We start from the raw sequence: 144,179 nt of genomic DNA on the forward strand, positions 1-144,179 counted from the left end.
CCTCAAAATATATCTTGAGCAAAGGTGCTTTTGTTTAAGCTATGTGGAAACAATTGAATAGCAACCTAGGAACTGCCAGACTGGATCAGACCTGAGGCCCATCCAGTCCAGGATCCTGTCTTTGACAGTGGCCAGCACCAGATGCTTCAGAGGCAGGTGCTAGAACTACATAGGAGGGAGCTGTGGGATGCTCTGTCTCATTATGATGGGATTATTCAATTTGTTAATAAAAAAACAACAAAAGTAGTAATTGAATTATCACGAGCCAGATTTTGTTTCACTCGTGTTATCTGAAAAGTACAAAGTACATTTTTAAAGAAAGACGCTTATCAACATATTATGGGCACTCACCTAACTGCCAGCTGCAACCTGTATTTGGCTGCTGAGAACAAACTCTCCAAACTCAGACCTTCCCATGCATCAATACATTTATTTTATTTATAGTTAGCAAATGTTTGCAGCAGAAATAAAGGAACAGAGTTTGCAGAGATAAAGAAAGTGACTCATACTACAACAATTTTTCCTGCATATCTTCAAGGTGAACTGCAAAGGAAAAATCTACCATTTACTTCTCCTTTAGGAAATATAAAGGCATCCTCAGAATGGTTTTTTTTAATCTTCTGCTATTTTTTCTATTATTATAAATATCAGGTCTTTCTGGACTTACTTATTTTTGCTGGAGAACTCTTTGGAGGACTGAGGGAATATTGAGATCACAAGCAAACACTTATTACTTTACCAGTCCTCAGTAAAGGAGTGAGGGAAAAGTTTGATGATTCTTAGACCATGTCTGCATTAAGGAATTGATTTTTTTACAGTGGACTGTGTGATAAAACTGGTTTAAGTATTAAGGGGTACCTTGTGGCTCCTTTGCCATGCTGATTTGTGATCTGAATCGTTGCTGTTTTGCTCTTCATGCTACAACATTTTTATTGCACTGGTACCTGTCCTACCACGGCTCCCAAGAGCAGTAGATTCTGAATGGCCGCAGGTTCACCATGGGACTGCAATAGGGGAATTATTTGAATTACCTATGCTATCACCCTACTCACCTTCATCTGTACCCAAACTGAAACAGTTGAGATTGAAACAGCTTTTAAGCCAAACTATACCAATATCTGGCATGCACATTAAGTGTTGGGAGCACTTTTGGCTGTTGATACAAAGTGCTTTACAAGCATTCTACAAGGAACAAAACCAGTAAATTTCTCTAATTCAGACAATGCTTCACACCGCTAACAGATTTTTTCCTTTGCAGTTCACTTCTAATGCAGTTTTTTTGTAGGAGAACAGCATTGTGCCTCATCTGTTGTTACCAGATACAGGAGCAGTCTGAATCCATCTGGAAATGTAGGTCTAATATTTGCAAAGTAGTCAAAGCTGCAATTTAAGGGCCCACCGAGGATTCCCCTTGGGTGCTGTAGGACTTCTATAGCAATTTCACACCACTTCCTTACATGGTCCCTGGGGAAAAGGGACCCTGGCAGGACATCCATAAGCCTGATAATCCCTGGCTGCTGAAATGACCTCACAGCTCCTCTAATTTAAACATTCAGGATATACTGAATTAAACCAGGGGCTGGACCAGCCTCCAGCTGGTTTTGGGGTAATGGGAATGCAAAGGTGACATTAATGTTCCCGGGTCCTACACTGAGCACAGTGTAGCCAGAGCAGCACGTCTGGGATGTGAATTCCTCTTAACGACAAGAATTTTAAAAAAAGAGGCGGAGAGGGGCTGCCATCACAATAAAGTAATCTTATTAAGCCAAAGACCACCATGCAATTGATGATGATGTAGATCCTGATGAGGCTAAACCTGTTTGGATAATTCTTTGAACAGTTTGTTTGTTTAGAACAGATGACATATTTGATAGTCAATGGAATGCTTGTGTATCTGGTATTTTATATGCCGAGATGCAACGTGAGCACTCTTTGACCTTGGCTTTGAATCCCAAGGAATCCCCCCCACCCGCCCCATTTGCCCCTATAGTGTTTTAGAAAATAAGAATGGACATACTGGGTCAGATCAATGGTCCATCTAGCCCAGTATCCTGTCTTCTGAGAGTGGCTGGTGCCAGATTCTTCACTGGAAATGAACAGAACAGGGCAATTATTGAGTGATCCATCCCCAGCTTCTGGCAGTCAGAGATTTAGGGACACCCAGAGCATGGGGTAGCATTCCTGATCATCCTGGCTAAGAGTCATTGATGTATCTATCCTCCATGAACTTAACTAATTCTTTTTTGATCCCTATTATAGTACTGACCTTCACAACATCCCCTGGCAAAGAGTTCCACAGGTTGACTGTGCACTGGGTGAAGTAGTACGGTACTTCCTTATGTTTGTTTTAAACCTGCTGTCTATTAATTTCATTGGGTGGCCCTTGGTTTTTGTATTGTGTGATGTGTAAATAATGCTTCTCTATTGACCCCTGCTTCTTGTGTTACATGTAGGGGTAAATAATGCTTCCTTATTCACTTTCTCCACACCATTCATGGTTTTATAGACCTCTATGATATTCCATCTTAGTTGGCTCTCCTCAAATGGAAGCTGTTCCATACCTGTATTCATTTTTGTTCCTTTCTCTGTACCTTTTCCAATTCTAAGATATCTGTTTTAAGATGGGGTGACCAGAAGTCTATACAGTATTCAAGGTGTGGGCATACCATGGATTTATATAGTGGCATCATATTATTTTCTGTCTTATTATCTATCCGTTTCCTAAGGTTCCTAACATGCTGTTAGCTTTTTTGACTGCCGCTGCACACTGTGGATAGCTCTCTGAGAACATCTGTTCAATGAATCCAAGGTCTCTGTCTTGAGTGTTAGCAGCTAATTTAAACCCCATCATTTTAGTGGACTTCTTGTTGAGTTCTTTTTTTCTTGGAAGTTTCTAATGTTTCTCACTCCTGTAACACTTTCCTGCTTTACTTTACTATAGGTATATGATTGGAAATTTATAAAAATTTAACAGAAAAGTGGTGAAAGGTGCTTGCTATTTCTAAAAATATAGCATGATGTGATTTTGTTATTCCCATTATGTAATCTAGCAGGATAGACTATGTTGAAGAACAGTTCCATTTTACCGACAGCTGCTGACTTTCCCAAAGTTCCTCCATTTTCTCATGAAAGCTGAGATATAAGGTGAAAGGGCCATGAAATATTTAGGTGTCATTTACCATTGATAGGAATAGTAATCATGTGATCAAACTCCCCCCATGCAATGCTTTCAAAATGTCTCTGAAAATCTAAGACATCTTGTAATCAATTATGACTGGTATTGTCAGTATTCTGTATTTAACTGAAATTGTCCTTGTACTAAAGGAAGACTAAACGTTTGCAGCTAACAGTCCATGAGACGAGTGCAGGAAGTTTGGGTTCTGTGAATCACACTCAAGGGAACATAACCACTTGCTGAGAAACAGGCCAAATCTTCTGATCCAATATTTTCCAGTTCTTCAACACATTTTTATTTGTTATCTTAATAGAAAAGGTAGTCAAGACAGCAGCACTTCAGCCTGACTATTACTCCAATGTACACCACATCCTGTAGAGTACTCAGACGGCGTTCCTGTGCTGCCGCCTGCACAATGAAATGGGAAGACAGTCAACATGTGCATAGGTCCCTATGTGCACTGCTCCTTTGGGTGTGTTCCAACTGTAGCGAAGTGGGTAAGATGCTACTTGAGGGTGTTCCCAGGGCAATGACAGTATGTTCTTCCTGCTGACTGGCTATTGCACAAGACAGTGCTTCAGGCCTGATTCACCCCACACCAGTTCTTCATATAAAGTCTTAGCAGACAGTTTACACTTTCAGCCAATGCAATGATTCCTTCTCCTCCCCGCGTCCCCCCCCCTCTGCCCCCATCCAACAGAGCAATGACATTTTGTTTCCCCGGAACTCTCCTTAGGTGAATCTCATCTGCCAAGAGTTTGTAATTTGGACTTTGAATTTTCTAGCGTACAACAGCCCTTACTTGGGCAAAGCTGATGGACTTCAACTGGAGTTGTGCCTTAGGAAGAACTGAATGAAGAACTGAGGTTACATGTACAGGTTTAAAAGAGTTAGTGGTATGGGAGCAGATTCTCAGCTGGTGTAAATTGGCTAGCTCTATTGAAGTCAATGCAAGTCACCAGAGTTCTGCAGAGCACTGAAGTCAATCGATCCATGCTGATTTACACTAACTAAATATCTCACCAATTGTGTTTTGAAAAGGTGGATAATTTTGGTCTAGGGAAAAGGAACAAAGAACTCCAGCTCACAGCATCTGTGAGCTGGCTGCCTGAAAGGTGATGCTCAAAGGTCAAGAGGGATAAATAGACGCAGGGGTGGGGAAACCCTCAACTCCATCTTTTCCTGCCTGTTACTTATCCTGTTATTACAACAAACAGCACAATATAGCAGGGACTGCAAATCACCTTCTTCATATTCCTCTTTGTGTACTGACTGGGAAGGGATTTTTTGTGTCATAGTGGAGTTACTGCAGCAACCAAAATGGCAGTGATACCCTGTCCTCCCACGATACAACAGTGTACACAGCAGAACACCCACTCATACCACGCAGATGTGAGATTCAGATCCATTATGTCTTACTTTCTCCCTGAGCAGTGCCACTGGCTGTCCAAACAAACGGCAAGCGGAAGGGCAAGTGCTGCTGTTGCTCTGTAGAAGACTGGCGACATAAATTTACAAGAGTTTGCCCTGGCAGCAAGGGAAGGACTGGTCGATCACATTCTCAATTAACTGCACAGCGTTCAAATAAGAGGAAGGGTGGAGTGTTCTGTTCATTTGTTTACTTGCTGTTCAACTCAGCTTGCTTCAGATGCTATTGAAAATTAAAAAAAAAAAAAAGAGAGAGAGAGAGAGAGAAATGAACTGATTTGTGAGGGTTACATAGCAAGTACCCGATTCCCCTGCCTGAGATCCCATATGTTCACGTGCTTTATTTCATAGTTACAGCACAGATAAGTCAGCAAGGGGAGCTTAACTGTGTCATTCCTATTAGAGTATTGGATAACTTTGTTTTGCCATTTTAAAACTCTTTGAAGAAATACTTTGCAGGCAAATTAAGGGCACATTTCTGCAAGATGCTGAGTGTTCCTGGGGAATGAGGCAGCTCAGCACCTTTTAAGACTAGGCCTTACGTTCTCCCCTTCTCTAAGAGACTGAATGACATAAAAATGTAACACAATGTAATGGACTTACACGTTGCAAGGCTGCCTGTAACTGCAGCCCACTTAAATCTCTCAGTAAAATAAGGTTTGAACCTTTCCTTTTTCAAATCAGGACATTTGCAAACAATTGGCATTTTCACTGCATAAATCTAATTCAACAATCAGATGGCTTGCTTGGCTCTGCACTGAGAACACATTGTACTATATGTGACCTAGGGAACTTTAGCTCACCTTTAATTATCTTCAGCAATTGCGTAGCCTAACAGTTGTTCCTGTCTTGTATTCTTGGCTTTTAATCAGTAACCTCCCAGTTGGTTGTTTTTTTTACGTTGCAGCTTTTTTCTCATACCCTGAGCACAGACAGAAAGGAGAATGATGCGATGAGAACACACGTCTGGTCCTGGTTTTGAAAGTGTCCTCAACCCGGCTTACACGTTCAGACCTCCAGTTTTGGGTGTTCGTGTTTTCTGACATATCTAACCTCAGTGCTGTATGTGAAAAAGCAAGTGTGTATACACACTGATCTTGTTATTCTGAATATTTTGGCACCCAAAATGTTCATGTCCAATGTCATCAACATGAAAAATTATAAGTACAGATTTAAAGGCCTTTTTGATAATCTGCCTTGATAAGGTTCTGCTTTCTAAAGTCGCTTATTCTGTACAAAGTTAATGACCAGCCAGACTGAATGCTTTTCTAATGCCTAAACCCAAACAGCAGATGTGGGTGGCCTCAAGGTAATATTTACCAACATTCAGACTGCAGGAAAATAGCTTTATTTAAGCATGAGGGAGGGAGGGAGTCTTAGGCTAGGTCTACACTGGGAGGGGGGGGAATCGATTTAAGTTCGACGTATCCGAGCCGACTTACTCCGCTGTGAGGATGACGGCAAATCGACCGCCGTGGCTCCCCCGTCGACGGCGCTTACTCCTACCTGCACTGGTGGAGTACGCGCGTCGATTCGGGGATTGATTGTCGCTGTGATGTTGTGCCGTCTATATGGTTTTATAAAAACATGATAATAAGTGAATATAATGTAACTGGGATAGTTTTATAAAGATTTGATGATAAGTGAATATAATGCAACTGGGATATGCTTCGTGCAAAAGGTCTCTTGTAAGATATCATTGCAAAGCTCATAATCTACTGAGTGTGATCATCCTATTTGTAGAAATGTACCACTCTTGTATCTAAAACTAGAAATATAAAACATAACTCTGAGAGCCTATTGTAATTATGTAAAGTGTGGGCCATTAATGATGGTTTGGAATCTTGATGACTCCCATTAACAAGGACCATTGTCTGCAGATGGCTGTGTTTACCTGTTAGTCTTCCTGTATATGTGTGTGCTGGCAAGTGGGCAATGAAGTCTTGCAGTGACATGTGATCATGTCACCTGAACTGGAATCCATCTTTAACCTGGGTGCTTTTCCAGTGGGGGGGCGGGGGGTGGAAACCCAGAGGGACAAAGGGTTCCCACCTTATGCAAAAGATATATAAAGCGGTGGAAGAGAACAGAGGGGGAGAGGAGCCATCATGAAGAATCCCCTAGCTATCACCTGAGCTGCAACAAGAGCTGTACCAGGGGAAAGAATTGTGCCCAGTCCTGGAAGGTGTCCAGTCTGAGAAAAAACTTACTGAAGCATCTCTGAGGGTGAGATTATCTGTAATCAGTTTGATTAGGCATAGATTTGCGCATTTTATTTTATTTTGCTTGGTGACTTACTTTGTTCTGTCTGTTACTACTTGGAACCACTTAAATCCTACTGTCTGTATTTAATAAAATCACTTTTTATTTAGTACTTTACTCAGAGTATGTATTAATAACCTGGGGGAGCAAACAACTGTGCATATCTCTCTATCAGTGTTATAGAGTGCAAACAATTTATGGGTTTGCCCTGCATAAGCTTTATGCAGGGTAAAACGGATTTATCTGGGTTTAGACCCCATTTGGAGTTGGGCATCTGAGTGCTAAAGACAAGCACACTTCTGTGAGCTGTTTTCAGGTAAACTTGCAGCTTTGGGACAAGTGATTCAGACCCTGGGTCTGTGTTGGAGCAGACAGGAGTGTCTGGCTCAGCAAGACAGGGTGCTTGAGTCCTGAGCTGGCAGGGAAAACAGAAGCGGGGGTAGTCTTTGCACATTAGGTGGCAGCTCCCAAGGGGGTTTCTGTGATCCAACCCATCACAGTCGCGTCCCGACGAGACGCTATAATTCGATCCCCGAGAGATCGATTTCTACCCGCCGATCCAGGTGGGTAGTGAAGACAAGCCCTTAGGGCTTGTTTACACTACAGACACTACAGTTGCGACTCTAGGTTAACCTAAATTTTAGATGCAGACCAGCCCTATCTCTAGCTTTTCATGAGGCTTCTCACCATCCAGGAATATTCAAGAACAAAAATCAGTGTTCCCTGACTCCTGAGAATTGTACAACTGGATCAGCCTAATGCTAATTAACATCATTGCATTTTCTTAAGCAACTGCCTTTCAAAACCAGTTTCACTTACCCACACTATCCCCTCGGAACCAGGTGGGATGGATTCTATCTATCTACCTATGATATTTTTAAGGTGCTAATCACAGTATGATCTAAGCACAGACATGTCAAAACCAGGTAGCCACCATGGTTGCCGAAGCAGTAGTGTACCCTGTCAGTCAGAATCAAGTTCAAGGCTGGACACCAAGGCTATGTTTCCTGAGGCCTTTTTTCCCTTAACAATTTCCACTATTGCAGCAGGGCTAAATGACATAGTTGGTGGTGAAAACACCTGCTTCAGGTCTATACGAGTGCTTCCATGGGTACAGGGCAACTCACTGGTATTAACGGGTAAAAAAATTGCTAGTATGGGTGACTCCCATCTCAACTGTCAGCCAGTACAGAGCTTCAACAGTAAGGTAAAACACTAAGGACAAAAATTGTCCCAGTGCAGCTTATGATTGGTCCTGAGGGTACAACTTAAATGGTCTAGTCAGATACCTCAAGGAAGTCTTGTGCCTGCTTAGAGGTTTTGATTCCATGCATAAAAACCCAGAGTTATTTGTTGAGGTTTTGAGAGTATACAAGGCAGGTTGGGTTACCCCAAACTGCCTGTGGTGTTTCTGTGACACCTCAGCCTGCCTGTATACTCACAGAAAAGCATGTGAATAAGTTTATTTGTGACTAGCCTCATTGTCATATACATAAGTGTTAGCAGGATTGTGCCTCTAGGTAGGGATGGGTGTAAATACCATAAGCCTCTGGAATTCAGATTAGTTACATACCTTATCTAAGTTGCCTCCAAACCTTTTGCATCTGCTGGAGTCACGTAAGAAAAGGCTTCCTCCTTCTCAGATGTACAGTGGTTCCAGGCAGGATGCAAACACCATGAGAACAGTTTTTCTTCTAATAATGTGCTATTTCTGATTGAAGCTAGATAGTCAGAGAGACATGTGAGAATGAAAAACAAAGGGATAAAACCAGTATTCTAGCTTCTTTAGACCTCAAAACAATGTTTGGATTTCAATTTGGGGGGCAGCTCCTGTTTGAACCCTTTAAAAAAAATCAAAAAGCCACTCAAGGGTTAAAAGAAAATACAACAAAGCCACAATACATAGTGTGCGAGTGTTTGTTATGGTGACATTTCAACAAGGAAATCCTTTTCACTCTGTAGTGCAGGAAACAGGCCTCCTGCAGAATAAGCAAATGCAATGAATACAGACAGAATATTTCACAACAGGAATATGTTTTTCTTTCTCCTTAAGGGCTCATCAGCCTGGCGCAGTGGGAGATGCCCAGGGCTGAAATGAGACACTTACCAGCACGATTTATCCTGCATGGAGTAGAATTATAAGGAGTTGTGCCTTAATGCATTAGCTGTGTAATGAGTTTTACTGAAGCATTATTAACTTGCAGGATAATCACAATTCTGACCGCATCATTGTCTGCTTCACACATTTGGGCCTGAAGGAAAAGCTCAGTCCTCAGAGGTTCGGCTACAGATGTTGCCAATAAGAATATGGATTGTTCTCTCTGGCATTTTTTTTTTCTGTTACTGTGTGATGTGTTTGCATAACTGGAGATATGGCACCTGTCTTTGTTACTGAAATTATTAGCTATTTTCCTCAGGAGGATTCATAGGAGCCCTCTATGAATTCTGAGGTATGGCTAATCAGCTTGGCAGCAATAATGTTGCTGCTCTGCACAATTGCCTTTATCATTCTGCTATATGCAGTGTAGCTGTAGCCATGTCAGTCCCAGTATGTTAGAGAGACAATGTGGGCGAGGTAATATATTTTACTGGACCAGCTGCTGACTTTCCCATCTTCACCCCCACCTTGTAAACACATACTCGATATTATGTTTCCCCTGTGCTATAAAATGTTGCCCCACACAGCTGATTCCAAAGGCAAAGGCCTTTTTTTCCAGGCAGTTTTTGCATTCACTTAGTAAATACTAACACAAACAAGCCAATGATTTACAAAAGAAGCTGCAAGGCTCCTTCACAGTGTAAGAATTTAGGGGTTCACATATGGAACAGAAAACTGGTTCATCTAGGCCCAGATTTAGATCTGACTTACAGTTGTGTAAACCAGGCGCTATTCCATTGATAGACTTGATGGACTTACGTCAGTGTTAAACCAGTGTAAGCAAGATTGGAATTTGGCCCCTTGTTTGATGCCCTGTCTTTGTCAATGGCCAGTGCCAGATGTCCTAAAAGAAGGTGTGAGAAGAAATTTCTTTCTGACCACTCTGGGGAATCAGCATGTGCCCTGAAGCATGAGGGTTGGTAGCAATGATCATTATTATTTTAGCTAATATAACTGAAGATGCCATTCTTTTCCTATAAATGTTTAATCCTTTTTTGTGAAGTACTAAGTCAAGTGTAAGCCATTCAAACAACCACAAACCTCCATTTGTATTGCTATAATACTAGTCTGTTAGTATGCTTTAGAGAGGACAGTGGAAGGAGCTAATATTAAATTCCCAGGAAACAATCATCTACTCACAGTTACTTTAGAAATTCTGCATTATGAATAGAGCTGAGCAGACTCGACATTGCAAATAAACCACAATACAAATGTATTCCTTTTTCTGTTTGTGAATCATTGCCAGATCAATTCTGTAGTTACTATCATAAATATGTGCCAAATAAGGTGATGAACAATTTTCACACAACAGGTTGTTCATGAACTGTTCATTTACATGACTTGCTGTTCATTGTCAATGGTGCATGAGCAGTCACCTAAGTGCTGAAAATATGGCAATGTTTCTGGACTAGTGGATAAGACAATGGGAGTTAGGAGATTGAGTTCTATTCCTCACTCCTCCACTGATCTACTTGGACAAACCACTTCACTTTTTGTGCCTCAGTTTCCCAATACTTACTATCTGTTGTAAAGCACTTTGAGATCTACAGGTGAAAAATGCTCAGTAAGAGCTAAGTATTCTTCTTTTCTGTGCTGTGCAAATGTAACTTTGAACCTCCAGCTAACTCATGACGAATAATGAATGGAGATAGCAGGAAAATGGAATTTTCATCCTGGGGGAAATTCCATCATTTTGACATTTGTTTTTCTCTCAGATCATGATGAAAAGAAGAAATACTGAAAAGTTCCCAAACATTTCAATTAAGAAATATCAAAACAAACAAATCTGACATTTTGAAACAGAATAAAATACAAAATGTTGATTTGGAACAAAACATTACATTTCAAAATGTTGCTTCCTGGAATATAAAAATTTAGTAAGCGCTATATTTTCCAGTGAAAACACTTTACAATGGAAAATTTGCAACCAGTTTTAATAATGAATAAAGTACAGCAAAAAAGATAATCTTGCTTATTCACAAATATCCTGTCTGCATATGAAGAAAGGCCATTTCTTACACAATTTTGTAAACAAAAACCCATTCAGAAGAAATTAATTATAAAGACTTATGAAGGTTATCAAACCAAAAACTATTTGGAATGCAAATGGATGTTCAGAAACACTGTTTGTGCCATATCTGATCAGATCTTATTGTGAACTTAATCTGAATGGATCATGAAGACCTGAAACTTGTGGTTCATAATAACCCTAGGATCCTAAACATGGATGCGCTTGTTTACAAAAGACTGCATTTCAGTTACCAGACTTGCAGACTTTCAAGTTCTGTCTCATCTTCCCAGAAAAAAGGAGGTGCTAAAAGGTTTTAATGAGCTCCAGTTATTAAAGACTCTTCTGTCTTGCAGCTCTCGCTGAGGGAAGGGGGAAAATAATGGAGTGGAGGGTGGGACTGAGAGAAATCAGAGTGTGCAATGTGCATTGTGTAAAAGGTAGTTGGAGGAGAGGATTATATATTCAAAATAAGAGACATATGCAGCAACAGGTCCAGATTAATGCACTTTACCCCCCAGTGATTAAGAAAGTCCCCACAATGGAGGACCTCCTGAACCAAAACCCTTCAGTCAAACATCCCAAATTTAGGAGATATCCCATATGTAGTGGGTTTAGACTTATGATGTAGGTGCCTTTACATTTTGGAAACTTTTACTCAACTTCATGTGTTTTGCTTGTGAATGTATCTGGGCTCCAGCAGCTGTTACTTCACACTGGAAGCGTATGGTGCTGTTTGCCCAACATATTTAAAGTATTTGGTGCTTTGTAAGTAGTAAAAAGGTTTTAACAAAACATTTAATAGGTTGGTTATAGATAAGAGTGTCTGCTTTTGGATTTAACTGATAAACAAACATCCCTGGTTAATCAATAAATAAAAATGAAATTGGTGTTTATCCAATAGACACTGGAAAAATAGTGAGAATAGTTACTCAATTTGTGCTGCCTTCACCCCTTTCCCAATCCAGTTGGTTTATATGAGCAATGTCTCTGCTCCCCAACTTGACTCTAGGGGCTTGTTGACATGGAGCAGTAATGAGCACTACAGGGGAGTAATTTTTAAAGCACACTAACATGCGGGCTGCCTCTTTAGCATGACCACAATCCATGGTACTTGGGGGTTACCCTTGAACCAACACTGAGCTATTGCCAACACTATGACAACACCAAAAAGAAGATAAAGACAAGGGTTATCACCCAGAAGATTGCTGACACATCCTGGGGACATGATGCATGCATGCTTTGAACGTCTGTCCAAGCCCCGGTCTTGTCAACAGTGAAGCATTGCACACCAGTTTGGTGCAGCAGCTCCCACACCAATCTCGTTGACACTGTAATCAATGCCACCCTTGGGATTGTTAGCGGTTCTCTCGGGTCTATGCCAATACCGTAGCTTCCAGTTTTGGTGGGCATCACACCAGCCAACATCAGGCAAGATACTGCTGTGGTCCAGGAGTACAACAAAATCCTGGCTCCCTGCTGATACACCAAGATCTCAACTCAGGGCCACCCTCCTGACTCAAATCCAGGAAGCCTTTCTGGATCCACATGTCAATGCTACAGGCCAACAGAAAGGACACCAGAACTCACTGGCTGCTCATGACATCCCAAACAAACACCTGATTAAAGAGCCAATGAAAGAAGTCCTGGGAGTCTGCCTTCCCCCCCCCCCATAGATAGTGGACTACACTCAACCACGTTCGGGCAATGTACAGAAGGTGTGGGAATCTCCTCCACAAATGGAAATTCAAAGACTCACCAAATTGTGACTGTGGTGAGGTACAAGCCGTGCAACATATCATGGACAACTGTCCTGTTCATGCTTACAGTGGTGGCACAAGGAGGAATTCATCTAGCTACCCCAGAAGCATTAGAATGGCTTTTGACTCTCAAGATTCAACAATAATCCCAGCATCTTGCTTTTAGACAAAGGAAATGCAGTGGATCTAATTTACCTTGATTTCAGTAAGGCATCTGACACGGTTCCACATGGAGAATTATTAGCTAAATTGGAAAAGATGGGGATCAATATGAAAATTGAAAGGTGGATAAGGAACTGGTTAAAGGGGAGACTACAACGGGTCATACTGAAATGTGAATTGTCAGGCTGGAGGGAGATTACTAGTGGAGTTCCTCAGGGATCGGTTTTGGGACTGTGATCCTTGTCGGCTGGCCCACCGGGCCGCTAGAGGTGGTGGGGAGCTACGGCATCACGCCTCTGTCACTGGGAATTAGCGGTGGGGAGAGCGCCGGCCAGAGTCTGTGGCACGCCCCTCAGGCAGGGGAGCACCAGCAAAAAGTCTGTGGCGCGCCCCTCAGGCAGGGGAGCACCGGCAAAAGGCTAAGCCCAAGAATTGTCGTACCTGCCTCTTCGTGGTCAGCGCCTCACATTCCTGGAGTGCTTGGACCTTCCCGATGAGGTAGCGTACCTGTCCCCGACCCAAGGTGTACCCCAGATAAGTGGTTTCCTCCCGCCCAATTCAGCATTTTTTTGGATTGGCTGTGATCCCGGCGGTGTGGAGGTCCCGGAGGACAGCTGCTACTTGGTTGAGATGTTCCTCCCAGTTGCTGCCATAGATGACCACATCATCCAGGTAGGCCGCGGCGTACTTGGTGTGTGGTTGCAAAATCCGATCCATCAAACGCTGAAAGGTTGCCGGGGCCCCATGGAGGCCGAAAGGCATCCGGGTAAAATGGTACAGCCTTGAAGGGGTGGCAAACGCGGTCTTCTCCTTGGACCGGGGTTCCAAGGGGATCTGCCAGTACCCCTTGGTGAGATCTAACGTGGTGATATAACAGGCTTCCCCAAGCCGGTCAAGAAGCTCGTCGACGTGGGGCATTGGGTAGGCATCAAACTTTGAAATGGCGTTGGCTGGCTCCCATGTGGCTTTGTAACGAGGACGAAGGGGCTCCGCCATTCGCTCTGGGACCTCTCAATAACACCCAGCTCCAACATTTCCTGGACTTCCTCCTCCACGGCCTCCCGCAATAGCCGGGTTGTCTCTCGGACCACCATCCCGGGGTCGGTCTGGATCACATGGTGGGCGAGTGTACTTCCGTCCAGGCTTCGTGGTGAAGGTCTTGGGGAATGCCCTCACTAAGCAGAGGGCCTGTCCTTGCTGCTCAGCGGTGAGCGTCTCTGCTAGCTGGGGCTCCCCATTATCGGACTCCTCGGGGGGTTGTGGCCTGAGGTCTGGTTCGGGGGGGTATGGGGCAATTAGTAATCCTTCCCGTTCCCTCCAGGGTTTTAACAGATTTACATGATAAATCTGCTTTTCCTTCCGGCGACCGGGTTGCCAGATTTCATAAGTGACAGGCCCCACTTGGCAAAGGACCTCATACGGGCCCTGCCAGTGGGCAAAAAGTTTTGATTCTTCTGAGGGAAGCAGGAGGAGGACTCGGTCCCCTGGTGCAAATGATCAGGCCTGGGCGCCCCGATTATATTGCTGCTCCTGGGCTCTCTGGGCTGTGTTTAAGTTCTCCCTCGTGATCTCACCCGCCCAGGCCAGCCGCCCCTGCAGTTGTAAGACGTATTGCAAGAGGCCCTGCGTTGCGGACAATGTGCGTTCCCAAGTTTCTCTCAGGAGGTCCATCACCCCACGGGGTCGTTGCCCATAGAGGAGCTCAAATGGAGAGAACTTTGTGGAAGCCTGCGGAACTTCCCGAACTGCCAGTAGTAAAGGGGGGAGTAGTTGATCCCATTGGCGGAGGTCCTGTGTGGGGAAGCATCGCAACATTCCCTTCAGGGTCCGGTTAAAACGTTCGACCAACCCATCAGTCTGGGGATGGTAGACCGAGGCCTGCAGTTTCTTAATCCCTAACAGGGCACACACCTGACAGAATAGCTTGGAGGTGAAGTTGGTCCCTTGGTCAGTGAGTATCTCCTGAGGGAGACCTACCCTGGCGAAGATCATCACGAGCTCCGCCGCAATAGTGCAGGCGGTGATACTTCTTAAGGGGACAGCCTTGGGGAAGTGAAGCGGGTGGCATAGTCCATCATGACAAGGATATATTGATGGCCCGCCTGACTTTTTGGGAAGGGTCCGACCAGGTCCATTGCTACTCGCTCAAATGGAACTCTCACAATTGGTAACGGGACCATGGGGGCCTTCTGGACCCTGGCCGGTGTGGCGTCTTGGCAGTCCGGATATGACACACAGTAATCTTTCACCTCGCAATGGACTCAATGCCAGAAGAACATGGCCAGGACCTTAGCTGCGGTTTTCTCTGGTCCTAAATGGCCTGCAGCTGGGATGTCATGGGCCAGTTTCAGGACAGCCCACCGATGAATCCGGGCGACCATGAGTTGGACATCTTGGGTTTGAGGGTCTTGCTCCACGCGGTAGAGCCAATCGTGATTGAGCCATTGGATAGTCCGCTGGGCCTCCACGACCTCTCTGTCCACCCGTGCCAAATATTCATAGGCAAAACAGAGTGTAGGGTCCTCCCTTTGATCTTGGCTCAAGTCCCCAATGTCCACCGGGGAACCCCCTGTCTCCCGGCCGTCCGGCCCAAGTGTGAGAAATGGGGTAACCTGCGCACCGGGGCCTGTGTCCATCTCAGTGGAAGCTCCCTCGAAGGCCTCTTCCAGGGATAGGGATCAGAGCACGTCAACGAAATCCAGCAAGTCCCAGCCCAGAATGACCAGGTAGGCAAGGGATGGGGCCACTGCTACGTTCATTAACTGAGTTGCATCATGATAGGGACCTGAACCGTGGGATACGGTTTCACGTCTCCATGTATACATTAAATCCGTACCTCCCCAACGATCCGCTCGGCGTCCGGGAGGAGCGCCTGGCGGACAAGAGTCTGTCCATATCCCGAATCAATTAGACCAACCACGTGTGTCCTGGCGACGTCCATGGGTGCTGTCAACTTGGCCGCGGAGGACGGACGGGCCCGGCGCTCTCTGGTGTACACCCGGCCAAAGTCGCATTCCATCACCATACAGTCTCGTTGCAGATGACCGTACTCGCCCCACCGAAAGCAAGGTCCTATCTCTGTGCACCCCGGCCGTGCGGGGGCACCACTGGGGCCGCGGGGGGTTGAACGGAGCCCGGGGGTCGGGTCGAGCGTCCGGACGGCGGGTGCGGTGGAGCCTCTGAGCGTCGGGAAAAAGTGGTCCCACCGCCCTCTGGTCATCAGGCACAAGGTGGTGCGTCGGTTTTGGGGACGGACCCCCTTTCAGGCTTCTGAGTGCCGAGTCCAGAAGTTCGGGGGCGGGCTGCCGGTCCTACTGGGGACTCGGCCTCTAGAAAATCCTCCATAAGTGTGACTGCTGCGCTCAGAGTTTGAGGTCGATGCCGCAACACCCACACCCTCCCCGGAGTCGGGAGGATGTGCACGAATTGCTCAAGGATGATCTGGTCCATCACCTCAGCCACAGTTTGATGCTCAGGTTGTAGCCATCAGCAAGCGGCATCCTTTAATTCCTGGGCCCCGGCCCGGGGCCGAGCGCCCGGTGGGTAAAGCTTTCCCCGAAACCTTCGCCGAAAGGTCTCCTGGGTGATATCGAAGGCGTCCAAGATAGCCACTTTCACTCGAGCATAAACACGGGCCTCATCGTCTGGGAGCCCCCGGTAAGACTTCTGAGCGGGTCCCGTCAGATAGGGGGTGAGGAGGGTCACCCATTGGTCCGGTGCCCAACCGGCTACTGCAGCAACCCGCTCAAAGGTCACCAAATAAGCCTCTGGGTCATCCTCAGGCCCCATCTTGGCCACACAGATTGGTGGTGCAGCGGGGGGTGGGTGCAGCCTGGGTCATGCTTCTGTCACCGGGGAATTAGTGGCAGGGAGAGTGACGGCCAGAGTCTGGAGTGCGCCCCTCAGGCAGGGGAGCGCCGGCAAAAAGTCTGTGGCACGCCCCTCAGGCAGGGGAGCGCCGGCAAAAAGTCTGTGGCACGCCCCTCAGGCAGGGGAGCGCCAGCAAAAGTCTGTGGTGCGCCTCTCAGGCAGGGGAGTGCCGGCAAAAGGCTGTGGCGCGCCCCTCAGGCAGGGGAGCACTGGCAAAAGGCTGTGGCGCTGTCTGGGTTTTGGTCCCGAGGAGGGTCAGCTGGGTCATCAGCTGCTGGCAGCTCCAGCTCTCCCTCTGGCTTAGGCTCCTCCGGTGTCTCAGGGTACTCGGCTTCTGGCAGTCCTGATAGCTCTAGTCCTTCCTGCAGGTCCAGATTCCCCTGGTCCAGGGCCTCCCCTGGCGTGAAGTCTGAAGGGAGCAGCCCGCAGTCTGCGTCTGCCTCCCTCCCTGGTGCTGCCCTGACTAAACTAAGGACCCCGCCCTTTGTACCTCCTGTCCCACCCCTCCCCTTCCGGGGGTTGGAGTAATCTTGGCCTGGCCCCGCCCACTCAGGCTGAGAGAGCGGCCCTTTACCCTCAGGTTCCGAGGGAAGCCACCCTGGCTTCCTACAGGGACCAATCTTATTTAATCTTTTTATTACTGACTTTGGCACAAAAAATGGAAACGTGCTAATAAAGTTTGCGGATGACACAAAGCTGGGAGGTATTGCTAATACAGAGAAGGACCGGGATATCATACAGGAAGATCTGGATAACCTTGTAAACTGGAGTAATAGTGATAGGATGAAATTTAATAGTGAAAAGTGCAAGGTCATGCATTTAGGGATTAATAACAAGAGGCTGGGGAGGCATCAGTTGGAAGTAACAGAGGAGGAGAAGGACCTCAGAGTATTGGTTGATCACAGGAGGACTATGAGCCACCAATGTGATATGGCCGTTAAAAATGCTAATGTGGTCTTGGGATGCATCAGGTGAGGTATTTCCAGTAAAGATAAGGAGGTGTTAGTTCCGTTATACAAGGCACTGGTGAGACCTCATCTGGAATACTGTGTACAGTTCTGATCTCCCATGTTTAAGAAGGATGAATTCAAACTGGAACAGGTTCAGAGAAGGGCTACTAGGATGATCCGAGGAATGGAAAACCTGTCATATGAAAGGAAACTCAAAGAGCTTGGCTTGTTTAGCCTAACCAAAAGAAAGCTGAGGGGGGATATGATTGCTGTCTATAAATATATCAGAGGAATAAATACCAGGGAGGGAGAGGAATTATTTAAGCTCAGTACCAATGTGGACACAAGAACAAATGGATATAAACTGGCCATCAGGAAGTTTAGACTTGAAGTTAGATGAAGGTTTCTAACCATCAGAGGAGTGAAGTTCTGGAACAGCCTTCCAAGGGGAGTAGTGGGGGCAAAAGACATATCTGGCTTCAAGACTAAGCTTGATAAGTTTATGGATGGTATAATGGGATAGCCTAATTTTGGCAATTAATTTGTCTTTGACTACTAGCGGTAAATATGCCCAATGGCTTGTGATGGGATGTTAGATGGGGTGGGATCTGAGTTACTACAGAGAAGTCTTTCCTGGGTGTCTGGCTGGCAGGAGCGCTGCCAGCTTTTTTTGCCGCCCTAGGCAGCGGAAGGTCCGGCCCCCAAAATGCTGACAACGACCGGGGTGGCCGAAGATCCGGCTGCCGCAGTTGCCGCCCCCCAAATGTTAGTGCCCTAGGCGACCACCTAGCTCGCCTAATGGGTTGTGCCGGCCCTGCTGGCTGGTGAGTCTTGCCCACATGCTCAGGGTTTAGCTGATCACCATATCTGGGGTCATGAAGGAATTTTCCTCGAGGGCAGATTGGCAGAAGCCCTAGGGTTTTTCGCCTTCCTCTGCAGCGTGGGGCACGGGTCACTTGCTGGAAGATTTTCTGCACCTTGAAGTCTTTAAACCATGATTTGAGGACGTCGATGGCTCAGATACAGGTTTGATACAGGAGTGGGTGGGTGAGATTCTGTGGCCTGCATTGTGCAGGAGGTCAGACTAGATTATCATAATGGTCCCTTCTGAGCTTAAAGTCTATGATTCTAAAATGCCATACAAAAGACAACAACTAACATGTTGTACATTGGTTGGTCCATGTAGACCCTGCTGGTGTGCACTAAAGGTTGCCTAGTGTACTTTAACGTAGTGCAGTTTGAAACAGTATTATGTGTACATACAAAGAGAAAGCCCTGAAACACCCTGGTGTTTACATAGAACTCAAAAATTCCTAAAAATATCCCCCACCCCAATTAAATTATTGTCCCCCCAAAACACAAGCCCTAGCTGTAGAGTTTTTATAGCAGTAATATAGAAGCATTGACTGCCAGGTGCAAACATCCCCAACGACTGGTAATAGAATACGACACGAGGATGGCTCTGAGTTACTACAGAGAATTATTTCCCTGGTGTATAGCTGTTTGGTCTTGCCAATGTGCTCAGGGTCTAACTGACTGCCATATGTGGGATTGGGAAGGAATTTTCCTCAGGTCAGATTGGCGGAGACCTGGGGGGTTTCGCCTTCCTCCACAGCATGGGGCATGAGTCACTTCCAGATTTCAACTAGAGTAAATGGTGGATTCTCTGTAACTTGAAGTTTTTCAATAACTCAGCCAAAAGTTATGTCTTTTACAGGAGTGGGTGGGTGAGGTTCTGTGGCCTGAAATGTGCAGGTCGTCAGATTAGATGATCATGATGGTCCCTTCTGGCCTTAAAGTCTATGAATTTATGAGGTGAATGTATAGATAAACTAGCAGTGATGCCCATCCTGGAATGCTCAATCTCACAGTGGATAGGCAGATGGGTTCCCTGTCTTTAAGGGCCCTGGTTCCAAGTACAGTAGTTGCACACTCACTTTCTTTTTGTAGTTTCACTGTTTATTTTATTTTTCTGTGTGTTTTTTCCTTTTTAATGTTTTTATTCTTTTTTGCTCCCCCTATCCTAGTATTCCCTATACTTTACCCATCCCCATCTACTGCTGGATCTCTACCCCTCCAGGCACCCAAGTATGGCAGCTTCTAATACTAACATGTAAAGCAGGACAAAGAAAAGAGAAACAGTGCAACCAGATTCAAAGAGATTGTATAAGTGACTTGGGGCCCACCCTACTGCTCTTATGCATGTGAGAGCTCCATTGAATAACGGACTACTCATGTGAATCAGTGATGCAGAATCAGGTCCTGAATTAGCAGATGGAACAGGAAGATCAGTATCAACAAGTGTAAATAAGTTAGTCTGGGAGTTAGGTTATTGTGGAAAACTCATCTAGCCAGACCGTGGCAGCATAAAGAGATAAGACACTTAGGGCATGGCTACACTTGCAGATGTAGAGCGCTGTGAGTTAAACCCACCTTCGTAGAGCGCAGTAGGGAAAGCGCTGCAGTCTGTCCACACTGACAGCTTCAAGCGCACTGGCGTGGCCACATTTGCGTAGGGTTACCATATTTTAGTTTTAAAAAAGGAGGACACTCCACAGGGCCCCGGCCCCCCCCCCAACTCCGCCCCTTCCCCGCCCCAACTCTGCCCCCTTCCCTGAACGCTCCGCCCCCTGCTCCTCCCCCTCCCGTGCTTCCCGCGAATCAAATGTTCGCGGGAAGCCTGAAACAGGGAGGCAGCAGGTAAGCTGGGGATTGGGGCTGGAGTTGAGGCGGGGTGCAGCGCGGCCCAGTCCGGTCCCGCTGGCTGAGCGGTTCCCTCCGGCGGCCGGCCGGCCCAGGCCAAGAGGCTCTGGTCCTGCCGGCCCCCCTGGCTGAGCGGCTCCCTCTGGCGGCCGGCCGGCCCATACCAAGAGGCTCTGGCCCCGGCATCTCCCGCCCAGCTCGGCGCGGGCCCTGGGGCGCCGTCCCCCGACCAAGCACCCCCGGCCGAGCACCGCTGGCCCCGGCCCCGGCCGAGGGCCCCAGCCCCAGCCCGGCCCCGGCCCCCGGCCGAGCACCGCCAGCCCCGACCCCGCACCGCTGGCCCCGGCCCCCGGCCCCGCACCGCCGGGCCCTCCCTCCCTATTTTCCCGGACATGTCCGGCTTTTTGGGATTTCCTCCCAGACAGGGATTTGAGGCCCAAAAAGCCGGACATGTCCAGGAAAATCCAGACGTATGGTAACCCTACATTTGCGGCACTTGCAGCAGCATTGGGAGTGATGCATTATGGGCAGCTATCCCAGCATGCAAGTGACTGCAACGTGCTTTTCAAATGGGGGTGGGGGGTGGGTGGAGTGTGACAGGGAGTGTGTTGTGTGTCTGTGGAGGGAGATAGAGTGGGTTTTTGGGTTGCTGAGAGTGTGTCAGCGTGCTGTCTTGTAAGTTCAGACCCCCCTCTTTTCCCCCCCGCCTCTCTCTCACTCACTCAAAGCAAACAGTAAATGTTTGCTTTTTCCTTGGAGCTGATAAACAGCCGGCTTCTCCAAATCGGAGCTTTGAAAGTGCATTTCCACATTCCTGCAGCCAATTTCACAACAATGACAAGAGTGGCCACTTGACTTAAGGGGATTATAGGACATTTCGGGAAGCTGATCACAGCGCAGTAACGCAACACCTCGTTCACACTGGCGCCGCGGCACTCCAGTGGGGGCGCAGCAAATGTTATTCCACTCGCCGAGGTGGAGTACCAGCAGCTCTGTAGCTGCGGAGTCAGAGCGCTCTACGTGCCTTGCCAGTGTGGACGGAGAGTGAGCTAGGGCGCCCGGGGCTGCTTTACTGCGCTGTAACTCGCAAGTGTAGCCAAGGCCTAAATTGCATTAACAGTGGGGCGGGACATCAGTGCATAAACAGGCTATTGCATGGAAGTCAGTCCTGAATAGGAAAGCAAAAGAGAAGCCAGGTTTGAAAAAGAAGTCATAAGGGAAACTGGGCATATTCTTATTGATAGAAAGGAGGCTTTGTGGTTGAAGTTTTCAAAATTTGAATCTGTTATATTCATTTAGCTGTTTTGGTTAAGGAACAAAAGTGCTTTAAAACAAATAACGAAACTGTACTCTTTCCTAGAGATGTGAAGCATATAATCACTGTACCAGTGTTATAGATGGACAGATACACAAAAGTTAAGAAACTTGCTCAAGGTCACCCAGAGCCAGAGTCTGGTGAACCCTGATCTTAATATGTTGTATCACCATCATCAATGCCAACTCTGCCCACACTTCTGGCTTGGCAGACAAGTTGCAGGAGGGATCTGGCTGTATAGAGGAGTGATTGGTTTACTACTTTGCCCCTCTTAGGCCAGCCATTCAGCTCAGGGAGCTCATGCCAGGCATGCAGGTTGAGGGAGAAAACCAGGAAAAATAGATTGTCATAGATTCTGACTCCCCATCCTAGATGAGAGAGGGGAAGTGGCCATTCAGGTTTCAGCCTTGTGTCGCCCTCCATCAATTGTGCTGATACCCTTCAACAAAGCAAGGGAAGTGAAGATATAACATCCCTGCTATTTCAAATATCAAAGCAAGCAGAACAACGCTGCAGTCTTAATGCACCCTAACGCCCTGGCGAGGTGCAAAGGTAAACATGTTGAGTGTTCATCACAGTTGATCTTTAACAACAGGCAAAAGGTTTTCAAACAAAACAAAAAGGCTCATCTGGGCTGTAACAAAAATCAACCCCTCACATAGCTTAGCCTGGCTGCCATCCCTGCGGCCATCTAGCTCCCTACCATGCCTTTCCCATCTGCCTACGAGTGGCCTGCTTTTAAAGAGCTTTTTCCTTATGTGATTTTCTTGATGCTGAGCACCTAGGGCTCACACTGGAGTCAATGGGAGTTACAGATGTCCAGAGCCCTTGTATATCAAGTCATTAAGTTCTTTGGTGCCCTGCTCCACTCCCCCAGGGGTGTTTTCTGGTTCCAGGGTAAGCCCTCTGCACCTTGTCACAGCTTGATATTTCCCAGCACTTATCAGCTTGGCTCTGAGCTACTCAAACAGCAATGCTGAAGTTATCAGCTGAAAACTGTACACTGTCATTATGCTTATGGATCCTTAGCAGGCAATCTAGCTTTGGGCAAGCAGAGGCCTGATTTATCCCCACCCAGCTAGTTTTTAACCAGCATGGCAAGTTGTTTAAAGTTTTCTTCTAAATGAGCTCATCTGGTCTCCTGAGTAAATAATATGGTATGTCTGATTTTGCTTTTCTTCTTAAATTGCCTCATCCCCCACTACCAGGGAAACATGAAAGTTAGAGCAAAAAATCCCTAAACAAACCACCAACAAAAACTCTGGTTACACTTGCATTGAGGGTCAGAACAAATCTCAACTTACTGACTTCATCTGAACGGGGGTTTTCAGTTATACATTTGACAGAGCTGGTTTTGTAATCACATTGTTGGCTTTAAATCAGCAGTTTTGTTCTTTCTGAAGCAGAACAACAGTCTTTCCAATCACCAAGTCCCCGTTCAGCCTTTGTACAGCTCTGGAGGAAGGTGGTGCGAAGCCACCCTGGCTTCATTCCAATCTTTGGACTGCCAGATGCCAGGCCAGTCTGCAATGGGATGTAGACCAGCCTGAAGACTGCTCCATCTTGCGTTAGCAGCTCACAGCCCTAGTTGGTCATTCCAGCAGCTGGGGATCACTGGGATATAGGAATAGCCCAAGCAGTGTCCCTTTCGTGCTAGTCATGCCACTGGACAGAGCAGAAAGGGGGATGGTGTAAGAGCAACTATCCCAGGTCTACACCGCCTGCGCAAGAAGAATTCTCAAGTGGCCATTTCAAGTGGGTTATTAGATGCTTTCCACCATCAGAGTGGAATCTGTTGCTCAATTTTTAAACGTGGTAATGTCAGCATGGTAGAGGGGTGTCTGTTGTTCCTTGGTCATTCCAAGGAAAGAACAAAAGGCGCCATGAGCATGGGCTTCCATCCACAGATCATTAGGCTGCAAGTAGTCAGGTAAGACCTTAAAGACTGAAATGCTACGCAGGAAGGAGATAACCCAAGTGCACCAAATTTCAGGTTATTCCTAGGCACATGAGGAGCAAAGGGGGCAGACACCATTCATTTTCAGTTTGCAAAACTGAAAGTTCTCCACAAAACTTTACTCTAAAACTTGTGAATCCGCAAAAGAGCACCATTTCTACCAGTAAGCACAATTTTTTTGCATTAAATAATGAACTCCCACCCCCAAAGCATTCTATTATATTTACCACCTGTACCAGAGGTGAGAAGTCACCATTTTCACAGAAAAGATCATTTGTAGAAGTGAAAAGCATTTTTGTTGTTTTGGGTGGGGCGGGGGAATGAAAAAAAATCAAGAAATGTAAGGTGGATCTGAACAACACTGAGAGCCATTTGCTTGGAAACTTTCTAAACAATAAATACTTGTTTGTACTAAAAACACTGTTTAAAAAGAAAAGCCATACACATTCTTCAACACTGGAAACATTTGCTCTGTATGTTTAGTTCAACTGATATGCATATAGAGCTTGCTGCAGCATTTTGAGCCTATGTGCTTATCAGAAAGTCCTAGAATCGGAGCACTCCAGTAATGTACTATGGTGGTCTCATATTCTCAAAAATGGAATATATCAATCTGTTATCCATAAATCAATGTGTGAGCATTATGATGGTGTCCGGATAATAATCCTAAACTGCAAAAGGAAGATTCAACTCTAAACTACTATGTTTTTCTTGAACTTGAGCACAGGGCTGACATTTTCACCTTCTGCGGTTTCAGAATCACCTCTGAAGTGACTAGATTATTTCAGATACTGTCATTATGGGCACCCTAAAAATACCAGTGGTAGAGAGATAGCTCAGAGAATTGTCAAAAGTTTGGCTCAAGGAGCACCCCACCTTTGTGTTCTTCTTCAAATCATAGCTGAACCTTTCGGGTCTTCAGAGCTGGGCTGAAAGTTTCCCAGGAACAGCTTTCCTTGTCACATTTTGGCCCACTCCCTTCCAATCTTGGCTGTCACCAGGTCATTGAGGCATGTTTGGAAATGAAAATAACTGCAGGAAAAGTTAACTGAACTATCTTAAACCTCAATAAAGTTTCTGTTTTGTGCCAAGCTTTGAGTCAGCGAGTGTTTTAGCTGAACAGGCTTGTTCTTCCCTTATTGTTTCACCCAAAGGAGATTATTTCAGTCACCGGATTTGTACACAGAAGGAGTTCAGATTACGATGTACACATAGACTTTACAAGATAAAGAGTAGCCAAGCAGTGCAGGAAAATTGAGGAGATTCTTTCAGAGGATAACTGATCCATCTTTCATTGAATAGAATACCCAGATTCCTCAGAGATGGGGTCTCTACAAATTAATACAAAAGAATAAAAACAACAGTAAAATAATAGCAATGCTAAAAATATCAGGATTTGAAACTGAATTCAATGGGAATCTTAAATATAAGTAAATTAAAAAAAAAAAACCAAATAGGAAATGCTGGCACAACCTTTAAAACAAAAAAATTAGATCAGCTGCTTTTTCTTGCATATGAAATCTTTATTATATCTTGCTTTCTTGGGTGCATCAAACAGCTCTGAGCAATCTAATCCCCATCAGACAAGTTGACATTATTGAGTTTCCTGAAGAAAGGTGTGGAGGATGAGATATAAATCTAGGCATCAACTTCATCTAATAATCCACAAACATGGAAGCAAAGGATAGAAGTCTGAAAAACCACATCAATAATGAAAAGTTTGAGGCCAACACGGAGCTTGCTAGGCAACTTGGTAACTCAGGAACAAAACTGAAAAAGTAATTAGCATACATGATGCATTTGTATGTAAGGACATTTAAATGGAGGATACACAGCAAAGCATTTTCTGTCTCAGATCACTTAGATATTTTCCTTGTAGATCTCCAGCTTGACAAGTCTTGCCACAACCCTGAATTGTAAAATTTCCTTGAATTCAAGGTAGAATCTAGCAAAGCACTCCATTATACTGCAGAATGCAGAATCTAGCGAAGTGTCCCAATATACTGCATTCAGCATCAGCTTATATTCTTGTCAAAAAGGGGACGCTCAAAAAGTCAATGAGTATATGGGACTTGTATAGTGCCCTATCTAAATGTTCACTTTTGGGTACCTATTACTATGTAACTGAAAGGAGATGATGTCTCCTTAGACTGTAAATTCTTTAGACTAGAAAACATTTTAACACTCTCTGTGTGTACATTGGCCAGCACAATGGAGCGAAAACTTTGAAAGTGCGAGACTGTAATATTGATGCAGGCCTCTATGACCTATCTAGAGATACAGTAGTACAAAGTTATAACAAGAACCAATGGCTAGAAGTTGATGCGAAATAATTCAGACTGAATATAAGGCATACATTTTTAACAGTGAGGTAACTAATCATTGTAACAATTTATCAAAGGTTTTAGTGGATTCTCCATCACTGCTAATTTTTAAATCAAGATTGGGTCTTCTCCGTGAGCGCTCTAATTCAAACAGGAATTATTTTGGGGAAGTTCTGTGGCCTGTGTTATACAGGAGGTCAGACTAGATGTTAACAGTACTCCTTTCTGGCCTTAGAATGTATGACTATGACAAGAATATAGAGACTTTTTATGTGCAACTCAACTTACATATAAATATGTCTGAAACCTGATTTTATTATCTGTCACAAGGTAAACCTAATGTAGTCAGAAAACAATCAAATGTTTGTTCTACAGAAAACATTGTTCTATGGCGGGTGTCCTGGATGTATCATAATTAGCTGTTTTCTGGGTTGGGAAACACTATCTTTGGAGCCAAATGCAATGTCTCTGTGTGACTCATCAGCAGGAAATGCTACTCATTTACTTAATGGTGTCATTGACCTTTGTTTTGCTGCAATGCTTCTGTGATAGGTTTCAGTGCCACCACCCAACATGGCCAAAGTATGTTCCTCAAAGGAGCCTATATTTTAGGAATACTATACATCAATCTAGTGTCTGCTGCAAGGACTAGAATCTGAAACTGAATGGTAGAATGGGTCTAGATTACTGTGCCCTGGTACTTCATTGTAGAGGTCTGGCATTTTTTATCTTCTGTTAGCAACAGGTACAGCATTTTATGTGCTTCATTGTGCAACTAAGAAGCCTACAATAATTGTCTATAATCACGTCAATATCACTGGGTGCTGATCTGGGATTTGGCATATAAAGGGTTAGGAAGGAGGGTCTGGAGGATAAGAACAAGAATGTGTCTGAAAAGAAAAAGGAAAAATGTTTTACTGATTATTTACCAGTCTCACATCCTGTGTGCTAAGGACACTTTGTGAAACATTGGCAGAGATAGCACATACTATACAATAGTAGCTACTACATATATAAAGCTGGCTGTAGCTTTACAAAGACACATAATCAGAGAGTTTCTGGTTCAATGCCAAGGGTCATGGTCATTTTGTAGTTTTAAAAATAAATTACAAAAAGACCTGATGCAAGAATTTGTGCCTAATACATCTGCAGCAGGCAGGGTCCCAAAGAAAGAAAGCAACTGGCTGTAGCAGTTCCAAGAGACTGACAAGCACTGCTCAGAAGGGCTTTTTTATTTCCGCCTTTCAATTTTCCCTGCTCAGACCAACCACAACAAGTCAGACCCACTAAACACGTTTCTAAAGAGAAGAACTGACTTAGACCCTCACATGGAAATGGTTCCCAGGGATTAGGTAACCCTAAAAGTAAAGGAATCCTCTAGCTACTCAGTTATCATATAATAGTTTTAACAAAATGTATGCTTTCCATCAGGGAGAACCCACGCCTGCTCCGGGATCCCCATTTTAAGTTGCCATTATTATACCATACAAATGACAAAAAGCAAATATTAATTATTGAATTATGCTTTAGGAGAGACATTATGGGATGCTATTACTGCTTTTCCTTTCAGGAAGAGAAATGATTGCTTCATGTAATAGCTAGTCCCTTGTGGTTCCTTTGTGCATTTCCATTTACTGCCGTTGCTGGAAAATCATTGGCTTCACAGGAGAACCATTTGCTTTGACATTGTTGTATGGCTGCCTGCAACGGTAAATCAATACACTGGGAATTCTTATTTCAGTAGGTTGTAATGTAGTCCTGAGCTGTTGAGCATAATGCATTAATTTGGTTTCAGTGGGCCTGAAAATACCATTCTCACCCTGCTTGCCTTTGGAAACCCTGGCTAAACCAATTCTCCTAGTTAGTTAAAATCCATAAGGCCAGTATCCTCTCCTCAAGGCTGACTTAAGGGGCAGATGAGCATAGTTCATGCAACAGCACTTTATCTGTTTGTAAGGGTGTAATAAAAAATAATGGTTGCTATATAGCTACATAGATGCAAAGACTTGACTGTAGCCCTCTCTGCCTCATCCTTCAGATGTCATTTGTCTTCTTAGGTTGTAAGATCCTCAGGGAAGAGACACTATGTATTTTCATAGCACAATTGGTTCCCAATCCTGACTGGGGCTTCTGGACGCTACTGGAATATAAATATGAAAGAATTCTAATTATACAGCACTGCAGGGCATGGTAGCTTTCTGGAAAAAACACCGCCCTGAGTGCAGCAAGTTTCAGCGCTGTAAAGCGCCAGTGTAAACAGTGCACCAGCGCTGGTAGCTACGCCCCTTGTGGAGGTGGTTTTTTTAGAGCATTAGGAAAGCTCTCTCCCAGCGCTGCGCACAACCACACAAGGCATGTTAAAGCACTGCCGCGGCAGCGCTTTAGCGTTGCCAGTGTAGACTAGCCCTTAATTAGAGGAAACATGGAGGCAGTGGCCAAGAGATCCAGATCTGAAATGAATCGGAGCTTGCAAAAAGAGTTTGTGCCACTGCCACTTGAAGAGATGGCTGCCTGCAGGAAATGGGCTTGAGAGAGGGATCTGTGAGCAGAGTTAGAGACTCCAGATATTTAAAAAAGCCAAAAGATAAAAACCTTCCTTAATGGTGGAGGTTTAAGCTTACAGGGATCGATATCAGGTCTAGACATGTTCATCTGAGGAGACTGATTATCTTTTTGTTAGTGCCCAAAGACACCAACCAGGATCACAGCCATGTTGTGCAACACACCATACAAATAGTGTGCGAGACAGTATCTGCCCAAAAAGCTAACAGTCTAAGAGATGTATTGTTTCTGGATGCATTGAGTTACACAGGATGACTGACAAAACTTGTGTTAAACATAGTATTGCCAACCCAAGTGTTCAAAAATCATGAGACAGGGCCCCAAAATCACGAGACTGGCCCAAATAAAAAAATAATGAGATTAAAAAATACACTGAGGTTTTTTAATGCCTTCTGGTTTTTAAGCCTTTGGGATGCACAGATCACTTACTTTTTTTTTAAATGAAAGCTTGAGATCCCTAAATAGTCACATGACTTCAGAAGCTAAGGCTTTAAGTGAACCACAAAATATTGTGAGACTTGCAATAAAACTGCAAGAGTTGGGAACATTGTAAACACTGCATGAGCAATTGCTGCTTTTGAAATGTGGGGGAGAAGAGAATGCATAAAATAAGCAAAGGCACAGGAGTTCAGAGGGTTCCTAGGGAAAATTCAGGTTGGTGTAATTGAAGGCTTAGGCTAAGGTAAAGTGAGTAAAGCCCTATGGTGGTGTAATAAACAGAGGAACAAACAAAACAGCAGTTGATTCAAAACTCCTGCACAGAGCAAACTGCAACACTACTGTTTTCAGAGATCTGCCATCTGGAATCACAAGATACTACATCATTTTTAATAAGACATAGTTAGAACTAACCCTGTATTAACCCACACAAGGAAGCTCTGAATTAGAAGAGACCATGTTATTCCTGATTCTCTAAAATAGAATCCCTTCATGCATGTTTTTGTTTCTAGTGAGAATTAAAATAAGTAGACGTTGCCACATGTGGAGCAAGACATCCTTTGCCCTTCTGGTCACACTGTTCTGTTCTTTGCCTGGATCAGAAATAAATTGGGGTACATTCCTCCCTATCAAGGAAACAAATCCAGAGTACTTGCCTCTTCTTTTTCAGGCAGGTTTCTTCAAGGAGACCCCGCTGATGGAAAAATTCACAGAGGAGAATGCAGAGGACAAACACCCCTCATTCCTCTTTGCTTTAGTATCTAGTGGTAGCAACTTGAGTTGCTTATGAGAAGCAGTTATAATTAGCATGTTAATGTGTGGCTTCACTCATTTTTCCACTGAGCATCCTTTTTCTAAGAGTGAGGGGCATAGTGCCTAGAGTTGTGTACACACACACACACACACACACACACACACACACACACACACACACACACCCCTAAAAATTCTCAGTTCCAATTTGCAGCTGGAAGACCAGGGAAGAGAGAGATAATTCATGTACTCCCCATGCCCTCCTACTTCCTCACTTGGGGTGATTTTTTGAGGAAAACACCTTCCTTCCCCAAAGAGGCAACATGGCAGAGGTGTTTGGGATGGGAATCTGGGCTGAGCCACTTTCCCCATAGATACTGGGAGTAGTCGAGGGGTGTGCATGGATAGGGGCAAATCCTCATCTCCCCCTTCAAACATAGACGAGAGATGGGAAGGAGCCCTTAAGACTAGAGCTGGTGACAATTTGGGGGGGGGGGCAGAGAAAATTTTTTACTTTTCAGATAAAAATCAAAAATTTGGATTTGGAAATGCTGCTGCAGTGCCTCACAGGAGTTGTAGCTCAGGTGCTTCCTTATTCTCCTTTATGAGCCAAGCTAGACTACATCTCCCATGATGCAGTACAGTCTCCTCTGGCTGAATTGCTGCCGTTCATCATGAAAGTCCCATTTCCGTTGTGCATCTTGGGAGATGTAGTCCAGCTGTGGCACCTAGCCTAGAGAGAGAAATGGGGGCATGAGGCACTTGAGTTATAAATCGTGTGATATACTGCAGTGGCATGGCTGAACTGAAATTTTTGGATTTCAACCAAAAGTTTTTCAGATGATGATTTTTTTTGACAAAATATCAAACATTTCCATAAAAACCAAACACTTTTTGAGAAAAATTTAATTTTGTTGAAAACCATATTTTCCACCAAAAAAACATTTTCATAGAAAATTTTTGACCAGCCCTACTTGTGACCTTTCCTAGTCTCAGGGTGGGGCGGGGAGGGAGGGAGGAAGGAGGAGCTGCTAAGAGAGCAGAAGGATGAAACAGCCACTTCCCTCATCCCACCAATACAAAATGAATAATAGCAGAGTGGAAGACATCACTGCTGGGAACTCAGTGGCAGAGTTCCCAGTCTTGAATGCTGAGCTTCTGCTCCCTGCTGCAGAGCTGGGGGGCGGGAAGGAGCCCTCCCCAAGTTTCCTTGCCAGCAACCCTTTGATCTGCTGCTCAGGAGGGAAGAGGAGGTGAGGCGTGAGACTCTCCTCCCATAGAAGGTCCTGGGATTAGGGGGTTGTCTCCACAACCTACTTTACTTTCTCCACCAACAGCACACAGCCATATTGAACATCCTTATTTGTAGAAACTTGTAGAAATTTGTGGAAACATCAGCCCTTAAACTACTCCCAGCCGTGACATTCACATAACAATTTGCTCAATACCAAAACATTGCTCCTCAAAGTTCTTCCTGGTAGAGGCAGTATTTCAAAGGTGGTGACAAGAAATGACAGGCCTCCCAGAGTTTTAGGCAAATATAGGCAGGCCAAATCCTAAGACATTTTACCTACCCTAGAAAGTCCAAAAGAAGCTTAAAAACTGAGAACTGCTGCGTGGCGATGAAGTGTGAGAGAAAGCAGTGAAAAACCTGTGCATGAGAATTCCACAACCTTGTCTTATGCTACAGAGGTCTCTGACAGATCTCTACAGTTTATCATGGGGGGAGGGGGGCAACTTTAACCATGATTCCAATGGCTACTTAAGCACCTGAAAACTCTAGGTTTTTTTGGCAGATAATTTAGAAATTAGCTGATAGAGCACTGTATCTAATTCCTACATAAAAAAAGAGGATTTAATAAATATTAGACCCACTCAGCTCTAATACTAACATGTTGTCACTTAAGTGTCACGTCACTTAAGTAACACTAGTTAGGTTTACAATTTTAATGTATATTCTTTGTTACTAACTCTTGAATACAACAATTGAAATAATTGTAGAAAAATCTAGATTACTTCCTATCACTTTTTTGCAGTTCACCAAGCTTAGAATAGATTACTTAACTTTGGGAACATCCTGCTACGGCAAGACCCCATGAGTTTATACTGCACCTGCCTGGGGCTCTAGAGGTGTTACCACCCTACAAATAATAGATTAGAAACTAACCTTAAACAGGGGTGAAACTAACACTTTCAAGTCACTTTCACAGTATTGCCAATCCCAAATGTTCAAAAATCATGAATCAGGTTCACCAAAAATCACGAGATTGGCTTTAAAATCATGAGATTATGTAAAAATAACAGATTTGGGGTTCTTTTTATTTGCCTTCTACTTTTTGAGGCTTTGGGGTGCACCGGGGTCACATTTTGATGCTTTCTCCACTGCCATGAGGACTAGAAACTTCATTTTTCTTTTAAGAATGAAGGCTGAAATCATCACATATCCACGTGACTCCAGGAGCTGGGGCTTTGGAAAAACAATAATTATCATGAGACTCATGACAAAATCATGAGAGTTGGCAACACTACTTTCATTTCTGTTTAAAGGCTAGTTACTTTCCAGAAGACTCTTAAACACAACACTACAGGAATTGTCTAGTCCTTAATCAACTAAAACTTCTATTGCCATCAGTGCCTCCACTCATAGATATAAACATCACAGTGAACATGTGATAACATGTGTGGTCAATAACTATACACTTCACACTTAAATATCTGAGCCATCTTATCCAGAGTTACACACCTTATATGCATTGGCTCAGGGACTGGATTTTCTGACATATTCTGAACAGTGCTGAGCACTCAGATGGTGTCCAGTGAATAATGAAAATCATGACAATAATCATCGACTTTATGGACTCTGTGGATGTAGTTTCTGTTTTTTATTATGGAATTGGCCTGAATACAGCTGAAACTCTGAGAATTTGAGGCATAAATACATCTGATACTTTATCATTCCTTCCTTTTCTCAAACTCAGAACAAAAAATGACTGAACAAAATGGTATTCAGTTAAAATGTAAAATTGCACAGCAGCCATTGCTGTACAACCCAGCCTGGGGCAGAACCTGCCACCCCTTGGGAGTTAAGTGATCTCCTCACATCTGACTCTCATTCTCCATCCTTCGTAACCTCTGTGCTGCTTTTCAGGCTGTCAACCATGACATCCATCCTGGGACCGTCTGCTGGAGTCTCAGAGAATTGGCAGCCTTGGTTTTGCTCCCATCTATCAGAGTCCTCTTTTTTTGAAGCATGCAGCAGAGACAGAGACAGAGAGAGAGAGGCTGGTCTGCTGCATAGGGAACTAGCCCTGAAAGACCTGGGTTCTTCTCCCTCCCATGGACTTCCTCTCTGACCCCAGGCCAATGCTTTAAGTAGGGTTACCATACGTCCGGTTTTTCCCGGACATGTCCGGCTTTTCGGCAATCAAACCCCCGTCTGGGAGGAATTGCCAAAAAGCCGAACATGTCCGGGAAAATGCCAGCCAGGCACTTCCCCTCCCGCGGCTGCTCTGCTCCTCCCCTGACTCTTTGGCTCTGTTTAAGAGCCGAGCTGCCCGAGCGCTACGGTCTTTGGGCAGCCCCCATGCCTCCGGACCCTGCGCCGCCGGAGCCCGGGAGGGGAAGTGCCCGGCCGGGGGTGCAGGGTCCGGAGGCATGGGGGCTGCCCGAAGCCGGTAGCGCTCGGGCAGCCTGGCTCTTAAACAGAGCCGAAGAATCAGGGGAGGAGCAGAGCCTCCAGCCGCGGCTGCTCTGCTCCTCCCCGACTCTTCGGCTCTGTTTAAGAGCCGGGCATGGGGGCTGCCCGAAGCCGAAGAGTCAGCAGTCTTAAACAGAGCCGGGCTGCCCGAGCGCTACCGGCTTCGGGCAGCCCCCATGCCTCCGGACCCTGCGCCGCCGGAGCCCGGGAGGGGAGGGGAAGTGCCCGGCTGGGGGCGCAGGGTCTGGAGGCAAGGGGGCTGCCCGAAGCCCAAGCGCTACTGGCTTCACGGTTTGCCGGGCAGCCTCCAGACCCTGCGCCCCTGGCTGGGCGCTTCCCCTCCCGGGCTCCAGCTGTGCTGGGGAAGCGCCGGCCGGGGGCGCAGGGTCTGGGGGCTGCCCGGCAAACTGTGAAGCCGGTAGCACTCGGGCAGCCCTTTTTGCGTGGCTGGGAGTGGGAGGGAGGAGGGGGCGGGGTTAGGACGGGGAAGGGGCAGGGTTGGGGCGGGGCTGGGGTGGGAAATGGGCGGGGCCAGGGCCCGTGGAGGGTCCTCTTTTTTTATTTGTTAAATATGGTAACCCTACTTTAAGGACAGAATTTCAAAGGTTTTGAGGCACCCAAAGATGCAGCTAGATATGTATTGGGGTTTACAAAGCACCAAACCTTCTAAGTTCATTTGAAAATCTCACTAGGTGGCTAAATATCTTTGAAAATCTGGCCTTTAGTCTGTGTGTGCCTCAGTGCCCCATCTGTACAATGGAGATAACAGCATTGCTCTACCTCACCGAGGGGCTGGGAGGAGAAATAGGTTAGACATTGTGAGGCCCAGCCTTAGATACCGGGTGATGGGACCACATAAGTACCACAGGTAGAATGGGAACTTCTCTATACACTGCTATCCCTTCCCTGGGTTTGACCCCTTCTTTTCACCTATGCCTCCTATCTCCCCCTTTTCTGAATGTAACCTAGGCTCAGTGCTTTGCTGTATTTTTTCTGAGTCCCATGTCTAAAACAACCCCTCCTCCCTCTCCACAGAGGGACTCCTCTTTTACAGGCTAAACTTCCATATCCTTAATTTAATTACCAGCCCTTTCTTATTTTAATCACCCGACCTCTGTTTGTAAACAAAATACTGACTCCCTGCCCCAGGGGCACCTCTCCTCTGCAGAACTTACATTTCACACTTATGCTGTGCTGTAGTTAAGAGCTCCACCTGGGAGCTTGCATACCTCCTGTATGAAACTCAGGGGGGGCTTCTGCCCTCCTCTTGGGAGGGGAGACTATATGGGCATGGTGTGTGAATCTCATGGGCCTGGCTAATTAGTCCACAACTGGTATCGGTCCTGGTACTGCCAACACCAAATGTTCAAAAATCATTGTTGTTTTATTTTATGCTTCTAGACAGTTCTGCAGCGTTCATTCTGTCATAATAGGTTTAAGAGCTTGCAATCTAGACACGTGGTATGGGGAAAGAGCTATAGCTACAACATACAAGTAGAGTAAACAATGTGATTATTTTCACTGATAGATTGTAATTAGTCTAATGTTTCTTTCTAGTGTGAAGACATTTTAAGTATACAGTATATTCATGTCAAGATTTCAGAATGAATTTTAAAAAGTTAATTTTTTTAAAAAAGGAATAGTTTAACCCTCTCCCCCAAAAAGCCTCATTAATATCCACCTGATTGCTTATTTCTCTGCCCTGACTGTACATTCAGCTTCTGCATCATAGCTATCAGATGGTATTATTTGGTTGATTGCTGCGTGGTTGGTTGGTTAATATGTCTAGCCATTTGTGTTGTGTTTTTTTTACAGTATATTTTATTTTAATTAAAAATAACATTTCACAAAATTTCTGTACTGAAAAATATAAATTGGATTTCTTATTTAAGACTGTTAATGAATGCCTCTACATGGTTACCCTTGTCAATAGTCCTTTAATTTTTTAATGAATATTTGAGTGGTTGCCAGGCAGCAGTGAAGCTTAAACTATAAGGACTGATATTTCATTATGATTTTGTTCTAAATGAAAAAGTGGGGTTTTTTTTCCAATGTGCTGTGTGGCAACGTAACTAAACTAAAATGAGACTAGCTGATGATTCACAATGTGCTGCTTCTACATTTTATAGTGGATAATGCATCATGCAAAATTCTTCTGCATCAACATTCATTCAGCAGGGTACCTTGAAGGTCCAAAAACAGTGGCTATGACAGGATGTAATTTCCTCGGTGTTCACAATTAGACAGTCTTCTTCCTTATCTCAGTAATCCTTCATTTGCTGTCTTCTGCATCAAACAAAACTGTATGCAGCCAGAAGGACAGGGCTGGATTTCCAGTTAGGCACAGTAGGCATGTGCCTTGGGGTGCCATACTGCTCTAAAACTTTTTGCAACACAAAGGTTAGCTGTAGGCAGGGGTAGGGGTGGGGGAGAGGCTGACGATGCTCTGCCAAAGGGTGCATAAGGTGTAAATCCGGCCCTGCAGGAGGGTGGATAAAATATGCAGAAAAGTGTAATGGTCTCTGTTTACAACCACTGGCCACTAGTGGATGGACTATATCAGGTCTGCACAGGTATTCTTTCTATAGCTAGTGGAGATCTTCTTTTAGTAGAAATCACGGTCTTTTAGACACTGATTCTTCTGGAGCCATTGTGAGTTCTATTCCAGATGCGGGCAGTATGTGGCTAGTGGAAACTATGGTTTTTGTATGAAATGATACCGATACTTAGCATGTATGTAGTGCTTTTAATCTCAAAGTACTTTGTAATTATTAACCAATTATTAATCATCAAAATCCACTGGAGAAGTAAATAAGTATTATTTCCATGGATCAACCAGAAGAAATGGCCAAGAAGAGGGGCAGTTCACACTCTTTCCCAGCCCAAAGGAGCTCCTGAGCCCTAGGGTGATCCTGCTGCCATACCAATGGGCCAGATAGATAGTTGCTGAGAAATGTCTGAGTCCCTTAGCAGCACCTGGTGCTATTTGCACTTCTTCATCAGATATTGCTTCAGTCTTAAGAACCACAGTAGGCCTAGAAGGCTTTCAGTATATCTATGAAACCACAAAACTAACAGATAATTAAACTTGGCATTAAACCTCAAAAACAAGACATCAAAGAACATTCAGAGTTCAGACTGAAACTCAATCTTAAACCAAGCAAAAATCTTTGGTAACTTAAGGTTAAGGTTTCTGATATGCATGAACCACACATTAGACTAACAGTCACCCGCACACTAACTTCAGCTCCCATTCCTTTCCATCCAAACATCATGATACCAAAATAGACTCTGAGAATTTGATACCACCACACAAAGCACACATACATTTCCTCACACCCACATTCAAATGAAAAATCTTAACTCTAGCGTCAGTCAGATGATGATATTTTACTGATAGATACACCTGGTGTAAGTCTACAATTTGTTATTTCTCCATGAGGAAGTCTAACATCAGAATAAGGATTGGCATACTAAAATGGAAAGGGTATGCAGTTTGGAGTGGTTTGTTTGGTTGCTTGGCAATAGTGTGTGGGGGGGAGGGGGATAAGGCAGACACATGGGGCTCAGTTTAAAAACAGAATGATTTTAAAGTTCTCTAGCAAAGGTTAGCAAGTATTTTATCTAGAAAACATCCTAGAAAATTCAGTTGCCTCTGAAAAGAAATTGTAGTAAATATGAAAAATAAATTCAGTGTGAGAGAGAGGGATTTTGGTTCTGTTTCAAGTAAAAAGCTCCCCACAATCTTAATTATAGCATCATTACTGAGACTTGCAAAGTTCAGCCCCTTGTGCCTAGATAATGTAGCACATTTGGAGGATATATTCAGTGGACCAATAGATACTGAAAATCAGCAATTAACACTGGAACCATTCATCAAAATAAGAGAAATAAGTTTTAAGAGTATGGTTTGTCAAATAAAATATACTAAGGAGGAGGACTAAATTGTGGCTTTTGTATAAGACCCATGGATAGGGCCATATGTAGTTGCTTTATGCCCCCTAATTCCTCTGCACATAATTAGATGGGTCAAGACCTGGCCATAAAGCAGCAATAGTGCGTGCAAAGGCTTGTGGAAGGCCACTGTATTGTTTTAGGAAAAAGGACGAGAGTTAATGGTTGTTTTAATGTTAACTGTTTAAACAATGTATTTTGAAAGAACTCTGGGAGTCCTTTATGTTTCATTCAGTAGTTACAATGTAAGCTAGGGTTAGAAAGACTTTGGTAGATGTTCACTTATATAACACGACATGGAGAATCTTGGAGTTTTGAGCTAAACCTCCCAATAGTTTTTACCAACTATTGGTCTGTTTACCAACTATTGACTTTTACTATTCCCTCATCCAAACAAATCAAACACAGTGCAAAGGATTCTGGCTAGACGGGGCCCCTTCAGTCCCCCTTTCCAGGATCCAGATTTTTGAGGGCTGTGGGAACTCCACAAGCATACAAGGTGTTAAGAGGCAGAGCAGTGGTGAGAAGCTGCAGGTAGCTGGGGGCTGCTTCTCAAGAGCTACTCAGGAACTGAGGGAAGTGCTTGCCTCAGATGATGCCTTCTCACCACTATTCACAGAAGGCTCCCTAGCTACTCCCACTCTCCTCTCCTTGAAGGGGTTGGCTGGTGCTCTCACCAGCCCCCTCCCTCTCTTTTACACCAGAGCCATGTCAGAAAGAGGCCTGTGAGAGCAGTATTTTGCCATCAGTTGTGTTGCCAAGGAAAGCAGCACGTATGGGGAGCTTGTTCCACGGCTGCCATGCTGCTGGATGAGGAAGCTGTCACCGCATGCCAGGGCACTTCCTGGTTCCCAGTGAATGAGGAGTTACTCAGGTCAGCTTTCCTCTGCCTTAGCTCATGGCCATAATAATGGCTGTATGGGAAAGAGAGGGGAGTTTGCCTTAGGCTCTCCACCCTGGCAGGGATTTCCCTACACCCCCCTATGGGGGTGTTTACTGCCCCCCCGAATTTCCCCAACCCTCCCCCCCAGTTTTGTGAACTAGTTACATGCAGTGTTTAGGGTTACCATATTTCCTCACTCCACGGGTCCCTGGCCCCACCCCTTGCCCGCCCCAACTCTGTCCCTTTACAAAAGTCCGGACATTTACAAATTCCCCCCAGACGCTATTTTTAACTCAGAAAAGCCGGACATGTCCGGCGGAATCTGGGCGAATGGTAACCCTAGCAGTGTTGCCAATTTAGTGATTGTTTGGAAATTTGAATTGAAATTGAAACATTAATACACACTTTAAACGCACATAAAGTGTATAATAAAATACGTGCATCTGAAAAAGCATAATAGATTTGAAAAGTATGAACATAGACTAGCTTCCTTATACAGCTGTTGTTTTTATGACAATGTCAGTGCATTCATTTGGGTGATGTTGGCCAATCTAATAATTTCATATTATGATTTATAAGCAAAGTCTATATGAGCTCTCCTTGACAGCTAGTGATGAGCTGGGGGGAAAGGCTTCAGGACCAGACTGTATTTAGATTCACACCTAATCTACCTAGATATCCAGCAAACAGAGCTATGTTGCCCAAGTGATAGATTTTGGCTGGGGTTGGGTTACAAATCACTTGAATGCAGCGGGGAGGGGGTAAAGAAATGTTGTTATTCTTATTGTATGAGTAAAGGGCAGTAGAACTGTACTTAGCCTCTGCTGATTTAGGGCATCAAGAGAGAGGGTGGCGACAGGTGTTTTGCTTGATGGTCTGCCTGAGTCACAAGTACTATTTTGACCTGCCCCTCTCCATTGTTTAAAGACAGAACTGTTTAGGCTTCATAGTCTTTTTTTTTATTAAGTGATCACTACAGCTGAAATTACTGATAATCAGGTCTAAGTGCTTAGACCTGCTGTGGGACAGTGTTTCTGTGGAACAGAGGGCCCAGTCTGCACTAGCAGCGAGGTTCCCCCACTGAGAGCTCAGCTGAAATCACTGAGAGCTGGGTGGAACCTCAAGAGACACACTCACAGAGGTCACAGTGGCAGGTGGCAGCAGAAGGTGATAGCGCAGGGCCATTGGCAACAGAGCGATGGAGTGAATAGTGGCACAATGAACAACAGTGGCCAGAGTGAACAGTGAGCAGATGGAGGAAGGAACAAGGTACCTTCTTGCCCTTCACCTGGGAGATGAACTCATGTGAAAGCACCTCTGAACTCTGAGTCTCCACTGATGAGGACAACAGTGGTGAGTGTTAATGAGGCTGTTAAGAATGCTGGAGACACAACACAGTTCATGCGAACAAACATGGCCGTGGCATCATACTTTCTATTTAAGCAAGAGATACCACACACTACAAACTGGAGGCCAATGTTAAGTGCATTGTCACTTGTTCATTCTGAAGCTGAACACTGGTTCCAAACAAGACCAGCAAATGATCACTATCTTTCTGCAAGAAACGAAACTGATTGGCTAGATGCATATGGTGCAACAGTGAAAGACTCAACAGTTGAAAAAGTGAAGAACTCTCTCACCACATTCAAAAAATTTGCATACATGGCTGATGAATGCACCAATGCAAATGGGCATCAAGTATTAAGTCATTGTGTATGTTATCTTGATGTCAGTGGTAGGCCAGTAGATTCATTTCTAGATCTTCAAGTTATAGAAGAAAGATTGGCTGCATCTCTGACAACCCACATCTTAGAAGAGTTAAATGCTTGCCAATTGGACCCCAAACAGATGGCTGCTTGTGCATTTGATTGAGCTGCAAATTTCGCTGGAAGACATGGTGGAGCACAAGCTTTGCTCAGAGAAAAGTGTAACCCTAATCTCTCCTATACACATTGCAGAGGTCATCTACTCCAACTAGCGCTAGTACAAGTTGCAGACTCTTCAAAAGACATTTAAAAAAAGCTATAAATGTAATGTCTTCATTATATTCTTTTTTCAGCAAGAGTCCAAAAAAACCTGAATATCTTGGAAAATGTAGAAGATACACTGGGACTGAAGTTCAAATTAGTCCAACCTGGGAAAACCCTCTGTCTTTCTCAAGGCTGTTGTCTTAAAATTATTCCAGCCATTATTACTGGCTTTGGAAAGTATCTACCAAGATGGGATGGATCTAAGTAGTGAGGCTGGTGGATTACTTTTGCTACTACGTTCAGAGAAGACTATTGCCATTCTCTCTCTTGTAAGTTTACTGTTGAAACCACTTGGGTCATTAAACAATGCCATCCAGGCATCTGCTACAACAGTAGTAGATCTTTGTCCAGCAATAGAAGCTACATTTGGATCAACCAGAGAGCTATCCATTGAAAAAGTACTGGAAGAAGCAAAGACTTCAGTCCAGAAGTTGGTTAATGAAGGCATTTATATTGAATCCTTAAGTGAAGAGGACAAGAAGTGTTTGTTAAGACAACTGAAAAAGTACATAGACTTGATTCTTAAAAATCTACAACAGCAACTTCTAGATTCTACTCAACCTCTACATAGCTTTTACAGATCCCTGTCTTATAAAACAAAAACAGTTGAGTGGAATGAGGAACTACCAGCAATTGGGCTGCCAAGTGCTCATAGGGTGACAAAATCACCCAGGTCAAATATCGGGACGCGGGGGAGGAGGAGGGCATGGCGGGGGGCGAGGGGGGGGACAAAAAAAATGGCAGAGGAAAAAAAAAAACCTCTTCTACAAGTGCTGGATGGAGGCCGCAGGGGCAGGAAGCAGCCGATGGCCAAGCTCAGCGGCTGCGGCTCTGGCGCCCGGGCCCGAACCCCCCGAGCCCAGGCCTGCTGTGGCGACCTAGCGCGCACGCTGCACCCAGCCCCTGGCCAGTCGCATCTGGGCTGCTGCCCAGCTGGTGCAATCCCGAGGTGGCCCCGGAGTGGGGGCAGCAGGCCCCAGCCCCCCGGTCCTGCTCGGGTCCCGCAGGGGAACGAACGGGGCTGGGCTTCCGATGCCTCCGCCAGGGCCGCCGCGGGATTGCACCAGCTGGGCAGCAGCCCAGACGCGACTGGCCAGGAGCTGGGCGCAGTGTGCGCGCTGCTGGGTCCCCGCAACAGGCCCGGGCTTGGGGGGTTCGGGCCCGGGTGCCAGAACCACAGCAGCCGAGCTTGGCCATTGGCCGCTTCCTCCCCTCGGGGCAATGGGAGCTGCAGCAGCGGCTGCTCCCGAGTCCCGCTGCCCGGGGGGGAGAACAGCCGCCCCCCCACTCTCCCTACCGCCCGACTGAGTCCTGCCTGCACTGGGGCCAGGCCGGACTCTCACTCACCCTGGCACCGCGCTTCCCCTGCATCTCCGGGGCCTCCCTCCAGCGCTTGTGGAGGGAGGAGGAATGGTGAGCCTGGGGAAGAGGCGGGGATTCGGGGAGGGAGCCAATGGGGGAAGGAGGGGGCGGAATTGGGGTGGGGGGGGGGGCGCAAGCACTTCCAGACTCCGCAGCATTTGCTTGTTTGTCCAGTGTCCCGACCTAACATCGGTCGGGACGCGGGACAAACAAGCAAATATTGGGACAGTCCCGATAAAATCGGGACATCTGGTTACCCTAAGTGCTCAGGACAGAATAGCAAATTTGAACACAGAGTGGAATATCATACGGCGAATGAATGAAGATTTGACTTCAACTTCTTTTTTATCATCACTAGTGGCTCAACCCGATCTTTATGCTGTGTTTCTTGGGCTGAAGGAAGTAGGAATTTGTGACAGTACCTCCCATAAGACTACCTATTTTTAATTCTCTCCTTCCCTATAACATGATACTATATAGCCCAAGATTTCAGTTAACACATCTTAAACCAGATGTTCATGAAAAACATATGCTTTTAAAGGACATAAAAACTGTTTACAAATCTGTTAACTTAAGGGCATGTCAGTTATGTCACAAATAAACTTTTCTGGTTAGAAAAAGAGTTAAGCTCGAAAGTGTACGCCAGTGCAGTGCAGCCCAGCCCAAATTACTTTTTGTTGTTGTTGCTGTTTAAAAAACAACAACAAAACAGACAAAACCCTCCCCGTCTCCAAAATCCGCAAACATTAGGAAGTCTGGTCTCTGGCCTGGTATTTTCCCTAAACTAGAGCCTCACAGGCATTACACAAGGTCAGCAGAAGGGAGCCTGTAGAGAATAAACCGAGAGTTCTGGTGGAGCCTTCTGTGCCCTGAAACTCCTTTTCTGCTGTGAGGACTTTGGCCTGCTCCACACTAACCCCCCACTTCGAACTAAGATACGCAACTTCAGCTATGTGAATAACGTAGCTGAAGTCGAAGTATCTTAGTTCGAACTTACCGCGGGTCCAGATGCAGCAGGCAGGCTCCCCCGTCGACTCCGTGTACTCCTTTCGCGGAGCAGGAGTACCGGCATCGACAGCGAGCACTTCTGGGATCGATCCCAGAAGATCGATTGCTTACCGCCGGACCCGGAGGTAAGTATAGACCTACCCTTTGAGAAAAATGGTAGGTCAGCAACCGTACACCAAGTGAGGAGAAATACTTACCAGAACAGAGGCACAGCCTCCCTGCCTCAGAAGCATTTCAATTCCTGCCGCCATCCAGTAGGATAGAAACTACTGAGTGGATTTGGATAACTTTCTGCCAAAGGTCATTGCACACTCCACTACTCCCCATTATGCAGAGACTCGATATTTCTTAAGAGATTTCTACCTTATCACTGATTTGGGCACCTTCTCTCCTACTCTATCTCTGGACTCCCTAACCAATGGTAATGGATGCCAGTGACAGCAGCCCTGACAATATTTGCTCAGTTAGGACTGAGAGGTTTTTTGTGTAATTGAATATGGATTGAATAGTCCTAACTGATGCATTTAGTGTGCGTTGGGGGCTAGTCTTTGTATGAGAGGATCCATTCAAAGAGGGGCTTTGAGGGGAAGGGTTATAGAGCTTTATATTAGTCTAGTGGCTACAGAGTGGTTTAACCAGCCATTTTTGCCATGTTCTATTTTCAGTTTATTACCATTTCTTAGCTTATATAAAGCTATTCTGGGTAGACTGCCACTTTTTGCATTTTTACTCTCCACTAGTGTAAATTTTATTGGCTCCTTAGATTCTAAGCCTGCTTCCATTAGTGTTTGTGTTTGGACTACTCTGGGTTTCTCTGTAACATTTCCAGGGGCGGGAGCAGGGGAAGACAGAATGTATTGTATTTCCCAGGTGGATGCATTGTATGTTCTTTAGTCTGGAATTGGATTTATTCTTGTTGAGAACCCCAGCAAGGGTCCAATAAACCCATGTGTCCTGCTTGCAGCCTGAGGCCTCATCTGGACTCAGAAATAGCCCTTGATTCCACAATTGGTGTAGATTCACCAGTACTGCCACTTAAGTATATGCAAGGGAAAGCCAGAATTTCCACCAATTAAACCAATTGTGTTCACCCATTGCTGAAATGCGGCCATTCCCATGTGTGGACAAGGCCTTTGAAGCTGGCCCAAAAGATAAGTGAGTTAGGGTTGCCAGATGTCCGGTTTTTGACCAGAACACCTGATCGAAAAGGGACCCTGGCGGCTCCGGTCAGCACCACCAACCGGGCCATTAAAAGTCCAGTTGGCGGTGCTGTGGGGCTAAGGCAGGCTAGTCCCTACCTGTCCTGGCTTCACGCTGTGCCCCAGAAGAGGCCAGCAGGTCTGGCTCCTGGGGGGGGGGGGGGGAGCAAGGGGCTCAGCACTCTACCCAAGCCCTGAGCACCAGGTTCGCACTCCCATTGGCGGCGAACCTGCTGGCTGCTTCCGAGGCGCAGCGCGGAGCCAGAACAGGCAGGAAGCCTGCCTTAGCCCCACTGCACCACTGACCGGGAGCTGCACGAGGTAAGCCCGCATCCCAGGCCCTGCGCCAGCCCGGAGACCCCTCCTGCACCTCAAACCCCTCATCCCTGCCCCAACCCAGCCAGAGCTCTCACCCCCTGCACCCCAACCCCCTGCCCCAGCCCTGAACCCCCATCCACAGCCCCACCCAAGATCCTACAACTCCAGCCGGAGCCCTCACCACCTCCCACACCCCAACCCCCTGCCTCAACCTGCAGCCCCCTCCCACACTCCAAATCCCTTGGCTCGACCCCCTAGCCTGGCATCCCCTCCTGCACCCCAAACCCCTCATCCCCGGCCCCACCCCAGAGCTCACATCCCCAGCCGGAGTCCTCACCCCCTCCCAGACCCCAACCCCCTGCCCCAGCCTGAAGTCCCCACCTGTACTCTGAACCTCTCATTTCTGGCCCCACCCCAGAGCCCCCACCCCTCCCACACTCCCAGCCCAGTGAAAGTGAGTGGGGGTGGGAAAGAGCAAGCCATTGAGGGAGGGGGAAAATGTAGTGAGTGGGGGGCAGGGCCTCGGGGAAGGGACAGGGCCAGGGTGTTCAGTTTTGTGCGATTAGAAAGCTGGCAACCCTAAAGCGAGTCAGTATATCAGTATCATCCCTGCTCACACAAATGGATAAAGCAGAGGGACAGCATGTGAGATCATGAACCAAAAAAAGAGCTAATAATTCTAATTTTAGACTCAGTATTCTAAATACAGGCGAGTCTCATCTTACGCGCATTTAACATGCACAAATTCAGCTTTGCGCGGTCGGCAAAAACAAAAATAAAACAAAAAACGAGAAAAATAATTTAAATACTGTATCTTTAGTGCGGGCGATTGCGCCCGCCATTACACTCAATGTAATTTTGACTATACGCGATTTTCGCTTTACACGCTGACAGCGGAACGTAACCCCAGCGTAAGATGAGACTCGCCTGTAGTTCCCTTTAACACTAATACCTTTAATTTAGCCAACTTCCTATTAAAAGGCTCATAGAAGTCTTGACTCTGACTTTGGCAGTGCACTTTATTTCTCCAGTGAAAGTCTCACCATTTACTCTCAATGCCATTTTGAAAAACTCCTAATAGCCCCAGCCTGGTCAAGGTCCATCCAGAAACTTTTCAGCTATTTAATCTTGCAATTTAATAATATTTGCTAGTGACAGCCCTGATAACAGCACCCAGAGGGAAGTTAGACAAAGCTAGACTACATTCAGCATTTCCTTCAGAGCAGATAAGGCTAGAAACAGAAAACTTTTAAGAATGTACGACTCTCTGTTTACTTTCTTACAGGTCTGCTCAATTGTGTGTGATAATACAAAATGTCTACAACTGCCAGGGCTAAATTACCAGTGACATTGAGTTACCCTTTCATTCAAATAAATGCAATAGTAAACAGTAACAACATAACCAAAGCTGTAAAACAGCTGAGTTTTAGCAATAATAAAAAACAATATATATATTCAATCCCATGAACCAACAGCCTCCAGACTGCCATCAGATTGGTACCCAACTGCTACAGATCCTGATCCTGTCTGGCCTTCTGCAGCTTATCAGATTCACTTCAAATTTGGCATCTAATAGGGTCTATGCCATATAGTTTTTTATTTTAGGAGGAATTGGTGCTTAGACTTACGCTAAAAAAAAAAAAAAAGTAACAGATTATTTGATACACACTCCTTTTCTGATAATGCAGTTGTGGGTAAAGCCACGCCATCCCAACCAAAATGGAACAGTAGATCATTCAGACATTATGCAGAACTTTACTTTAAAAAAAAAAAAAAAAAAGATGTAGTTATGGACAATATTTCACAGTTTGACATCTACAACTCAGCTGGACCTTGGATTTTACATGTGAAACAAATTACAGGTGACAGAAAGTTACAATTCTGCCTTGTGTGTCATTCAGACCAACTGGCGGCTCGTTGCTACAGATACTAGACCACCAGTGCCAGCTTGAATGGGTTATTTTCTACCACAATTTATAACTTGCATGGAAAAAATGTAGCAGCGTGGAATTATTCAGTTAACACATGTCAACTTGGATTTAACAATCTGTTAAATTAGGCCAAGCAACATTTCTTAATTGTTTTATTACATTTTTTAAAAGGATTTCATTTTCTAAAATGTCATAGACTCATAGACTTTCAGGACAGAAGGGAACATCATGATCATCTAGTCTGACCGCATATTAAATCCATAAATAATTTTCCAAAATATCAATAACTATTAAAGTCCCTTATTTGCATAGAGTTTGTATAAAATACACAGCCTCACCAACCATTAGATTTTTGCTATCAGTGGGAGTTGAGAACTCATCACTTTACACATTTTAAGTGACATACACAGATCTCTGTGTTTTATTCTGCACTCACCTTTCTCCTATTACTGGGATTTTTAAAAATATATTACCAAATCATTCTGGAGACAGTGAAGTATCTGGGCGTTTTGATCTCTTTCAGCAATGAGTTCCAGAATCATGAGCCAGCTACAAGAGATCTGTCTCCCATACTCACTAGCCTCACTCTTGTGTTTGGTAATTTAATTATTGCAGAGGAATATGGCTATCACAGCAGGTCATGACTGCCCAAGCCTGCTCTTTACTAAGACTCAGTCCCAGATTTTTAAAAGGTATTTAGTCATTGTTCTGCTAAGCTTTGCAAGGCCTAAGTGATTTAGGGGCCTAAGTCTCATTTCCAAAAGTGACATAGGCACTTAGGATCCTCAGTCTCATTGAAAGTCTAAATACCTTTAAAAAACTAGGCCTTAATTCCTAAATGTTTCCATCATTGCTACCATGTAAAGGCCAATCTTTTTGGAAATACTGGAGAATGTTTAAAGTAATGTTTTCAGGAAGAGGTATTTTCTTGTTTCTTAAAGAAAGCAGTCAACCCTTCTCAAGTTTGCGCCCTTTGTTTCCAGTGGGGATTGATAAGCACCAAGGGAGGGAAATGGAGTTCCCACTAGAAATACAAGGTCTGTCTGAAAGGATCCAAGGGCAGAGGTCCTTGGTTTCAGCTGGCTTTGAACCCAGGACTGTGGGGTCCCTAGGTCACCAAAACTCCATCACCCCCACAAATGGAGACAAGTGAAGCAGCAACTCACTAATCTTGGAAGGTCAAGCCCCACAGAAAGCCCTATGAGGTCATCCAAGGCCTGGGGCATCTGATTTGCTCACATCCACTACTGAAGCCAGGAAGTGACCCAGATGAGTTGTCTGAGCAACTGTGCAGGCTTCCTGTTGCTGCTGGATCAGACGCCACTCTTTGCCTGTCTCCTATGCTGTGTGTCAAACCCCGTTCCTGAATCCTCCTCCACGCCTGGCCCCGCTTCTAGTTCCTCCTTTTCTCCTGCTGCATGCCTGATTGTTGCCTCGTCTCTGGTTCTTGCCCCTGAGCATTTCTCCTGCCCCTTGGCTTCTACTACAGCTTTGACCCTTGCCTTGACTCCTTACTCTGATTCCATCTCTGATCAATGGTGACTGGTGGTGAGCCTACTTACGAGGGAAGCATTGGACTGGGCTTCATCCCTCTTAGAAGAGGGCAGCACAGTTTTCACCAACTGGAACACTTTCATACAAGCATTCTCTGCTACATTCATGACCCTCACTGAGCTCATACTACTGAAGTAGCACTGCAGAAGTTCTGGCAAGAGCAGAGACCTGCCACCACATAAACCACTCACTTTCAGTGACTTGTGGCAGATGTGGAAAGAGATAAGGCGGCCCAATTACACCAGATCTGGTGTGGCTTCAGTGAAGACATGAAGGATTAACTGACCCATGTCAAGAGCCCCTCCTGAATGAATGCTTTTGTTGACATAGCTCTCTGCATTGATGCTCAAATATGAGAAAGAAAGAGAAGAGTGGCGTCCACCCCCACCACTGTACGTTGAACCAAAGCCATGTGTACCAACCCCTGAGGCAACAGAGACTGACCTAAGCTGGTGGGAGTTGTCTTACCAACTCTGAGAGGCCAATTAATTAAGAGAAAAAAAACTTTTGAAGTGATAATCAAGCTAGCCCAGTACAGACAGTTTGATAAGAAGTGTGAGAATACTTACAAGAGGAGATAGATTCAATGTTTGTAATGGCTCAGCCATTCCCAGTCCTTATTCAAACCGGAGTTGATTGTGTCTAGTTTGCATATCAATTCTAGCTCAGCAGTCTCTCGTTGGAGTCTGTTTTTGAAGTTTTTCTGTTGTAATATAGCCACCCGCAGGTCTGTCACTGAATGACCAGACAGGTTAAAGTGTTCTCCCACTGGTTTTTGAGTATTTTGATTCCTGATGTCAGATTTGTGTCCATTAATTCTTTTGCGTAGAGACTGTCCGGTTTGGCCAATGTACATGGCAGAGGGGCATTGCTGGCACATGATGGCATATATCACATTGGTAGATGTGCAGGTGAACGAGCCCCTGATGGTATGGCTGATGTGATTAGGTCCTATGATGATGTCACTTGAATAGATATGTGGACAGAGTTGGCATCGGGGTTTGTTACAAGGATAGGTTCCTGGGTTAGTGGTTTTGTTCAGTGATGTGTGGTTGCTGGTGAGTATTTGCTTTAGGTTGGGGGGTTGTCTGTAAGCGAGGACAGACAACCCCCCAACCTAAAGCAAATACTCACCAGCAACCACACATCACTGAACAAAACCACTAACCCAGGAACCTATCCTTGTAACAAACCCCGATGCCAACTCTGTCCACATATCTATTCAAGTGACATCATCATAGGACCTAATCACATCAGCCATACCATCAGGGGCTCGTTCACCTGCACATCTACCAATGTGATATATGCCATCATGTGCCAGCAATGCCCCTCTGCCATGTACATTGGCCAAACCGGACAGTCTCTACGCAAAAGAATTAATGGACACAAATCTGACATCAGGAATCAAAATACTCAAAAACCAGTGGGAGAACACTTTAACCTGTCTGGTCATTCAGTGACAGACCTGCGGGTGGCTATATTACAACAGAAAAACTTCAAAAACAGACTCCAACGAGAGACTGCTGAGCTAGAATTGATATGCAAACTAGACACAATCAACTCCGGTTTGAATAAGGACTGGGAATGGCTGAGCCATTACAAACATTGAATCTATCTCCCCTTGTAAGTATTCTCACACTTCTTATCAAACTGTCTGTACTGGGCTAGCTTGATTATCACTTCAAAAGTTTTTTTTCTCTTAATTAATTGGCCTCTCAGAGTTGGTAAGACAACTCCCACCTGTTTATGCTCTCTGTATGTGTGTATATATATCTCCTCAATATATGTTCCATTCTATAGGCATCCGAAGAAGTGGGCTGTAGTCCACGAAAGCTTATGCTCTAATAAATTTGTTAGTCTCTAAGGTGCCACAAGTACTCCTGTTCTTCTTTTTGCGGATACAGACTAACACGGCTGCTACTCTGAAACCTGACCTAAGCTGCCACTTGACCGTGGAAGGAAGGCACTGATGACATTAGGGGAGCTTGTACATCTATTGCATGAACTTCTGTATCTATTGGGGGGGCATATAGGTACATGCTCACCTCCTGCTTGATCAGAAAGCTGCCAAGAAACTTAACAGGCCCTGGCAAGGTAAGGGGAGCTGGCTTGGATCCTGTTAGTTTTCACAATACCATCCTGGTACTGCTTCCTGACTGGCCACTCAGATGTGAACTGAGACCAGAGGGGCTTCTCCTCATCTCTAAGCTCTGATACAGATATCCCTCCTGGATCTAGCCACACCCTTCCCCCTCCAATGCACTTTGATTGGCTCCTGGGTGGCAGCAAATTTCAGCGATGCCGATGTTTGCTGGATATCTAGGTAGATTAGGTGTGAATCTAAATACAGTCTGGTCCTGAAGCCTTTCCCCCCAGCTCATCACTAGCCCCCTCCAGCCCAACGGTGCACTGTATCCTGTCAAAACTATCTATGGGTCCCCTCGTCTTCAGAGTTGGTGACCCACAAAACTGTGCCCTTAGGTATCGATTTTTAGGGACACTGAGGTTATGCAACTAAATGCAATCCATTCACTGCACTGTCCCTGATTCTTGGCATTGCTTGGTGGTGCAGCACGACCCCATTATTTCCTGATGGAAAAGATGACTTTTTCTTTCAATTACTATCAGAGGGTCTGCCTGCAACCCACTGAGTCCCATTCTCTAGCCCCATGTTCAGAGCTAAACCAAGGACTGTGATACTCGGGAAAAAACCCCAGGCCTTGGGGTCTAGCCCATAGGACACCATCCCCCAGCTCCCTAGCAAGTATCAAGACCACTTGGAAGTCTCTGAAGAGAAAAATGCAGACATTCTATCTCCACAATGGAATTATGATTGACCCATAGATCCACAACCATGTTCCCTATGGGTGGATATACCTTATGTCAGAACCATAACTGAAGGCTCTTTGGGCCTACACATCCAAGAAAACCTAGTGAAGGGCCTTATGTGGTTAGCCACTTCCCCGGTAGGGGCCCTGGTCCTTTTTGTAATAAAGAAGGATGGAATGCTATGTCTCTGCATAAATTATCGGGCTTTGAACCAGATAACAATCCAAAACTCACAGCCCCTGCCCTTATTCTCAGAACTACTAGACTGAATGTGATCCACCAAAATCTTTACTAAATTAGACCTCTTCTGGGTTTACAATCTGGTGAGGGTTTAAGTGGAGGACAAAAGGAAGATTCTGGACCCATTAGAGGCACTTTGAGTAGGTGATCATGCCATTTGGATTAACCAGTGCTCCCACCCCCTTCCAACACTTGGTATGACATGTTCGGGGAAATCTTAGTCATCTACCTGGATGATATTGATATTTTCTGAGGATCCCTAACACCACAATAAACACATCTGGGTCATCCTGGAAATATTACAGAAATGTGGACTATGTGTGAAACTCAAAAAATGCATGTGTGACCAGTCATCCACTGAGTTCTTGGGGTATATAATCTCCCTGCAGGATATCATATGGACCCTCAGAAGGCTGAAGCAATCCACAACTGGGAGGCATCCCATCTCATCTGGGAGCTGCAGATCTTTCTAGGATTCACAATTTTTTAATTGGGGATTCATTCTGAATTTCTTGGGGCAAAAGGCCTCCCTGACGTCCTTTCTCTGCAAGTCTGCTGAGTTCATTTAGTCACCTGAGGCACAGTGAGCCTTTGATTAGCTCAAGATTGCCTTCACAACAGCTCCCATTGTGACACATCCAGGTGCCACTCAGCCATGCATGGCGGAAGCAGATGCTTCAAGCATGGCTCTTGGTGCCATCTTGTCCCAAAGGCTTGGGCCCCAGTTGGTACTGAACCTTTACACATACTATTCTCACAAGCTCACATCTGCTGAAATTAACTATGAAATACTATACAGAGAACTGCTTGCCATGAAATCCTCTTTTGACAAGTGACAATTCTATCTGGAGGCAGCTTGATGCCCAGTACAGGTCTTCACCAATAACAAAAACTTTGAATATCTCTGGATGGCTTGGGCACTATTCTTCTCCCAATTTAACTTCACCCAGAAATGGGAAAGCAGATGCCCGATCACATAAAGGGGAATGTTACCAGGGAAATGAAGAGTCCAACTGGAACCACCCCATATCTCCTGAAGACCTGTAAATTCATTAACACCATGACCTCTCTGGCCATGCCTGCAGACAGACACCTCTGCTGAGAAGACTCCCAGAGAAGGGAATGGCCAAAGTACAACAATCCATGTGGAACAGGGTGACATACGTCACAGTTACACATTCAATTACATTTATGCCACGACACCTTGCTCACAGGCCACTTTAGTCACCTCAAGACTTTTTGCACTCTTGCTCATTTCTTCTGGTGTCCTGGTACATGTACTGACGTCTGAGACTGTGTAGACTCCTGTACTACGTGTGTTTGTAGTAAGATGCCTCATGTGAAACCCCTTGATATCCTAAAACCTCTGGCCAGACTCTGGATCTCAATCACTTTGGACTTTGTTTTGGAACTCCCAGGCTCCCAGGGCCACACTGTAGTCCCAATGCTCATAGACCAACTAAAACAGACAAAGGAGTATCTCACTAATCTTGGAAGGTCAGGCTGCATAGGAAGTCCTGTTGGAACACCCAAAGCCCGGAGTACCTCATTGGCTCGCACCCACGTAAGCCATCTGACCAACCACACAGACTCCCAGTTGCTGCCGCATTGGACCCTGTTCTTTGCTTGTCTCCTGTGATCTGTATCCAACGCTGTTCCTGCCTCACTGCTGCCCCCCACTCCCCATTCCTGCTTTACTCCTGCTCCATGCCTGATCCTTGTCTGGTCTTTGGTTCCTGCCCCTATGCCTTGCTCCTGACCATCAGCTCCAATGATCCTTGGCTAAATTCCTGATTATGATTTCTGCTCTGACCGTTAGGAACCAGAATGTAGGCAGTCTGACCTAACACTGTCATGCTATTAAATTAGCATATTTTGGGTGCTATTGCAATATAAATTATGATAAGCACTGTACATATATAGGAAAACTGTGTCTCTACCACAAAGAACTCAGTAATTAAACTAATTGTTTAACAAAGTCTTTGTGTAATACTTGTACTAATATTCAGGCTTGGAAAAACAAAACAGAATGCATATTGGCAGAATGAACGTTTTGTTTTGCTGCTGTCTTATGATTTATTATTTGTTGAGTGCTAACAGTATTCTTAGTGACATATGAATAGATAAACCAGGGATTGTTCCCCCTGCTTTCAATGGAATTTAGCAGAATAGCAGTTGGCATGAAGGACCAGCCATGAAGTAGTTAAAGTACTTGCAATGCTGAAATATGAATATGCTCAGCAAATGCATTTCCATCTTCAAAAATGAAAAGCCAACATAAATACACAAATAATGTTTACATAATGGGGAATGGATGGGAATAACTCTATTATCAACTGGTAATTCTTCCAAACAAAGAAAGCTTTTCTGTGACGCAATAATCCTCTTGTGCACCAACCATAATTGATACTTCTCAATTATACACCTGCAGAAGCAGCATATGATTATCCCTTGTTTGGCCAGTTTTGAATCCAGCATGCCATCTTTCCATATTTTCCATGACTCCACACCTTATATATTGCTAATGCCTTTGATAGGGAACTACATATACTCTAATTATGGCATACAGTGCCTCTCTGCTCTACCCCCCGTGCACTTTGTCTAGCTAAGCAGAATGGTATCAGCTAAAATTCCATTACATTATTCAGGTATGACCTTCCTTTTCTGAAATCAGATTTACCCTCCCTTAATCTGTAATTTTCCATTTCCTCCCCTATGGGTCTTGTTCAGAGACTCTGATCTCTCTTTCTTTGAGCTACCACATTTACACCAGATTGAGCCCTTTCAGTTTTACAAAGGCAAAGGAGATAACTACCTTATAAACAACAAAATTGGCAGCATAATTTAACCCCTTGTTTCACTCTAGACAATCAACATACCAACATCAAAAAGTGACTTGAGCATGGTAGTGTGCTTTGCATCTGCAAGCTGCTTGGAATTTCTGAGTAGCTCTGTGGGTGCCACATGAAAATGTCTGCCTCCCCCTGAAGTGTAGTACACTGCTCAGTGGGAAACATGTATGGATACACAATCTTGAGTAATAAATAATAACTATACAACAATAGCAAGCATTTAGATAGCATCTTGTACAATAAATGGCTTCCAAGGAACCTCCAATGGCATAAAACATCTTCACTTTCTACTGACCTCTAGGTCCCTTGCCTGAATGGGGCGTGTGTGTGTGGTATTTTCTTCGTCTGTGAATACGTGCAGACTGATGATATTCTGTGGTTAATTAAACTAGAATAATGTTTATCTGACCCATGTGCCGGCGACTTTGCTACAGTTGTGCAACAACCCTCCATAGTCAAATCCTCCCATCAAATACACACACACTGAAGTCAATGGGAGTTGTGATCATACATGTGAGGGCATCTGTTTTGCACAAGGGTGTTGCCAGTAATTGTATTGTGGTCAACACTTCTATTATATGTTGGTGCAGAACCAGCCAAATGAGACTTGCATCCCCACTGACAGGTGGTGTTTCCACTGAAGAACAGCTGTGCTGCCTCTCCATACTGACTGCTCAACAGAACAAGTCCTACTGCATTGCCTTCACTTATTTGTGAAGTGCCAGACCACTGGAACATTGCAGATGGTAGGGATCATTTGTAAACTAAGGCTGGTTACTAGCTGACATCAGTGGTGCAGCTTATGTTTCCACCCAGAGCAGTAAAACACATGATATTATGTAATTGATGTTACTGGATGATTGCACTGAAGTCCATGACAAAACTCCTGTTATCTTCAAAAGGCCAAGATTTCACCCACTGTTTATATTTTTCCTTTTGGGGCACTGACACCTGTAAACCACTCACACTGTTACCTCCACACTTAAGTATGTGTTCTCTTCTGAGAGGAATTGGGGGAGGGGGAAGAGAGCTAAAATGCACAATAGATCTTGTACTTTTTCTCCCACACACCTTTCTTTCTGTCACACTTCTATATGTCAAAGGGAAAAACCAGAACCTAAAAGTAATGTCATGTCCTGTAGTGGTGCTAGGCATAAATACCACTGTTCTCTACGAGGCTGTTACAAACACTAACATAAAGTGTGTGGAGGGGGGGAGAGGGCTGCATTCTAAGTGAGCCAACTACTTCCCATCCTCCCCCTACAATGCTTTAGACATTTCATGAGCCTCTCTTCTGTTGTCAAGATCTGCACCTTCCGTGCAAATGAACTCACCAGGGATCAGGTCCCAGAACAGGGTTCCCAAGTCTGTTCTCCAAAAGGATTTGAGGTCCTTATAGGTGGGATTGCAGAGCAAAGATTCTCTCTGCTGCTGATAGAGAAAAGGAAATGAGAAACTGAAAAAAATGGATGAAAGAGTCAGGGCCTATCATTGTTTTATTTCTCCTACTAGTTCAGACAAGGTATTCCATGGAGCTGAGACAGTCATCGGAAAAAAGTGATGATTTGGTGACTCTGATAACTCAAGAAGCCAAGACGCTACTTAACTCTCTTCTGCACAGTCTTGAGTCAGTGAGACAGAATCAATTCCTTGGTGAAGCAGTTTCTTCTGAGTAAATCTTCACTCCATATTTGGCAATAGATTTTAACAAATAAACAAAAAGCACTCAGCTAAGCAAGCTGCTAAAATGTGCTTCACTGTAAGGGGTTTACTCATTTCCTTTGAGCTCTCTGCCATATATTGTTTACAGAACAGATACCTCTCAAGCATTAGGGAAAGGCTAAAAAAAATGTGAGCTTTGATTTTTAAAATTCTTTCTTCTACACACATGGCTGGTTAATAAATAAAGCAGTGGAATCCAGAACCAGACAATCCTGAAAAAATGTTAAATTTACCATGTGCTGAGAGTGACTTGGAAATAAACTTTTTAAAAATTTGGAAAAAAAAGTCTTAGAACATCTTACACTCACTCTCTCACACAAAAATCCTTAACACATGCCAACATTTTCTACGGTACAGTGTTTAAATTATGTTCTGCTTTCATCAGGAGATTTATAAACAGTGCTTCTATCATCAACAGAAATGAAGGGGCTTGTTCCTTTTAAAGAAACTAAGCTGTACTGTGTGCAACAGATTCATGAGACTTAAAGAGAAAAGGATCTATTTTTAGATCAATTTACGGTTCTCTCTTTAATCTCTCCTTGTTTGATCTCTCTATGCATTCATTTTTAACACTAGCAGTAGGAAAAAAATTAATCAGGTTTTTAAAAATAACCCTAGTCTACTGGCCACAATGAGTTGGACAGAATGAGAAGATATGGGGAGAGGGGAAAATACATTTGTAGCAGAGATAAAACAAGCTAAAGAGTTTGCTAAATGGAAGGATATGGAAAAAGTTTACAATAGTACATACAGATGGAGAAATTTTGCCCTTGCCACAGCATTTAAAGGCTTATTAATGAATGTTGGCTTAGTGCCAGAGCTGCAACATCGGTATCAGACAGGAATAAGTCTGAGTCTCTTTCTCCCAGTAGCTAGTGGAGCACAGCTGTGTTACAGGGGCTGGGGGCTGTGATGGTACAAGGTGCCTGAGGGATATCTGTTACTAGGGTTACCATATGTCCTCTTTTTCCCGGACATGTCCGGCTTTTTGGCAGTCAAACCCCCGTCCGGGGGGAATTGCCAAAAAGCCAAACATGTCCGGGAAAATGGCGGCTCTGCTCCTCCCCGACTCTTCGGCTCTGTTTAAGAGCCAGGCTGCCCGAGCGCTACCGGCTTCGGGCAGCCCCCGTGCCTCCAGACCCTGCGCCCCCAGCCAGGCACTTCCCCTCCCGGGCTCCGGCGGCGCAGGGTCCGGAGGCACGGGGGCTGCCCGAAGCCGGTAGCGCTCGGGCAGCCCGGCTCTTAAACAGAGCTGAAGAGTCGGGGAGGAGCAGAGCCGCCGCGGCTGGAGGCTCTGCTCCTCTTTGGCTCTGTTTAAGAGCCGGGCTGCCCGAGCGCTACCGGCTTTGGGCAGCCCCCCGTGCCTCCGGACCCTGCGCCGCCGGAGCCCGGGAGGGGAAGTGCCCGGCTGGGGGCGCAGGGTCCGGAGGCATAGGGGCTGCCCAAAGCCCGAGCGCTACCGGCTTCACGGTTTGCCGGGCAGCCTCTAGATCCTGCACCACCGGCTGGGCGCTTCCCCTCTCGGGCTCCAGCTGCGTTGGGGAAGCGCCGGCCGGGGGCGCAGAGTCTGGGGGCTGCCCGGCAAACCCTGAAGCCGGTAGCTCTGGGGCAGCCCTTTCCCCCTGGCTGGGAGTGGGAGGGAGGAGGGGGCGGAGTTAGGGCAGGGAAGGGCCAGAGTTGGGGCGGGGCTAGGGGTGGGGAAATGGGCGAGGCCAGGGCCCGTGGAGGGTCCTCTTTTTTTATTTATTAGATATGGTAACCCTATCTGTTACAAGTCCTTCCTGCAGGAGGATTCCCGCTGTCTGCCTCAAAGGAGAGCTCTCACCTGCTTTGTGAAAGGCAAGCTACAGAGAGCACGAGAATAAAATAGTTTCCTAGATCACGGCAGGGATACTCAAGGAAAGACACAGGCCAAAGCAAACACAGACACTGGAACTGGAATTTTCAAAAGGGCTCAGCACCCTCAACTGGGGTCAGTTTTTCAAAAAAAACTCTTCTCCCACAGACACCTAAATAAAGCCTCATGTGTAAAACCTGTACCAATAACTAATGTGCTGAGCTCTTTTAAAAATCTGGCCCTGAGAGTGGGTCCTGAGTGCCTGAAAATCTATCCCTGGGACAGTATTTACATGGCCTGTGCTTCCCAGACCTTATTCACTCACTGTCGGACTTAGGATCATTATCCAGAAGAATTATGTTGATACTTAGCACGTTTAGAAAAAGGTCACCACTAGTTAACCTTATACCTCTGCCATATTATTGAATAAAGATTTTCAGAATGTAAAAATACAAAGGCTATGAATGTGCTGCTCATTAACTTTAAACACTTGTATTAGGCTGAACTATTCCATCTGAGTTTCCTTGAGGAGGAAAAACACTTTATATCTGATCAAATTGAGGAATGAACTCCAAATATGTCTAACATGTGGATTTCCTTTGTGTTCAGAGTTTTTTTTTGCTAGGCAGCTTGGTCTGCAATTATTTCATCTGGTTTTGTTCATGCTTGGGGCCAGGTGCTGACTGTGCAAAAGAGCCATAAAGCCAACATTTTCAGGAATCTGAAGATTCCCCCTGCGGGAGGGAATCCCTGCTTTGTATACAGCCAGCATAGTGGATCCACATTAACCTCTCTCAGCCCTCTCCCCCACAGCATAGACGGGGAAGGTGTCATGCCAGAGTACTGTTGTGCGCTAGCAATCCAGCAGCCATCGTAAAAACTCCCTGGGAACTGTTGCAAGCCAACAATAGTTAACACAGCCTCATGGATGCTTGTGCCAGGGACCTAACTGGCTTCAGAAGCCTTAGGGAAATGGGAGATTGTAAAGGTGGGCTGGACTCAAGTATTAGGCCTTGGTGTCCATGTTCAGGTTTAAAACTGAATATTGAAATTGAATACATTTCACAGTCCCCAAACCAAAACTTCCTGGCTATATAGGAGCATAGGATTTTCTATAGCTAGTTACCCCATTGGTTCATAATATCTGCTTTCCTCCCCATAGAGGACAAGAACTGATGTACTTGAAGCCCTCATGTACAATCAACGTAATTCTAGATTCTGGTCTCTATTGCACCAATCTGACTTCAGCAGTGTTACTCTGGTTTACACCAACATAAATTAAAGCAGAACTTGGCCCTTACTGAATTGTGCAAAAATATGTGTTCCTTCCTGACCCCTACAATCAACTTATTCTTCGACGCCTTGAGATTTAATTACTGTTGCTGTTTATAGCTAAGAATATTTATAACTGACTATAAAATTACCTATCCCTTCAAAAAAAAAAATCCATCCATAGTATTTAAATTGAGGATCTCCTGTGGATCCACAGGTTGAGTAGAGGCTGCGAGAAGATTTCCTTTTATTTGTTCTACATTTACTGAGCATTAATTTTATATGCTGATTTTTATATGATAATTTGGGAAGTGAAAGAAGGTGATATGGAATATGTTTCCAGAAAAAAAAAAGTATTACAGTATCCATTCTTTGTCTGCACATTGGCATTTTCCTAACCAGTAGAAATTTGTGTGAATCTATAGAAGCCAAAGGGTTAAACTGTAAACCCTATATAGCTGACAGTGTTTCCTGTTTCTTCTTCACTGTAGATTTTCTAATTAGATTTTTTCCTGAGACCTCAAAGCAGAAGAACCTACTATTCAGCAAAAAGAAAAAGGAAATTGGTATATCTACATCTTTTTCACTAAATAAGTAAAGGAAAATATTTTTGTATGCTTTTTATAGCAATGAAAAACAGCCAAAAAGAGCAATTTTCCTAAAACCTATTTTTTTATTGTAAGCAAATTTTTTGAGATCTTCCACAGTCTGTAGCCATTCTGTTCATTTGGGGCCATATTGATAAAACTGGCAAAAGGACAAAATTGATAGGAGCATCTTTTGACTGTTTAAAATCTTTTATTTTATTGATGGAGAGAGAAGGAGAGAAGTCAGAAGGAAACACCTACAAATAAACAAACATGTACTAGAAAAAATACTAGTGATGGTCCCAAAGCCAAACCCTTGGTCCAGTCGCCCATCCCTAGAGCTAATCTTACATTTCTCAATGGGCCTGTGAAAATATTTTTGCTCACTCTAAGTTGAAAAATAACTAAATCTAGACACCATGATCTCACCACTACATACAAGGCTGGCCTGTGGTGGGAGATGTTTAGCAAGTTTATTCGATAGTTAACACCTCAAATTAACTGATTTTTTTTAAAAAGTCTGTGTATGGAAGGATCTAAATCTATTTTGAAACCTTTTGTTACTGAAACCCTAATTTTCAGAAAGAAAAGATGAGTTTGGGTAAGTTAAAAAAGTTACTATTTAAAAAACAATTGTGATACAAATTTGGTTAAATGTGTTAGAATATTGTGGAAAATGGACACTTTTGATAAAGTCTACTTCTTTTATATAAAGTTTTTGGGGAAAGGGCATTTTTTAATGAAATAACTTTGTTCCAGAAATTTTGACCAGCTCTAATTAGAGACCACATTCTACTTCCTCTCAATCCTGGGCTTAGCCCGTGGTGCATCTCACACTGCAGAGATGCCTTACTCGAGGTCAGGCTACCCTGTAGAGGAACAAGCACAGATGCAGGCAGCAGGCAGGGAGGGAATTTGTAGCAGCAGGCCCCTCTCTAATACATACTATGTTCAGTAACACTGTGAACAAGATAAAACAAACTTTTGATATTCTGAAGGGGAAAAACAACAACATATGCGCTTTACTTTCTCCAAACCCATCAAACCACATGGTTTCAAATTCCTCTTTTTTGTCTTTCAGATAATAAGAAATCCTTTTTCAATTGGCCAGTCTACTCCTCCTTGCATACGAGGCTTCAATATTCAAGCCGTCAGCTGACTTCAATTTTTTCCTGGATATTTATTTTAGCAATTACCAGTACTCTTGAACTGCATTACATGAGGAGCAATTGCTCACAATTTCTGAGCCAGGGCATGGCACAGTCGAAAAGCCTCTGGGATAAATTCTTGCCTTGGATACATGCACATAACACCCATTGATTTGAAATGGGATTGTACATGCCTATCTGTGAAGGCATTCACTTACTGCAGAGCGTTCATTCTGGCCAGGTGGGCACAGTAGCCATTGGTTGGTCACCGCCTGCCAGTGGTCACTATGGTTGCTGTGGTGGTCCCTCTTCCCATAACTTGGCCCTCCATCCAGGGTCACAATTTAGTTCTCTCCTACCGGGGTAACAGAAAGCCCAACATAAAGCAATCCAGTGTCCTCACAAGAGGTCCTTTGGCCCCTACTCCGAGCCTCTGGTCTTCATTCACTTGCCTCAAGGGTTTCTAGTGTCCTTGTTCCCTTCTCCAGATTCAGGCCACATTACCAGTGGCTGGTAAGGGAACCCAATCCTTCTCACTACACCAGGTTCTAGCCCATGGACCCTATAAATAGCAGCCCAGGCCAGAAGCAGCAGAAGCTCCCTAAAAGTGGGGAGCCACTAGGGTTACCATTCGTCTGGATTCTGCTGGACATGTCCGGCTTTTTTGAGTTAAAGATAGCATCCATGGGGAATTTGTAAATGTCTGGATTTCCCCCCCCCCCTCCCCATGCAGAGCGCATGCGGCTGGCAGGGCAGCCGGCTGGATCGTGCCACTCGCACGGGGCTCTGACAGCCAGAGCCCCTCCTCCACTTCCCCCTCCTCTCCCCTGCAACTTGAGACCACTCCCCTCCTCTCTCTCCCTCCCTCCCCCTCCCTGCATTCGCAGATCGCCGGCCGGCCGTTTGCCTCGGGCCTCCGGCAGTCTGGAGCCCCTCCCCCTGCTCCCCCTCCCCTGCAGCACTCTGTTCTGAGCGGCACGGTAAGGGGGCCAGGGGGTCGGAGAAGGGGCAGGGAAGTTCTGGAGGGGGCAGTCAAGAGACAGGAAGCAGGGTTGGATGGGTCGGGAGTTCGGGGGGGGCTGTTGGGGGTTGGGGGTGTAAGGTTTTGGGCAGTCAGGGTACAGGTAGAGTCCTAGGGGAGCAGTTAGGGTGGGGGGTTCTCAGGAGGGGGCAGTTAGGGGACAAGGCACAGGGAGGCTTAGGTAGGGGGTGGGGTTCTGGAGGGCAGTTAGGAGCAGGGGTCCCAGGAGGGGGCAGTCAGGGGACAGGGAGCAGAGGGGTTTAGATGGGTCGGGAGTTTTGGGGGGGGGCTGTCAGGGGGTGGGGAGTGGTTGAATGGGGCGTGGGAGTCCCTGGTGTCTGTCTGGGGATGGGGGTGTGGATAAGAGTTGGGGCAGTCAGCGGACAGGTAGGGGATAGAGTCCTAGGGGGCCAGTTAGGATGGGGGGAAGGTCTCAGGAGGGGGCAGTCAGGGGACAAGGAGCAGGGAGGCTTAGGGAGGGGGTGGAGTCCTGGGGGGCAGTTAGGGGCAGGGGTCCCAGGAGGGGGCAGTCAGGGGACAAGGAGTGGTGGAGAGGGTTGAGGATTCTGAGGGGGGCAGGAAGTGGGAGGGTGTGGAAGGGGCAGAGGCGGGGCTCGGGCAGGACGGGGCTCCTCCCATCCTCTTTTTGATTGTTGAAATATGGTACCCCTAGGGCCCACAGGCACCCAAACAATGGGCCAGGCCCCCCACAGTGCCCCTTCCCTGAGTCCCACTCCTGCACCGCCTCTTCCCATTGAGGCCCCGCTCACTCTTCTCCACTTGCTCCCCTTCTCTCCCATCGCTCACCCTTATAGCCAGTAAAAAGCTATGCCCTCCCACTTTTAAAAGTGATAGCGCCATGGCCCCCAGATCCCCCCTGTTCTGGAGCCCATGGCCCAGGCCTGTGCAAATCCACTCCTTGCTGCTGTTTCCCTGGGCACCTTCCTATCCAGCATTGCCCTTTAAGCCTCTTAAGTTCTCCTTACTCTGTTCCTCTACAGAACACCTCCCAGGGCTTGCCCTCTCCCTGGCAGTCCAAATCCTGCTCTTGTTTCAGGGCACACCACCAGGACCTGCCACCCAGTGGCTGCTTTATGCCTCCCACCAGGCTGCTTGCCATCCTTCTCTAGTCAGGCTAGGATCCCAGCCCTTATTGTCCCCCTGAACTTCCTCCTTACCAGGGCCAGCTCCAGGCACCAGCGCAGGAAGCAGATGCTTGGGGCGGCCAATGGAATGGGGTGGCACGTCCGGGTCTTCGGCGGCGGGTCCCTCAGTCCCTCTCGTGGAAGGTCTGGCTGCCGAATTGCCACCAAAGAATGAAGCAGCGCAGTAGAGCTGCCGAAGTGCCGCCGATCGCGGCTTTATCTTTTTTTTTTCTTCTTCACCGCTTGGGGTGGCAAAAAAGCTGGAGCTGGCCCTGCTCCTTACCACTTCTCTAATCCCAGAATATGACCACAGTCCACAGACTCTCTCTCTGCAGCCCTCTTCTGCTACAAACTTCCTCTCCTTACACTCACCAGCTTAGTCCTGCCAGCTGTGCTTTATGATCAGTTAAACCTGGCTCTCTCTCGGAGTGCAGCCAGATAACATAACTGGCTTCTCAGGCTCACATTAAACCATTCAGGATCTATGTGGGGCACACAACCCCACCAAACAGTCTCAGGGCTAAAACTGGTTCTTTAATCAGTGAAATTCATTGGGCTGAGGTTTCCTTAGTTTATATTCTACCTCCTTGTTATTGATTATTAATATCTTTGCTCCAGCCTTAAGGAATGTCAGGTCCTTTTCTCCTCAGGCAATTTCCACATAACTCCAACAAGCAGATGGTATAAGCAGTTTGGCTTGATTATTATCTGAGTATGATAGCACTTGGCAACTGAGTTTAAAAATGGCCAATTGATTCCCCCCCTTTGCCTTATCACTTGTTTTTGCCCTCCACCCTTTGCTATCTTAGCTTCTAGCCCACTTCCTCACCACCAACCTCTCCCTCCTTCCTCCCTACCTCTTAAATTCTCTCAGACTTTACCCTGCCTCTATTACTACTGTGTGACTAAGTACTATTTCAATACGAATAACAGCGGCAGAAAAACAGGCCCTTAGGCCCAGATTTTATTTTATTTTATTTTTTTACAGATTTTTATGCATTGCCTTACTCATCTATGCAATACCTAACTGATTTAGGAGCCTAAATGGGATTTAGGATCCTAAATGGCTAAATGCCTTTTGTAAATGAAACTTAGGTTCCTAAATCAGTTAGTTATTGCAACACTGAGTGCAGCAACACCTAAATACCTTTACAAATCTGGGCCTTAGGGCCTGATCCACAGGCCATTGAAGTCAATGAAAAGAATCCCATAGGCTTCAATAGGCTCTAAAGTAGAGTGCACACACATTGTGAGACACTTCTGCTCCGGAGTGCATTACAGGGAAAGATATTAAGGAGAATATCTTCGGGTGGTAAGTCTGATACAATAGGGTTACCATATTTCAACAATCAAAAAAGAGGACGGGAGGAGCCCCGCCCTAGCCCCGCCCCTGTCCTAGCCCCGCCCCCATCCTGTCCTAGCCCCGCCCCTGCCCCTTCCACTCCCTCCCACTTCCTGCCCCCTCAGAACCCCCAACCCTCCCCCCCACTCCTTGTCCCCTGACTGCCCCCCAGGACTCCACCCCCTCCCTAAGCCTCCCTGCCTCTTGTCCCCTGACTGCCCCCTCCTGAGACCTTCCCCACATCCTAACTGGCGCCCTAGGACCCTACCCCCTACCTGTCCCCTGACTGCCCCAACCCTTATCCACACCCCCACCCCCTGACAGCCCCCCCCAGAACTCCTGACCCATCTAAACCCCTCTGCTCCCTGTCCCCTGACTGCCCCCTCCTGGGACCCCTGCTCCTAACTGCCCTCCAGAACCCCACCTCCTACCTAAGCCTCCCTGCTCCTTATCCCCTAACTGCCCCTTCCTAAGACCCCCCCAACTGCCCCCCAGGACCCTACCTCCTACCTGTACCCTGACTGCCCAAAACCTTATCCACTCTCCCCCAGAAAGTCTGCCCCGAACTCCCGGACCCCCCCCCCCGCTCCTTGTCCCCTGACTGCCCCCTCCTGGGACCCCTGCTCCTAACTGCCCTCCAGAACCCCACCCCCTACCTAAGCCTCCCTGTTCCTTGTCCCCTAACTGCCCCCTCCTGAGACCCCCCCACCTGTACCCTGACTGCCCAAAACCTTACACCCCCAACCCCCAGACAGCCCCACCCAGAACTCCCAAACACCCCCCCCCGCTCCTTGTCCCCTAACTGTCCCCTGAGACCCCCCCCCCACCTGTACCCTGACTACCCAAAACCTTACACCCCCAACCCCCAGACAGCCCCCCCCGAACTCCCTGACCCATCCAACCCTCCCCCCTGCTCCCTGTCTCTTGATTACCCCCCCCCCCCCGAACCTCCCTGCCGCTTCTCTGGCCCCCGGCCCCCTTACTGTGCTGCAGTAAACACAGCGGGGGGGGGGGGGGGGGAAGCATGCTCTGAGCTCCAGGCGAACGGCCGGCGATCTGTGAGTGCAGGGAGGGCGGGGGAGGGAGGGAGGGAGAAGAGGGGAGTGGTGTCAAGTTTCAGGAGGGAGGAGGGGGAAGTGCAGCTCTGGCTCTGGCTTTTGGAGCACCGGCTGCTCTGTAAGCCGCGCGCACGCTCTGCAGGGGGGAGGGGAAGTCCGGACATTGACAAATTCCCCCCGACGCTATTTTTAACCTGAAAAAGCCGGACATGTCCGGGGGAATCCGGACGAATGGTAACCCTAGATACAAGGTGGTGCTCCATAAATCAAGTATTTCACTTCATCCACTCCATAGCAACTACTGATAGCACCACTATTTCTGATCAGAGGTGGATAACATTTAAATTGGCATCAGAAAATAAAAAGGAGCAAGAAAGGATTAGATCCATTCTGGTGGCTAGGAATGGCAGCTTGATAATCTATTCACCAGCCTTAATATAGGCCTGGAGAAATAATCAAGAACTATGAAACAGAATCTGCCAATAAACTGCAGTAATTAGTCAGCAGTTAACTGAAGCTCCCTTATGAACTGCTTTTTCTCCGTGTTGCAACAGGAAATAAGGGCTATGTTTTTTAAGCCAGCCTTATAAAGGTGAATAAGCCATTTGAAATGCATATAGTAAAGACAAGAATATGAGTATACCAAAGAGGAAATGGACCAATGTCAAGAGCAGATTTAAGTGATTTAATTGGTGGTTTTACTGATATTAGAGCCAGCTAAGCCCAGAGAACAAGCAGTTTCATAAAACACTACTGAGGATCTCAGGAGGTAGAGCCTAAGAGATTGTTAATAATACATGAAATATTACAGTTCATTACACCAGTGGTCTCCAAAGTGGGGTGCGCACACCCCAGAGAGTGCGCAAGACGATCCGTTGGGGGGCACGGCAGGAGGAGCGCTGCCGGAGGGGGGAAATAAAAAAAGGGTGGCTGGAGGAGGGAGGGAACGAGCGAGGGGGGAAGCTGCCCTCCCCGGGCAGGGCCACCCGGAACAGAGGGGCTTTAGGGGCTGCAGAGCCCTGCGATAAGGGGGCCCCGGGGCCCTGGCCTGCAGCTCTACGCCCCTTTCGGAATGCGGCCCTGAGTCCTCCGGCTCGTGGAGGAGCAGGGGCAGCCACACAACCAGCAGCCGGAAAGAAGCGGCGCTTTCCCCTTCAAAGCTGACTGGAGAGAAGTGCCGCTTTGAAGGGGAAAGCGCCGCTTCTCTCCGGCCACTGGCTGTGCGGCTGCTCCTGCTCCTCCTGCGTTCCGAAAGGGGCTTTAGAGCTGCAGGCCAGGGCCCCAGGGTCTCCTTAGCCCAGGGCCCTGCAGCCCCTAAAGCCCCTGCATGCCGGGTGGCCCCGTCCGGGTGGGGACAGCTCCCAGAATCGTGCCCATGGGGGGCAGTGCCGCGCTGTGCAGAGCCACCTGCACACCCTCTGCACCAAACAGGAGCTGCCCCAGGTAAGTGCTCTGCACCTCCTGCCTGCCCCAGCCCTGAGCCTCCTTCCACACCCCCACCCTGAGCGCCCTCCTGCACCCTAACTCCCTCTCAGACCCTCCACCCCCACCCTGAGCGCCCTCCCGCACCCTAACTCCCTCCCAGACCCTCCACCCCCACCCTGAGCGCCCTCCCACACCCTAACTCCCTCCCAGACCCTCCACCCCCACTCTGAGCGCCCTCCCGCACCCTAACTCCCTCCCAGACCCCGCCCTGAGCCCCCTGCCGCAACCCTAACCCTAATCCAGACCTTCGAATCACTGTATCACAAAGTGTTAAACCAAGATTTTCAGAAATAATGAAGCATATTCAATCATGTTGCTCTCACTAAAAAAATATTAATAATTTTTTTTGAGAGAGCAAAAAGTTTTTTTGTACCATTAATGAATAAAATACAATAAAAATTTAAAAAATATTGTTTATTTCATCTTTATCTCATCCTTTTTTAATTTCTATTTTCTGTATGTTTTCTAATGTACATAATATCTTAGTATAGTAGTACATGTATATAATTTATACATAAATAAATATACATATATTGGGGGTGCGTGCTCAAAAATTTTTTACTGATAGGGGTGCGCGATCAAAAAAGTTTGGAGACCACTGCATTACACCATATTTTAAAAGGACAGACGTTCTTGGCAATTAACAAGTTAACATGATCCCCACAAATGAGTCTAGACAGGAGTTATGAGAGTTAAGTCAAAAACAACTTCTGAGTTTGGGAATTAAATGATGTTCAGATTTGACATTAGGGTTGCCAACTTTGTAAATATTTAAAAACTGGATACTCCAGCAGGAGTGCTGGAGCCTCCCATGCCCTGCCCCTTCGCCCCGAGACCCTGCCCCTGTGGCCTCACCTTTTCCCCCCCAAGGCCCAAAGCCCTGTTTGCTCCTCTTTCCCCCACTGCCCAGTTGCTTGCTGCTTTTCACTCTTCCCCCATCCCAGCCTGAGTCAGGATGGACTCACCTGTAGAGCTGGGGCTGGGAGCTCCAGCTCCCCAATGTAGGTAGGAGGTGGCCCCAGCTGAGTAGGGGCTGGTACGGGTGATGACCCAACACCTCCCCGCTACTCCTGCCTGCAATAACTGGACTTTGGGTGTCTGGTCAGTAGTGCTGACTGGATACAGTCAGGTTCCCTTTTTGACCAGCCTGGTAAAAAACCAGACACCTGGCAACTCTATTTGATATGGGGGTAGATGTGAGCAAACAGTGGAAAGTGTAACCCACACACCTCCTGGGTGTGGTGTTCTGTCCCATCTAGTGGCACTGAAACAACTTAGAGAGAGAGTTAAATGAGTCTGTTCTACAACCTTAGCTAAGAGCCAGTTTGCTTTTAGCTCATGTGGTAGAGGCTCATTCACTAAGCCCCAGAGATCCCCAGTTCAATCCCGCCCACCAACAAACAATAACCGGGGTCTGTCAGAGTTACACAAGCACTTGTGTAACAAATCCACCAGTCATTCAGGGTAAGTGCAGTAGTGAGAGTAAACAGTTTCTCCTTTTTACACTGTGAACTAAGCAATACAAGGACTCAGTGCTGGAACAGATATTTAGAGGATTTCAGAACCTTTTCATGAATGCCCCAAGTCCTTTTGAAAAACTCATACTTATTTTAATCGTTATTGCTATGTATCAGCAAGAAATTTTCAACAAATGAATTACTAGCAATTTCTCCACTGTGGCCTATTACTCTAAAAGGTAATAAGAATGCACAACCCTTATGGAAAAGCCATAGAGAATTTAATAGAGAATGACAACCTTTCTAAAGAAGTTTTAAAATCACCTAGAGCAGAGCTATAACTCTCTATTAAATCCCATAGGATGCTTGAAACATTTTATGGAAAAAATATCACTCTCTTAAATTGTATATGTTTTCAGATTGATTTCTATATAATATCACTTAATTTCTACAAACCCCTATTATAGGAGTAGGTGGGCAAGGTTCTGTGGACTGCAATATGCAGGAGGTCAGACTAGATGATCATGATGTTCCCTTCTGGCCTTAAAAAGTCTATAAATTAAATTCCGTGGGACTTTCCCATAAATCTTCACAATAATAAAAAATGATGCTTGTCCAAAACCTTAACTACAGCAGGAAGTAACTGCATCACCATATCATGACTTATGAAAGAAAGCTGTAATATTGAGAAGTCACTAAAGAAATATGACAGTTGGGGAAAAAAACCACAAAGCAGCTTGAATGAGACAAGCACGAGATAGATCTAAAGACCTAAAGGCTTGTGTTAATACTCTGTTCACAAAACAAAGACAAATAGCAATGGCTCCAATTAAAGCCACATTGTAGTGCACGCAGATTAGAAAAACTTCTATATACTGGGTGAAAGAAGTCTTTACTCCCAATCATTGGTTCTAACTTCAGGCCATGGTCCGGCAGCTGATAAGACGACCCATTTTTTCACGTACAGATTTATATCTGAACATATTACCCAGCAGCCATTGTTTTGGAGTTTATTCCTTGGAAGAAGAAAAATCTCTGGTCATTTTAAAGCTTTAAAAAAAAAAGTTATTTTCACTTGCCAAGAACATACCTGTATTAACAGGAGCGTTGTATACAAGACAACATACTTTACTCAGCACTGGTGAAGCCCCAGCTGGAGTACTATGTCCAGTTCTGGGCACAACAATTTAGGTAGGATGTGGACAAATTGAAAGAGTCCACTGGAGAGCAACAAAAATGATAAAAGGTTTAGAAAACCTGACCTATGAGGAAAGGTTGTTAAAACAACAAAACAACAACAAAAACTGGGCATGTTTAGTCTTGAGAAAAGAAGACTGAGGAGTGACCTGATAACAGTCTTCAAATATATTAAGGGCTGTTATAAAGAGGATGGTGATCAATTCTTCTCCTTGTGCACTGAAGGTAGACAAGAAGTAATGCGCTTAATCTGCAGCAATGGAGATGCAGGTTAGATATTAGGAAGAATTTAACTGTAAGGGCAGTTAAGATCCGGAAGAGGCTTCCAATGGAGGTCATAGTCTGCCCATCATCAGAAGCTTTTAAAAACATGTTGGACAAACACCTGTCAGGAATAGTCTAGGTTTACTTGGTCCTGCCACAGTTCATGGGGCTGGACCTTATGACTGCCTGAGGTCCCTTCCAACCCTACATTTCTATGATTCTCTATCTGAAAATAGCCAATGGCAAAGAGAACTGTGAACTTTATTCCAGTAGAATCTCTGTCTTCTAGAACTTAGCGTATTCAAAGATAGAATCAAGTCTGGAATACACTAGCTAACCATGATTTCAGCAAGAAGTTTGTGAAGAACTTTATGAGAAGTTGGGCCTTTTGGGGTAGGGGGAAATGAACTGCACTGCTGATCAATTTAGCGTAAGATTTTTTTGGCAACATACGCAGAGGGATATTGATATTCTGACATACAGCAGCATTCCTCATACCTTCAAAGCAGAGCACCCTGCAGGCAAACTTGACTACTCTGTACAAAAACAGAATTACTGAAAATGCTGTGTGGCATTTTAGCTGCACAAGATTCTGAGAGGGATTTGCACAACTAGAGCAGAAAAAGAAAGCTAGCCCCTAAAGGATCTGGGTCCTGGTTACCTAGAGATCATCTCTCTGCTTAATGTGTGCCGAGATCATTTGAGATTAGAGCAGTGTTATCTTAAATTAGTTTAATCCAAAGGGGTCTGCACTTTGTAGACATGAGATGAAATCCTGGTCCCACTAAAGTCAATCTGTGGACTTTCAGGTCAGTCTCTTCCTAAGGAGCACAGGCAAATCAAACCTCAGCCTGCTGCATAACAGAACAGAGCACTATCAGGCCATTCCCCTAATGTAGGTTTTAATCTTCCATCCACTTTCTACTCTTTGAGACCAGCTGAACACACAAACTGAAACAGTGTAAGGTTCCTGGGTAGAAGGACTAAGAGCATTTCATTGTCTGAAGCCAGCAGTACTTTTAATTTAGAAAATTTCATAATATTCAGCATAATCTACAGCAATTATATTGCTATGTAATGTGCTTTTAAAATGTCATTTAGTTCTAAGAAATCAACTATATGGGTGACAGTATAATTTTAGTTGTGTTTATTTTAGTTCGACAGTTTAGGGCAGGGCTGAGTTGGACTCTAGCCATACTGAAAGTTTACTGAATTTCTCAAGCCTACTTTTTATTTACAAAAATCTCTAAGTGAAATAAGAGTCAGTCCCTCCCTGCTTGCCTGTGATAAAAAGCAGGAAGCATGAATAAAGTGTTATGCAGGCATTTGGAGTTTTTATATATTAAGATGGATAAGTAGATTCTACAGGAAAAAAATAATTGAGGAAGTTATACCTCAATTTTTACAGTCTGTAAAATGAGAGTGCCTTTAAAACAAAGCAAGCAACTATTGGTTGTAACCATTAAAGGGGACCTGCAAATTCTGTTTAAATAAGTGAGTTTGTGCTTTTTGTTTTGTTTTGTTTCTTTTTGAAGTACATGGAAAGCAAGAATGCTTTTTTATTTAAAAAAAAAAGGGGGGGGGGGAATCTTGCCCTACATATTTTTACTTTAGGAATATCAAGAATGTCAAGTCTGATCATCCTTGTTTTTTCTCAAGTAGGATTTCTTGGAAGCTTCAGACCAGTTTATTGTGAGCTTTCACACACTTTAATTGAATAGGTGAAATACTGAAACATTAACAAAGACATCCTTTTAATCTAGTGTTCATTAGACTTGGGAGTTAAATAGGTGTTATCATAAAACACACACAAAACCAACTTTGGGAGGTTTGTGTGTTTGTAACAACAACTAAGAATTTCTGGCTCTGGACAGCTTTCAGTCTCATCTCTCATAGTATCAATCTCAACGGTAATACAGTCACTTGTGGCAGTTTTACACTGGCATTTTTCTTTACATCTCCCACTGTTGCACTGGCATTGGTGCATTCCCACTTGAGGTAGCAATAGTGGGACTGTTAGTGTAGACCAGCTGCTGGTATTTTTCACCATCATCTAGTTTAGCCCAGTTCTGCCCTTTAGCTCCAGAGGGACTGAGTGTAGAATATCTGCCACAAGTGGATTAAAGCAGAAATTTGAAGATAACAAAATTCACAGCCTTTCTGAATGGAAAGTGACACTGGGAGGATGTTTGGAGGGGAGGAGAGAGGGTCAGAGGAAATAGTGTGAGTAATTGGCAAAAATGAGAAACAACTGGATGAATCCAAGAGATGTATGGAAGCCATTAACTCCCATCTTGTCTTTCGCCGGCAATTTTGCTCGTTTTCCCTGAGCTGTTATAACCATTTAGCTGTTAGAAATTAGCTGTGAGAAGACCCGCTATTTACACTTTTTGAAAAGTTTGAATGAGACAAGGCTCTGATCTGTAGTTCCTGCAGACTCTCAAAGCGATATTCTGCAAGGCTATTAACTCACCCACAGTTTGTGGGTGACAAAAACCTCCTCCCAAGTACTTTAAAATGCTTTGAAGGATGAGTGGGAATTTTTAGCTGGCCTGAAGCCACTTGTGTGAACAAGGATAGGAACTGGGGATAGCTAACCTAGATGACCCCCGGATTCCTGCAAAACCCTCAACGAGCATCTCTCCCAATTTTCTGCCAGCTGGTCCCAGTACTATTGTCTCCTTCACATGGCATCAGTCCTGTCCACAAGAGAATAGGAAACAATGTATTGAACCAACACATAGCACTTCCCTTCCCACTGATAACACTGTGTACACATTGTTCTCCACAATTTCCCTTCCTACTGCTGTGACTGGCAAGAGCAGAAATTGATCTGAGGGGTTAGGTCAGCAGAAGAAGGGAGAAATGGAGGGGCAATCTCCCCGCCCAAACCTTCACCGTTGGGAAACCGTATTTCACCCTCCCCTTCCTTCTGAAGATATGCACATGGACTTCAGTTGGGTTCCTTAGAGACTGGGATATACAGGGCCACATTTTGCCTCAGATCAAAGGGGTAATCAAATCAAGTATACCAGGTACATGGCAGTTTTATGACTGATATGGCATGTCATCAATTTCTGTGCCATAGAAACCTTCTCTCAACAATTGTTTGAGGCCACAGTCTCACAGCACTGTATTATGAATTGAATTAGAAGAGTGATTTGAAGGGGCTGTGGGGAAGGAATGGATTTCTGTCTTATAGCTGCATCCAAACTATAGTCATTAATGTCATCCTTAGCTGGAATGTGTGTGTGTCTGAAGTGTAAATGAGCCATACGAGAATGAATTGACTCTGCAGAAAGAGGAATTTCCTATGGAAATATAAAGCAGGCTTCTTTAATAATCTCATGGCAACAGCTGTTTTACACTGTGACATGAAACCTCTATTCTAGTACTAGAAAGGACAGAGCCAAGAACTCCCTTTATCTATTTTAATTACTTCACATCAAAACAGAGGTGGATTAGCACTGACAGTGCTTATTAAAATTTACAGGCTGCACTGCCCGTTGGCGCCTCCACGTCTCAACTTTAATTCCTCCCATCCAACAAACCAAATAAAGTTGTGGTTTTCCAGACTCTTCAGGGTTAACAGTTTTCCTAGCCAGCAATCAGAAAGAGGCAGGGTAGGTGATTTCTCAGTTGACTTCTTCTGCCTGTTTCACACTGATCCATCCTCCTCCTTGACTTATAACTTTTGCTGCCTGCCTTTTTCAAGTACCCTGCCCCCCCACACCCCGTGCTAGCCCCATCTATGTTTCTCAGCTCCTCTGTTATGCCTCAGATCGTCTAATAATTTTGTTCAGCTCCTGTCACTCATCTACCTACACCCTGACCTACCTGCTACATCAGCCATAATATCACAACTCCTCAGGACAGACCCAGGCTTGTGTTCTTTATTCCCCCGTGTCTGTCTCAGAAGCTGAAGCCAGAGTCTCTCAGCTACTGTGCTATTTACCTTAGGCCTTCTGTTTGTCAGACCCAGAAGCCTCCCACCAATGTGTTTCTCAGCATCTTCATGACCCTGGGCCTGTATTTCTCAGTTCTCCTGTTGTGTCTCAGGACTTCCTCAGCATCTTCTTTCTGACTCCTCCAACCACAATTTTCAGAGTCTTTAATCCTCCATTCTGGAGATTTTAATAGTCATCATCATCACCTAGACCCTTAATACACAGTCCCTTGATGATTTTCTTACAAGAAACTAATGCATGTATTACAGCTGAGGTTTTAGACATAGTTGCCAACTTTCATGTGGTAAACAAGCATCCCAACTTTCACAATAAGCCAAAAATCAAGCTAATCCCATTTCAAAACAAGGCCAAAACAAGCCAATCCCTAAGAACCCAACACTCTATGTGACTAGCCCTCTGGTGTGCAGTCTGCGACTGTGGTGGGCCTGCTGTGCACCCCCAACTCTCTCCCCACCTTGCCCCTCCTTGTCCCCCCTTATCCCTGCTTGCCCCCCCTTTGCCCCGATCAAAAAAAGAAGATACAAGCCAAACAAGAAACAAGCTACAAGCCAAAAACTAGCCAACAAGCCACTCACAAGCCAATTAAGCCAAAAACAATCCCAATTTCTGCATTTTTTCGTTTGTGGGTTTGGCATGTCTGGTCTTAGAAGTGTTCACTATGCTAATCAGGATTAGGGTATAAGAAAGAGGGATCTTTATTAGGTAGGCTACCCATTCTCTTTAAACACTGAAAATAAAGTCAGCAAGGATAATGCAGGCATGAGGAGTTCTTCAGGTAAAGGGAAATATTTAACTAAGACTGGTTGTATATGGTCTTATCAGAGTTCACATGTGGGCCTTCATCTTGCATATTCTTGCCTAGTACGTGGCAGGGAGCATAGAGTTGTACCCACTAGGCATGGTAGAGCACAAGGAGTGCAGTACTCCACCCTGGGTGGAAGTATACCAACTTCCTTACTCTCAAGAGGGCAGGGTGAAAAAGGGTGGAGAATGGACACACTATGGGTGTGTTTGAAGCAACATAGGTATGAGCAGGATTTTCCACATGTAAATAAGGGAAACAGGTACACACTGCCTTATTTGGCTCAAGTAGCTTGGTGGCCACACAGCAGGGTCTTTTATTGCTGGATCAGATTCCCGTTTTGACTCATCACTTTTCACACTGTGCCAATTGTCATCAGTCCACCTGCTCGTGCAGGACCAAGCCTGTACTGTAGGGACCTGATTCTCCATTGCCTCACACTTTCTGCCATTATTTGCACCCCTGCACAGTGAATGCAAAGAAGAATGATAGCATTTTACACCCACTGTGTACATACGTGCAAACATCCACTTCAGACAGTGGAGAATCAGGCTCTATAACAATGTGAATAAAAATAATGGCCTAATCTTTCAATCCTGATGTAAGGGTCACAGAGTAGGGTATATTCACTATATGTATGAACATACATACAAAATACCTGGTGGTCAGAGACTGCAGCAATGAGGGACACAAGATTTTATGCACATAATTTTACAGGTGCATTCATTTATCTGTCTCCCTATATAGGTCCTTATCTGTTTAGACATGGTCACAATATAAAATGCTTTTCAGTAAGACTGTTGCAACATACTCCTATATATTATTCCTATAGCCTCCAGACACCTCACAGGAGATTGAAAGTTCTCGGCCACATATCCCATCCTCTCCACTGTTCCCTTGGTTCTTACAGCCTACTTTGCTCTTCCCCAAGTCTGAATTGTATCTGCTGCTTGCTCGGCCTTTGCAGCTCTCTTCACTATTTCTCTGTGTGCCAAACACTATTTATTATCTGAATGGAGTGTTGTGGGCATCATCAGTCCCCAATACTGACTTCCTTCTCCTTGTGCCCCACATAGCCTATTGTAGTGGCGTCAAGCCTATGCACTGGCTTTCCTGGTATTATGAGGTCATGCAGGGTTAGGCATAAAAGGCTTTAATTTGTTATGTACCATTCAAAAGCTTTTACAACTGAACAGGGAACAGATTGGGTTATAGAAAAAAAAAAAGAGAGCAGACAGCAATTTTTTCTTCTTCTGTAACAAATAAGTTACCTCATTGAAAGAGGAATATTCAGAAGTTTCTTTGTGCAGAAAGTATAATTTCCAGTTCAGCTACTTTCAAAGTAAAATATAAGGGAAATACACAGCACAAGAGCAGAACAGAATATGGAGGGAAATTATATTTTTCCCCAGGTGGGCAGGCATAAGACTTGTTGCAGATTGAATTGAGCGTAATGACTCCTCGGCAGTAAATACCTCAGAGGTGAGCACATTAGAAATAAACATTTTCTCATCTGAATACAGCACCTCAAGAAACACAAAATCCTTTGAATTTTGCCATTCAACATGGAAACCAGAGCCTAGGCATCACAGATATTCCACTTATCTACAGATCCCTAGAGGTCAAAGATTTCCTAGAGGAGCTGACTGAGCCACTGGTAGGTAGGAGCCCCTGACTCATTATCCTGGAAGACTTCAAGATCCCCATTAACAAGACCTCAGAGGCAAAAGTCCTGGAATTAACGTCTTCTCTCCATGCTAGGATGCTCTGACGTTATTTCAAGTCCAAACCAAACTGTCAGCTACACCTTAGACCTGGTCCTTTGGTGAGATGGTGACACAGAGAATATTACAGTCCAGCTCATGTCTTGGGCTGACCATTGCAAATGGGCTCTCCCTGCCTCTAGACATCATGAGGACCATGAAAAGCTGGTCAGCACCAAAGGATCATGGACACTATTGAACTCAAGATTGTAGCTACCAGCAAGGACAAGGAACTGATACATCATTTTGACAATGCACAGAAGCCAACACCATTGACACACTGGCTCCAAAATGGTCCCTTTCTCTCCTCCCGCACCTCCCGCCCCACCCCACCACCACTGCTGACAAAAAACATCATAGTTCTCAAAATGCTCTGCATCTGACAAAAAGAGATGGATGGAAACTTGAGCACTAGTTTCAGAAAACTCAGGATGAAGCAGATTGAAACACAAAGAATTTCTACAGGTATCACCTGAGGCTGTATTACAGACCAAGAGATCCTTCTTCATCATCTCAATAGCAGCCACCAAAACACACCCAAATAATAAACTGCTTCCTTAGCCTTGAGTGTTGAAAGCCTACAGCAGATTCCACCATTTGCTGCTTTCATCATTCTGAAATGTGAATATCACCTACATACAGGAAGGCTTCTTGTAGTACAGAGAACTTGATATTAAGCCCAAGCCCATCTTACACTTCCTTCCCCATTCAGCCCATTCATTCTACAGGAAGGTACTGGACAGACTGTACTGCAAGAACTTAAAACAACAAACCTCACCAATTCTGGTCCACGTGTAAAACTTACTTCTTCAACAGTGCTCCTCTGCTAAGCAGCACTTATCATGTTGTGTCCCAGATCCCTTATTCAAACCTTTAGAAGAGTTCAGGGTTGATTCAAGACTCAGGTTTAGATCAGTTTTTCAGTATACAGAGAATGTTTCCTTGTAGCGAGGCGGTATGGTTCCCCGCCGCCCTGGGGAGGGATGAGCCTCTCCAGACACCAAAGTGGGCAGAGCCAGTGAACCCTGCGCCCGCCCCACAGAGGTCAAGGCACAGGCCAGGAAGTATAAAAGCCCAACCCCAGAGCTCATTAGAGACGTGGCTGCTGGAGACGCCTGATGCCTGTGACCGAGCTCCCAGTTGGGAGACCCCGGCAATCAGCGGCTGACCCAAGGACTGGCCAGACCAGCCGATGCCTGAGGCCGACCAGAGCTCGGAGAAGCCGTCAAGCCTGCCCCTCACAAGTTACCCAGAGGAGGTGTCTCGCCTACAGCTCCCCAGTTACCCTGAGGAACCCATGGTGCTTGACCCCTTGGAGGACACCGCCCTAACCCAGGTACCTTACGAGGGGGAGTCAGGAAGTAGCCCGAGGGCAGCCGATCCTAGTCTGGCTGCAGCACTGCCAGAGCCTATGTCAGTGCGTTGCGGCCAGGATCCCCACTGACTCAGCAGTGGGTCTTCTGCCGCTGCTAGGGCCCCGGACTGGGACGCAGTGGAGTGGGTGGGCCTGCATCCCCCCTGCCATCCAACAAGTGGGTGGCAGTCTCCCCCTCTCCCAGGCCCTTAGGAGCCAGGGTCTGGGCCTGTTGCTTAACTGTTTGCTCAGCCCCTGCCTGAGGGCCTGAGCCACTGACTCTTTGCCACCCACTCTGACCCAGGGCCTGGGTCTGTTATTTCACTGTTTGCTCAGCCCCTGCATGAGGGCCTGAGCGCAGGACTCTCTACTGCCCGCCAACCAGGTGTGAGTAACCATTTGTTGTGCCTCTATCGCTGTTGTGGCATGGGACCCGGCAGCCAGACTAGTTCCCCAACCCAACTGAACGAACGTAGCGAGGCGGTGTGGTTTCCCGCTACTATGGTGACCAGACAGCAATGTGAAAAATCGGGACAGGGGGTCGGGGGTAATAGGAGCCCATATAAGAAAAAGCCCCAAAAATCAGGACTGTCCCTATAAAATCGGGACATCTGGTCACCCTACCCGCTACCCCGGGGAGGAATGAGTCCCAGCCGAACCCTTCTACATTCCCCAAACCTTATCTGCTTCATCAGTCATAAGAATGGCCCTACTGGGTCAGACCAAAGGTCCATCCAGCCCAGCATCCTGTCTACCAACAGTGGCCAATGTCTGGTGCCCCAGAGGGAGTGAACCTAACAGGTAATGATCAAGTGATCTCTCTCCTGCAGTCTATCACCACCCTCTGACAAAAAGAGGCTAGGGACACCATTCTTTACCCATCCTGGCTAATAGCCATTAATGGACTTAACCTCCATGAATTTATCTAATTCTCTTTTAAACCCTGTTACAGTCGTAGCCTTCACAACCTCCTCAAGCAAGGAGTTCCACAAGTTGACTGTGCGCTGTGTGAAGAAGAAGTCGTCCTTAGCAGATTGTTCGGATAAGATTCAGAACCATCACGCCTTGGCAAGTAGAATTTACCCTTTGACTGGCAACTCCCCTTCTGCTATAGCATACACATTTTGCTTTCTTGAGACAAATGTACCTATAGATAAAGGGACAGTAGATTTTAAAAGCAGCATGAACTAAGTCAATATTTTGCTTTTCTTATATTGGTTTTAAAAATAATAATAATCAGAAATTAGTTATTCATTATCTAGGTTGGTAACATCTAGAAATAACTTAAAGTTGCCATCAAGACACTCTATGGAATGCCAACATTACTGTGTTTGAAATCCTCACCAACCTGTAATATTGCAAACTTTTTAGAACTTTTATCATCATCTCTTTGTCAACCTTATGTGGAAATCAGTTTGCTACAGCCAGCATTTTCTTCCCTTCTTTCCTTTTTCTATGTATCCTCATGAATGTAAAATAAATTGAAAACAAGTACTGATGCACTAGAAACTGAAGTCTTCTGTTTTCTTGGATGTATATCAAATACATTGAGAGCTTTCTTTTAACTGCTTAGACTTGCCAATGATTTCATTTCCGAGCCAAAGGACTCTACCTTCTTTGGCAGTGAGAAATAATCCAGATTTTGAGTCTAGCCTAAACTAGGAAGCTTTTCCTAATACTTTTCCTAATACTTTCTGCCAATGCAACCAGCATTGCAGCTCCACAAGCAGTGGCAATAATGGAAGTGCTAGCGTAGAGATGCTATCAGTGGCTACCAGCATTTTAAGGCATGTTGTATACACCTGCCCTGAGCAATGTTAGACAACACACTCTGCTGCCTAGAGCAGTCTACACTAATAGCCCCAACCATTGCTATTGCTGGTGGAATTCAAAGCAGCAGGTAATTTTAGGAGGGTGGGGTGGAGAATGAGTGTAGAGAAAACCCAAGTTTGCAGAGTTTCCTTTTGTGTCAGATCACCTAAACTATACGTGGATGTCTGACAGAGCTTAGTTTAATTTCAGTTTTGTGGGGGGTCTCCAAGAGGAAAAGCCAGGTCCCAGCTCACAGGATTCTGCTTTCTGAAAATCTGCCTTTCCATGCAAATAGAACTGCATAGTTGGGAAATATACAAACATCCATTTGGAAAAATTGAGTTATAGGTAATTTTTCTTCTAATTTTTAAAATCAAGCTAAAATACACTTAATTTTTAAACATGGCTCCATGGCTTCACATATTCCCTGGACACTTGGGATAATATGCTGCCACATTAAATATTCCCCAAGAGAATGCACTGGGTTAATGCATGAAGGCTTTATACTTTAGTAGGATTGAGAGTGGAGGGATTCACTAATCTATCCAAGTTACCTAGATGACATGCCTATCACCAATGCATCTAGAAACCACTGGGAACCATAACTGTGGTGAGAGTTTCAGCATTCAGAAATACAGGCCATGACAGCCATCATTGGTGAGGGAAGTGGGTTAGCTCAGAGAAAGTTGTAATAGGCATAATTGTGGTGCCAATGAACCAGGATGATACTGATTCTAGTTTTCCTCTTGCTGGATTACCATTTTTAATCACTAAGAGTGGCTCCCTTGGGCCCAATCCAATGCCCATCTAAATCAATGGAAAGACTCCCACCGACTTCAATGAGTGTTGGATCAGGCCATTGGTGAAGTGCCAATATTTGTTGGTCACTATCCAATGTAGTGGTTTTAGTTCCATTCTTCCTGGCAGATACCAAACCAGCTCAAAATTGCAATGAAGTCTAGCATCAGGCTGTACTACTTGGGGTGGAACGGAATTGCAGTACAGAGGATTATTATTAGAGCTAGACCAGAACCAGAATTTCTGTACTGTGGGAAATTCCAGCATTTTGGAAAGAAAATTCTTTCTGACTCAGAAGAAAAAGCTGAAATTTACCATGAAAAATGGGGGGAGAGGAGAGAATTGATTCGGAATCACATTATTTTGATAAGGTAAAACTGGTTCATTTTGACTTTATTGTTTTGATTAATTCCATACTGACATAATGTATGTGTAATATTTAAATAAAATATTTGCTATTTTATCAAATTAAAATTGTTTTAATTAGAATATAGAAGTCAGAATGAAATCAAAATAGAGTCAAAAGGTTCATTGTCAAAATGAAACAAGAAAGTTGAAACAATTCATTTAGACTTTTTATTGTAGACATTTTTGTTGAACTGACACATTCCTGCAAAAACTTACTCTATTTATTATCATACTTAAAAAACAACCTCCGTACCAAGACCTCAAAATCTATTAGAACATATTAACAAGCTTTTAATTTTATTACACAAGGGTTAAATGGAAGTGTTTATTTCATTGCCTTAAAACCAGGAGTCACTTTAATACGTGAGCTCACATGGCTGACTGAAACTGTAAAAACTCCTGTCAGAGATGGTGCTTAAAAAGAACAAGATACATCTCAAATATTACCCTGCATAAGTATGTTTGTTTTGGATTGTTTAAATATTCAACTAACTGCTCTATTATAGTAGTCTAACAATGTGAAAAAAAAACAAGAGTTAAGTCCTCCATTTAATTAAGTCAGAGTTACCCTTCTCTGACAGACATTTAGTCATAGGCACTGGAAGGACAATCTAAATTATACTTTTTTTCCAGGAATATATTTTGATAAACAGTTTTTAGTAGGATTATGCCAGGCTGTGACACAAGACGATTTTCCATTACACAGCATTGAAACATCCCACCAATCACAGAAGGGACATCTAGCACGTTGAACAATTTCTTCCTCAAAAAAACAAGAGTGAAACCAGCTCACTTGGGAGTCTTCCACAAGGAAAAACAGCTACTACCCTGTTCTGTAACTGTGGTTCTTCAAGGTGTACTGCACACGTTCATTCCACTTCAGGTTTGCGAGCACTTAGCATTGGAGATTTTTCCCTTAGAGGCACCCGTTGGGGTGGTGCATGCACCCTCTGTTTCCTCATGCTGCTGCACAATGGTGTAAAGGGGGCAGAGTCACCCCTACTCCCTCAGTTCTGTCTTACTAGACAGACTCCAATATAGAGGCAAAGAAGGGTGGGGTATGCAATGGACATGTGCAACACCTCTCAAAGAACAACAGTTAAAGAACAGGTTAGTAACTTTTTTCTTTATCAAGAGATTGCACATTTCCATTCCACTTCTGGTGACTCACAAGCAGTTTGATCTAGAGGTGGGATCAGTGAAAACCTGAATAATGATTGATGGACCACACACCCAAATCTGGCATTATCTGAAACTGTTGAGAGATGGCATAATAAGAAGCAAACTGAAGCTAGAAAGGCTGCATAGGCTGCATGTGAACTTGTTGAATGTGCTAGCATCCTGTTTGGTGCAGTTATGTGGGTCATGTTGTAGCACAAAGGTATACAGAAGGAAATCCATTACAAGATTTTTTGGGATGAGACAGGAAGGCCTTCATCCTGTCCACAACTGCCACAAACAGTTGTTAGGATGACCCAAATGGTTTAGTCCAATCCAAATAAAATATTAATGCTCTGCCAACATCCAATGGTTGGAGTTTCTCCTCATCCTTACTAGCTTAAGGCTTGGGGAAGAGAGTTGCTAAGTATTTTGCCTGATTGATGTGGAAGCGAGAAACTATCTTGGTGAGAAATTTTGGATGAGGTTATAGGTATACCTTGTCCTTATAGAAAAATGTATACAGTAGGTCAGGTACCATGGCTCTAAATCTTCTACTCTCCTTTGAAGAGAGCTAATTGCCACCAAAAAGGCTATTTTAATTGAAAAATGAAGCAATAGACAGGTAGGCATTGGTTCAAAGCACAGATCCATTAGCTTTGCCAACACCAAGTCTAAGTCCCAAGGGAGAATAGGATCCTCTATTTGGAAATATAACTGGCCCAGACCCCTTAAAACCCGAGTGACATGGGATTGGAGAAAAGAGAGCAAATATCAATTGGAGAGTGGAAAGTAGAAAGCAGCTAGGTGCACCCTGATGGAACTATTAGCAAGACCTTGCTGTTTCAGGTATAACAAATAGTCCAGCTCATCTTCTATTGGAGCACTGAGTGGAGAAACTCTTTTTTGCTGAGACCAGAAGGAGACTCTTTTCCACTTCAGGAGGTAAGCATACCTAGTAGATATTTCTGCTATTCAAGAGGACATTTTGCACATTCCTTGAGCATATCTCCACCTGAGGTGTTAACCATGGAGCATCCAGGCTGTAAGATGAAGGCCATCTGGGTAAGGATGCAGGAGGCGACTGTGGTCTTGTGAGATCAGGTCTGGGTCTGGCAACAGTGTCAATGGAGCCCTGGTTGACAGGAACAGCAGAATGGAAAATGAATGAGGCCATGCCAGTGCTATGAGTATCATGCAAGCATGGTCTGGTTTGATTTTTAACAGCACCCTGTATAGGAGTGGAACTGAAGGGTATACATACATGAGATTCCCATTTCCCTGGAAAGACAAAGCATCTGTCAGAGACTCTGGACTGTGACTTGCCTGAGAACAAAATTAATGACACTTCCTGTTGTGTTGAGTCACAAACAGGTCTATTTGGGGAATGCCCCAAACTTGGAAAATGTATCTGATTATAGCTGGGTGGAGATACCACTCGGGGTGACTAGTGAAAGATCTGCTCAATCAGTCTTCCAGTCTGTTCTGGACACCCAGAAGGTGGGAGGCTTTGAGGTGGATTGAGTTGGTGATGCAAAATTCCCAAAGCAGTATTGCCTCTTGGCATAGAAGTGTTGATCAGGCCCCTCCTTGTCTATTACACTGCCACTGTGTTGTCTGAGAGAACTAGCAAATTCTTTCCCTTGATGGAGGAGAAAGGGGGGAAAGCTTGACAAGCTCGATGAATGTCTCTCGACTCTTACATTTATATGGAGAGCTAACTCCTGCCGAGACCAGAGATCTTCAACCCAGGGCAGAAGCGTCTTAACTAGAATCAAAGTAGATTATGCGGGAACAAAAGGAACTCCCACACGTTGGTTGAGTCCATCCATCAGTCCTCAGAGACTAAGACGTCTGTGGGCACTCAAACTAACATGTCCAGTGGATGACAAATTGGGGAGTACACTGAGCTCAGCCAGCTCTGCAGCCTGGCATGCCAAACCAGGTAAGCACGAGGCCATGTGCCACAGAAGGCTGAGGCAATTCCATGCTGTTGTGGTAGGATGGGCCTTCAGGTCTAATGAAATAGCCAGCATTGTCTGGAATCTGGTTTGCGGGAGGAATGCTTTGGCTTCCCTAGAATGCAAGGCCACTCCTAAACTCTGTTTTCCAAACTGGTGAGAGAAATTGATTTCTCCACATTGGTCAGCAACCCCTGTGGGCCAAAGGTGAACTGGATCTTGGCCACCCTTGATAGCATCTGGCTCTTCGATTGTCCTTTCACCAGGCAGTCGTCCAGGTAGGGAAACACTCGAACTCCTGATTTCCTCAGGAACGCAGTGAGAACAAATTGGATGCTCCCTTAGAGATTGATCTCAATGGCACTGGGACTAGTATTGGAGTCGATGACCCCACCTCAGGGGAGTGCCTTGGCACTGAGCACACTCTGCCCTCCTTCCCAGGTTGTTTGCTGGACATCGGTACTGGCAACCTTGATCTCCTGGATGGCAGGTCTCTCAATGCAATCTTCCGTACCGGAGAAGGAGATCAGCATTGAGACTATGCCATGTCAGGAGGAGTGTCTCCATGTCATAGAGGCGCTTGATGCCCACCCTGAACAGGAAGGCTCCAAGAATGGATGCAGGGCTGCCTCCATAAGAAGGTGCTTTAGTCCAGTGGTTCTCAACCTTTCCAGACTACTGTACCCCTTTCAGGAGTCTGATTTGTCTTGCATATCTCAAGTTTCATCTCACTTAAAAACTACTTGCTTACAAAATCAGATATAAAAATACAAAAGTGTCACAGCACATTATTACTGAAAAATATTGCTCACTTTCACCATATAAGTTATAAATCAATTGGAATACAAATATTGTACTTACATTTCAGTGTAGTATATAGTATACACAAGTCATTGTCTGTATGAAATTTTAATTTGTACTGACTTCAATAGCGCTGTTTATGTAGCCTGTTGCAAAACCTTAGGGTAATATCTAGATGAGTTGAGGTACCCCCTGAAGACCTCTGAGTACCCCCAGGGGTACACATACCCCTCGTTGAGAACCACCACTTTAGTCTGACCTCCCTGTCCTTTTTGTTCTTGGTTTAAAGTCCCTATAGATTTGGCACCAGTTTTTGATGTTAGTTTCTCCAAGGCACTTCAGGCATCTGGAGTGTGGGTTGCTGACTGGCATCAGCTTCTTGCATCCATCAGAAGGTTTGAAGTCCGGGGACTAAGGCATGCCCCAGCACAAGGCATTGGTACCCAGAACAGGCAGGAACCAAAGTGTACACTAAGTACACTAGTGAACAAGGAAACCTATTAGTAAAACCTATACTAAGACTATTAACTAGTAATGTGTACCAATTATATACACAATAGAAAAGACTAAGAAAAAGGGAAACACTTGCAGTAGCAAATTAGTATGCTCCAACCACCATCATGGGTGGGAAGAAAGAATGGAAGAAGGGTGAAGATAGCTCTGCCCTTTATAGAATTACGCAGCAGCATGAGGCAGCAGAGGGCGCGTGTGCTGCCCTGACAGGTACCGCTAAGGGAAGTCTCTGTCACTAATGCACTGGGCACACACACATCTGAAGTGGATTGAATGTGGGTAACACATCTAGAAGAATTACTAATTCCAAAAGCTACCTGTAGGAAAACCCTTGGACAGAATAGCTTTAGCCACACCCATACGTTGGAAAGTCTGAATGACTGATTTGATTATCCTTTAGTCTATTTGTTGCTGTGGATAAGGGGAATCCACACCCAAGTCTTTGTACAGCATATATGCTGCTAAGCGTTAATGACAACAAACCAACCTTAATGCAAGTTTCCTCCTGAGCCAGCTGTTTCTAGGGCTTTTCCCTGCAAGACTTTCTGTCTCACCTCTTGCCTCTCAGACTATCCATCTTCTCTGAATTGGGGCTAATGAGACGCACCTGCTAGGATGAGTCACCAAACAGGCCTCCATTACCATGCAGGTCTTAGAGCCTTGTAACCTGTCACAGATGCTCAGAGGCATATTCACTGTAGATACTTGGACTTTTCTAAATTAACTTTAAAAGAAAGAGTGAAGTTTTCAGAAGCAGCCAAGTCGCTTAGAAACCTCCGTCCCATTGACTTGCAATGAGATTTAGGCTCCAAAGGCCTAGATCCTCAAAGGTACTTAGGTGACTACCTCCCACAATGGGAGTTAGGCCCCTAACTACTTTTAAGAAGCTGGGAGTAAGTCACAAATAAAAATGAAATTAAATCTCCTATGTCATATAGGTGCTTTTGAAAGTTTTACCCAAAACATGTACAAATGTTCCTGGAAATTCTTCACTCAAACACGAAGTTACTAATTCCTAAAATTTTTGCACTGTTGAACAACAGAGGAGTGGCCATCAAAGATCAAACCAGCGGTCTGTCATCTAGCTCAGTGACTTGCTTCTCTGATACTTCAGAGAAAGGCATAAACCCTGTCCTCTCATAATGTCTCTAGCTAATTGTGAAGTGTTGTCTATCCCAAAGTATGGTATTTGATTACCCATATATAACTGGCTGAAGCTTGCATAACGACAGATGTTATTAATGGACATAAAATGATCCAGCCAAAGTTTTTCTTTTAATTCTAGCCAAAGTATTTGTATCAATCTTCTGCATAAATAAATCCCAGAGAGTGACAATATGCTGTGAAAATAATATTTCTTTTTATTGGTTCTAAATACACTGCCCTTTAATTTCTACTTTGCCTGCTGAGAAGTCCAGTGTTATTAATTATTATTGGATTGAGGAAAAACTTGAATTTTAACCATTAAAATGAACTGAGAAAGTAAAGAAAACCAAGAACATGGATAATTTTATTTAACTCTTTAAAACCCACATTTTAAAAACTGTTTGAAACACATTATGACCATAGTTACCAACTTTCATGTGGTAAATAAATACCCCAGCTTTCACTATAAGCCAAAAATCAAGCTAATCCCATTTCAAAACACTTGAATGTAATGTGTAACTGAAACCAGCAACAAAGGAGACTGGTTGCAGCATAAGATAAAACTAATAGTTTTGTCTATTTGCAAATTTTAAAAAACCCACACACCGCTTTCTCTTCTCCAATTCCCATGTTTCACCTGGCAATTTTAAAGCCAAGTAATATTTTTCTGAGTAACTGCAGTGTTCTAAGAGAAAAATATATCCATGTTGCATATTTAGAAGAGATATGGGTAGATAATGTCAAATCCACCAGCCTTCTCTGTCTTTCATATACAACACCAGTCCCAGTTTTTAATACTACCATGGAAGAAGAGTTTTTTCCTTTACATTTTCTGTTCAGGCAAAGCCAACATGCTGAAAGTGTTTAGAGGATGTGTGTTAGTAATGCGATTTTCAGCATGTTTCTCAACATTTAAGGGATATGATGTTGCAGCTGACTCAAAACACTCAAACTTTTTGCAGAGGGACTGGATGGGCTCTATGTCTGTGCAAATTAAATCAAGTGGAGATCAAATATATGAGGACTGTTTCAGGCTCCTGTTACATCACATGGCACCATACTGTCTGACATTGCAGTATGTAGGGAGTGCTGGACAAATGGAAGGCTGGTTGCTCCTGACCCATGCACATGAGGGAGGCATAAGAAGCCTTTTCCCGCATAGCCCATTGCTCATCCACATGCTCAACATGGATGCATGGACTGCTTCCTTGATGTGCCCTCAGGAGCAGAGCACTATGACCCTAAAGAGGGGCAGAAGGGAAAGAAGGAGGAAGGCCATGTATGGTGCGGGCTGCATATTGCTCTCACTTAGGCACAATCCCTTCCAGTACTGCCACTGGAGTGGCATGATTCTGAACCACTCCCTACCTTGAGCTTTTCCTAAAATGACTACTATATCCATGCTTCCATATCAAACTGACCATCTTTGATGCCTTCCCTTAGGTAATAATTGTCATGTTCATGGCATACAAACGGATAGTGTTATGGTGCAACCTTCTAAAAAGATTATAAAAAACATAAAAACACTATTTTCATTCTTAGAATTCAAAGTGATAACAGTCACCAAAAACAGAGAGAGATAAAGCAGGCTGCTCCCAAATAAAGAGAGACACTATCCACCCCACCTTGTTCTAGGCTGGCTTTTTCCAGACTGATTGCTGCTCTCCAGATTGCACACTTTAGTACAGAGCCCCACAGCCTGCAAGCAGGACCAGGAAATCGCCCCCACACTCACATATTCTTCAAGTGATAGGTGAAATTCCAATACATTCCTCAATATACAATAATGATACTTTGTATTTCTATTGCGCCTTCCACTGGAGTATCTCAAAGCACTTTACACATATGAGATTGCCAGTGCTTTAGGACAGGTACCACATCTTTGTTCTATGTTTGTATACTGCCTTAGTATCATTGTGTCTTGGTCGATGATGGGCTCCTATTGCTACCACAACAATGAAATGAATCAAGCCCCACAACAATCCTACAAAGTAAGTATTATTTTGCTGGTGGGGAAATGGAGGCAGGGAGGGCTTAAGTGACTTGCCTAAGCTCACACAAAGCGTATTGCAGAGCCAAGAATAAAACCCACTTCCCTTACTCTGAACCCAGAGCCTTAACCACGTATTCTGCACATAGATTAAGGACAATAGTACCATTTAATTTTCTAAAATGTTAAATTTTACTGTTTCTGGACCACTCTGTCACAATGGTTCAAGATAGGTGTGGTAGAAAGGAAAGCCAATGGACAAGCATCTCGCAACCTGAGACGTTATTAAACACAGGTTATATTTGTTTAAGTTCAAACCACTGGGGCAGCGAAGAAAAAGTTTCCCCACTTCCCTGTTGCCAACATCCAGCTCCTCTTTGCTTATTAGGAGAGTCTCTATGACTCCCTTTGCAGGTGGGAATGGAGTCTCTAGGAAGGCTCCTAAAGGACACCAAGCCCCATACATTTCAGAATGCTGTCCTGAGGGAATTATTAGGGCTCTATGACAGGGGTACATGGCTTGTTCTCTCCAATCAGAGCGCCTGGATTGTTCCTCACCCAACAGACAGAACATCTTCCTGAGTTTAGCAGTTAAAAGTATTTGCCACCTTCATCACAGCACTATCACTAGCAGCCAAAGATTTGACTGATATAGCCAACTGGTGTTAGATAATATGATTTCAAGACCTTGGATGTAACAGCCTCCTTATTCAGCATTAGGGAGATAGAGGGATATTTCCACTGAAGTTAGTGGGAGCTTTACCATTGGCTTCAACAGCAGCAGGATAGCAAGATCTGGACCTTAAACATGAGCTCTAGACTGAGTAAATAACTAAAGTGAATGTTGAAAAGCAAGACATTTAACAAAATAAATGCTGTTAAATTCTGGATCCAGATTGGAGAGATTGTTCTGCCTTCATAATGAAAGTCCCCCAATCTATGCACCAGTAAAATGATTGTCTTGTATTACTGTGGAAACTCACACTTCATGTTTCAGTAATAAATGGAATATTCCTCCTATTGCAAACTGTACACTTGGATGGTTTTGATGCTAGAGCTATTCCCAATTTTGGAAATGTTTGCCAGACTTGACCTTTATATTTGTGGTTATGCTTATACAGACATCACTCCTGGTTTGGAGAGATAATCTTACTGGTGACCTATGGAACAGTCATAAATGGTTTCAGAATAAACACTTTTAACTGCCTTTTCCTCCCACACTCACTGTGTGAATCAGTAACATTGAATATATTCTTAATTTTAGGTCCTGCTTATCTTTACAATAGCTTCATTTGCGTGCATATCCAACTTCCTGCTGCAGTGAGAAAACCCTCAGAGGTTCAGCTGTTGCTGTAAATCTCACTCATCAATGACACATTTTCTGTTATGTTGGAGTCTATTTTAAGCTCACCTGTTTCAGCTGCTATCCATAGCAGGCTCACAGTTAACACTTTTTAGTATCTTCTCTAAAGTAAAAATGGCAACAAGCTCCCAGAGTAGTGTCTGCTTATGCTGCACAGCTCCTAATACTATTCAGCACTTGTAATACTGAAATGTTTGCCATGTTTCCTTTGCCATGTCTGACGGCTGAAAGGCATCAGGGAATTGTCCGAAAGAGAGACACTGTGAGCCTGAGTGTGACAACCTTACACACTTTAACGAGCCGAGCTGATTCACACAAGGAGTCCCTTGAGAAATGGCTCATCAGCACAAGTCAGATTCCACACACAGGTCCTTCTGACCAACATTTGTTGGCTGAAATATGGAATTATCACCCCCTGCAAGGAGATGTTGAGGGTAGCTCAGTCCATGGAGGTTGCTATTTGGCCTCTCTTGGTTCCTTTCAATGAAGCTATCCCCTAGTAGCATCCCATTTTATTTCCTACTGCAGCCCAGTGTGATGTCCCAGGTCTTAAACCCAGGCCTAGGAGTTTGCAAACAGCCACCACATCCTCGCCTCTGCCCAATGTCTGCTGAAACCTAATGGGCCAAGCAACTAATAGGACTAGAGCCTCAGCCAAAGCACCATCCACTGGAGCCCTGATTGGAGGATCGCCTAGGCTCTATTGTTTGGTCCAACCACACTGTTTAAGCCAGAAGGAGGCACAGAAAGTTGTCTGAGCAACCAAGTGATTTCCTGTCATGGCTGCATTGGACCTTGCTTGTGCTGCTTCCTGCACCCAACCCTGTTCTTTATTCTGCTCTGCTTCTGGCTCCCACCTCACCTCTGCCTTTGCTCCTGTTCCATGCTTGATCCCTGCTTCTCCTCCAGTTCCTGCCCTTACCTCGCTTCCACCATCAGTTACCAGTCCTGGCTCTGACCCTGGCCTCCGACTTGGACTCTGGCTTGACCTTTGGTTCTGGCATTTGATATCGGACCCTCAGTTTTGATTCCTTACTCTGCCTCTGGTCTGCCCCTGGGCTCCAGTAATTGGCAGTTGACTCTGGTGCGGACCCTTGGCTTTATTCCCTAACCCAGGATGGCTGCTCTGCCCACTAGACATGACTCCTGCTCTGACTACTAGGCCAGACTGCCTACATCCTGGTCCATAATACTCAGGCACAGAAGGCAGACATGGTAATTAGAGAGTCTTATGAAATGTAAATACTACATCAAGCTGGCAAAATTCCCAACATGCAACTTGAAATCCTCACAGTGAACAACAACAGTAAGGAAGGGATTGTTTGCCAGTGGTTAGAAATCAGGACAGGGAGCTGCTGCCTCGATACTCCAGTGATGGGAGTTTGATTTGATCCTTGCCCTATTCATTGTGCAGTGTAGCTGTATGCTGTTCAACAGCTACTGCGTTCCACCTTCAAGATGGCACCATTTCAGTGACAGAAGTGTCTTTAACCCAATCTCACCAGTTGGTCTGTGTAGGTGCAAGGATCTGCCCATTCAGAACAGTTTGCAGGATCTGAATCAAAGTTTATTCATCATTTTTTTTCCAGGTCTGGTAACTTTTTGCTAAAATGTAAGTTCTCAGAGTAAGGCTCAATTAATCATTTATTATTATAAATTAGGTTTATACCAAAGTACTTTACAAAGATTACTTAAGACTCACAAAACATCAGTGAGGTAGGTAAGTGATATTATTCCCATTTTGCAGATGGGGAAGTTGAGGCACAAAGAAATTAAATGATTGTGTAAGGCCATATAGGCCGTCAGTATCACAACTAGCAATATAACCTGATATCTCTTTGTGACATTTAGAGGGTTTCCCATCACTGGAGTATCGAGGCAGCAACTCCCTGTCCTGATCTCTAACCACTGGCAAACAATCCCTCCCTTACGGTTATTGTTCACGGTGAGAATTTCAAGTTGCATTTTGGGAATTTTGCCAGCTTGATGTAGTATTTACATTTCATAAGTACATTTAAAAAGCCCCAGAAAAAAAAAAAACAGCTTCCAACTGTCAAGTGTTTGGCTCAGGCATTTTAGTTGGGATATTTAAATGGATATAAAGTTCCTATGCAACTTTAAGTTAAGCTTTGATGTTTTCCCCAATTTTCTCAACAGCCATCACTTTTAATGGATTCCTGAAAAATAACCTCAAAAATGAATTTAAAGGAATTATAAAGAAACCAAGGTGGCTCTGTTCTCCTAGACCTACCCTCTTTAGAGCCAGCTCTCCACTTCTCTCTAACACAGCTGGGTCAGAGCCTCAGCTGGTCTAAAAATCTGTATAGCTCTATTGACCGCACTGACTTATATGAGCTGATGGTCTGGACCTTTATTTGGCAGGTCTCACTCCAATCCAGAATCCTGATCTAAATCAGTTTGATTTCCTTTCTCCCACTCCATTTTGTTTTGCCAGAGTTTGGATTTGGCTGAGAGTTTTGGGGGGGGGGTAGTTGGAAGTAGGGAGTGAAGCGGGGAACAACAAGTGAACAGAAATAACTTCACTCTGTAGGTATTCTCAGCTGTTTTATTCCTCAAACAAACAAAACAAACCTACAGATGCCTTCAAAGCCCAGATTCTTTCAAACCCTTTTGCCTCCCTCTCTCCTCTCAGCTTGAACAAGAACTAAATTGTTCATGTAAAAATCACAGCCCTGATTAACCACATGGGGCCCTTCCTCTGGATTCCCACTCCATGTTATACTTCTCCAGAAACAACACGATGTAAAATGCACATGGAACTGTAGGTACAAAACCTGGCAAGGAAGAACAGAATAATGGAGAAGATAGCTCATCAGCCTAAGGAAAGCACAGATAAAACTTCATAGCCACATAGTCACAGAGAAGCCAATATCCCCTCAATATGGCAGGTAATTATTAAAGAAGGAGGCTATTTGCAGTGGTGCCATTTACCATTACCAGTTCAACCATGCAAGGAAACTGAAGGGCACAATCCTGACCCATACCCTCACATAGCAATACAACCTTCCATAATAAAAATAACTGATGTCTGAGAAAGGAAGAAACAATACTCACCCACACAGCTTCATGGAGATCTGCAATCAGGGTCCTCCCTGTGGTCTAAGCACAGATGTGGCAGCCAGGAACTTCTTAGTTATGATCCCTGGTACCATCTCCATCCACAGACTTGGGTAAGTCATTTAACTGTTCTGTCTCCATTTTCACACCTGTCAAATGCAGACAGTGATAGCTACTGCACCTACTCTTCAAGGGTGTAGCAAGGCTTAATGAGCATAAAGCACTGCAGATGAAAAGCACTCTAAATGGTAAGTATTATTATTTAACTAGCTAAGGCAACTGGTTTTTAATAGGAAGATGTAGAGCACTTCCCTGAAATCACTCTTCACTTCTCCAAGACACTTTTTTTGAGAGGCAAAACCACAATTTCCCCTACCTAGTAGGGACTCAATCACATCCTGCAACAGAGAAGAGACAGTAAACACGCTAGTGGCAAAGCATCACCAAAAATGTCAGACAATGTATTTGGTGAGACACAGCACCCAGGAAAGCTGTAAGCTGGTTGCCCTCCCTCGGGTCTCATTATCACATGATGATTTGGGAAACAGAAGTGGAGGAAAGGTCTGTGAACAGACAGACAGATAAATTGCTAATGAAGATATGGCAAGCAGAGGAAATTAAAATAAAATAACCCTGCCCTGCAATAGCTATTATCAATTTTGGGGAATACAAAGTGTTCACTGACACCCTCTCTCTCCAGGCGGGAAGGGCATAAAATAGATAGGAATATAAAGGAGAGGGGAAGAGTCAGAAAATTTGTGTAAATACAGCAGTGCTTGGGAGCCCATGTGTCCTGGGGGCCTTGCAGGAGCTACTGTTAGTGTAGGAGTGAGGCAAAAAAACAACTCTTTTTGGCCCTGATTCAGCAAAGCACTTCGGTACATGCTTAAGTCTTATTAACTTCAGTGGGACTTACGCATGTGCTTAAAATTAAACAAAGGCCTTGCCCATCTCCCTGCTGGCTGATGTTGGAAGCAGTGCATACAGAAGGGCAGCCACCCTCCCAAGGCAATAAATGGTTGGCAGGAGGATACTGCTATCAGTTAAAGTGAGCAGTGCCACCAGAGATGATAGTAAGGATGTCACCATGCCTCCGTAGGTCACAACTGAGAATAACAAATTCAGGACAAGCTGCTGAGAAAAAGGGCAGACAAACCCCAAAAACTGGTGGTTATTCTTCTATGAGATATACCAAACTAGCAACAAAATTAAACTTCTGTCTCAACACACTGGCTAACGAAGTCAGAAATGCAGCCTTCTTAAGTATTCCAGTCCTGGATTCAGCACCCAGACACTAGACATAATGATGAGTGGTCATTTAAAACCAATTTCATCAAACAAAAGGTTCTTCTGATCCCAAAGGATCAGCCACATACACAGGTCAATATATAACTCAGATCTTACCCAATAATCACGCTGTTGCCAATCCTTTAGTATCGAAAATCTAAAGGTTTATTTATTAAAAGAAGAAAAAAGGTGAGAGTTAAAATTGGTTAAGGAATCAAATATATACAACAATTGCAAAGTTCTTGGATCAGGCTTGTAGCAGTGACAGAATAAAGTCAAGTCTCTGGTTACTTCCAAATCATTAGAAGTCCTCAGTCCTTTGGTTAGATGCTCCCATTAGTATAAATCCATAGTCCAGAGGTTTGAGCAGGAAAGAGGCAAAATAGAGCTGTTCCCAGGGCCTTTATAGGCTCTGCCAAGTGAAGGGAAACTCATTGTTCTCACTGTGGAAAGTTACAGGGAACAAGATGGTGTTTGGAGTCACATGGGCAAGTCACATGTCCATGCATGCTTTGCTTAGTCATGGTAGAAGCCATCACCCATATTCTAGTTAGAAGGTTCACAGGCAAGTCCGTCAGGTGTGGATGGGTGTCTTCCATGATCCATTGTGAGTTAAGTGTTCCTTGATGAGCCATTAACCTTGAATAGTCCCTCAAGATGTGCAGGCTAAATACCTTGTGGGTATTCCCACATGAGCAAACATTTGAAATACAGGTACATAATTAGTATTCATAACTTCAGATACAAAAATGATACATGTATGCAAATAGCATAATTATATTCAGCAACTCATAGCGTTTATATTGACACCTTACTTGACATACTTTGTATGAGATTTGTTGCAATTATGCAATAGTGGGGAGCAACAATGATCTACATGTTCATATTTTAATCAGATTATGTCACAAAGGAGAGGAGAAGAGAGGGTCATCAAGGATTTAGGGGCTGGAGGAGGTGGAGAGGGTAGAGAGACATTGAGGACAAGCATGGAGGATAAGGTGAGGATGGTGTGGGTTGAGAAGGACATTCTGAGCATGTGACAAAAGGGGCAAGAGGACACAGAGAAGGGGAGGCTCGAATGAATTTGTTCTTTGAGGCACATCTGAACACAATTACACTCCTTGTAAGAAAGCTGAGCATGGAGCAATACTGCATGAGAGAGAGAGAAAGTTGTAATGGCACCATCTCGCTTACTCACATTAGTTTCTTTTCTTGTTAGAGGAGCCCTTTAAACTGATGGTTGGGGGGGGGGGGAGCTCATTAATACAACATAACTGACATATATGGTCCAGAAATGGCTTGGAAATGAAGAGGGATTACATCGAAAAGGGCATTCAGTGCAACTGCTAATGCATTACCATTGCTGAAGTCCTGAACCAAGTCATACTATAGCTACCCAGATATACTTGTATCATCGGCCTATCATCAGATAACTCTTTCAGCTTTGTCAGAAAGGGACAATGGGGAAGCCTTTAATCTCTAAATGCACATGGCCCTTGTTTTCAAAAGTAATGCAGATCTCCAGCATAATTTTGCAGATCACTCTACACCATATTTTTCCCCATTTAATCATTTGTAGAATGTTATTCAGCTTTCTTTGGGTACGTTAGAGGATGGAGATGTCCCATTGTATTTAACGTAATGGTTGGAGGAAACATAATAATTACTAGAACTGGTAGGAAAGTGGGCTTTTCCCTCTAAATTTAAAAAAAAGAAAGTTTAAGTTTTCTACAGAAAAGTTTGATTATTTGGCAAAAATTTGAATGCTGAAATATTTTAGCCAAAACCCAAAATATTCTGATTCAAAAGTGTTACCCTGTGCCTCATGGAAGCTGTAGTTTGGGTGCCTTGTGCTTCCATTCTCTTGCATAGGCTGGGATCCCTGGTTGGACTACATCTCCCAAATGGCACTTGGTCTCACCTCTTGGAGAGGGGAGTTAGTTCATTATTAAATTAGGCCAGAGGAGGAACCTGGCCCATAGAAGAAAATGGGTCTATGAGACAACTGAACTACAACTCCCATGAGGCACTCCTGAAGCATATCCAATAAAAATATTTTTATATTGGGGCACTTTTTTTTTTTTTTAAAAAGTGCATTTCTTTGAAAATCCAGAAAATTTAAAAATTTAAAAACAGAAAATTTTTCAGCCAGCCCTAATAATGACTTATATAGGCCTCAACCCTGCGAAGACCCATGCACATGCTTAACTTTATGCATGTGAAAAGACCCAATTCAATGGGATTACTCATAGTCATAGTTAAGGCTACATTTTAGTCACAGGTATTTTTAGTGAAAGTCATGGACAGGTCACAGGCAGTAAACAAAAAAATCACAGACCCGTGACCTGTCCATGACTTCTACTATATACCCCTGACTAAAACTGGGGCTGGGGGGCCACAGGTGCTGAGTGGGTGGCCCGGAATCCTTGCTGGTGCTGGGAGGGGGGGTTGGCAGGCTCTCTACCTGGCTCTGACCGTCATGTCCCTGCAGTTCCTACAGGGAGGGAAGGCCAGGGGAGCTCTCTGCGCTGCTCCTGCCAAAAGCACGAGCTCTAAAGCTCCCATTGGACAGGAACCACAGCCAATGGGAGCTGCGGGGGCACTGCCTGCAAGCAGGGACAGCGCACAGAGTCGCCTGGCCCCTCCGCCTAGGAGCCACAGGGACATGCCAGACGCTTCTGGGGAGGCCTCCCCAGGTAAGCGCTGCTCTTTACCTCAACCCCCTGACCCAGCCCAGAGCCCCCTCCCACACACCCAAATTGCTGCTGCTGCTGGCCCAGGGGCTGCCCAAGTTTTCAGGCAGCCCCTGAGCCAGCCACACTGGCTGCTGCAAAAGTCATGGAAAGGGACAGAATCCGTGACAGACATGTAGCCTTACTCTCAGTGCATAAAATTAAACATGTGCACAAGTCCTGGAGGACCTCAGAACACTTTAGAAAGAGGTTAGGCATCATTGTTCTCATTTTACAGATGAAGAAAATAGGCCCCAGGGTGCTCAAGTGATATGTTCAAGTTAGTGGGGAAAAAACAGGAAGAGACCCAGCTCTTCTGACATTCAGCCCAGTGCCTTATTCACAGGACCACACTATCTCTACAGTGGGTATTAAATGCATTTGTAATGTCACACAAAGCTGGTTTCATTCAATAAAAAGGGGTAGCTGTTTTTGGAAAAAGGGTTATTTCTAACAGATAGGGTGACCAGATGTCCTGAATTTATAGGGACAGTCCAGATATTTGGGGCTTTCTCTTATATAGGCTCTTATTAGCCCCCACCCCCCGTCCCGATTTTTCACACTTGCTGTCTGGTCACCCTACTAACAAATAAATGGCCTTCCTTGTCCTAGTTTCTCTTTTCTAATTATATGAAACTGTTCTAGTGATAATTACAACATCTTCTTTATAAAAAGAAAGGAAAATAAATTCACATCATCCATAATGAACACTGCTATTGTCTACACAGATCTTCTATAAATGCAATCATTATCATCAGAACAATACATTAACACTGAAAAGTAAGCGAGTGTCTCCAAAACCCTTGTGCAGGTCCCTTGTGCATTGCTCATTTTCTTTCAGCTTTTCTGTGCCACTCTGATCATTTGAAAACTTCCTCCTATCCTCTGCTTCTCAGTTCTGAGATTTGCCCTATTTTTACTGATGATGGGAAAACCTCTAAAGGTTTATCTTGCTACAGATAAGCACCCCCAGGGTCGGAGGGAAGACCGAGATGGAAATCTCTTAAGACCCAGCTGTCTCATTAGATTTCTGGAATCTTTGACTTCCAGTCAAGATGGAAGTATAACAAGAACCAACTTGTGATAAGCTGGAAACAGGAAGTGTGTAAAATGGTCCGCCCAACATCGCCAAACCACAGTGGCAGATTCATTCAAGTTCAGTTCAGATTTAAGATTAAGGTTTTGCTACCAGAAGAACTTATCTAAACTATTCTCCACCCTTCAACTTTCACCAAGCATGCTCCTGGGCCTTGTCTTTACTAGGGATGTGTTTAAAAAGTTATCCACTATTGTTAACAAACCAGTTCTTCAGCTGAACCAGCCCTATAACATTGGAGCATAGTATAGCTGGCCCTTATCAACACCATGTCAGTTAGTTTGTTGAAAGCAGGTTTAATCAACACAATACTGTCTATAATAGAGTTCCAACTTTGCTAACACTGGTTCAGCTAAACTGGTGTTAACAATGGTGGGAAAGATTTCAAAAACTCCCCTTGTGTAGACAAGACCTTAAGCTTGATCCTGAGAGTTGTTGAGAACCCACATCTCCCACTGAAGTTGAGGGAAAGTACACATGTTCAGCAGGATTGCATTCTTAGATGTATCAAGGAGGGCTGCAAGCCAATAATATCTGATCTTGACTTCCTTGTGCACCTAGACTCCCACTGTAAATAATGGGAGCTGAGAGTGTATGGAACGCAAGATCAGGCCCAGCCTGCAAAGTATAAAAAGTACCTGCCCTTGTAAAAGCAATCCGGAGACTCTGGCAGGGAGAGGGAACCCTGCTGCTGTGCATTTTTCTTCATTTTCATCAGGATTTGACACCGAGGATAAAATTATTTTTGGATTGGCCACCTCACTGTTCTGGGCACGGAGTGCACAGAAATGTGGTCCCTGACTCATGCATAATATTACTATACATCATACCCTTATTTTAGATTGTGTTGACCCAGGCATATACACTGATGCCTTATACTGACAGATTGTTGAGGCTGAACTAAAAGTAGCTGTAGAATACTGCCTGAAAATATTTTTTTCATTAAACTAATACCACCAAGATATGTGCCAAGAAAATGTATCTGCAGAGCCTCGTGTCTCTGCTCCACAATCAATACGGCACAATGAGCATAGTCAGCATTTGCTCTGGTTATGGACAGTTTTTCCATCCAGGAAAGGAATATAGAGTCTATAATAGATAATATTGTGTATTCTAAAGTATCAAACACCTTATTGGTGCTTACTAAATAATAATACTGTGCTAGGTGATATTAACAAGATAATTTCAGCTGCAAGTGGAAGGGTCAACTCAAAGTAAAGTGAATCTGTGAAAATGGTGGCACGAGGTCCCATGTTTGTCTCCCAAAGAGCTCCTGCTCACTCAGCTTACAAGTAAATCTTCTTCCAATTGCCAGTCCTGCAAACTCAGCCTGTGAACTGAAAGTCAAACTGGGTTGTTTTCTTCTCACACATTGTGCAGGCCACATTTGGCCTCTGTTAAACCTGGCTTAGGGTGAGTAGACTTTCTGGTACCACAATAAGTTTGAGTGAAACCAGGTGTTTTCATGAATATGCTTGGATGTGTGGTCATCTCCTCCCTCTCAGCCAAGGGGCAAGCAGGGAGCAGTGCAGCCCAGGAGTGGAGGGGAAAGAGATTTTAACAAATTAGATTTGTGCCCTCTGATGATATATAAAGACGTTAAAAGAATTATTACTAAAAAGCTTTTTTCCGCTTGAATTTTATTACAGAAACATCATGAATTTTCTCTGGTCACCCCTGGTTAACCTAAAGAGCCTGCAGGAAGTCGCAGCTATAGACTGGCAGCTATTTTACCCCTTAGCTGCAGGGGTAGGACTATTGCATCTTTAACAAAGGCTTCCTTTCTCCCAAGTGTTTTAAAGTATTGGAGCTTAATAGGTGTTAACAAAAACCAAAATGTTTTAAACAGTCCAACTAAAAAATCTCATCTGTTCTCAATTGCTCAGATTTCATCTTGTCATGTTATAATTTCTACACAGAATTACTGGGCAGACAAAACCCTATCACCTAATGGGAAAAAAAGCAGAATTTTTTTTTTATAAAGAGAAATCAGCCTTTGAGCTCTCTTCGTGCATCATGAAGCAGCAAAACTGAGCATACACCCATTTAATTCCTCTGCAGGTCACCTATAGCAGTCAGTTTAGTTCTAAAAGCCCAAAGAGTACTCTTCTCCCTCCCAGTTAGAGGATGGGTTTCTATATTCCTAGTTGTCAACATATCCCATCCTCCTTTTCAGTGCAACAAAAAATCAAGCCATAGACACATGTAACTTTATGTGAGGGCCCCTTGGTAAAACTAAAAAGAAAAATAAATAAGAGCAGATCTTGGTTGCCAAATCAAAAGTCCACTTTATTTTAAAAATAATAAACCTGGAAAAACCGGAAACCTCGCCTAGAAGGAAGTGTTATTTGGTTAATGGAGGGTAGATGGCGGCAGGGAGTCAGGAAGCCTACGAGGCACACATCCAAGATCACCAATCAAACTAATATAGAAATCATGGGCTTCATTTTGGCTATTTAGGGGGAGGCTAAAACTGTGGAAACTGTGGCTTTGCTGAAGAAGAAAAAAATACTGTTTGCTGAAAAGGGAAGTAAGTCTACTCACTGGAGTTCCTCAGCAAATCTTTGGGTTGTCAGTTCACTGAGATTTCCTGAGTTTATTCTTAAGAACGCCCATACTGGGTCAGACCAATGTTCCATCTAGCCCAGTATCCTGTCTTCCGACAGTAGCCAATGATAATGCTTCAGAGGGAATGAACAGAACAGGTAATCGTCAAGTGATCCATCCAGTCACCCATTCCCACCTTCTGGCAAACGGAGACTAGGGACACCATCCCTTAGACTTGTGAAATGTGCTCATCACCTGCTATGTGTGCAGGTATGGTGAATAAGGTAGACATAGTTAGACTACACATAAATTAGCCTTACTTTCTGGCAGACAGCTCCTTAGAAATCCTCCATCATCTTCATCTCAGGCAGAGACCAGTCCTTATAATAGATTCTGAAGGTCAACAAATTCAGGTTCCGTTGAACCAATGGGGAAGTGAGTGCCAGCATGGAAGGCCCTGCATTGGGAACATACAGGCTCAGATGTATTAGACTCCACAGCCACGTCTAAACTAGCAAAACAGGTCAAGTTAGCTAACACATTTTAAAGCAGGACTTTGCACCCCATATAGATGCATCATCGATGGAGTTTACACAGGGCAAAAGTGGTTTTTGAAACAATGTGTTAGCTGATTGGTGGTGGAGAGCCTAGAGTTAACCATGACCAGTTAACATTTTTTTAAGCACAGGTGTCTAGGTGCAAAGTCCTATTTAGCATTTTGTTTGTTAAATTGTGTTAGCTAACTTGTTTTAATATACAACCTATTTGCTGAGTCCGGACATGGCCTAAATCGGGGAGTGCCCTAGGCAGTCTCAGATTCTGGTAATCACATTCACAGTGTTCATTATTATTGCTTGGTTTGCAGAAACTGGGGCGTATTTCAATTCATATTTGGCTCGTTGGCAAGCATCAGGCTCCCACATTTACACAAGGATCGCCTATTCATCAAGTGTCAACCCAGGATGACTCACTGTGATAAAAGATTTATGACACAATAGCTACTACTGATATCTGGCCATAAACATTTAGGCTGGGATTTTCAAAGGAGCCTGAGGCCCCAATCCTATGAACAGTTATGCCTCTTCTTAACTTTACTATCATGAATGATCCCATTGATTTCAGTGGGGACTACTCACAGTAGCAAAGTTAAACACTTGCATAACTGTTTGCTGGATCAGGGCATGAGAGAGTCAGGTGCCCAATTCCCAGGGAATTTCAATGAGATATGAGCACCAATTTCTTTAGGCGCCTTTGAAAATCCCAGATTTAATATATTACAGATATAAATAAAATAACTGTCCATTACAAGAAAGCTGTGGAAAGGTTTGGGTGGCTCAAGCAGCAGCCACTGACACAGCATAGCACAGATTAATAGTATCAAAGTAGTTCTTAGGCATTGGCACAATAGTTTGCTGTTAATTGCAACAAAGTGCATTAACCACCAGAGAAAAGCCCATTGAAATCAAATTGATGTATTGGTTCAGAGATGAATTAGCACTCAGATTTAGAATTAAAAAATAGTCCCATATATTAATGTGGAAGATATTTCTCTTTTTTCTCCTCACCTCAAATAGCTATATAATAAGCTCTTATGAGCTTAATAAGAAACCCCTGGTTGATTGTTCTGAATCTCCTGTATATAATCTTAAGGAAAATGGGTTGCTTTAATCCTAGATATATCAACTCAACCAGTAAACTTGGATTTGCCAGAGCTCCAGGAGAAGACTGTCTTTTTCCTTAGCAACCATTTTAATCCAGGTCCCCTGCTTGTCTTAATTTTGGCTGTAGTGTGGAAATGTACTGCTTTCAAATATTTTTCAGTCCCTTCCTGCTCTTAGAAGAGTTTAATATCCTCTCAATACATGGGTTTAACTCCAGTTATCAGAAAACCAGAGTGTGCAATTGAAGGGCAAATGCACCTCTTAAGAGAAGGGAGCATCTACAGCAGGGGTGTCAAACTCAATTGCACAGGGGGCCAAAACTCAAAACTCGCGGGCCGAACAGTATAACCATTTATTTAACAGACTAAATATTTATGTTTTTTAACCATTAATATGAACCAAAATACAGGATATCATTCCAAAATAAATACATTTCAACTTAAAATATTTTGCTCTTCATAAAAAAATATCCTGTCAATACAATACATTCAAAATCTGTACATGCTGGAATATTAAAAAATCTGAAAATATAAATAAAAAATTGAATTTAAAGCAAAAGTATAATCATAACAAATCATAACATTCCATTTTCTTGTCCTATTTAGTCAGAGCCTGATACTTGGAGTCTTTTCTTTGCAACAAGTTCGTTTATGTTTGGGGTTAGGTTCTGTGTTGTGAAGATTCTCAGGATCGATTGCAGGTGTTCATCAGTGAGGCGACTCCTGTGTGACGTTTTGTTAATTTTCATCACAGAGAACAGCTGCTCGCACAGATATGTGCTGCCAAACATGGACAGGATTCGAGCCGCATGTTGGCGGAGCTGCGGCATCGCTTCAGGAATGAAGCGAGTGAACTGTGCTGGCCCCGCAGTGTCGTACTTTGCCTTCAGTGTCCCGTTACATTGCAGTTCTATCAGCTCCATCTGCATTTCTACAGGTGCGGTTTCCACATCGACTGCAAATGGGTTGCGAAGCAGCTCGAAGTTACTTTTCTGTGCCTCAAAGTCACTGAAGCGCCGTGCGAACTCAGTGCGCAGCGCGCTGAGTTTTTCAGCAAAGGTGGCATTTGGGAAAACTGTGGCACTTTCTTGGTTCCGTATTACTTGGCAACAGGGAAAGTGAGACAAGTTGCATTGGTGCATTTGTGTCTCCCATAAGCGCAGCTTCACTTGAAATGCCTTCACTGCATCATGCATATCGGTTATTATGTGCTCCCGTCCCTGGAGTTGAAGGTTTAAAGCGCTAAGATGCGACGTTATGTCAGCCAGGAACGCCAACTCACATTTCCACTTTTCATCCCGCAGAACTGTGCAGTCTTTCCCCTTACTGTCCATGAACTGGCAGATTTCCTCTCGCAGCTCAAAGTGTCTTTTGAGAACTTTTCCCCGACTTAGCCACCGGACCTCCGTATGATATGGCATATCGCCAAACTCGCTATCTATTTCCCGCAGAAAAGACTGGAATTGGCGGTGATTTAAACCGTGGGCTCTGATAAAGTTGACGGTTTGTGTTACAGTGTTCATCACATGATCCATTTTTAGGACTTTAGCACTCAGCGATTCCTGGTGTATGATGCAGTGATACACTGTCAACTCACCGGCACAGTTCTCCTCCCGCATCTTTGAGCGCATCCTTCCCACCAGTCCATTTTTTTCACCACACATAGCAGGTGCGCCATCTGTTGTAAGTCCAACGAGTTTTTCCCACGGCAGTTTCATGTCGGTTACACTTTGAAATACATTTCCAAAGATGTCTTCTCCTTTCGTTGTCCCGTGCATCGATTTAATGTCCAGTATTTCCTCTGTTACGCACAAATTGGAATCCACACCACGGATAAATATCGCCAGCTGTGCAGTGTCAGTCGCGTCAGTAGTTTCATCCACGGCAAGGGAGTATGCAACAAAATCTTTTGCTCTTTCAATCAACTGTGTTTTCCAATCAGTCGCCATCTCACAAACCCGATTAGCAACAGTGTTTCTGCTGAGGCTTACATTTGCAAACGCTCGCGTTTTATCTGGACAAAGGACGTCGCACACTTTCATCATACAATTCTTTACGAATTCCCCCTCGGTAAACGGCCGTCCTGATTTGGCGATCTCTTCGGCCACAATGAAACTTGCTTTCACAGCAGCTTCACTTTGTGATTTTGCTTTGGTGAAAAACGTCTGCTGGGATGTCAAATTCTTCTTCAACTCCTCTACCTTTTGTAGCTTCTGTCCTGCGCTCAGGTTTTTGAATTTGTTCTCATGTTTCGTCTCGTAGTGCCGTCTTAGGTTATACTCCTTCATTACAGCGATATTACTCCCGCAAAGGAGACACACTGGTTTACCTGCAATTTCAGTAAACATATACTCATTCTCCCACCGGCTTTGAAAGCCTCGGTTTTCAGAATCAATTTTTCTCTTGGCCATTGTTGGGGTCTAGCTTTGATTTGATATTAGCGTTGTATACATCAACAGACCGCGAACTTGAACCGCGGCTTGCCGTTGGCGGCAATTGCACTGCATCATGGGATTTGTAGTGTGTGTTATTGGGGCGTCATATCACAGGGCCATTAAAAACAGATATATAAAACGATTTCGCGGGCCGGATATAATTGTATGGCGGGCCGGATGTGGCCCGCGGGCCTTGAGTTTGACACATGTGATCTACAGTATATCTCAGGCTGGAAGCAGAGTTGTTAAGGAAAGTACAGTCCTGCTGGCAGGCTCCAAACTAGGTATTATGCATTGATATATGGCAGAAATGAGCAGCCCAAAGCCATGTATCATGCTAAAGATTGTGCAGTGAGGGTTTCCATTTTGTCCTTCCTCCAGTAACAAATATGAACATTAAACAAAAGAATAAAATAAATCTAACAGGAAAAAATGATTTGCATTTTTAAAGTTTCATGCTTAGTAGATTTGTTCTTCTAAAAGTTCAAACAAATCTCTTGAAGGTAGGTCCTTGCTAACACAAAGGCAGTTCTTTGCCCTTCTACAAAGCTGTGTAACGTTTTACTTTCTGTGCTAGACGTGCTAAGCAATCCATAACTGGTTAACACTAAAGGGAAACATTCAAGGGTAGCTGGGCTAAAATTAGAGCTAGCTTTGTTCTAAGAGCAGGGGTACGTAGTCACATGTATGTCAGTATCCTTTCACTCTATCTCAGTGAAATTCACCCCTGTGCAGATGGCCAGCACACAGTTGATGAACAAGTCACACATAAGCCCTATTTAGCCCTCCTAAATTCATGGAGTATAGGTCCATCAATGTCTATTAGCCAGGATGGGCAGAGATGGTCTCCCTAGCCTCTGTTTGCCAGAAGCTGGGAATGGGCGACAGGGGACAGATCACTTGATGATTACCTGTTCTTTTCATTCCCTCAGGCGCACCTGGCATTGGCCACTGTCAGAAGACAGTATACTGGGCTAGATGGACCTTTGGTCTGACACAGCATGGCTGTTCTTATGTTGAGAGTTTAACTGGGACTTAAGTGGTGCCTAGGCCTCATGCACAATATCATCCTCTGCAGTCCTAATGCACCTGTCATTGTATTATCACACCTCCATTCTTGTGAGCAGGCAGGGTACTCAGGAATGGGCACCCTATGACAAACTGAGAATGCAGGATTCTTGCACATTCCGTGTGAAAGGCCCCATACAAGTGTATTTAAAATGTAAACAAAATAATCATTAAAAATTCAGAGATTTTAGGAGAACCATGCAAGAGTGAAATAGGCCAGGTTTGGATAATTGGGGAGGCAGGAGGCAAATAGTCTATAGGGGCAATAACAGCACAATGGGATAATACCACAGGGATTAAACGCAGCCTTGGCTCTCAAGAAATAGGATTTTAAAGTCATTTCCCATCATGACTACTGCACCCTCCTTCTCTTTGGCCTTCCTTACACCCATCTTGCGCCCCTTCAGTCCATACAGTTGTTGCTGGCAAGATCATCATCTTTGCCTATCAATCTGGCAACATCACTCCACTCTTTGAAACCTTCTCCACTGCATCAAATTCCAGCATCTTTTCCTCCAGGCCCTGCTTATCTGACTTACTCTTATTTCACTATTGCCTCTCAGATCTCTATTCCACTAGTAATGCCAGCCTTGCCAGCACTTTGTCTGCTTCTCTCAAAAACATCTCTGTGCCTTTTCCATCATCCTCTGTGAACTGATTCAGCTAGTCACCACCCACATCCAAATTCCCACTTCTATCAGGATGCTCACAAAATGTGAATCAACAAACACAATTCCAGGAGCTCTCTTTTATTTGTCATTTTCAAATATCCAACTGTGCTGCACACAGGCCTTTACTGAATAACTGCATCATCTCACTGCTGTGCCCCTTCCTTCATTACATTGTTTAGACTGTAAGCTCTCTGGGGCAGGCACTGTACTTGTTTGTATGTCTATATGGTGCCTGAAATGCTTTAGGGCCTCAGGGTGAATTCCACTCTTGTGCAGACTTAAGTGCTGTCCAAAGCCTTGTGCAGTAAGTCCCATAAGCTGGCGTGGTGCAGAAGTCAGGCGAAGTCTCTCTTCACAGGGCTGAATTTTACCTTCAATTCATAAGAAACATTTAGAGACAAGGAGATGTGTTGTTTTATTTTGAGAACCAGCTTTGCCGTATACAGGTTAAATTTGACTCCACAGATATTTCAGTGAGGTATTTTAAACCATTTGCTTTATATCCTGTTTACTCAAAACAATACTTATGTTTTGAAAAATATCCCTTGGCCAAACCAAAATATCACACCCACCCGCCCAACACTCTGCTCCATCTACTTCCAAGCAGAGTTCATTTTTTACATATACTTATCTCACAGGAGACATCATGCACATGTAAAATCGAATTGCAAAGGTGAATGCTTATAAAATATTGATCCACAACCTCACCCAACACAAGCCAAGGAGGGTGACTGGCTGAGAGTGTTGCACTTTATCCTTCACTTGTAGTGATATGCCTTATATTTTCCCACAAGAATGTGAGATAAGGCTAGAGTGTAAGCTTCATCATTCACTCTGTTGGTTTTGCTTGGTTTGAAATCAAACATTTTATCATATATTAAACCACCAGGCGTGGTACAACATCCCACACTTCTACCATCTTACAACTGATAAACTGAGCTCAGGACTGAACATGGATTACCTGCATGGCGATGCATTGTCATTGGCTATCTAGAAGACAGCATTTTGTGCCCATATTTTAGCCAGATGTTGTCTGTGCGATTTGGGAGTTTAACCTAAATATCTACACCCTTCAACCTGCAAAACTTGGGCAAAGAAAAATCTTACTATAAATTCACCTGATTCAGTGCAAACAACTGTTATGGATCCTTGTCCCTTCTCTATGCTGATTCTTGAGATGTCCTAGGGTTGGCCTGGCTAGCATTAAAACAAACCCTACAAAACATAAAACCCACTCTGGGCTTCTCTATCTCAATTACAGGGCTGCTACTGGTTATAATCTTTAGCAGCTGCAATCACCATAAAAAACATAAATAGTTCAAAACACACCTCAGGAGTTCTCTTCCTAATTTTCTACACTAGAAGCCTTTCTTGGGAGCTACCTGGCTGGTCTCTGAGTTTCCTTTCCAGCCACACCCACAAAAACCCTAACTGACAAATTAACAAAGCCCAGCTGGATGCTCCACTGTAGTGAAAGCCAAAATACTGAATTTTCTTCCCCGGGATTAGCTCAGAGGAGGGTTCCCTTAAGATCAAAGGGCCAGGACATATCTATTACAGTTTCTCACATATTTGCAGCCCCGTGGTACTTACTGCAATTTGCTGACATCTCCACAGCTTTGTAATCGCTGGATTTCTGTATGTAATCAGAGCAACCCAGTGATAGCAGATTGCCAAGAATTTTCAATAGGCAGGTATACCCATGTTAGGAGTTACAGATATCTTATAGAACTTGTTTAGGGTGTTGAGCCTTTGGTCAATACAGCAGCTGGTATGTTTCAATCTTAGCCAATCACCAGTCACAAGGCTGCTTTTAACTGTGCCCTGTATTGTGATCAGAAAGAAGTTAGCAGACATGTGCTGTGCAAAGTATGCATCAAACTATTGAGACTTTTTCAGAGTAATTTAAAATACAAATGTTTTAACTATTTGTACTAATTCTTATTGTACAACTCAGCAAATTTTTAGATTTTAACAATGTGCTTTGTTTCATTTGCAATGAGTGAAGCTGAATGCAGGTTAAGTTGAACCAGTGAAACTTTATTAAATATGTGGACTGCTCTCTCTACATAGACTGAGAGCAACTCAGCCAAACTCCTCCAAGTTCTCTGTTCCACTGGTGTCTTGTCAATAACAGTCTCTCCAGGAACACTGGCTCTCTGACTCAAGTCCAACAGATCATGATCCACTTCTTATTTTACAGTAGGTGAAAGGATTTGTATTTAAAAACTTATTTTTGTCCTAACTAGATTAAGTTGGCAAGATCTTAGTGGGTCTTTCCCCAGTGGAATTGTATAGCTGGCTTAGAAGTTAAAGTGCTTAAAATATGCAAGATAAGACTTCCTGTGTGTCCAAGGCGTATTTGATTTGCTCTAGGGGTAGTTTGGATATGATAGTTGATCCCAGCTGTCAGCCATTACTCAGAACTGTACTTTAGCCACACCTTCCTGTGACTCAGCGCCAGCTTTCATCCCCTACACTCTGTGAAACATTCCACTGCTGCTAAGTCATCAAATGTAACAACGTTGAAAACTTTGGTATTCATTTGTTCCTTTTATATATAGTGTGTATATATACACACTTAATACAATGATGTGCCCAACCAACAATTGCTTCAGGGTTTTATAAAGGCTGTAAGTAGCCTGCAAATGGGTCCAAAGCGTCGAAGAACAGGTCTGTCATGCAAACAAACAATGACTGGTCAACACTTTAACTGATTGAAAAAATCTTATTAAAATCATTTCCTTAGCATTTAGGCTTCAAACCAAAGCAAGTATCAAGAAGTTAATTGTCAAGATGCTTAGTGTGAACTATTCCAACATACGTTCTTTCAAACACTGCCTCCTTGGCCTTCTATCTATCCAGCCAGCCAAGTCAGTAGTTACATGGCCTTATTCCCCGTAATGTCTCTGAGTCCTTCCCGGGGATGATCCTGTCCCATGCTATCTGAAAAACAGTGTCTTCACAGCTCTTACCTTACACAATAGAGTTAGACTAAAATGTAGGGGGAAATCAACACCTTGCTCCAAACTCTGAGTGGAAATTGGAATTTGCATCTTCTCTAGTAATGAAAAATATCCCCAGCCTAGGTGCATTCTCCCAGTCCTAGGAAATGTTGTAAGACACTGTTGTAGTGGCTGCCATCTTGGCTGAGACAGTAACTGGAGCCTTCCACAGGTGAAAGTATAAGTCTTCACAGCTTGAGCCAAAGAGGCAGGTTCTCAGGCTGAGAGCTGTAACAGATTTACATCCTCTGTGGATGGGGCAAAAGGGGCACACATAAGACACACTGACCAGTGGATTACACTGTAACACTATAAAAGCCACTTTAGGGTCACATTTTAAGTTATTTCCACATCTCACAGTCTAGTGGGACCTTATTTGATACCTCCTTCTCCACTTTGGCGCACAGAAAGGAGAAAGGAACTGAGAGTGAAGAATGAAGCAATTTCTTCATCGTTTCCCTCTTACTTGTCTAATTGGACATTTGTGCACATAATTACCTGAACTACGAGCAGTTTAAAAATAGTAGGCCTCAGAGATAGAGCTAAAATGTCACAGTTTCAAGTGGAATGCAGTTATATGAATACTGGGTGACCCAGGGACCTCTTGATGCCAATAGATTGGATGAATGCAGTTTTACAGGCATTCCCTGGGGAAGAAATATGCATAATAATTCACCAAATGGTGGCATGTAAGGCCTCTCCCAAAAGCCAGTGGCTTACTGGTCATCATCGTCATTGTGAAATGTATGCACGGGTAATATTTAAGAAATTATGTATCTATACTGGAAATGATGTTCTTAAAGCCTTAAAGTTAAAACACCTCACCAGGGGGTAACAGGCCTTGGACAGCTTCTCTTCCAAGCAGGGGTAGGAGATTCTTATCTCTCTCTGTCTGGTCAAGGATCTATTGTGCATTGTATGTATCACAATCGAATCCTATTTGCATTACTAAGACTGATGCTAATCAAAGGAGTGAGAAACTACAGAATAGGGAAAGCTGCAGGAAAAAACAAACCACCTAGGGTGGGGCACCTGTTTATGAGTAAAGACAATAGATTTCTGGGGTATAATTGGGAGCACTCAGGCACATCCTGGATCCTTCATGGAGGAGATGAACTGCCAGTGTGTTCTTTCTTACGAAAGGATCACAGCCAACCTGGCTGGAAAACACTGCAAAACGTTTGGGTGAGCTAAACTTCATTAGACAGGAAAGTATCTTGTTGATTAAGTCAAGGCTCTAGAATGTGTTATAATTTTGTTTTTTTGTGTTATTTGTTTTTCAGTACATGTACTTGCTACTTCTCAAATCTCTATACTTTGTTTTACATGTTTTTCATTATAAACATCTCTAAGTGCCGTGCGTTAAGAGAAGCAGAGATCTAAAGTGTAGGTGGTAAGCAGGGTGGATACTGTTCCTTTGGGAGCAGTGGATCTGTGAATTCTGTGAGTGCCCAGTACGACGGGGGGGAGGGGATGCTTGGAGGGTTTGGGGTTGGAGCATGCCTATCACTAAACTGCAGAGGGACATCAGACCTGGGGAACCAGGGAGCTGACACCCAGCAGGCAGACAAGGCTTCTGCTCAGGGCAGGTGAAAGCGAGGTGCCTTGCAACCCTGGGCACACTGAGAAAGCATCACACTCTGCACCACAACAAAGGGATGGTTGATGTGAAAGGTGACACGGCCAGTCTGATGCGCTGTAATACGTTGAACCCAATGGTTTATGTAATTAGGAGACCCCCCCCCCAAGCATACAGCGTTAGTAGGGATAGGGAGATTGCCACCTTAGCTGTCTTGATTTTCAAGGGGTATATAATAAATAGCATAAAGTAATGCTCAGTCAAGGTTATACAAAAGCTCCCTCTAAGGGTGACAGTGCTACTTTACTTGTGTAACAAGTACTATGTAACAAAGAAGGGACCTGCATGGCTGCCTCCTGAATATAGTCACCTGTGTATGGGGCACTGGTTCAATGCTGACTCTGGGGGAAAGTTCCAGTGCCTGAATTACCAACACCATTTCCTCCAGTTCCTAGATATGATTTGTTCTATTATTTTCCATTTTATGCACCTATCATAGCCCATGAGTAAGAACTAAAACCTACACAATCCTTAAAATGCTCGAAGAACAAAACCAAATAAATTGCCCAACAACACCCCATTGAGATGATCATATTCACCATGAATAAACCCCCCACAGCAATCAAATTACCCCTTTCCAAAAGTCTGGGTTTTGCAGGGCATCCTGAAGGCTAACAAATCCAGGTTATACCAGAGCAAGGAAGGTAGCATATTCTAATCCAGGGGCCTTAATGAAAGATTCCCTGCCAGCAGCCCCCTTAGGCCTAACCTGAGAGAGCTCCTGGCTGGATGCCTGACCTAGCTGAAACTATGGTAGTATAACATGGGGAGAGAGGCAGTCTCCCTGGTAAACATCCCATACTGACTTTTCTTAGGGATTACAGAGCAAGATGGGGTGATGGCAGAGGACATTTGATAATTTGTCCATACAGTTTTGCATTAGCCCTAAAATCCTATGATTCCCGGTTCCATCAGCTATACGGGCTGAGTATTTTCCAAGCATCCCAGATCAACGGTTTATCATATAAACAACCACATTCTCCCATTTCTGGTATTGGTGACAAAAAATATTGTACCCTTCAGGACTGCAGGGTACAGTATTTTCACTCTGCGACATTTCAGATTTTCATATCATTTAATTCAGTTTTTTAAAAATGCATCTAGCTGAAGCATACACAGACTATTTGCAAAATCAAATAGGATTGATTTAGATTGGCCAGCCTTTTCAGCCTAATACAATCCCTTGAATAATCTTCTCTATGTTAAACACATAATTGATCTGACAGATGTCCCATCCTGGGACTGCCCCACAAGGCAAGTTCTCAAATTCTTGTCCAGAAAGATATAGAGAATAGTAGAGCAAGCAGAGCTTTCTCTCTCCCTCATGCACACACACAGAATTAGAATATCAGCTTCCCCTTTTTTTATTCTGCCCTAGGCAGTGTTTTGGGAAGTTCTAGCCTTTAATATTTCCTGGGCGGACAAGAAAGCATGTATAGAAGGAAGAGTGAGAAGTGACGGAGCTTGACAGAAAAAAAAAAAGGGAGTGAGGGTAAGTAGGAAAGGTGGAAAAACATTTAGACGAATGGAGTTACGTGATTTTCAGTCACCTGGCCCTCCAAAATGAGTGTTCCCTTTGATAGCCTCCTACAGGACTCCTATACTCTAGAGCTTGAATTGTTCATTCCTGAAACTATATGTTCATATTCTTGCTGCCTATTTTCTGTGTTGCCGGAAACTTGCATTGAAACCACAAATCACCCTGCCATGCCTCCCCAGGCAGAAACTGTTCTCCACAGAGGCACCAATGAATCACTGTAGATAACCATGTCTAAACCCGACATTTGGGACTGCTTGGCAGTTACCCTGTGATTTAAAAATGAAAGCTGCGAATTCATTTCTTCACTCCATTGATTAAATACAATTACTCAACTACTCTTTTCAGCAACTGTGACATACAAACTGCAATGTATATAAACATCATGGGTGCTTTCTGCTCTAGTTAGACACACAGAGGAGTTCAAATGGCATTCTCGTGCTGCCATGCGTGGCTGACATCACTCAGTCCCATGCTGGAGCACACATTCTCCTTAAAGCAACAAGGGTCAATTTATTCCTGAGGTACTCTGACTTCAATGGAGTTACACTAGGGGTGAATTTGGTCCAAGGAGTGCACATGGAGACATTGAATATGCTGTTACATACAGTATTACCCAAGCAACACCATCTAAATTTAGTTCTCCATTTAATAAGCTCTTCAGGGGAAGTGTCAGTGTTCCACATAACCATAAACTGTTAGGGAGTTTTACTGCACAACAGCAGTTCGCTCAGTGACTAATCATAATTCTAATAGCCCTATTCATCATCCCTTGCTGCTCTGAAGCCTTTTCTGATCAGGAAGGCTGCAAGGAGATTGTCCTTTGGAACCTGGCTTCTAGCAAGTTTGTTGTTCTGGTCATTTCCAATGGTAAATATCCCTCTGGCACAGAATTAAAGAGTAAAAAAGAGGGCCTACCTCCAATCCTGGAGAAGCAGCATTCCCTAAGAGCAAATAGCACTTTTTCTTCAGCAAAATGCCAGTAAGAATTTCTGTAATGCAGTTGAGTGTATTTATATACTGCACATAGAGTGTTAATGGGCTGGGCTCCCCTGCTGTCCTGCCTAGCTCCATAAAGTACCATGACAACGTGATCAAGACTAAAAAAAATATCAGTGTTGCCAGTTTATCACAAATCTCACAATAGTTAATATTCTTCTTAAAGCTCCAGCACCTGGAGTCAAATGATTAGGTGAAAAATCTCAGCTTATTTAAAAAGAAAGTAAGTTTCTAGACCTCGTGGCTGCAGAGTTGAAAACATTACCTGCGTACACTCAAAAACCAAAAGGCAAATAGAAACCAAACATCAATTCTTTTTTAAGATTTTGGGGGCCTGACTCATAATTTTTGAACAGTTGAGGTTGGCAATACTGAAACAACGGTGTCTCAGCTACGAAGAATGTTTCGCATCTCTGCAAATCGCATCTCTGCAAATGCAAAGAGGTCAAGCTAGTGACACAGACATCTTGCTGTGCTTCAAGAATCTATTTAATTAAAGATGGGACTCAGCAGCCACAGCCTTCTGTTGGAAACAGAGACAACTAGCCTCGTGGCTAATGGCACAGATTGGCCATTACAGTCGTAGCTGGCTGTGTTAATTTTTCAATCAATTTGAACTTCCTGCGTTAATGGGACCGGTGGTTGCATAAATAACTAATTAAAACTCAAATATCTCCAGACACCTCTTTCCTCTAGGAAAATATTTGGACCACAGCCAGTTTGCTAATCATTTCATTGTCACCACTCTAAAGGTGGGGTGTGAAGTTCTGAAGTTTTAGGCTCCAGTATGAATCACTGAACAAACTCTTCGGGATGCTAAATCGAGGTGTATGTACACCACGAGGAGAAAATGTCCCTTTCTCCACCTGCATAAGAGAATACACAGTCACTTAGAGCCAGGTTCTGAATAAGGACAGGAATATATTCGATGATGCTGTAATTGTGATCATTTCCATGAGAGGATTATTTACTGCCCTATTTTCATATTTGTTTCAAATTGTATTTGTCACATGGACCACATTGCGCCTTCCCACACATTTTCCCATGGGGAAGAAACTCTCTGAATTCTCCTACAATGATGGTGTTTGCCCTCCGCATAGAAGCAAATTCTCATTCCCCAAACCTCTTGGATCCTTTAAGAGCAACACAGCTTCAAGCAGATCCCCTGAAAGCATGTTGGGGCTAAGCTGCCAGTGACTCACCAACCTGTAGCTACCCTGAGGAGGGGACACAGGGTCAATGGAGCACCATTCGTGTCCATTACATGAACGTCTTGCCTGGGAGTTTGTGCAGCCATGAGTTGTACTAACTCCTGAGCAGATTCCTCACTGGGTTGGTGGAGATTGGGGGACAATGTGTGCTCCCCAGAGCACCCTCTTCAAATGAGGATCCTGAATACCACAGTGAACCCTCAGTGTCCAAGGAAAATAGTGTGACACTCTCCCCAAACACTATATATACAAACTGCTATATAAGCAGATGACCTTGGGGCAACCTGGGCCCAAGACATTACAGAGCTTATAATAATCAATAATAAACTCTGCCACAGATGGTACTTCCCCATCCCTGCTTCCTCGTGCAAATGAGATCTGCACATGGTGGGAGCAATGCATGTGGGTCAGCAGGTGCAATCTGGGCACATTTCTTTCCTTCCGCCACCGACGCTTCAGAGACTGAAAACAGAGAGAACTTTTAACGTCTTATGTAACATACAGGGCCTTGCCAACTCTCAAGATGTTCTCGCAATATTTGATGTTTTTCTTAAAGCCTCCTGGAGTCAGATGATTAGATGAGAATCTCTGCTTTCAGGGTTTTAAAAATAAAAGTTCCTAGCCCTCACGACTCTAGAGAAGAAGCTTGACAATATAAACCTTAAATACTTCATACCCACAAGACAATAGAAAGAACCCAAAACTTATTTGAAAAAAGTCATCATTTTGGAGGTCTGATTTGAGATTTTAAATGTTTGGCATTGACAATATTATTCTCACAATTTAATCTGAATTTATCTCTCTCTAACTCTCTCTCTAATTTTGGGGGGGGGGGGGAGTGAGGGGGTGGCATTTTACACCTCCTGGACATTAAAATTAATTTAGTACTTTTCACTTTCAGACTTTCACTGGCACAGGGAAGTGATTATTTGCTCAAAAACAACTGTTTTTCTTGAAATTTAAAAGATTCATAAAACAGTTTAGTTTGGTTTTAGGCTTTAATCAGCTTGTTTGGTTTTATTAAACCATATCTAAATTTTGGGCCATATTCGAGTTGTGTCCTACGAACAGTGTACAACTTACAATAGTTTGTGTTCATGCAGGCCTGCAAAATCCTGAGCAACAATACCAATGACATTAGCTGTTTTCTCAAGAGCAAAGATAAATGTCACCACTAAAACATTCTCTTTTGTCTGTATAATTTAACTAATAAAAAAGTTGGTCCAAAAAAAGATATTACCTCGCCTACCCTGTCTTTCTAGTTTAACTGCAGCAAAGTTACTGAATCAGGTAAAGTAATATAAGAATGTCAGTGTTTCTCTAGAACAAAGAGGAGTACTTGTGGCACCTTAGAGACTAACAAATTTATTCAGGCATAAGATTTTGTGGGCTAAACCCCACTTCATCAGATGCATGGAGTGGAAAATACAGTAGAAAGATATATATATATACACAGTACATTAAAAGACGGCAATTGCCTTACCAAGTGGGGGGTCAGTTCTGATGAGACAATTCAATTAAAGTGGGCTATTATCAACAGGAGGAAGAATCACTTTTGTAGTGGTAATCAGGGTGACCCATTTCAAACAGTTGAGAAGGAGGTGTGAGTAACAGTAGGGGGAAATTAGCATGGGGAAATTAGTTTTTAGTTTTTGTAGTGACCCATCCACTCCATGTCTTTATTCAGGCCTAATTTGATGGTGTCCAGTTTGCAAATTAATTCCAGTTCTGCAGTTTCTCGTTGGAGTCTGTTTTTGAAGGTTTTTTTGTCGAAGAATTGCCACTTTTAGGTCTGTTAATGAGTGTCCAGGGAGGCTGAAGTGTTCTCCGACTGGTTTTTGAATGTTATAATTCTTGACATTTGATTTGTGTCCATTTATTCTTTTGCATAGAGGTTGTCCAGTTTGGCCAATGTACATGTGTTTCTCTAGAGCAGCCACTCTCTCATTGGTGCAGTGTCACATAAATGTAATGAGTTTTGTAAAGGATTTCGGAATAAACCAATTACACTCACAATACTCATCAATTCTCACTACTAGGAGTGTGTATTTAGTTTCCAAATTTACCTCCAAGTATCTGGGACAAGTATCTTCTCCTTTGTATGAGAAAGGCAAGTATAAGAGCCAGGTACTTCCTCAGACCCATGATATTTCCTGGTTGCTTTCTCAAAAGCCCATCTCATTATTATTAACTAATTATTTATTAACTAATCACAATATGAGGCACAGCAAATCTTTAAACATAAAAAGTTATTTGTAATGATTTTTTCTGAAATTGACAACATTTAGAGGTTGCATAAAAAGTGCTGAAAAGGCCATTTCTGCCTGGAGCAAATAGCTGACTAAACAATAAATGCTCTGGCCTTCCTTTTCTAAACACCAGCTGTGGCAGGATGAGTGGGTCCATTCACTGGGAAGCAAATGGACATTAATAAGACCTCATCTTATTGGTCAGGCTGTGGGGTTTCTCATGGGATGCAGTGATCCTGGAGAGCAGGCAGTTTGTGAAGAGAATATTTGTGTAATCTTACCTAGATGGAGCTGTGCTCTGGCCTTTCGAGGGGAAAGGAGCACATTGCAACTGATTTTTAGATCATTTCTCTATATTTCAAGAAGACTAAGTACCTTTATCATTTCTGATCAACGTAGTTAAACTAGTGGCATCTGGTATTTATAAACACAGCAATCTTTTCCCAGGGATTAAAGTCCTCAGAGAGGCACTCCAGCCTAGATCCACAAAAAGGACATGAGTGGAATGTCACTTTGTGGTGCCTAGAGCATCACAGGAACAACACTGCAAACCATAAAGCTGAGTTAGGCACTTAGACTCCCCGTACAATGAATGGGGAGAGAGAAGCACCTTAGAATGTGATTCCCAAAGCCAGCATGCTGGGCAGGGAGTCACCTAAGATAGCCAATGGGAGAAGCTGGCACAAGAGCTGTATGTTAAGTCCCACCCTTCTCTCGGAATTAGGGCACCTAAATCTGGGCTGCAAGGAGTCATGAACCCAGGGAAGATAGGCATTCAGATGGCTAAGTCATGTACAGCTGGGGTAGTGGGGGGAGGGAGAGGAGAACCTCCCTTATAACCTTTAGCTCAGTGGTTAGGATACTTATCTGGGATATGGGAGATCCCTGGTTCAAGTTAGGCAGCCAAACATCTACCTTTCTCTTGGTTCATATATTGCTCTGGGGCTTAGGTAGGCGATAGGGGTTTGGGAGCCTAGAGGCAGCAGTGCATATGCTCAGAGGCAGAAAGGTAGGTGCCTATGGAACTTTTACTGCAAAACTTAGATGCCGAGCAACTTTAGGCATCTACATGGTTAGGTAGCAGCTGAGTGGGAGTTTTGTGGAACACACTGGTGCTTAGAAGGGACTTAGTCCTAAAAATGGGACTTAAGTATCTTAGTACATTTGTGGGGCCCCTGTTGTAAGCTTATTTGAACCTGCTCTATGACAAAAAAGCGTCAAGAAAATAATTTCATGGAGTTATTTCATCCATGTGCAATCCAAAATTATGGACCAATCTTAGAAAAATATGGGAGATTAAATTCTATTTTACTATGTATAACCTTTATCCTAGTTTTTTTCCCCATAGCCCTTCTTGTATTGTTCTTTCTGCCTTCTCCTTTTTGCTTTTCCTTCACAGCCATTCTTTCCATCATGGAGTCTGTTCCCTTCAGTATTGTTGTTCTCCCCTCATTCTTCACCTCTGTATCTGTGTTTGCTTAGGTTCTTGTTCTATCTTTTCCTTTTTAACCTTTAGTAAATTAGGCCTCTTTCTTCTCCCTACTCTTCCAATTCCTTGATCCATAGTCCTCAATATAGTTCTTCACCCACATATTGGTTCATTTGGTAAGAAAAGCTAGTGTAGTTCTTTGCTCTCACAATTCAATGTTCATTGTTTCAATAGAGACATTGCACTGGTTGCATTTTATAACTAGACCATTCCATTTTACTTTTTCCATAATTGTATGTGTTCTCTCTCTCTCTCTCTCTCCCCCTCACCCCCTCCCCCGCCCCCCCGGGGCCAGACTATTAAAGCCCAGCCTCCCTTTTTGTCACCTATGTGATACATTTCCCGTAATGCTTTATCATTCTTTGAGGGAGCCATCTGAATTTGGTCAGGTCCACTCCCCTTCTCAGATGAAAGTGAGTGGAAATGCCTTGTTTTGCCTTGACTGTAACATCCTCTGTGGCCTCTTGGATCCTCCCCATTGCAGCCTATTCAAAATACCCACAAGCTGGGCCATTCTCTCTGCTGGGATACTGACTTCCTCCCCCATTTCACACCAAACATCACCTTTCTGTCTCCACCCAGCTCTCTGCCATTGTTTCCTTCTACCGCTGTGCTGTCAAACTGTATATAGATCAGAAGCTAGAGTAGCATCTGGTTGATTTAAACCTATTTCTTTCTTATTCTTGACCATGTTTATTTTCTCTATGCTTGAAAATTCAATAAATGTTCAATTATAGACAAAACACTAAAATATTTTGAATTAAATGTGGTACATTTCATTGTTCTATTTTTGTGGGCAATTAATCACCATGTATAACAATTACCAGAACACTTGCATTTGTGAAATATTGTATCAGTCATTTGTGTTACAATCCAACCTACCTGAGAGACCTGTTACTCAAATATAAAGCTTCTGTATTGCCTCTGCCTCACAGTTACAGTTTTTCATCCTGGTTTGTGCACTGTTTTTGTTATAATCTGTCAGTTGCAGTACAGATATTCCTGATGAAATGTTCAGCATATTGCAGTAATCCTGTACTTTGTCCCTTATGTGCCCAGTAAGTGCTTCACTGTAATCTCACGATGATACACAGAGTCTTATTGCAGTTAGAAAATTAATTAAAATAAGACTGAATATTGTGTCAGGCTATTAGACAAGAATCCAGCTAGTGTAATATAACATTAAAATAGAGTAAAATACTAAAACACTCCAAAAGGGAAGTAAGAGCATGAGTATCAACCTCCGGGCAGAGCATTAAAAACCAGAGCACAATCCCTTAACTGGCTGCAAATTCTAAACTTAGATTTAACCAATCAACTGCACCAAGTGCAAATTCCTCAGGAACTTTAACAGCCTTTACACAGAGTCACAGACAGTCCCCTTGAGTACTTCGTTCAATCTTGCTACCCAGGTGAGTATATATCTCTGTGATAAACAGCCCCTTACACCAAGAACAACAGCAATATTCAGGTTACTCCTGATCCCAAGGGACCAGTCACTTGCCCTAAAATTGCGTTTTAGGTCTCACACCAAAGACAATGTTTGTAGTCATTCCTATAGTAAACTATATGAAGATTTATTAAATAGGAAAAGGAAATTGGAGAGTTATTTACAAGGTTAAAGCAAGCAAATAGACACAAGAGAAGTTACAATCTTAGGTTTCAAAGTTAATATGGGCTTCTATAATCACCAAGCTATATTTGATCTTTAGGTCTAATCCAAGCTAAGCAGCTAGGGATCTCTTGTTTGTGCCTAGAAGCACCTCTCAAGGTCCAAGCAGCGTAGAGATACCTACTTCCTTTCATTTGGGGTTTTTATCGCCCTCCTGCCATGGCTTTGAGCTTCAAATTCAGCTGATGGGAGGAGTCCACTTGCATGACTCATCGTCACCAGGAGGAGAGCAGAACAATAAGAGTCTTTAGTCTCTTGTTGATGGTTTCTCAATCCAGATATGGGGAGTTTCTGGTTGTAAGATCCATCCATATCCTTTCTGGTATTGATGGGTCTCCTCTTTTGGGAGGGAGTGTAACAATTTCTGTAGAAGAGCAGCTCTTCACACTAATTGATGTCCCTTTCCTGTATGGCGAGTCAGACAGTCACAGAGGTTTACAATACAACCGCTCAGATATGACATTACAGTAAGGAACACTGATATTACAAGTAAGATTAATGCAAGCAGCAACTCACAAGCATTCAATAGAGTCTAAATACTAAACGCTTTCTTATAATTCTAATACCTATTTTATCACTATTTAACTCACAAGTGAGCCAGACACATTCCAGCTATTTATTTGTTAGTGTCCACTTGAGACATGGGGTCCATGGCATGAGCTGGCACCTGGCCTGCCAGCATCACATATACAAATAAAATATAGTTGGGCAAATGTTGAAATAGCCAGTGTATAACCCTGACTCATTCTGTGAGAAATCATGTTGTGTGTGAAGCTGCAAGAATTTAAGTACATTATGAACATCTATATCAGGGGTGTCAAACTCAATTGCACAGGGGGCCAAAACTCAAAACTCGCGGGCCGAACAGTATAACCATTTATTTAACAGACTAAATATTTATGTTTTTTAACCATTAATATGAACCAAAATACAGGATATCATTCCAAAATAAATACATTTCAACTTAAAATATTTTGCTCTTCATAAAAAAATATCCTGTCAATACAATACATTCAAAATCTGTACATGCTGGAATATTAAAAAATCTGAAAATATAAATAAAAAATTGAATTTAAAGCAAAAGTATAATCATAACAAATCATAACATTCCATTTTCTTGTCCTATTTAGTCAGAGCCTGATACTTGGAGTCTTTTCTTTGCAACAAGTTCGTTTATGTTTGGGGTTAGGTTCTGTGTTGTGAAGATTCTCAGGATCGATTGCAGGTGTTCATCAGTGAGGCGACTCCTGTGTGACGTTTTGTTAATTTTCATCACAGAGAACAGCTGCTCGCACAGATATGTGCTGCCAAACATGGACAGGATTCGAGCCGCATGTTGGCGGAGCTGCGGCATCGCTTCAGGAATGAAGCGAGTGAACTGTGCTGGCCCCGCAGTGTCGTACTTTGCCTTCAGTGTCCCGTTACATTGCAGTTCTATCAGCTCCATCTGCATTTCTACAGGTGCGGTTTCCACATCGACTGCAAATGGGTTGCGAAGCAGCTCGAAGTTACTTTTCTGTGCCTCAAAGTCACTGAAGCGCCGTGCGAACTCAGTGCGCAGCGCGCTGAGTTTTTCAGCAAAGGTGGCATTTGGGAAAACTGTGGCACTTTCTTGGTTCCGTATTACTTGGCAACAGGGAAAGTGAGACAAGTTGCATTGGTGCATTTGTGTCTCCCATAAGCGCAGCTTCACTTGAAATGCCTTCACTGCATCATGCATATCGGTTATTATGTGCTCCCGTCCCTGGAGTTGAAGGTTTAAAGCGCTAAGATGCGACGTTATGTCAGCCAGGAACGCCAACTCACATTTCCACTTTTCATCCCGCAGAACTGTGCAGTCTTTCCCCTTACTGTCCATGAACTGGCAGATTTCCTCTCGCAGCTCAAAGTGTCTTTTGAGAACTTTTCCCCGACTTAGCCACCGGACCTCCGTATGATATGGCATATCGCCAAACTCGCTATCTATTTCCCGCAGAAAAGACTGGAATTGGCGGTGATTTAAACCGTGGGCTCTGATAAAGTTGACGGTTTGTGTTACAGTGTTCATCACATGATCCATTTTTAGGACTTTAGCACTCAGCGATTCCTGGTGTATGATGCAGTGATACACTGTCAACTCACCGGCACAGTTCTCCTCCCGCATCTTTGAGCGCATCCTTCCCACCAGTCCATTTTTTTCACCACACATAGCAGGTGCGCCATCTGTTGTAAGTCCAACGAGTTTTTCCCACGGCAGTTTCATGTCGGTTACACTTTGAAATACATTTCCAAAGATGTCTTCTCCTTTCGTTGTCCCGTGCATCGATTTAATGTCCAGTATTTCCTCTGTTACGCACAAATTGGAATCCACACCACGGATAAATATCGCCAGCTGTGCAGTGTCAGTCGCGTCAGTAGTTTCATCCACGGCAAGGGAGTATGCAACAAAATCTTTTGCTCTTTCAATCAACTGTGTTTTCCAATCAGTCGCCATCTCACAAACCCGATTAGCAACAGTGTTTCTGCTGAGGCTTACATTTGCAAACGCTCGCGTTTTATCTGGACAAAGGACGTCGCACACTTTCATCATACAATTCTTTACGAATTCCCCCTCGGTAAACGGCCGTCCTGATTTGGCGATCTCTTCGGCCACAATGAAACTTGCTTTCACAGCAGCTTCACTTTGTGATTTTGCTTTGGTGAAAAACGTCTGCTGGGATGTCAAATTCTTCTTCAACTCCTCTACCTTTTGTAGCTTCTGTCCTGCGCTCAGGTTTTTGAATTTGTTCTCATGTTTCGTCTCGTAGTGCCGTCTTAGGTTATACTCCTTCATTACAGCGATATTACTCCCGCAAAGGAGACACACTGGTTTACCTGCAATTTCAGTAAACATATACTCATTCTCCCACCGGCTTTGAAAGCCTCGGTTTTCAGAATCAATTTTTCTCTTGGCCATTGTTGGGGTCTAGCTTTGATTTGATATTAGCGTTGTATACATCAACAGACCGCGAACTTGAACCGCGGCTTGCCGTTGGCGGCAATTGCACTGCATCATGGGATTTGTAGTGTGTGTTATTGGGGCGTCATATCACAGGGCCATTAAAAACAGATATATAAAACGATTTCGCGGGCCGGATATAATTGTATGGCGGGCCGGATGTGGCCCGCGGGCCTTGAGTTTGACACATGTGATCTATATCCTTTGAGATATTGATTCAATCCTGGCATTTATTGAATGTCATCTTTGTAATAATCATAGTATTTTGTCCTTGCATGATGATTTTCATTCGTAGATCTCACAGCACTATACAACAGAGAGTAAACTTTATTATCCTCATTTTACAGATGAAGAAACTGAGGTATAGAAGGTTAAAGTGATGTTTCCAATATCACCTAGGAGACTATGGTTCTATTCCAAAGTCCCAATGGAGTGACCTATTCACTGGGGTAAGTATCTATGTCTTACCTAATTTGAGAGCTGTTACCTAAAACATTTTGTACTTCAAAGCCTATTTAAAAAGTGGGATGGGCCAATGTGATACAGTAGAGGTTCTTTGCCTTTCCCATCATGCTCAGCCCACACTATCTATACTGCCTCACTTAGAGGTGGCACTCACCAAGCAGGGTGGCTAAACTTGCATCTCCCATGGGAAGAAGCAACATGCTACCACCAGAAGCATAATTCAAAAAAGGTCAACAGTGACCATTAGTTTCTACAAGCTGATGGCTCTTTGATGGTGTTGGTGCTTAGAGTTGGATGTTCTTGGTCCAGATTCCAAGCATGCAGGAATTCATACCACAAGGCCTGAATAGGCATGAAGACTCAGCTAACTTTCTCACTAAGATGTCCCTCCAGGTCAGGGCTGAGACAGTGCTAGGGCAGTGGGGAGAAGAATGCTTGTTCTGTAGATAAATAGGAATCAGTCTCCAAGGCTGTCAGTCTGGTACTTTTCCCAATTGCTAATGTCACATTAAAATAGTAGCCGAGGTTTTTATGCCCTTCTGCACTTCCTGCAGTATTTCTGATTCTGATCTCAACCCAAACCAGGAAACAACAACTCTCCTCACTGGCAAAGAAATGTAGTACTGGAGCACTCATTACATTTCCAGCCCAAAGGAATTGGGAAGTCTACGCCAAACTTTTTAAGCATGACCCTGCGCTAACGTTATTTATGTCCTGTTAAAATGGTTTAAAAAAACAGAATGGGAGTCAAGAGATCTGGGTTGGGTTCCCAGAATTCACACCACAGGCTTACTGTGTGTCCTTGGGCAAATGACTTAAACCCTCCGGGTGAAATGTTGGCCCTCTTGAAGTCAGTGGCAAAACTCCCCTTGACTTCAATAGAACCAGGATTTAACTGTCATGTTGACATTTCCCCATCTTTGAAACAGGAATATATTACCTCCCTCGTAGGAGTATTGTGAAGTTTCAGACATTATAAAATACTGAAATCTTTGGATGAAAAGTTTTATGGGGGAGATTTTCAAAGGAACAAATAGCAGCTAGGTACCTAACTCCCACTGAAAGTCAGTGTAAGATAGTCATCTGATTTTGTGACTTTGAAAAATCTCCACTCTAGTTATTATTTTTCACTTTGGAAAGGCCAGAGATACATACAACATTGTAGTGTTAGTAAAATATGCTAAGTAAAAGTCCCTGTGCAAAGAGCATACAGTCCATAGGCACAAACTGATACAAATTAGAACAGAACAAAGGGAAACTTGGAGTGGAGAGTGGCTTTATAGACATGCTCAGTTTATTAGTAGATAACCATCACCGTCTCCACTAAAATATTTTGACTTTAAACTATGTACAAGGTTATGCTAACATTTTTAATTAGCAGTTTGTTAATGAGGGATTTATGACCTCTATTAATAATTAGTTTATTACTTTACAGGAAATTATGCCTGATTTCTTTTCCTTTAAAAAAAAAAAAATCCTGCTGAGCAATCATAGACAGTAATTCTTGCCAAGTCACCGTCTGATGGACTAAGAAGTGAATGATTTCCTTTGCAGAGTTAATTTAAGCTTATTATTAAAAAATCAAGTGAAAAAGCAAGTCCTAGGCCAGCACACTGTAAGCCTGAGCTCTCACAATACAAGCTAAGCCTGTGTCTTGTTAGTGCTATGATTTTTGTTTGAATACATCTTTTAGGGGCCGATCAAAGCCCATTGATGCCAATGGCATTCTTTCCATAGACATCAATGTGTTTTGGATCAGCCCTTTAAATAAATTAAAGGGTTAGGGGCTGGCAAGCGATGGCTTATAGTGTGTTTTCATGAGTTTTGATGGAGGACAGAATGGTGTGATGCTTTCTTGGGGCACTCAGGACTCAGAATCACCTTGTTGACGCACTGCTGGAGCGAGAGAGAGAGAAAGACTTGCTGGTGTTTAACTGGTTGTCAGCTCCCTGACAGCACCACCAGCCTGTCAGCCTCCCAAACACTCTCCTCAGGGCAATGCTAGCCCTCACTTCGAAAATTCACAATAGGTGCACCCCATTCCCTGAGCCTCTTTCAAACGTTCCCCTGTGATATCCAGCCCATCATAGGCTACTCACAGAAATACCAGGTTTGCTAAGTGGACTGCTTGACTGATTCAACCCAGGATCAGTTCTTGTACAACACCACAGCACTGAGTTATATTTATAGTGAAATCAGCCATACATTTATTAGCAAAGATTAAGATTATAATAATGTTGCTTTTATACAGTGCCTTTTATCTGAGGAGCTAATCTACTTTACAAAAGTCAATCTATTCAGCCTCCTGGTAACTGTGAGATAAGTCGTTAATATTATTATACACCGCTACCTTGATATAGTGCAACCCGATATAACATGAATTCGGATATAATGCGGTAAAGCAGTGCTCCGGGGGGGCGGGGCTGCGCACTCCAGTGGATCAAAACAAGTTCAATATAACGCGGTTTCACCTATATCACGGTAAGATTTTTTGGCTCCCGAGGACAGCATTATATCGAGGTAGAGGTATACTTATTTTGTTGATGAGAAGTGATGGCTTGAAGAGAGACATGACTTCCCCAGTGTTATATATCAAGTCAGTATTCCTGACTCCCCATCTGCTGTTCTAAGCACTAGCCACCGCTACCTCCATCCTTTTAGAGACAAACTACTCAGAGCAGATAAAAAACCTGATAGGATGTATGGGACTGCAGATGTCATCCCAGCATTGCACATGCCACAATAGCATTAGTGCAAAAATTGCTGATGGAAAACTGTCTTTTCCTACAGGAAATTAAGCTAAAAAAGATTAACTGGGCAAAGGCACAAAAAGTGCTATTTCTGTAAACAACCAATGTCATTGTTGTCTGAGCTGAAGTGTCGAAAGACACAATAATGTACCAACAGCAATAGTAAAACCCAGGAATGGGCTGGCTTCTAAGTGCCTGGCTTCTAAGTACCTTGCACTGGCCACTGTCAGAAGACAGAACACTGGGCTAGATGGACCTTTGGTCTGACCCAGTAGGGCCATTCTTATGTTCTTATGTTGATTAACATTGTGTTGTTTTGTTTATCATGATATGTCCATAATGGAAATGTTGTGTTGTCATAACTATAAAGGGAAGGGTAACAGCCCTCCTGTGTACAATACTATAAAATCCCTCCTGGCCAGAGACTCCAAAATCCTTTTACCTGTAAAGGGTTAAGAAGCTCAGGTAACCTGGCTGACACCTGACCCAAAGGACCAATAAGGGGACAAGATACTTTCAAATCTTGGTGGAGGGAAGGCTTTTGTTTGTGCTCTTTGTTTTGGGGGGAGTTCGCTGTTGGGACTAAGAGGGACCAGACATCAATCCAGGCTCTCCAAATCTTTCTGAACAAGTCTCTCATATTTCAAACTTGTAAGTACATCCAGGCAAGGCGTGTTAGTTTTATCTTTGTTTTCTCAACTTGTAAATGTACCTTTTGCTAGGGTGTTTACCTCCGTTTGCTGTAACTTTGAACCTAAGGCTAGAGGGGGGTCCTCTGGGCTCTTTAAGTTTGATTACCCTGTAAAGTTATTTTTATCCTGATTTTACAGAGATGATTTTTACCTTTTTCTTTAATTAAAAGCCTTTTTTTTAAGAACCTGACTTATTTTTCCTTGTTTTTAGATACAAGGGGGTTGGATCTTGATCCACCAGGAGTTGGTGGGAGAAAGGAGGGGGGATGGTTAATTTCTCCTTGTTTTAAGATCCAAGGGGTTTGGACCTGTATTCACCAGGGAATTGGTGAAGAATCTCTCAAGGCTACCCACGGAAGGGAATTAGCACATTGGGAGTGGTGGCAGCGGACCAGATCTAAGCTGGTGGTTAAGCTTAGAAGTTTTCATGCAGGCCCCCACATCTGTACCCTAAAGTTCAGAGTGGGGAAGGAGCCTTGACATGTGTGATGGAGATCTTTTGAGTGCAGAGCCCAGATTCATAGATCCAGCCATAATCTGCTACTAATACAGCCTAAATGGGAGGCTTGTTCACGTTTGAAGTCAGACAGTGTCTTCCTTACTTGGGTCAGAAGCCTCATTGTCTATAAATGGATCGCTTGCTATTGAGATAGATATTGATCCAGTATTGGGTACCAGTTGGGTAAATCTGTTGCTGGACAGAGCAATACAACAAAAAGATTATGTAAAAAAAATTGCAAAGACATATCTGGGGGACAACAAGGAAGAAGGGAACATTACACACCACATTAGGGGCCTAATGTGCACAGTGTCCATAAGAATCTGGGTTGTGAAAGAAAGAGTAACACTGAAAAAGTGAGACAAGGGAGAAGCCAATGATGTACTCATTTATCTTTGCACAGTGTGCAGTACAATGCAGTGCATTATTATTTACAGCATTTCCACAGCTTTTAATTTCTCTGGATGTTCCGCTACCTGTTAAAAAATAGTTTAAGGTACTAAAACCCCTTTCATTCAAAACGCTCTCTTCTTTAAATTTTTTTATTTTTGTTGGAGTGAATCATTAACTCAGTAACTTCCCCAATTTCAATCACAATTATAGACTGATTTTTTCAGGAAGCAAGCTGAGCAAAAAAGTATCCCAATAGCTAAACTGCATACATTAATCAACTCTAAGATTTAGATCACATGTGTAGTTAACTCTTCTATCTCAGATAAAGAAACAGAGAATACAGACTGATCGTTAGCTCCACTTTCCAAAATGCAAAAAGATAGGATCAACATTGCTCTTCCAGCTGAGACAAGTTATGAGGTCAAAATTTCAAAAGCACCTAAGTTACTTAAGAGCCTAAGACCTATTTTCAAAAGTGATTTAAACACCTGGTACTTTTGAAAATATTATTCAGCAGGCTTAATGTTCTCTGAAATATATAAATGTAGACATTATATACATACATACACACACAGAAACTCACACAACTCTTTGCACAGTGAGAATATTCAAGCTTAGCTAATAACACGTGTGTGTGTGTGTGTGTGTGTGTTTTGAAGGGTTAATTGTCTGAGTTCTTGGCCTTGGCCTTCAGTTTCCTTTTGCCAGAAATAATTAGGATGCGGCTGCCTGTTTCTTCCTTCCCCTTACAACTAGGGTGACCATATTTCCCTATGCTGAATATGGGACACTGGTAAAATTACTCATATTCAAGTGAGTTCAACGGCAATCAATCAGAACTATGCAATACAAACATTCAAATTAGCATCAAGTTGACTGACCCTTTTAAAAAGAAATCCTGTGTAGTTGGATTCCTTTTATTTACCTTCTTATCTTTAGGGCTTTAAGGTTCACGTGGAGAGGGGTGACACACACACCCTACCCCCCACATACACACACAGGGAGAGGTAACACACATACACACACACTCCCATGCACCTCTCTCACATATGAGGGGTGACCGACGAACCAACCCTCCCCTCCATGCCTGGCTGGGCCCCCAGGATAGACCCGCCTCTCCTGGTACTTGGCGCTGTGTCTTCCCGAGGCACCACATGGGGGGGCCATGCAGGGTCTCATGCCCCTGCTCTCCAGATTTCTGCCAGGGTTCACACCAGAATGTGGCCAGCAGCAGCCTTTTGGCACTGTGCAGGAGGGAAGGGATATGAGCTGCTTCTAGCCACAGGGACAGTGGGGAGTGGGGAGGGAGAAAGGGATGACCTGGCCTGTGTCTTTGCAGAGCTCATCTCTTCTCCCCCGCCCCATGTGGCTTGAAGCAGCTTGTCCCTTCCTGCCCGCACAGTGTCAAAAGGCATCTAACACCTCCAGGCTGCTGCTAGCCACTAACATAACCCAGCCACCTCCTGTCCCCCAGCTACAGCATGGGCAGGAAGTGGTTAAGCCCTAAAGATTCATTGTGCACCAGGGCCCAGGGAACCTTACTGCAGGGGCTTCAGCGAACCCAGCCAGAGAGTTGGCTCAGCAGAGGAGGGTGCCTAGGGGACGGAGCAGCCCTGTGCTCCCTGAGGCAGGACCCGGGGGGGAGGAATGAAGAGAGTACTAAGCGCCTGCCCTGGGGGCTGCTGTGGAGCCTGAAGACTCAGGCATAGGTGGGTGTGCCAGGTGTGCCCAGGCACACCCTAATGCAGGGGTGGGAAAATGGCCCCACTCTCCCGGCGCGGCAAGCCGCAGGGTCCGCGCTCCCGGGCTGGAGCGCCCGGCTGAGCACAGCAAGTTGCCAGCCCCTCCCCCGCCTTCGCCCCTCCCCTGGAGCCATGCTGCTGCGTGTGCAGCACTCTGGGGGCCGGGACTGCGCGCTCCCACGGGGCAGTGTTTGGCTCCATGGGGAGGCAGATACACTCCCCACTCATCTGGAGCCATGCCGCCGCACGCACAGCATTCTGAGGGGCGGGGCTGCCCACTCCCGGGGGCAGCGTGTCTGGCTCTGTGTGGAGCCAAACCTGCTGCTAGGAGCCTCATGGTAAGGGGTCCGGGGCTGGGGGGGTTGGATAAGGGGTGGGGGCAGTCAGGGGACAGGGAACGGGGTGGTTGGGGTGGGGGGTCTCTGGAGGGGGCAGTCAGGGATCAGGAGGGGTTGGATGGGGCATGGGAGTTCCGGGGTCTGTCAGGGGGTGGGGGGTGGATAGGGGTCAGGGCAGTCAGGGGACAGGGAGCAAGGAGGGTCCTGGGGAGGGGCAGTTAGGGTGGGGGATCTCTGGAGGGAGTGGTCAGGGGACAAGGAGCTGGGGGGGGTGTTGGATGAGTCGGGAGTTCTGGGGGGGGCCTGTCAGGAAGCAGAGGTGTGGAGAGGGATTGGGGCAGGCAGGGAGCAGGCGGGGTTGTATGGGTCAGGAGTTCTGGGGGTTCTGTCAGGGGGCGGGGAGTGGTTGGGCGTGGGAGTCCCGGGGGTCTGTCTGGGTGCAGGGGTGTGGATAAGGGTCGGGGAAGTCAGGGGACAGGTAGGGGGTAGGGTCTTAGGGGGCAGTCAGGAAACTAGGAGCAGGGAGGCTTAGATAGGGGGTGGGGTCCTGGGGGGCAGTTAGGGGCAGGGGTCCCAGAGGGGATGGTCAGGGGACAAGGAGCAGGGGGGGCTGGGGGTTCTGAGGGGGGCAGTCAGGGGGTGGGAAGTAGGAGGGAGTGGATGGGGCAGGGTGGGTGTGGGGCTAGGGCAGGGCTCCCTGGGTGCACACCCAAATGAAATGTGTAGCACACGCCTATGGACTCAGGGCATGAACAGGCTGGAAATCCCTTCCCTCCCCATCCCCCCCCCCCTCCCCGCCACTCCAGAGCTTAGCTAAGGGGCAGGGAGGCTTTCCTGTGCCAGTGCTATGTGGTGCTTTGGCACATGCAAGGCTCGGCTCCTCTTGGCCAGCGCCCCGGGCTAGATGGTCTTGGGCTTTCCCAGGGCACTGGCCCAGCCAGAGGCAGTGGGGGAAGGAAGGAGCCTGCTGGCCAGGCTGCTGGTGAGTTGAGCACTCTGACCAGGGGCTGGTTCTCCGCACAGGACTGGGAATGGGACACGCCCCACTGGGGGGGATATGGAGGAGCAGCAGGGCTGCAGAGGTGAAGGGGCAAGCAGGAAGAGGACAGTGAGAGGGGGAACACATAAAGGGCCAATGGGTGGGCAGCAAAGGCGACATGTAACCAGCCACTGCCTGGCGCCTGCCCACACTCACCAGCCACCGCAGCTCACACTGCGCAGCCAGTACTGGCTGGAAATGGGACGCAGGTTGGGACCCTCCTTGCCGAGAGCAGGCACACTGTGGGGGCTGCACTGACAGATCAGCAGGGGAAGTGGCTGGCCCCAGGCACTGCATCTTCGCCCCACCCCCAGCCTTGCACACTCACCCCCACTGGCAGCCACTGACCCCTCATCCGCCTGCCGCTGGTGGGTGGGCAGCTGGCAAGCAGGGATCCGGCCAGAAGCAGGACCCGCCAGTACAGGGGTAGGGAGAGACAGAAAATACAGAACAACTTGCCCATTTTTAAGAAAAAGTTGGGACACCTGCAGGAGGGCCTAAATATAGGACTGTCCCTTTAAAAATGGGACGTCTGGTCACCCTAATAATAACTGTCTCTCTCATATGATTTTAAAAAGAATGACTTGCATGTGCATAAATATGTATAATGTGCAGAGTGTCTAATATGCAATGATATGGGCATAAGACTGGTGCATTAACTATAATCCTTTCACGTTGGGAAAGTCACTGAAATAGGATCTTTCATAACATGGATTCACATTTTGTATTAAATACACTGTATCTTTATGGAATTCATGCCAGTAAACAGAACTGTCTGGCTCCAGTAGGGGAGATTACAATTAACAGATCTGGAAGATCTAAAGTCAAATTAAAACAAGACCTGTACTATGGGTGTTAGCATCCATATTCTATTTTTCATGGTTGCTGCATACCTCCTCCCCACTCAGAACCTTTGCCAGCAGAAATCAAAGCAACGCTGCTCTCCATTATTAATCTCTCAGCATCTTCCCTGACATGAGAGAGAGAAGTGACGTTGGGAACACCAATTTCACTATGAAAAATGGAAAAGGAAATGCAAGCAAACATTCCAGTAGGAAGATAATACTGGAAAGGGCGAACACATGGAAAGTTGAGACCTAAGGGATTTCTCAGGATGAAATGGAGACATGAGCGAAATCTTCCTTGATTTTCACTTTGACGAGCCCAGCTCAATAAGACAAATTACATGATAATACATAACTGAGGGTTCTTGCTGTCTTTACAGCCATTGTATTTGAGTCTGAAATGGGCATAAATGTTTATTTTATGTAAAGCAAAATCTTTGGATGCTCAGATTTTGGGCTGTGTGTAGAGAGTCAAAACTATATTTTACATGGTAAAACAGCTACACAAATTAAATAAAAATGCTAGATTTACAAAGTATCTTGTTAGAATCACAATGCATTTTCCTTTCAAGTTTTAGTTTCATATAACATGCACTACCTTTTACAAGCATGATTGAAAAGCTACAAAGAGTTTTTGGGGAGAAATGGTCTGCAACACACCTGGAAATTATAGCCCAACAAAGCATATACAAATGCAATGTTCTTTCACTTAAAGAAAAAGGAAGAATTATCAGATGAGATATGCCATGGAGGGTAATGACTAGTGTTACTCCAATGGTTTCTAAAATGCTATAATAAGAACCAATCAATACAGAGTGACGTTTAACCATATCTTCTGCATTATCAATGGATGCAAACTAAGGCAGATGTTTATGCCTGAATAGACGCTTTATTGTTCCAAACAGCAGCTATGAAAGGGACAAAGCAGATCAAGTTATTGCTCCCTATTGAAGGAGATAGACAAGCCTTCCAATTGCCCATTTGGGGAAGAAGAGTTTCACTTTCTGTTACTTTTTTGGCCTGTACACTCCCTATACTGTACAGTGTGTGCAGAGGAGCAAATCCACTGGGTACAACGTGGAGCTTTGCTGAGGGGCTTGAATTATTTGGTGAGATGCTCACTCCCCCACCCCTTTCAATACATGCATTTCCCTTGTGCAGAAATAATGGGTTGGGCCAGGCCAGGCAGGGGTGAGTTGCTGAGACAAATAGGTACCCCCTTCCTCCTGCTCCCTAAGACAATGGCATAATGGACAGAAAAATGTGTAAACCGCATGCAACCTGAAGCAGCATTAACTCCTGCTGTGTGTTCTGTGAATCTGCATCCTGCTCCTCCGAGGGATCACAGGGTCTGGCAGTGACAGCAGCACAAGAGCTTTGCAATACGCACAGCTATAAGAACAGATAGTAACCTTTTCTGATCTGTACAGGCAAATCCACTTTCCAGTCTATTCCTGATGCACCAGTGAACCTGTAAACTGGCTTCTGTGTACCATGTACCTTCTCAGTTCCCATTAACGAGAAAGGGAATTAACACACACAGGCAGAACAGACTTGCACCATTAAAACCATATACAGGGCATATGTGAACAAGGAGTAAACTTGTTCAGTTAAAGCAAACTTCACAAGGCAATCCTGACAGTGTATTCAGTTTGGACACAGAAGCAATTCTGCAGATCTGCTAAAGAAAGGAATGTGTTAAATTAATCAATCTACTGTACACCTGTGATTGTGGCTTCCATGTGCACTCTCTCCATCTCCTTAAATGATAAAAGAATGCATGAAAAGAAGGCCTTTCCACCATAGGAATGGCATGCCCAGCACTGACACCCCTTCTGCCCTAAAACCCCAACCAGCCCAAAGAAAACAAAAACAAAAACACCACACCCTAAAATAAATGGAATCTCCATTATAGGAGATTTTTAAGAGCAGGTTAGAAAAACACCTGTCAGGAACGGTCTAGACAGGGCCGGCTCTAGCTTTTTTGCTGCCCCAAGCAGCAAAAAAAAAAGTGCCGCCCCCCGAGCCCCCCCGCCGAGTGCTGCGCCGCCCCCCCGCCGAGTGCCGCCGGAACTCCCCCCCAGAGCGCTGCCCCCCCGCCGAGCGCTGCGCGCCGGAGCCCGCCCGCCTCCCCGAGCGCCGAGCCCCGCGCCGCCCCCCCGCTGAGCGCCGTGCCGCCTGCCCCCGCCCCCTGCTGAGCGCCGCCCCCCCCCGTGCTGAGCGCCGCGGGAACCCCCCCCGAGTGCTGAGCCCCGCACTGCCCCCCCCCGGCGAGCGCCGCGCCGCCGGAGCCCGCCCCTGCCCCCCTGCGAGCGCCGCCGGAACCCCCCCCAGAGCGCTGCGCCGCCGGAGCGCCCCCCCCCCGCGGAATACCGCGCCGCGTTCCCCCCGCCGCCCCTTACCAGGTGCCGCCCCAAGCATGTGCTTGGGTGCCTGGTGCCAGCCCTGGGTCTAGAACTCTAGATAATACTTAGCCTTGCCATGAGTGTAGGGGACTGGACTAGATGACCTCTCGAGGTCCCTTCCAGTCCTACAATTCTATGAAATCAATCTTTATAAATAATTATTTAATAAAATGTAAAATACCAAAACAACCCCCCTCCTCTGACCCGAGTTTTGATGCCAAAAACAGAGAAATGCCAGATGCTCCATGAAGTCCATGAGGGACATTGCTATTGATTTTATGTGGAAGATATTTACATACTATGGCGATTGACAGATAGAATTACCAGAGCAACATGGTCCACTGGAACTACTATCTTCTTTTCACATCCATGCAGGCAGGGTACTGGGCCCACATGGAGCACCTTGACTTCAAGGGTCTCCCCATGCTGATCTGATTGCAGGACTGGGGCCTTAATATCAATTCAGGATGAAGGAATCAGCTGTGTTGGCTCCCATTTTCATCTTCACTCCTGAAAATACCATCAGGATTTGGCCCCTTTATTCCCCAACCTACAAACGTTGGCCTCAGATTCACAGGATGATCTTACTAAGGCTCTGATCCTGTGTGCACTTATTCATGTGTTCAACTTTGAACCCGAGTAATCCCACAGTGGCATAACTCACATGCTGAAAGTTAACCTCAGGTGTGTTTGCAGAAGCTGGGCCTAAACAACTATAATTCAAAGACTTTAATCTTTGAATTATTACAAAGCAGTTATTTTTGAGTTAGTGGAGAGGATTCAGATTCTTTTATACACAAGATCTCTATATTTGCTCTCCAGTAGTTTAAAATCACGAATCACTTTCTAGCTATTAAAACTCAAAAAACAACCACAACAGCTCGTTTAAGGACACAAGGCAGCTTTTCGTGTATCAATTGTAAGAGCAGACTAAAGTGTGTTTCCCACTCCCAGACATGGTAACATTGCACTTGTTTTAATTGCAGTATATTTTATAGTTCTGATTATAGAACTGACTGGCATAATTAGTACATGACAAACTATGACAAAAACCTAGTTTCCTAATCTCAGTGAGAGCAGGATCAGGCCTCTAACAATGAATACAAGGTATTATTTTTAACTAGTCAAAGGAGTAATGGAAAACTGGACCTAATTTAAAAAAAAAAAAAATGTTTTCTATCTCCATATGATGATCAAGTTAAACTTTCATAGAGAAATTCTGTACAATCCTATCCTCTTTCATAGAAGAATCCTATAGAATTTAACAGAATGTTTTTCTATAGATTTTTTCTTTTTAACATCCCATAGAAATATACACCAGGCAGAGAATTTTTTATTTAACAACTTTGGGATAGTTCAAAAAGCCTAGAAAGGTTATTTCTATTAAATTCTAAAGGACTTTTCCATAAGAGTTGCTTCTAAGAATGCTATTTTTTTTCTGAAGTCCTGCAACACAGTGCATTGATGCGTTGTTCTGCCTTGAAGTCTGCTATTTTTATTAGCTAAGGTGCATAGAATATCAGTGGAGAGCTCCCTAATAAATATATTCATAATGTTCATCAGCTAATGAAAAACAGTAGTGTGGTCTGCATCTGTGAGTCTCACGCAATGCAAAGCAAAAGGCACTTTCACTCAGAACCACATACTTTCAGGATCCTTTCCCACCCCCACCCCCAAGCCCAATACCAATCTGAATTAATGAGGAGGATGTGGTCAGCAAAACTCAATCTTCAAGGCTCCTATACCTCAGTTAGAGCAGGAGATGCCCTTGGCTGGCTGTGCAGAGGTGAGCTTATTTGCTTCCCTGTCCCTCTGCTGTGGAAGATAATCCCAGGATAGCAGCTCCTGCATTCCCTGAACCTTAAGGAACACAGGGACTGCCAGTTCCTACTTGTCCTTCACCTTTGGTGAGCTAGCTGGCAAAAAAGCATGTCAGGCCCCTTATTTACAGTACACCAAGGTTTCCCTGGAAGCTTTTCAATAACTGTTCTCTCTCTCTCCCCCCCCTCCCTTCTTTTCAGAGACGCACCTTAGCTCCAGGATGTTCACTGCTTTGTACAGTTCAGAGGGAAAACAAGACTTGATTTGACACACGTTATGGCTTCAGCTTTGCCATCTCACACTCTCTCTGCTCGCCTTTCCTCGGAACAGGAGGCTTGCACTACCTCTGAATTACTTAGCAGTGACTCAGGTGACATTTTTGCTATGAAGTCTCATCTTATTGAATTGTTAAAACCACTTTGTTTCATGTCCCCTATCCCTATTTCTGTTAAGCGTATCTTATTAATCTTTTTATTATTCCTGTTATTATTATTTTAGTTTTGCCACTGTTTTTCACTAGTCAGATCCATGGCCTTAAGGACATAAAAGAATTCTCTCTCTTCTATATCCCTTGAAATCTCACTGCCACATGGCTCTCAATGCTGGCACCTCAGAAGCAAAAAAGCAAACAGTGGAAGGTGCATCTGTCTGATTAAGGCAAGGGAGCTGTTCTGACATTCTCTCCTCAAAGTTTAATGAAAGTAGGGCCCATCGAGAAGGGCGGCCCTGTGGGAAGACACTGTTCATCCAGCCTAGATTATTATATTATATTATACATTTCAAACATACACATGAAAAGCATCAAGGCATATAACTCCATGGGGCAAAGAGGTAATTCTCCAGTCCCTCCCCAGAAGTATGGCTTCCATAGGTTAATCGGCTGAATTACATTAGTAACAAAGTTCTGCCATCTTGGAGGCAGCCTACCTTGATTGTACTTGGAGTGTCTGATACTTTTGATAACATGTGGTTCTTTTGTTTTTGTTTTGTTGTTGTTGTTGCACAATTCACTAACCAGCTGGCAGATGCATTGGTTTTGTTGCATTTCAAAATGAGGGGGAGAGAGAGTAAACAGGTTGGATAAAGTACAGCTCTTGGCAGTTTTCCCTCTACCCTTGCAACAAAATGTTAGGAGGAGTTGCTAGAGGATAATTTGGTTACATTTGTGATGGGTTGGATCACAGAAAACCGCGTGGGGCTGCCAACTGATGTGCCAAGACTACTTCTGCCCCTGCTTTCCCTGCCAGCTTGGGACTCCAGCACCCTGTCTTGTTGAGCCAGACACACCAGTCTGCTCCAACACAGACCTAGGGTCTGAACCATGTGCTCCAAAGCTGCAAACTTAACTGAAAGCAACTTAAGAAGCGTTCCTGTTTTTAACACTCAGATGCCCAACTCCCAATGTGGTCCAAACCCCAAATAAATCCGTTTTACCCTGTATAAAGCGTATACAGGGTAAACTTATAAATTGTTCACCCTCTATAACACTGATAGAGACATATACACAGCTGTTTGCCCCCCCACACTGGTATTAATACATACTCTGGGTTAATTAGTAAGTAAAAAGTGATTTATTAAATACAGAAAGTAGGATTTAAGTGGTTCCAAGTAGTGACAGACAGAACAAAGTGAATTACCAAGCAAAATAAAATAAAACATGCAAGTCTAAGCCTAATACAGTAATAAAACTGAATACAGATAAAAATCTCACCCTCAGAGATGTTTCAATAAGTTTCTTCCACAGACTGGACGCCTTCCTAGTCTGGGCACAATCATTTCACCTGGTCCAGCCCTTGTTCCAGCTCAGGTGGTAGCTAGGGGATTTCTCATGATGGCCGCCCCCTTTGTTCTGTTCCACCCACTTATATATCTTTTGCATAAGGCGGGAATCCTTTGTCCCTCTGGGTTCCCACCCCCTCCTTCTCAATGGAAAAACACCAGGTTAAAGATGGATTCCAGTTCAGGTGACATGATCACATGTCACTGTAAGACCCCAAGCCTTCATTCCTCCCAGCCTGACTCACAGGAAGGCCTGCCTGCAAACAGAGCTATCCACAGTCAATTGTCCTGGTTGATGGGAGCCATCAAGATTCCAAACCACCATGGCCCACACTTTGCATAATTACAATAGGCCCTCAGAGTCATATTTCATTTGTATAAGCTTACTTGAAGTCTTCCTAGGGTTGCCTCTTTTTAATGGGAGCGTCTTGAATTTATATATGCTACTTTGCTTCTTGCAGTTTCCAGCTCAAGCCAGAACCTTGCTTTAAATTCTTCATTGCTCCTCCCCCAGTCTTGTTTCACATGGGTAGATGTCTCCGCAGGCTCTTAAATAAAGCCAAGCACCCTTACACACTCCAAAGCCAAATTTCTTCTAACTCCCCCTCCTTTGACAGTTAAAGTTTCCAAATGCAATGTAAACGCCCCACTCCCATCCTTCCCCCGGTGCCCCTCCCCCGCACTACAGACATATACACTCTCTTCCTATTTTTATGCATGTACTTACACATCTAGGGTGAAATTGTGACTCTGAGGAAATAAATAACAAAACTCCCATTGACCTCAGTGGAACCAGAATTTCACCCCAGGTTCTTCAGAGTGCAGAAAATTTGGAAGGTAATAATTTGTAACTCTTAAAGATTTATTTCGCTGAAAAATCAACCTCACGAGAAGAGAATTATATAGCATGTTCCATCAACAGCATTTTTCAAAGTAGCAGAACAATCACTATCCCCGTTTTATCAAAGGGGAACTATGGCACTTAAAGGTGACATAACTTATATGAATATTTGATTAATTTCCCTCCCACCTCCACCCAGAGAGGGGAGTGTGTCTGTCTGTCTGTGGGCTATTTCAGTTTTCTATTAGTGTAATGCACTCTCTGTAATATTCTCCGATAGCCTCCTTAGGGTTTTTTTTTTTCTCGTTAAGATTATCCTAGAATTAATCTTGAATACATAAATGGAATTATTGCAGTACTGGTAAATAAGGACTTGTAGGAGATGAGCTAGAATTCAGATGTTTGAATTGCTTTTTACTACACTATAAGTGATTCTTTACTTTTCTTTTGAAGGTCACAAAAAAGTTCATGCATTTTTTTTTGACAGGTATAAAATTTCTGTACTTCTGGAGGCATCAACACTGAAGTAACTTGTTAAAGTGACTTCATTTGAAACAAAAGAGTAGCAGGCTGCCATCCTAAGTGACAGTTATAAAATGTACATCCCTATTTGTCTTAATTTTCACAAAATATATTGTGTTTAGTCCTAGTGTCTCCTGAGCAGGTATAGTTCATTGTACCTGCTGAAGCACAGGGTGAATTTATCAATGATTTCTTCTAGATTTTCTACCAGATTTTCTAGCAGGAGTGGATTTACCATGAAAGAAACCGTGCAGTGGCACGGGGCCCCCCAATGACAGGGACCCTCCCCAAAATGCGGGGCAAATATCTGACAACCTGCCCCTGAATCCTGGCCAGTGCCGCAGCAGGGCTCAGGCAGGCAGGCTGCCTGCATGCCTTGGCTGGTGGCCCCAGGGGTACATCTCTGCGCATCCCTGGAGTGGGAGGTGGGGGGGGGGGAGAAGAGGCAGCTCCACATGCTGCCTCTGGTCCAGGCAGCACACAGAGACCTGCTGCCCCCTCCCCACAAGGGGTATGCAGAGATGTGCCAGCAGCAGTGCTAAGGCAGCTCCCTGACTGCTCTGCCTCCCTCCCTCCATGCTGCTTCACTCCTGGAAGTGGCTGGCATGTCCCTTAGGCCCTGGGGGAGAGTGTCTCTGCATGATGCCCCTGCCCTGAGCGCCGACTCCGTAGCTCCCATTGGCCAAGAACTGCGGCCAATGGGAGCTGCGGGGGCGGCACCTGTGGGCAGTAGTGCGCGGAGACCCCCAGCCACCCCCACCTGGGAGCCACTGCCGGAGGGGGGTGTGTGCTGGTTGCTTTGGGAGCCATGCCGCCCGAGGTAAGCGTCGGCCCCCTGCCCCCCTCCTGCACGCAACTCCTTGCCCCAGCCCAGAGCCTGGACCCACACCCAAACTTCCTCCCAGAGCCTGCAACCCTCACCCCCTCCCACAGCCCAACCCCTTGCCTCAGCCCAGAGCCTGCACCCCACACTGAAACTTCCTCACAGAGCCCAACCCCCACACTCCCTCCTGCACCCCAACCCCCTGCCCCAATCAAGGTACCTCATTTTATTTTCATTTACTTCCCATTACTTATAATATAGGAGGAGAATGAAGAATAAAGAATGAAAAACATGGTGGAGATAAGAGAATATTCTTTTTCTTGGCTGGGTCCCAGGGGGAAAGTGGCCTGAAAATGAAGCTGTGCACATGGCCCCACTAACTCTAAATCTACTGCTGTTTTCTAGGTTTCCTCCATGCCAAGATACCAGATGGGCATGGAAATCCTGGCCTCACTGAAGTCGACGGCAAAACTCCCTTTGACATAAATAAGCCAAGCTGCGTGACTCCCATCGGAATGCAGTGAGCTCTGCAAGGATTCACATGGTACCAGGCAGCAGATACAAAGGTAGTGGCAGATCACTTTGCAACGTCCACTGATGTCATGCATAGGGTAACCAGATCACAACACTAAAATATCAGGACACATTGGGGTGCCATCAGCCCTGCCCACAGTCCACCTCTGCTCCTTCCAGGCTCTGCCCCCACTCTGCCACAGGTCCTGCCCCTCCCAAGCATCCGCCCTCGCTCCACCCCCATTCCACCCTCTTCCCCAAGTCCCCGCCCCTGCCCTGCCTTTTCTCCGCCTCCTCCCGAGTGCACCGCGTCCCCGCTCCTCCTCCCTCCCTCCTGGAAAGCGCTAAGCACCACCAAACAGCTGTTAGGCGTCAGGAAGCACTGGACGGGGGGAGGAGCGGGGACACTGCGCGCTGGGGGGAGGAGGGAGAAGGAGGGAGCTTGGCTGTAATTTTTCCCCAAGGGGGGGTCCAACCTTGGAGCACCCATGGAGTTGGTGCCTTCCTCCCGCTCGCCTTCTTACCTGAATATCGGGACAAATGGTGTCTCGATCGTACATTGATCGGGTCACGGGACAAAGGGTTAAATATTGGGACAGTCCCGATTTTATCAGGACATCTCACAACCCGGGTCATGCAAAATAGGGAAGACATGGAGCACAAAGAGTTAAAGGATGTCATGAAAAGGTCAGACTCACACTGAGTTGCTTGGGGGATTGCTACCATAGACAGGCCTGTGGTTGTGGTTTATCTTTTGAGTCACTTGAACTTAATTGTAAGAAGAGTGAAGTGGAGAAACAGGAAACAAAAGCAAGATGATAACTGCCTTGACACAGGATTAACAAAAAATATTTTTTTTGCAAGTGTGTTGTCAGCCATTTTTCCCCTCAGAAAAGTTAACAGCACCTACCCCCTTGAGCAAAAATAAATCAGTGTTCTCAATAGAACTCTAATGCCAGAGGTTGCATAATTTTGTCTCTAACTACTCACTGTAGGAAAGGATTTTAGAATAATATTTTCTACACACAATTTCCCTACCCACCTCCCCCCACATCTAATTATTAGTGACTTGGGAGAGGTGTCTGCTCTTGCACGCAAACAGGATGTTGCTGTTACATACACCTCCTTTCTTTGTGATGCACACCCTGAGGCATATGTAAAGAATGTGTGGACATAGCCAGTCTGCCAACTGGAAAAAAGTCACTTTCATGTAATTCTCTTGTTCCGGGGGCTTCTCTCAGCCTTAGTGCCGAATACTCACTCCTGCTTCGTAAGTTAAATAACTTCCAGAAGCCATGAAATAACTCTTTGCACTTATGGAACACTTTGTACCTAGAGAAAATTGTCTAAACAGACTAATCTCTCAGCTTCTCTGTGAGGTGAGTAAATACTGTCCAGAGTATGCAAATAAGGAAACATATAAACAGGAGATTAGTGCAATTCAGTGACAGATGGGATGGAAACAGATCCACACGTGTTCCTGGCTCTTTGTTCTGAGATCACTGGACTATTGTCTGTTACATGATCACATACTATCTCTCAAGTAATGCTATACAATATTTTTCTAGGTACACCTATATAGCAGCTTGTAGTGTTGTGTTCCATGTATGCCAAGGGAAGTCCAGGAGAGTTATTTATTACAGAAGGAACTGGTAGTGCTGCCTATACTTAAGGTTGCCCAACACTATCCATTATAAGACCCTGTATTCAGTTGCTTGTAAGTCTGCCAAACTTCAACCATTGGGGCTGAACATTTCCATGCCACGTGTTTGCCTAAAGCTGAATTGTTCTGGAGAGTTTCCGTTTAAATAGTTCAACCATTTCTGAGAATGCAATTAGGGAAAAACACATTTTTTGCCAGTGTTAAAAAATTTCTTACAGTTGTGTAATTGAGAAGCCTTGGACCAGGGACTTGAAATTTTGCAGAAAGATCACTTTGTGACAGGGATGTGCCGTTTGCTGTCCCTGTGAAAAATTATTCAAATTTGGCCCAGTTATAAGCCTTTGAAAAAAATTCTCAGTTCTCACATGCTCAGTAGAGATTTGTTAGAGTTTGACAGCAAAATTATCCAATAATTATAGGATCATAGAAATAAAGGGTTGGAAGAGGCCTTAAAAGGTCATCTAGTCCAGCCTCCTGCACTGAGGCAGGACCAAATAAACCTAGATCATCCCTTATAGGTGTTTATCTAACCTGTCTTAAAAACCTTCACTGACAGGGATTGCACAACTCCCTTGGAAGCCTGTCACACTGCTTAACTATCCAACTTAATTCCATCTGTACTGGGCATGCTCCAGCCTAGAGCTGCAGACTCTGAGCAGGACTTTCCTACACTGCTTCTGGGGCCCACTGTGGTGCCAGGTACTGGAACTGAAAGCAGATTGAGACTCTTATTTACTGGCGAAAAAGGTGGGATGGAGAATCTTCATAACTATTTTTAGCAGTGAGGGCAAGGGCAGGGCAAATCTTAGGTTGCAAATGACCTAAGGAATATTTTTTTTTTTCCTGATTGAGAACTTTTTTTTTTTAGAAGTAGGAAGGAAAAGTAAATTGGTGAGTCAGCTTGCATCTGGTCAGTTTCAGAGTTAGTGAGCTTCTGCTCTCCAATACCCGAATTCATCTCCTCATGATCCACATCAGAACAGAACTGGCAGTTTCCATTACAGAGGTTTGCTACACAGAAGCCTGGAAGCATTGCATATGGCAAGTGGCTTAACAGATAAAAGAACCCCTGCAACATATTTTTGGGGGGGAGGGCCTTTGAATGTCTGTTTCTTCCTCATTCCCCATTAGCTATGTCACTGTTACCCTTTTGCTGGAGGCCCCAGTACTGCACTGTGAATTGTTTAACAAATATGTTCAGAACACTAAGTTTAGCAATTTTTCGTAACCACTTTGCACAGGAACTTTAAGAGCTCCCATCTTTGCACCACAAAACATGTTAGCTTTCATTGGAGGCAGTCACGTCTGCCAGTAAAACATGAATGTTACAGCACATTCTCTGGACAGGAAAAAGCCAATTGGCTGAGAATGTCTGTTTCATATTTTGTTACCATTGGCCTACATGATCTCATTTCTCCTGATTTATAATTTCTCTGAACCATGACGTTTCTTCAGTTACTGTAGGTCAACTGGCCTTCCCTTTTCCAGTAAAATCAACTGCTTCAGCACTTACATTATTAATGTTTAGCATCACTTTCCTTGTTCTCAGAGCTGGATCCTGTTCATTAGCAGTTATATCCTTTCCACGGCAATGATACAGCAGACGACAGTCTTAATAATATCTAGTACCCACCTGCTTTAATTTACACTGACTTCTTCTAAACATCATGTTTGCTTTCTTCACCACAGCTGACATCAGACTCCCCTAGAAACATCTCTTCCTGGATTTGAACAGATTCTGTGCATGCCATTAAGCCATTTCTGTCTTCCTACAAGTGCCTTAATGATATGAACATTACCATCTGGCCTGCAATGTATTAAAGACCCACAGACAGTTGGGGGATGAATGCTCTTGAAAAATTCACCTGCATAATTATCCATGGGGGAAGCACTCTTATAGACACGACACAGGTATTTTTACTACCTTGCTGCTTAACCTTGACATGGTGATAAGATACCTGAGCCCTTTCACCACTACCACTTCCGCTGTTACCACATGTGATGAATTACAGGTCTGAATTTTGCAACCACAGACAAGGCCTGACTGGAAAACTTTGAAATAGAAACATCATGTTTAGAGACGGTTGTGCATCTCAGATTTTTTTTTTTTTTTTTTTTTTTTTAAGCAAAATAGTTTCTAAACGGAATGATTTTCAAAATTTCCCTCAGAGTTGTCAGCAGCTCATGATAAAGAAAATGCTAATGATATAGCCCGGAGAAGAACATGCGATAAAAATAAATTGAAATGCAGTTCATCTCCATTGTGCAAGCAGCTGGTCATAACTGGCTGATCATAACTAATCCCCAGCATCCGTAATGGGAGGAGGAAAAAATAATTAATTACAGCTGATAATGTCTGTGATGGAAAGAATGGTGTAACCTTGAGAGAAGGGTGAACTGGATTTAGGTCCAAAGCTGCCCATAGTTAGAAGCAGCACTGGAGAAACCACAAATCCTTATCCTTCTCACAAATCCTTTCAAGATGATGAGCTATTGGAGACCACACATCACAGAATAGAAAGGATAAAAAAGAAGAAAATATTTAGTTAAACCAGGAAAGAAGCCGTTTTCTCCCTACAGCTTAAAGAGTCTTCACAAACACTGAAATATGGATTAGCACATTGGCCCACCTGCGGATTTTGT

The 144,179-nt window shown here is 44.4% G+C and overlaps 1 long non-coding RNA gene across 2 annotated transcripts; it reads right to left on the bottom strand.

Moving 5' to 3' along the window:
• Positions 1–1,990: 1,990 nt before the first annotated feature.
• LOC112060163 (uncharacterized) lies at positions 1,991–92,275 on the bottom strand. 2 transcript variants are annotated; one of them, XR_002889472.3, is made up of 3 exons: positions 92,130–92,275; positions 5,407–5,525; positions 1,991–4,826 (listed from the first exon to the last, which is right to left on the bottom strand). It is a non-coding gene; the product is annotated as an uncharacterized LOC112060163 (long non-coding RNA). The 2 variants fall into 2 exon arrangements; XR_010589289.1 differs by lacking the exon at positions 92,130–92,275 and adding an exon at positions 8,439–8,778.
• Positions 92,276–144,179: the final 51,904 nt, after the last annotated feature.

This window comes from Chrysemys picta, chromosome 7 (genome assembly GCF_011386835.1).
Source record: "Chrysemys picta bellii isolate R12L10 chromosome 7, ASM1138683v2, whole genome shotgun sequence".
Classification (NCBI taxonomy): domain Eukaryota; kingdom Metazoa; phylum Chordata; order Testudines; family Emydidae; genus Chrysemys; species Chrysemys picta.